This window comes from Sorex fumeus, unplaced genomic scaffold (assembly GCF_029834395.1).
Source record: "Sorex fumeus unplaced genomic scaffold, SorFum_2.1 ptg000006l, whole genome shotgun sequence".
In the NCBI taxonomy this organism is placed as follows: domain Eukaryota; kingdom Metazoa; phylum Chordata; class Mammalia; order Eulipotyphla; family Soricidae; genus Sorex; species Sorex fumeus.
Window position 1 is genome coordinate 26552340 of NW_026606063.1, and position 121896 is coordinate 26674235.

At 47.5% G+C, this 121896-nt stretch overlaps 1 protein-coding gene across 1 annotated transcript; it reads left to right on the top strand.

The window, feature by feature from the left end:
- The first annotated feature begins 16729 nt into the window (after nt 1–16729).
- Nucleotides 16730–108127, top strand: NOL10 (nucleolar protein 10). The gene is made up of 21 exons (XM_056123515.1): nt 16730–16870; nt 19375–19420; nt 22895–22993; nt 25105–25182; nt 26736–26773; nt 29065–29201; nt 29933–29998; nt 32614–32674; nt 33242–33327; nt 36097–36175; nt 38171–38320; nt 42831–42897; nt 53141–53193; nt 79905–80031; nt 82829–82908; nt 83105–83203; nt 84591–84680; nt 92312–92485; nt 92773–93020; nt 103320–103422; nt 107419–108127. Exons 1-21 carry the CDS (start codon nt 16805–16807, stop codon nt 107536–107538), a joined length of 2067 nt encoding a protein of 688 aa, XP_055979490.1. The 5' UTR covers nt 16730–16804; the 3' UTR covers nt 107539–108127.
- Nucleotides 108128–121896: the final 13769 nt, after the last annotated feature.

The following is a 121896-nucleotide window of genomic DNA, read 5'->3' on the forward strand; positions in this document are numbered from 1 at the left end:
AGGACATATTCTGTGTGCAGGAGGCCCAAGTTTGATTCCTGGAACTACATGGTCCCCCAGCATTGCTGGAGGATACCTTCAAACCAACAAGTAAAAATGAGGAACACCCACAAACCGCTCCCATTACATACAAAAACTACTTCAGAATGAACATAGATGTAAATAAAAGAGCTGATATGACAATGTTCTTTGAAGAAACTATAGGTAGAAATTTCGGTGGTCTTGGGTTGGGAAAGTTTATTATAGCTATGACTCAAAATCACAGAAGAAAAATAAATTGACATTTATCAACATTAAGTACATTTGTGCTTCAAAAGACATCAAGAAAGTGAAGAGGGGCAGGAGAGATAGTACAGCAGATAAGGTGCTTGCCTTACACACAGTCAGCTACCACCACATGTGGTCTACCCAGACCAGGAGTGATCCTGAGCACAGAACCAGGAGTAAACCCTGGGCACAGTTTGGTATGGCGCAAAAACAGAAAAAAGAAGAAAGAAAGAGAGAGCAGAAAAAAGAAAGAAAGAAAGAAAGAAAGAAAGAAAGAAAGAAAGAAGGAAGGAAGGGGAAAAAGAAAGAGAGAAAGGAAGAAATAAAGGTGAGACAAGAACTAGAGTCAGAAAAAATATTTCAAATATTTTATGTGATAAAAGTTTTGTATTCATAATTTATAAAGATCTATTATAACTTGGCCACAAAAGATAAATAATACATTTTGAAAGAGGCAATGAATCTAACACAGAAAGCAAAGAAGATAAATAAATAGCTAATATGACTATGAAAAGATTAGTCACTAGAGAAGCATATATAATTAAAAACCAAGATTTACTACTTCACACCCACTGCTATGACTATAGTTTTTCATTGAATTTTATTTTATTATTTTTTATTTGTTGGTTTGGGAGCTACACCCAGCAGTGCTCAGGGCTTATTTCTGGTTCTATGCTCAGGGATCACTCTTAGCAGTGCTCAGGAGATCATATGTAGTGCTGGGGATCAAATTTGGGTTGGCAGTTAACAAAGCAAGCTCCTTACTTACTGTACTATTTTTCTGGCCTGGCTATAGATTTTTTAAAGAGAACAAGGATGTTAACAAGGAAGTAGATAAACTGGAACACTCATACATTGTTGTGGGAAGATAAAAATGAAGTGTGGCTTTGGAAAATCAGTCATGTTTTAAGTGTCAAGCAGAGTGATGAGATAACCCGGAAATTTACTTCTAGCTATGTACTGAAGAAATAAAAACATGTCCCCACAAAAATGCATACCTAATTATTTAGGGCAGCATTATTCATAATAGCCAAAAAACGAAAACAGCCAAATGTCCATCAGCTGATGTAGAGGTAAATAATTAATGTGCTCTATCTATACCATGAAATATATTCAGCAATGAAACAGAATGGGATAGGAACCAAAACAATAGCACAGCAGGTAGGGCATATATCGCTCCCCTCAAGTACTGCCAGGAGTAGTAATTCCTGAGTACAGAGTTAGGAGTAACCCCTGAGCATCACTGAGTGTGACCCCAAAAGCCAAAAAAGGAATGGGATATAGTCACCTACTTTAAAACCGATGGCCTTTGGGAACATTATGAGAACATTTCTATGTAGTGACATTTCCTTAAAACCGGAAAAGCGCAGGGTTCTAAGAGCTTCTGGTGGTAAACAGATGGAAATTTGGGGGAGTGGGGTACCTGGAGAAGCACAGAATCTCCTAGCGCCTTTCCCTGGGCAGCTCTTCACTCTGGCTGTTTATAATAAGACCCTGGTCTCATAAACAGTTTCTCTGAGTTCTGCCAGCTGCTCTCACAAATTTTTACTTTTTTCTTTTCTTCCTTCCTTCCTTCCTTCCTTCCTTCCTTCCTTTCTTTCTTTCTTTCTTTCTTTCTTTCTTTTTGCTTTTTGGAACATACCCAGTGATGCACAGGGGTTACTCCTGGCTCATATACTCAGGAATTACTCCTGGCAGTGCTCGGGGGGCCATGTCGGATGCTGGGAATCAAACCCGAGTCAGCTATGTACAAGGCAAATGCCCTACCCGCTGTGCTATGTCTCCAGCCCCTCTCACAAATTTTTAACCCCAAGAATGAGTCTTGGGAAATTCTAACTGGTCAGTAGACCAAGTAGCAGCCTAGGCTAAAGCAGGGAAAGGGGGAGTTTTGGGACTTAGTGGGACTTAGTCCTTCACTGATATTAATCTTCCATGGTCTTTGTGTAGATAGCATCTAAATCACAATGTCCTCAGCTGGTGTTCTAAGAATTATTTAAATACTTCTAAAGAGAATGCATTCCTTTCTGGAAAAGGTAGACTCAAAACAACAAAGTCAGCATGAGCCTGGGCTGCCTGGGAAGCTTTCCCAGTGGGCCCTCATACCCCATATCACAGGATTAGTGCATGAAGCTGGAACCTCAGAGACTGATTTCCCCACTGCTGGACCAGAGGCCACAGGTTACCTCTTACTCATCTCTAGAAGGGTTTCCCCCACTATCTGAAAGTAGAACATGCCTGTATGGCATAGTTTTGGTAGATTGTTTTTAAAGTCTGGAAATGCGATTACCATGAACTTATATTGGGGCAATCTGAGCATTCATGACCCTTCCCAATAACCTATCACATTAAACCAAATAGAAATATTCTTATTTGAGGTATTGAGGATAATCTGTATCTCCAATGTTCAGCCCAAGGCCTAGCTGAAAGCAGGTTAAGAGTAAACGTTTGGTGTAAACGTTAAGAGTAAATGTTTGGTGGCTGGAGTGATAGTACAGTGGGTAGGCCACTTGCCTTGCACCTAGTCAACCTGATTTGGGTCCCCAGAATCCCATATGGTCCCCCAAACCCTCCAGGAGTGATCCCTGAGTACGGAGCCAGGAATAAGCCTGAGTGCCTCTAGGTGTGGCCCCCAATTTTTTAAAGGGTGTTTGTTTCAGAAGTAAATTATCAATGATCTTGAAATACATGCATATATATTTAATAATTATATCAAAATATGTTTAATTATTTAATAAATATACATTATTCAAGACCATTAATAATGCATTGCCATCAATAATATACTCTTTGATTCATAATAGTTGATAAACATTGCTGAAACTCAGATTCTAGGAACCATGCTGTGCTAGTGAGCACAGATGTCACATATGCCAGGCCCTCTGTTTTTGTCTCAACACTGTGCAGTCAACATTTGGGAGAAGTGAGTCACTGTGTCACAGTAGGAGTGAATGGCCCTTCAACTCCCTAGTCCAGCTTCCATCCCTTGCTCTGCTCCTCAACTCTCTCTGGGCCTCACCCTGTAGATAGCTCTGCTGATGAGTCAGATCCTTCGGAGCCTGTTTCGGAATCAACTCTGGGCCCTGCATCCCACACAGTGAGCGCAGCATCCCACACAGGTTGGGCCTCAGGAAAAGCCGGCGTGACCGTCTTTGCCACATGGTCCAGTCTAAGGATACCTGCATTCAGCAAGCAGGTCAAAGGGAGGAAGTTTGCAGACAGAGGCAGGGGGCACGATGGGTGTATGAAGTGGCCGGTGATGCAGCTTTATTTCTCACTCCTCTGACAGGCTTCTGCCTTTGTGGGAGAGCCCTCACCCCTCTGTCCCAGCACCTTGAAAGGGCAGGATTGAAAGTTCCCTGGGCCATGATCCAAAGACACAATTCTGAGAGGAAGAGAGCAACTGGCTTCACAGATACCTCTGGACCCCAAAGTCACCATGCAGTTAAAATTTTAATTCTAGCTGCATCACTCTATTTAAAACCTTAGAATTCTTGGAGCGCGCTGCTGTATTCATGGCCATGTGACATTTCATACTTCATACAAGGACTTAACGGCTCCAGGGTGACACAACAATCTTTACATGCTTTCCTCTAAGGGAACTGTTTTGGATCATTTTTAGTGGATTATTCATAACGAGCAATACAAACTAAATTATTTAGGTCCTGCTTTGGGGGCAAGCTTTGGGGATGAGGGTGGAATAATTCAAAATATGGTGGAGGGATGGTGTAATGGTGATGGAATTGGTGTTGAAATATTGAATGTAATCAATTATTGTGAACAACTTCAGCACTGTAGCACTGTCTTACCGTCCTCCTATTGTTCATCGATTTGCTTGAGCGGGCACCAGTAACGTCTCCATTGTGAGATTTGTTGTCACTGTTTTTGGCGTATTGAATATGCCACGGGGAGCTTGCCAGGCTCTGCCATGTGGGTGGGATACTCTCGGAAGCTTGCTGGGCTCTCCGAGAGTGGCAGAGGAATCAAATCGGGTTGGCCACATGCAAGGCAAACGCCCTCGCCACTGTGCTATCGCTCTAGCCCTGACAGGGGAGACACAATGAACAACTTTATAAAAATAAAATTTTAAAAATTTTTATAAGAAAGTTCTCTGGGATGTATGAAAAGTGACATCACTGGAGCCATATTAAAAGAGAGCTGGAGAAAGCTGCTGTAAAGATAATTGTTTGAATGGCATCTTCAAACTGGGTCTAATTTAGGATTAGAATAAACCACCAGCATTCCAAGGAGTGAAAAAGAATGAGAATCTCCTGTTTGGAATGACTGACTCAGAGCATTTAAATATACTTTTAGCTTGGGACCACTCCACCTGACCATTACCTCATCCTTTTTTCTCTGTATAAGAAACACCCCCACCTTCACCCTAAGGTGGGCTTCTCCCTGAAATGTATTGGCTTTTCTAGCAGCCTGGGCCTGTGTTCCCCAAGTTGCAATTCTCTGCTACTTTCCAATAAATAAGACAGAAATGCACTTGGCTCACTGCTAACCTTCCTGTTCTCTTATTAAAATTAATAGGTACAGCACACCTCTGTTCATTGCAACTTTTTATGATAGTCAAGATCTGGAGACAACCCAAATACCCAATGACAGATGAGTGGATATAAAGAATGTGTCATATATGCACACAAGAGTACTATTCAGCAATCTGAAAGAGAGGCAATCTTGGTTTTCATGACAGCATGGATGGAATCGGAGGTCAGAAAGAAAAAGAGGAATGCCAGGTGTTCTCACTCATGCATGGCATATAAAGAAAACGATCACAAGAACAGACAACAGCCAATAAAAACAAGCCTTTAGGCTCTTCCATAGAATTGAGTGCCCAAGGAAGATGCTGGAAGGGTAGAGGTAGTCCAGCGGACTCTGTGTGTGTGTGTGTGTGTGTGTGTGTGTGTGTTTGTGTGTGTGTGTGTGAGAGAGAGAGAGAGAGAGAGACATACATACAGACAGACAGACAGAGACAGACAGACAAAGACAGACAGAGACAGAGAGACAGAAAGATAGGGTGAAGAGAAGAGAGAGATAGAGAGAGAGAGAGAGAGTGAGAGCTACTGCACTTTGGTAGTGGGCAGAACACAGCATCATTTTACTGCTAAGACCCATAAACATCCAGTCTTATAGCCCAACACGTTACCTCAATTTAAAAAATAAATATGGTAATAAGTACAAGTGAGGAATTTGCCCTCGCGTTTTTGAAAGGGGTTACTTATTTATCTTGGGGCTTGGGGACACACACGACAATGCCCAGGGGTCTCTTCCTGGAGCTGCTCCGGGAACCATGTGGTGGTAGGGATGGAACATGTCTGGTCACGTGCAAGGTTCGCACCTCGCCTACTTTGCTCTCTCTCCAGGCCCCCAAAGAAGCTTCAAGATCCACTTCAGTGTTTCTTGCACCGCTTGTGTACATTCATGCTGCTGTATATGACCTTTTCTCCCCATGGGTTTATTCAGTGGGAGTGACGCACCAAGAGGTGAAATAAGGCGAAATCAATGAATTTGGCATCTTTTCTGTAGCACACTATTATTTTTGTATATAAAATAATAAAAACATACACAAATGTATCCAGTTGGACAAGAAGTTTCTTCTAGAACCTGCTCCCTCTTTTTCTCCTTATGAAGCCTCCATAAATATAGATTTAGATTTCTCAAATTCTCCTGGAAGCACAGAACCTTTGTGACATCATCCCGGCCTCTGCCTGCTGCTTCCACCGGCTCAGCTGCCACCCAGCACTTCCTCCTTCCCATCAACACCCCTCCAAAAGCTGACCTGTGCCCTTTTCCTAGACTTTCCACCTGACCCAACCGCCCCCTCACTGCCTGGCTGCTACAAAGCCTGCTGATTGCCCCCCAGACCCCCGCCTCCCACAGCCACTCCACCCCTCCTTGCTACCATCAGGTCACTTGGGCCCAAAGAGAAATCTTTGAAAATTGCAACTCTGAGATGATCGCTTCCTGGCTGGGGATCTGGCACCCGGCATGTGCATCTAAGGTCCTTGCTGAGCCAACATTGTCCACCATGGGTGCTCCTCTATGCCTCCTGCTTCTTGGCCTTCTGACTCTTCCTGCCCCGGGGTCTTCTCACCAGCCAGCCCAGGCATGGAATGTGCTAGCCTCCGGGGTGTAGTGGTTGGCTGCTGGACACTACCCACATCTCTGCTGAAAGGGCCCCTCAGAGATGCCTCTGTGACAGCAGTGCCCCTCACCCCCTTCTCTCCCAGCTGCCTGGGTCCCATCCACAGTGACTTCTATTGCAGTTACCTGAAACGCCTTTGCTCTCTGCCATGGCAAGTGTATCGTTATTAGTTTTAAGTCACACCCATTAGTGGTCACAGGCAACACTCCTGGCTCAGGACCAAGACAAGGGATATTTGGGGTTGGCTTCTAGTGATGCTTGGAGAACCATGAGGTGCCAAGGATGGAACTCGGGGTTCCTGCATGCAGAGGATGTGCTCCAGTCTGTTGAGCAACCTCCCTGGTCCTACAACTATTTGTTGAAGGAGGAAGGACAACTTGAACTGATTACAAATATTATGTTTCCATCTCTCATAATTTTTCCCTCTAGGTCTGAATTTTCCTGGAGAACTGAAAATCTGATAGCTATCCAAGTCCTTCCCTGTCCAGATATCAAGTCCATCAATCTTTCTATTTTCCAGAATCCTCACTTAAGATCCCCATAATCTGTGGAGGAATATCTTTTTTTTTTCTCCTGATGCTTTGGGTTGTATTTTTATTTTTAAAAAAGTTGTTCTCAATAATTTATTACATTTAACATTCCAATGCCAATCCTGACACCTATACACCATCCTACCACCATTATTTTGAATTTTCTCATCATTACCCAAAGCATATACCACCAACGGGCTGGAGCGATAGCACAGCGGCAGGGCGCTTGCCTTGCACGCAGCCAACATGGCCGACCCGAGTTTGATTCCTCCGCCCCTCTTGGAGAGCCCAGCAAGCTACCGAGAGTATCTCGCCCACATGGCAGAGCCTGGCAAGCCACCCGTGATGTATTCGATATACCAAACACAGTAACAACAAAATCTCCAATGGAGACGTTACTGGGCCCGCTTGAGCAAATCCATGAACAACGGGAGGGCCTTTACTTTACTTTACTTACCCAAAGCATGTATTGACAAGATATTTTTATTTTGTGTTACTTGTTCCTGTGGAGGAATATCTTTAAAATACCAATTAACAGAAGCCAGAGAGCGCACAATGGACTGAACACAGGATTTGTGTGCAGGAGACCTGTGTTCGATCCCCAGCACCACCTGGTCTTCTAAACACTGCCAGGAAGAACCAAGCCCAGAGCTAGTAGGAACACCTCCTCTCACCTCACACTACCAGATGTGGGACCAAAGACCAACAGGAAAAAAAAAAAGCCAACAGCAATTGAATTCGTTTTCTGCGAACAATTGCCACTGATGCAGAGGGCTCAGAAGAGCAATCATTAATGTTCACTGGCTTACAGTTGGTTCTGTGAGAGGTGAGAAGCCTGGGAAATAGAGCTGGAGAGATAGTACAGTGGGTAGGGCATTATTCTTGCACATAGCTGATCAGGGTTCGATCACCATATTCCATATGGTCTTTTAAGCACTGCCAGGAGTAATTCCTGAGTGCAGAGCCAGGAGTAACCCCTGAGCATTTCTGGGAGTGGCCTCCCAAAAAACAAATAAAAAGAGTCTGAGAGGGCACGACAAGAATCTTTGAGTTGCACTTCCAAAGGGTGGAAACTGGGGTATTGGCTTTGGGGGGCAAACTCCTTCCAGGCTGAGAGTTGCTGTCCCTGTGTGTCTCATTTGCTATCTTCTGGGGCCATGCACGGCTCTGCAGGTGGTTTTCAGGCCCTTCTCTGTGGCGGCTACCATTAGCCCATGGGCTGGATTCTCAGGCCTTCTCTCAGGCGAGCCATTGTGGGAATCTCTGACTCCCTTTTCAGCCTCCTCCAGCAGAAAACTCTGCTCTGAGAGGGCTTCTTGGACTTAGTGAGGCCCATTCTCTCTATCAACTGATCATCATCCTCCTGCATTGGGTCCCTGGTATGAATTCTCCTCTCTTAGAAGATAAGGACAAGACCACAGGAGAGAGTCATTTCTCCACAGAACAAAACAATCTGGAGTCATTTGTACCAAAATGAAGTCAGGGGACTCTTGGGTGGGGGTGGGGAGGGGGTCTGACACGCCCATCCAGGTGTGCTTGCAGGCTCAGGCAGGCTCCGGCAAATTCAGTTGGTTGAACTCAAACTTGACCTATCACTGAGCACCGGGATTGAAGTTTGACCAATCAGCACATGATGAGCTTTCCTTTTCCACCAGTCAGAACTCCACAGATTGATTACCTAATCTGCATTAAATGAGCGCTGACTACTAGTCTGCCTTTAATGGATTGATTGAGCAGACTGCAGCTAGCCACCGGCAGCTTAGGCATGCAACTCCAGTATTTCTTGAGTTTTTGTCTCTTCAGCTGCAGCTTTAAGCCTCATATAATTGTCTTCCTGTGCCCTTGCCCTTGGCCAGAAGCTGGGTTCTGGATCTACTGGTTCAAGGACCTGCTCTCAAGGGAGCAACTTATAGCTCAGTGGTAGGGCACATGCCCTGCATGAGTGAGTACCCAGGCTCATGCCTATCCCCTGCTCTTTGAGAAGAAAGAAACAACAAGGTCCATGGCTGTGCATTGAGGAAAGAACGGCTCCCCCCGTCCACAGAAGTGCCCCGCCTGTTCACTGCGCTCACATCATCAGGATTCACAGGTCCTGCTCCCCTGGTCCCAGTGACTCTTCCACACCTCCATGGGTCACTCTAAAGTCTCAACTCCTGTTATTGCTCCAGCAAGAACCTCCACCAAGTGAATCTTCCCCGTGACCATCAGGTTCTACAGCTGACATATGTACTTTGATATTTCTGTTTTGCTTTTGGGTTTGGGGCCACACCCAGAAGCAACTTCCGGTTCCATGCAATGCTGGTACCAATCAAATCTAGGTCTTTCTGCATGTTGCTAATACACCGTTTAATACACCTTTTAGTTTATCTCCCTGCACCCTTCATACTGCAGCTTTCTGTTTAGGTTCCTTTGTCCCTCAGTTGGAAACCAATCTCCAATCACAATGATCAAAACTCAGAACATCTCTAGCAGCGAGATCCTTTCAAAATCCCCTTAAGCCCTGATGGGACCCAGTTAGGACAGTCCCTTGGTTGTGGACCTAGATGACTCATAGTGGCTGTTCCCCAGCGACTGCCTTTTGACTCTCTTGCAGACTAATGGCTTCTCAATGGGCACAGATTAGCACTTGGCTGGCCCTTTCTAGCACTGCCGAGCTACAGACATGTGGGTAGAGAAGCTAGAGCATCAAGTTCACTAGGTGAGGGTTTTGCCGAAACAAGGTAGAGAAGGTCTGTGGAGAGAGACAGCAGGGGAGAATCACAGGGACTGAACAGAAGGGAATGCAGCCAGTGGGAGGAAGAAGAGCCAGATCCGGGGGTGGTAGCAAAGAGAGAGAGAGAGAGAGAGCAGAGGGGTGTGTACGTGGCAGTGGGAGTTAGGCATGAGAGGGAAGTCTGGCAGGTGGTGGCAAGGGATGGGATATTGGTATTTAAGCTTTTGGAGGTGGAGCAGTTTCAGGTGATGACAGGGTGCTGGGCGTGACCATGTAAGGAGTGGGTGGGTGAAAGGACAACAAAGGGAAGGTGGGGGTTAGAAGTAGGGGTGGCGCTGATCCCTGAGGTCTCTGAAGCCACCCCTCCTGGGCTGGAGAGAAGCACTGCGCCAAGGTCAAAAAGTAGCACATCAATGAGGAAGAGAGAGGAGCCAGAGAAGCCTTCGCTCACTCATTTCTTCCTTTATTTGTAGGAGGAAGAAATTTGCTACAGCACTTTTTGGAAGAATAATGATGTTGAGATGGTTATTAAAACACACACACATACACACACACATACACACACACACACTAGGAGATAGGGGAAGTTCCAAAATTTTTTATGAGCTACTTTTTCTCCCCCCTACCCCACCCCCGGTTTGCAGGAGTCACTCCTACTCATGATATTAAAATTTTGGATTTCCTCCTGCTAATCTGCCTTCATGGCAGGGGCTTTCAATCAAAAACTTAGAAAGGTAGAGAAAAAAACACCATATTTTTTTGGTCCACTGTACCTTGATCTAGATTCATCCTTCTATTATTAGGAAATACTTAATATCCCCTTCCATTATTAGGAAATACTTAATATCCCCTTCCATTATTAGGAAATACTTAATATCCATTAGCTTAACCTCACAGTGACCCAGGTGGATGCCAGTCTCTCCCTTCTGGAGTTGGTCATTCCTGAGACCCCCTCCCTGGAACACACATTTTCTCTAGAGGGAAGGGGAGGAACATCCAAGGGCACAGAGGCACCTGGGCTGGCAGCCTGTTTCCTCAGGAGTCCCAGGACAGGGCTCTGGCGGGAAGCGGATGAAAGTCCTTGCCCCCAAATGTCTCCTTTGAGTCTGATGCAGTAGAACATAGAACACTGGGAGGAGCAGAGAAAACTGAGTTGAAGGGAAAAGCAAATGGGTTGAAGTAATAACAACAACAAAAAAGGAGGTGTCTCCATCCAGATCACAAGGCTTTTTCTCCCGGAAGGAGACACCCGCCATAGCCAACATGACACCCGCCATAGCCACTCCACAGGACTTCACACCAGGCTATTTCACTCGGGGCACCCTAGAGGGGGGCAGCAACCGAAAACCTCCACAACCCAACCACTGCCATGCTCAAGGCTGCTCCCCACATGCTCACATATGAGTGAACGTATTCCTGAACCGAATGTGGCTGCGCAACACATCATAACACACTCCCTACCCATTCTCCATAAGTACCACATCACATTTGATGGGGTTCAAATAGTTAGCAACAAATTATAGAGAGAAATATATATGTATATATACATACTTTCAGATATATATGAGAGCTCACATCACTTCAACCTTTAACATGTTAGTGATATCCTAAAGGATGTCTTAATGGTCCCTGCCAAAATAGAACAATCTTCACACCGTTTCCTCTATGGATACTTGTTTTGTAGCATTTTCAGCGGGTTTTCATAACAGGCAATACAAAATATATTATTTCGATTGTGCTTTGTGACAGAGCTTGGGGCTTGGGATGGAAACAACCCAAATTTGTTGGTGGGAAAGTGTAATGGTGGTGGGGTTGGTGATTGAATATTAAATGTAATCAAATATTGTAAACTACCTTATAAAATAAAAAAATTAAAATAAAGGAGGTATCTGGCTGGAGCGGGGTTGCTGTCACTAAAGCACTTGCCTTGCATGTGAACGACCTGGCTTTGATCCCTGGCACTACATGTGGTTCCCAAGCCCCCACCAGGACTAATTCCTGAGCACAAAGTCAGAAGTAAGCCCTGAGCACTTCCACAGGTGGCCCCCAAACAAAAAAAAGGGGGTCCTCATGAGTTTCTCCAAATTCACGCACAAGTGACATAGCACAGTCATAGCCAACCCAGAGATAATCACAAGCCCAAGACATGCCACTCATGAATTATTTTAGTAAAAACCAGGAATTTCCCCCTCTGCAAATCGGTAGGTTCGACAGTTTCACTCTGCTGATTTGGCTCCGCAGGGGAACCACCTGGCAGAGTTGGAGGGCCCAGGCCTGGCATCCTTCCTGTCTCTGCTCCCATTCCTGGAGGAGAAAGCTGGTGAGAACTGGCTGCACCATAGCAAAATGCATACATTCAGGTATTTGACTTCAGTTCAGGGACTCTAATGCCCTGTACCCCACTTTGGGAGCCTTCACCTAGGGACCTGGGGACAAGTGCTGACGAGGGATGACCAGTAAGGTCCCACGCCCATGGCACTGTCAGACATCCGTCTGCCATCCTGGCCTGTCTGACATCAGAACGCCCTATGAAGTCTGCAGTCTCGGAGCAGGAGCTGGGGAGCTCTATGAGCATGGGCGGGCTGGCTGTCTGGGCTGGGCAAGTGGGATCTAAGTTGGCTTCCATGCTTGGAGGCTATCTAAGATAAAGAAAGAACGGGGTCATGTGCCCAGGAGGCGGCAGCTGGAGTGGGAGTGGGAGTGGGCAGGAAGTGCCAGTTCCCTGGGCAGTAGACTGTGGTGTCTAGGCCCAGGGGGTTGCAGCTAGACAAGATCCGGCCTCCTTTCATTCTGCTTGTGGGGAACTGGTTTCTGGTCTCTGAGGGAGGAGTCTGACCAGCAGTCCCATACATTTACTTTTTTCTAAGTGGCGCTGAGTCTGTGACTACTTGTCACCAAGAAACCAACAGATCACACTGTCATTCTAGAACAGGGGAGGGCCCAGGAGGAAGGGTAGGGAGGGGCAAGGCCTGAATCAGGCTCTCTCAAGCACCTGGGACAAATCTGTTTGTTTTTTTTATTAATGTCCAAACCTACAGAAAAGCCAGAAAACAGGTATTCTCAACAATATGCATATCCCATAGGTAAAGCTGTGTTTCTCCACATTTTTGCCTTACTGCCATCCCCTCCGACTTGGTTCCTTCTCATGGTCCCCCTTTCTTGCTGGTTGTCCCCCCCACTCACACACACAGTCTTGTGCAGTACTAAACCCCCATTTACACAGTTTTCACCCAAGATCCCTTGACTGCCCTGAGATCCCCAGTGGATCCGTATGACCCTGCCTGCCAATCGTATACACAAATGTATATGATTATTGCCTTCTCTAGTCATTTATTTTTTAAAAATTATTTTGGTTTTGGACAATATCTGATGGTGCTTCTGGCAGTGCCCAGGGGACCATATGGGATTCCTGGAATTGAACTCAGGTTGACCACATTTTTTTTTCTTTATTATTATTATTATTTTTTTTATTTCTTTATTGAATCACCGTGGGAAAGGTTACAAAGCTTTCAGGTTTAGGTCTCAGTCATGCAAATATCAAACACATTTCCCTTTACCAAAACTTATTTTTTACCATGAAGAACCCCAATAAAACCCCACCCCTCACCCCTCCCAGTCCCTGTGGGGCAGATGAATTCTAGTTAACACTCTATCTGCTTTGATTAGATTCATTGTTTCAATAAAAGATTCACCACTATTATTTAGAGTTTACCCCCTCCCCCAAATCAGACATGCTGAAAAAGCATTGTGAAGTGATTTGCTTTCTACAGCTGGGTTCAAGAATTAAATGTTGGTTTTGGATTTCTGCTATTTTACTTATTGAACCTGGAAGTATTTCTACTGAAAGTCAGATAGTTAAGAAATTGGTTTCTGTGCACTGGAGACGTGGCCATGCTGGAGAGCCGCTCGTGGGGGGCAACTGGTGGCCTCGGTAGGGCGTGAAGGGCGGACCGAAACGCCCCCCTTCCCATGAGGTTTTAGTTGCCCCCACTACCCCGGCTCATACCTGCTGTCCACAAGGCTCCCATGCGGCCGCCATCTTTCTTTCCAGAGAGGAGAAGGCGACTGGGGCAACACCCTTTCCCCTCTGGACAGACCTGATGGCCTGGGTTAACGCATAGTCCATTCACTTTTCTGCTCCAAGCTGCCGGGTTCTGCATTAAGTCCTTGTGCTTCTGGGGCCGTGGCCGTGCTGGAGAGCCGCTCGCGGAGGGCAACTGGTGACCTCGGTAGGGCGTGAAGGACGGACCGGAACGCCCCCCTTCCCATGAGGTTTTAGAGGTTGACCACATTTAAGACAAGTGCCCTACCCACTCTACTATCTCTCTGGTTCTAAGCTTAAATGTTATTTTCAAGTGAAACAAAAACATCAAATCAAGGGGGCCCCGGGATGGTTCATAGATAGAGGACATGCCTGCAAGCATGGCCCCAGTAGGATCAAAAATTCAATCATCATCATTGTTCCACATGCCCAAGTGATGCCAGCAGCTCTGTTATTTGGGATCCCTGGAGCACAACAAAAACCTCTGGCACACTACAGCCAAGTGTGAGAACCACAGCTAGTGTGCAAAGCCCTCAGCCAAGTGTGTCAACTGAAGCAAGTGCCACAACTAAAGTGTGAGAGGACCACAACCAAGGGTGTGCTTCCTTGGTCATTGCAGAAACAATTTTAAAAAACAGGAAGGAAAAAACTTCAAATCAACATGACTCAATCTGATGAATGTTTTGATGAAAACTAGTTGTTGATCTGGCGTGGGCTCTTTTTGCATGCTCTATCCTTTCCTAAGAAAGATGTAATTATTCATCTCTGATCTCTGTTTGATCACTTTAAATATTCAGGCCCTGACATCACCAGTCTTTTCACACGGTGCCAAGTTATTCTTGTCGTATCACTTCATACTGATCACCTGTCCACCTAATCCCTGAGTCAAAGCAACCTACAAGTGGCATGTGTCACCACTCCTTGAATGTGAACTTGGTGGTAATACCAAGTCAGAGTACTTTACAGATGATGGTCAATAAGAGAATCATGTAGATGCTTATATCAATCATTGAAGAGCCTCACTGAAAGGAACAGAACTCTAAAGGTTATTTTGAGAATGCAACTGTAAGTCACCCCCTCCCCCCATCCCCTTAAGAAACATTGCAGTAAGGGATCAGATTCAGTGTTCCATGAGCATCTAGATATTAAAGACCTTATGGAGATGAAAGACCAAAGGGGGCTTCCATGGTACTTAAGAGGGAAGGTGTCACCAGTATGGTAGTGCAAATGAGGTGAGAGGGAGGTTCACACTTTTCATAAAAAATGATTCAGTTGTAATGACTAGGGAGGGAGTGAGAGGCAGAGATTGGAAGAGCCAGGATGGGAAGCAGCATCATGAGCTTTAACTAGGAAAGGCACAGAGACTAGCAAAGGTGTTTGTTGCTGCCATTGTTGTAGGATCCACTTCCAACAGCACTCAAGGGGGCAAGTAGGGCCACTGCCAGTATTGCTCAGCCAGAGGTGGGGCTGGGAGGGGGTGCATGCAGTGCCAGGATTGTACCCAGGGCCTTCCAAAGCAAGTCACCGTTAGGGTGTGTTCTTTGCAACTTTCAGAGGACTAGCATTTTGAGTTTGAGTGCACCATGCAAGAATTGTCTCTTAAAGACATGATTTTTGTCTCCTCTGGGAAATATTTGAGGTATGGAAATCAGGGAAAGGATTGCAATAAGTCAGGAAGGAAAAGGTTAAGGGGCTGTTTCCACTCCTGGAGCAGTAAGAACAAATATTTTCTCTGCATCTGATATGATCCAATAACTTTTGCCCCCCATTTATTGTAGTACTGTATCACGAGTTGATTTGTATGTTGAGCCATCCTCATAACTGTGGGAAACATCCCACTGGGTTATGATGTAGAATGCCTTTAATGTATGTTGAATTACATTTGCTAGCATTTTGCTATAATGCTCTGTAATTTATTCTCCTTCTCTCCTTTGGCCACACCCCAGCAATGCTCAGGATTTACTCCTATTCTATGCTCAAGGATCACTGCTGGTGGTGTTCAGGACTAGATATGGTGCCTGGATCCAGCCAGATCTTGCAAGGCTTAATGCACTTGCCTTGCATGCCCCTACTGTTTTTCCAGCCCCCTTTCTTTCTTGTGTCTTTCTTGCCGAGTTTTGTCATCAGAATATATGCCCTCTAGAACGTGTTTGTAAGTAATTCCCTCTTCTTCATGTTTTGAATTTGAGACTAGACACATGTTATTTATTTTGGCCCCACACCTAAGCAGCGCTCAGAGGCTACTCTCAAGCATCTGGCGGAAGGAGAGCGCCGACACCGGGCTACTGACAACAGAAACTGGAGGACCCGCCGGGCACACACTCAGCCTAGAGCTCAAGACGCCGCTGGGAGGGAAGCAAGGGCTGCTCCCATCTTAGGCCACAGTCAACATACCCCTTCCCCTAGGGGCTCAGCGGCGGAGGGGGTGGGGTAGGAGGCAGGGAAATCTTAAACTCTCAGAGTTAGGCAACAAGGCAAGTTGGTTCCCTCGGTAACCGGGCGATCACGCTCAGGAACTTTCTGAAAACAGTGTGTCGACGACGTGCGGTGTGTATCCATCCCATCCCAAAAGCCTCCCCTCTACTCCTCCCCAGTCCATCCTTCCCCATCCGCACGGAATCTTCTGTTGTTGTTGTTTTTTTTTTAAGTTGGCTTTGCCTTCCTTCCTAAGTGGATGATGCCAATCGTCCTGGAGAAATCCAGACGAAAACAAACATCCTTTAGTTTTCAGGCTTGTAGCATGCACTTCTCAAGGGCTGCTGCACGGAGGGAGAGACGATTCACCAGGCCTCGAGTGGGCCGGCGCAGCTCGGGGCCCTTCTGAGCACCAGTGTTGTGCAGAGAGGATGGAGAAATGGCTCCGGAGAGTGGTTCTCAGACGCGGGTGGCAGCTGGTCCAGGCCGCCTCGCTGCACACCTGCCACGCTGGGACATCTAAGCCCGCTCCGGGAGCACCGGGAAATCCCTTCTTCCGGGAGGGATGCGCACTTCCGGCGCGCGGAAGTGCGTCATCAGCCCGCGCCGGCGCGCACGGGGCTGGGGATTCCTGATGCTCATGTGCACCGCTGGGACCGGGCACTGCGCCGGCTCTAGGACTCGCCGCTATGCAGGTCTCCAGCCTCAACGAGGTGAAGATCTACAGCCTCAGCTGCGGCAAGTCCCTCCCCGAGGTGAGTGCCGTCCCCGTTGCGCGATGCCTGGCCCCTCTGTGGAGGGGGGCTCCTCTCCCCGACTTAGGATGCAGAGACTGGGAGGTTCGGGGGGCGGAATCCGGGGAAACTGGTTGGCCGTAGTAGGCGCTGAGTGATGCACGCGCCCCTCTGGGCTTCTGTGGATACTTCTAGCATCCAGAATATATATAGGCGCGTGCCCTGATTGCTTCGTTTTCATGTTCATGCCTCTGCGTCCCTAAGTCGGAGTTCTTGCTGTGTATGGGCCAGGTTCCAGGAGGACAGCGTGAGCAGGAGGGATGCCAGCTGGTTATCTACTGGAGGATAGTTTGTTTTAAGCCGCGTAGAACTTAACCTGATGTCCTTGTCTTTGGACATCAGAGTTGGGACGCACTTAGCGTATCAGTGGCTCTTCTGCGCGTTGCTTGTATTAAAAAACACAACAACTGACATCCAGTGCAGGGAGGGCCCCTCACCCAGATCACTTTTGCAGGCTCTAATGCTCCCCTGGTGTTTCTTAGTAGTGCTCTCTTGTTGGAACAGACGAGGCTCAAGGATAGCTGTGTTGGGCTCATGAGGCGAGAAGAGACTTAGCTTAAGCGCATTCCCTTTTAGGGACTACTCGTTAGTAAGAGTTTCTAAAACATGCCACTTGGTGGCTGAAGAGACAGGACTGTGGGTAAGACCAGCTGATGAGGGTCAGCCTGCTGGGAATGAACCCTGAGCGCAGAGCCAGGTGTGGTCCCCAACCAAACAAACAGAAGACCCGTGCCACTTGATTTAGTTTTGGCTTCTGGGCTCCTCCAACCTTAGTGCGTGGAAGTTGCCCCCTGGCAGTTGTACAGAGGCAGGATTGGGACTTGGGTCTCCCCAACTCCAAGCATGCAGGCTTTTGAGCCTTTTGAGCTATATCCCTGGGCCAAAACATGCCACCTCATGGAATGCTGTTGCCAGTCTGAGTCCCATCTCTGGAAATTGGTATAATTTTAAGGTAAGCTCTTCTTTTCTGGGCTTGCCCCTGACAGAGTTAGAGCTATCAACTGCCTTCTTCCGTCCTTCTCAGAACTCAGGTTAAGGAGCTCCTCCTCTCCCAGCAGTTTTTCACACAGCATGATTTTGCTCAGTTGTGTTCGTTCATTCTGTGCCTTTGTTGAGAAGGGACTGTGCGGTGGTGATGGTGTGAGATCTGAACCTTGGTGGGGAGAAGTGTAAGAAGTGAGCAGGTTAGACCTTCAGATCAGGGGAAGAGCTTTGGTGAGTGACCGGAAGGGAGCTGCTGGGGACAGAGTGTTCAGAGACAGTGGTTTGGGTGACGTCTTCAGAGAGAGCCTTTGCAGAGGTGCAGAATCTTGACCGATTCGGAGGCACCAGCAAGTGAAGCTGTGCTGGGCAAGTTCTCCAGTGCCCAGAGAGTGGAAAGTGTCCTTGGTGCACGCGACATGTTGGAGAAACAGACAAGGATAGCTGTGCTTGACCAGTGAGGTGAGAACTTGGGGGCTGACGAAGCTGGAGAGATGGCTCTCACAGGCTAAGGTAAGAAATCAGGGTCTATGCTTGGTGCAGCTCAAAGGAGATGCGAAGCCCTAGTGGGGTTCAGAAGGCATCTGGGAGGAAGGCTCATGAGATTTACTAACGAATTGGGTAGTGGTCAGGAGAAGTCGGAGTGCAGGAATGGAGGAAAGCCAGAGAGAACTCGGCAGTTTGGGAGCTGAGTTGCTGGATGCATGGTGTCGGTGATACCTAAAAGGGAGAGTTGAGGGGCATGTTAAGGTGAGAAAGGAGTGAGCAAAAAGAATCAGAAGGTTTGTTTTTTTTCTTTTGGGGGGGACACACTTGCCTGGGCTAAGGGTTTTTCCTGACTCTTGCTCACGGATCACTCCTGGCAGGGCTCAGGAGACCATATGGGATGGGGTGCCGAGGATTGAATCTGGATTAGCAGTGTGAAGGCAAATGCCTTGCCCACTGTACTGTTGCTCCATCCTCCCATCCCCACCCCCAATTTTGTTTTTGGTAGCTAAGTTTGGGAGCCACTTTTCTGTGCCCTCAACTGAAGATGTGTGGGCTAGGGATATGGCACAGCAGAAGCGAATTGCCTTGAATTTGTGAGAGTCTGGGCTGATTCCTGGCACTGCATAAATCAACAAGGAAATACATCTGTTTTAAAAACAAGTCTTGGGGCTGGAGAGATAGCACAGCAGGTAGGGCGTTTGCCGTGCACGCAGCTGACCCAGGTTCGATTCCCAGCATCCCATATGGTCCCCTGAGCACCGCCAGGAGTGATTTCTGAGTGCAGAGCCAGGAGTAACCCCTGTGCATCGCCGGGTATGACCCAAAAAGCAAAAAAAAAAAAACAAAAAAAAAAACCAAGTCTTCAGGGGCACTCAATTCTCTGGTCACCTGCTTCGAGCTCGGAGCGTGTGATTTCTTGATTGGATTCTCTCTCTCTTCTCTCATAAATCCTAGATAGAATTGTTTTACATCAGTGTAATTTTTTTTTCTTCTAGTGGCTTTCTGACAGGAAGAAAAGGGCCCTACAGAAGAAAGATGTTGGTGAGTATTGTTTGTTTCCACATTCCCTGCACTGTTAATGGCAGTAATTGTGCGGCATTGTCAGGCTTTTCTGATCATACACAGCAAAGCAGTGGAGATGAACTTTTTACCCTTTTCTTCTTTGACCTTCCTCTGACTTTTTTTCTTAGTATGTCTGTGAGAAGGTTTGATTTTACTTACTTAGAAGCAAACAGGGGTTGGAGCGATAGCACTGTGGGTAGGGCTTTTGCCTTGCATGCTGCCAACCCGGACGACCTGGGTTCGATTCCACCGCCCCTCTCCGAGAGCCTGGCAAGCTACCAAGAGTATCTCAGCAAGCTACCGGTGAGGTATTTGATATGCAAAACCCAGTAACAAGTGTCACAATGGAGACAGTTACTGGGCCTGCTCAAGCAAAATCGATGAGCAGCGGGAGGACAGTGACAGTGACAGAAGCAAACAGATTAGCATGTTACTGTGTTGTGGATCACTTAAGTGATCCTTAATCACTTAACTTCCCGTTAGTCTCCTCGATTTGCTCTAGCGGTCGCCAGTAACGTCTCCATTTGTCCCTGTCGCGTGCTAGTGTAGCCCAGTGGCATCTGTTCGCTCCGGGAACATGAAGGGCCTCAAACCGATCGTTCATGATCTTGACGAAGAAGTCTGACCATCTGGTAGGTGGGCGGCCACGCGGTCTTTTGACATCCCGTGGAATCCAGTCGGTAACAGCTCTAGTCCAGCGGTCGTCTTTAAATCTCATTACGTGACCAGCCCATCTGATTTTTGACACCTTGGCAAATGAGACAGTGTCCCTGATTCTTGATCATCGACGGATGTCAGAACTCCGGATTTTTTCTCTCATTTGAGTGAAACGTGATATTCCAAGCATAGCTCTTTCTATTCTTCTTTGGGAGACCTGAATAGCGTTCTCATCTTGTTTGCGTAGGGCCCAGGTCTCTGAGGCATATGTTAATGCAGGAAGAAGTATTCCAAGCATAGCTCTTTCTATTCTTCTTTGGGAGACCTGAATCGTAGGGCCCAGGTCTCTAAGGCATATGTTAATGCAGGAAGAACAGTGGATTCAAAGAGATGTGCCCGGAGCCGGAGGTTCTTCGTCCTCTTAGCTATTTCTTCGACGTTCTTGAAGGTGTTCCAAGCCGCTCTCTTCCTCCTGCGCAGCTCGGGTGCCAGGTCATTTGTCATGTTGACTTCTCGACCTAGGTATGCATAGCTGTTGCATTCGGAGATGGTCGTTCCGTTGAGAGCGAATGGGGTGTCAGGAACGAGGCTGTTTCTCATAAACATTGTCTTCGTAAGATTCAGCTGTAGTCCTACCTTTCCACACTCACGGTCAAAGTCGGCCAGCATTTGTGCCGCTTGGCTGATGTTTGGTGTTATTAAAACAATGTCATCAGCAACGCGGAGGTGGTGTAGTTGCCGACCATCTATCTTCACTCCCATTCCTTCCCATTCCAGTCATCGCATGATGTTCTCGAGGGTGGCACTGAAGAGTTTTGGTGAAATGGTATCACCCTGCCGCACCCCTCTCTTGACATCAACGATCACTTCTTTGTAGAATGGTGAGATCCTGGTAGTGAATCCACAATACAGCTCACGGAGGATCTTGATGTATTGGGCTTGAATGCCCTGATTGGCTAGGGCTTCAATGACCGCTTCCGTCTCAACAGAATCAAAGGCCTTCTTTAAATCAATGAACGTTAAACAGAGCGGCATCTTGAACTCCCGAGAAACCTCAATGAGCTTGGTTATCGTGTGGATATGGTCGATGGTGCTGAATCCTTTGCGGAACCCGGCTTGCTCGCATGGTTGTCCTTCATCTAGTGTTCTGCCAATCCTATTTAGGATGACTCGAGTGAACAATTTGTAGATGACAGACAATAGGCAGATCGGGCGATAGTTGCCAATGTCATGGATGTCTCCCTTCTTGAACAGTAGTACAGTCCTGCTGGTTTTCCATTGGGATGGAACCTTGCATTCAGACAGGTAGCGAGTGAAGAGCCGAGCCAGTGTATTGATGAGTACTGACGGCAGGTTCTTCAGGTGTTCAGGTCTGACCTTGTCTGGGCCGGGTGCTGTTTGTTTCTTTACCGACGAATTGGCGTGTCGGATTTCGGAAGGGAGAACGTTGGGAACGACATACCCATCCTGTGGAATTTGGTATGTCGGCAAGTGGACATGGCTATCGAAGAGATTTGAGTAGAAGTCATGGATAATCTTCTCCATTGCCGTTCTGGAGGATGTGATGGATCCATCAGGACGTGGGAGGGCAGTCATCTTGGTCTTGTAGTTGGCGAAGGACAGGCGGGCATTATGAATACTTTTCCCAGCTTCTGCCGCATCTATCAGTATTTCTGCTCTTCTCTCTCTTCTGCTCTTCTGTCGTGGATAATCTCAGAAAATACAGACTCCTGAGTAGTACCCAGGTTGACACACTGGCCTGGGCTACCTCCCCCTCCCCCAACCGGGCACTCAGGGGGGCCCAGATGATGCCACACACAGCGAGAGACTCCTCCTGGGGAAGCCCACTGCTGCTGGTGTTGGCAGTAAGCCAGCCTGCTCTTTCCTCCAAAGACACAGGCTGCTTCTTCTCCTGGGCTCTTGGCCACATAAGTGCCCCTGAGAAATGATTCGGGTGCTTGGGGCACGGGCACTGCCTTTCTGATACGTCCAACAAGATGTGGAGGGATCTAGAGGCCCAGAGGGGATCGTCTCTCCTATCAGTCCAGAAGATGTTCTGTTCTCAAATCCAAATCCTTTTCCAGCAAGGTTTTCTCCAGGAGAAACGATTCTCATTTGCTCCCTGCCTTCCCTCTGCTAATGTCCCTGTGGTGACCAGGGTCCCATGCTTTGCTTGATTGTGGAGCTTTTGCCTGCATGCTTGGGGTCTGACAACAGGTCAGGTCAAAAATAGTATTTTTCACAATTAACTACTACTATTATTATTATTATTTTCTTCATCTTTTGGGGTTACACCTGGCGATGCTCAGGGGTTACTCCTGGCTCTGCACTCGGGAATTACTCCTTCCTGACGGTGCTCGGGGGACCCTATGGAATGCTTGGGATCAAATTCAAGTTGGCTGCGTGCAAGGCAAATGACCCATCCGCTGTTCTATCTCTCTGGCTCTGTATTTGGCACAGTTGAAAAAGCTTCCCATAACAGGTGCACCTCACCTTTTTCACAAAACATTGGCATAAAATCTGGGATGGGTGTGCAGTGAAGTGCAGGTAACTGGATGTTTGATCACTGCAACGACTTTGTAAAATGTTAAAGAAGTTACTTTTTTTGAGAATTAAAATAGTTGGGCAAAATATTGTGCATGCTACAAGCTGACCTCTGCACTCCCTTCCTCCCCCGCCCTCTGCCCGCCCCAGACTTGGAGGCACTGGGGCAGAGACTGCCCGACATGCTCCGTCTTCCCTCCCTGCAGAGTAAGCACAAGGCATTAACTGCTCACTCATTTCTTCTCTTTGTAGACGTCCGTCGGAGAATTGAACTTATTCAGGATTTTGAAATGCCTACTGTCTCTACCACTATTAAAGTGTCAAAAGATGGACAGTATATCTTAGCTACTGGTAAGTATGTTTTTGGTCATGATTTATATCTGCTCGTAGCAGTTGTAAATCATAAGGCATGCCGCTTGGTTATGTTAACATTTTATTTTAATAAAATCTCAAAATAGAAGTATTGAGAAAATGGTCCTGTGTATGTCCATCTGCCCACCTCTGGTGTTTTTGGATTCGCTTTATCTGTCTCCACCCCTCTTTCCATGTATCAGTTCACATCTATGTTTTTAATGCATTTCCGAAGAAGTTTCAGTCATCGGCGCGTGCCTCTGAATGCCTCAGCCTGTGTACTGTGAACTGGAGTTCAGTCTTTATGGGTTTGGGCAAAGGGAAGTTTGCATCAGTGAAATAGGCAGCTCTCGTGTATTCTGTTGGATAATTTTTGACAACTGGCATGTACCAGTGTGGCCCATGCCCCCCGCCAGGTTTGGGGAACTTTCATGCTGCCAGGGACCATTTGGACTTCGTCACATGGTTGTCAGGATGTTGCAGGCAGGCGAGCTGTGGGCAGTGGACAATTACAGCAATGATGTCTGTCCTATCAGGGGGCAGGGCCTGGTCACAGGAGTTCATGGACCTTAAGTGACCTGCAGACAGGGTATCCTCCACCCTGCATTGTTTCACCCAGAAACTTTTTTTAATTTTCATTTTATTTTTTTTCTTAAAAAAAAAAAAGAGTGACAGTGAAATACACAGTCACAAAGTTGTTCATGGTTGGGTTTCAGTGATACAAGGTTCCAACACCTGTCCCTTCACCAGTGTGCATTTCCTGCCACCAATGTCCAGGAATTCTAAGATTTTAATACAGCTGAGGTTAACTTAATTAATTCTGTTTTAACTGGATGGTGACTTTGTGGACCACAGGCATCTCTGTGGCATATTGCTCTCTTTTGAGAGAGATTTATTTCTGAGTCTCTGGATCATGGTCATTACCGAGCTTATATGGCACCAGAGGCAATTCGTGAGGGTGACTGCCAGGCTACCAGATGCACAGGGAGATGGGGGAGGTCGCTCATTCCCAACTCCATGCAAGCCTGGAGATTTTGGTCACAGGTCCTGCATACCTGAGTTTTTCAGAAGATTCGCTCATGTGTGAGGCTTGTCGGAGCCTGTGGAAGTTAGCCGTGAGCATGGCAGCGATTAAGTACTGTAGGTTTTCGGCTGCTGGGGCTCTGTTGGGGCAAGTGGGGGGACTCACCTGCCCCCCACCCCCAGGCTGCCTTGGATGAGACAGCCTGACGTGGGATCCAGAGGCATCACTGTAGTATGTTGCTCACTCTCTTTTAAATGTTCTTCAGTTTATCTGTTCTCCTTTTCAATTAATTAATTTATATTTTGGGCCACACTTGGTGGTGCTCAGGGCTTACTCCTGGCTCTCTACTCAGGGGTCACTCCTGGCAGGGCCCTGGGGACCATATGGGGGTGCTGGGGATCAAACCCAGGTTGACCATGTGCAAGGCAAGCGCCCTACCTGCTGTACTGTCTCTCCGACCCTTGTCTTTGCAGTTTGGATCATCAGAAGCAGTTCGTTTCAATCAGCTTTGTTAGACCTTTTGTAATGTTCATTAGTTACTTATTTTTTCATTTTATTTGATTCAAAAATCGTTTTTTCATTATTTCAAAATCCCCAGTCTTTCAAGTTCACTTGTTATAATATGAATACCTTGATCTACCTGTTTTTATTTGTTAAGTAAAGTATATTTGAGGGGGATTATTTTTCATTTTTTGTAACTTGGTGTTTATATTCTTTGCTCCTTTCTCTTTGGACTTTTGGGAGAGCTGCTTTTAAACTCTGTGTGTATGTGTGTGTGTGTGTGTGTGTGTGTGTGTATGTGTGTGTCTTTGACCTCATTGCCCTACTCCTGGCTCTGTACACACGGGCCGCTGCCAATGATGCTTGCGGGGAGACCATGATGTGCCAGGGATTGAACCCAAGCCTCCCGTCTGTAATGTTCAGCGTCCTGAATTCCCTCTGGCCCTGCTTTTAATTTGTTCTCATCTCATGTGGTTATAATGAACCCTACCAGCCTTTGAACAAGAGTATATTTAACACGTCTGCAGGGCACCGATGATAGAAAGTTTGTCCTTCAGTTTTACAGCGCATAAATCTTTCATTTTAGGAACATACAAACCTCGAGTTCGATGTTATGACACCTACCAGTTATCCTTGAAGTTTGAAAGGTGTTTAGATTCAGAAGGTGAGTAAAGATGAGATTTGAATTCCCTGAGGTGGCCTCTGAGCCTCAGCTGCTCCTCTGCCTTTCAGTCTAGGAGTGGGTCCTGCATTTCCTTTCTTTTTGGCTAACTAACAGATCACCTCCCGTTGGCCACTTATATCGTGAGCTCATAGCGCTGGGTGGGGCTGGTCCAGGCTTAGCCAGAGTCCGTGCCATGGATGGCACTCAGGGTGCCAGAGGGGACTCTGGTCTGGAGGTGCTGGGTAGAACCCTGCTTTAGATGGTTGGTGTGGTTGGTGTGGTGGGCGGGCTGGAGTCCGTCACGGTTGTCTGACTGGGCCCCTTGTTGCCTTGTGGCCATTGGCATCTGTGTGTACTCCTTGTCCAGTGCTCCCCCATCCTTCCTGTGCTGGGAGTCTCTCCTTCCCCTGCGAAAGCCGGACTGCTAGGTGGCGGTGCCCATGGTGCTGGCACGCCCCTCTTGGTGCGTGTCCCAGAGGGCAGCTCTCCTTTCCGGTCACCTGAGCCAGGGAAGGGAAGGTAGCGGGCTGCATTCTGACCAGCGTCATCCTTCTCTGAATCAGTGCCCTCTCCACTGCTGACAATAGCCATTCTCATGCTCTATTCCAGTGCAAGACTGTGAGTGAGTGAAGAGTGATGGTTGCCTTGTCGTTGTTTTGGGGACATCCCAGCTGTATTGCTACTTGCTCCTGGCTGTGCTCAGGGGGCCACAAGGAGCTGGGGATGAAACCCGGTCTCCCTGCATGCCAGGGACACGCACCGGCCCTTGGAGCCTTCTCCCCAGCTCTGGTTGGTTTTCTTGTTTGTTTGGTTTTGCTTTTTGAGTCACACCTGGTGATGCTTAGGGGTTCCTCCTGTCTTTGCACTACTCAGGAATCACTCCTGGTGGTGCTCGGGTAACCATATGGGATGCCAAGGATCGAACCTGGGTTGGCTGCATGCAAGGTAAATCCCCTCCTTGATGGACTATCATTACGGTCCCGGATCTATTGTTTTTATTTATTTTTTCAATTTTTACTTATTATTTTTTGCTTTTTGAGTCACACCTGGTGATGCACAGGGGTTACTCCTGGTTCTGCACTCAGGAATCATCTCTGGCAGTGCTCAGGGGACCATATGGGATACTGGGAATCGAACCCAGGTCGGCCATGTGCAAGGCAAATGCCCTACCCGCAGTGCTATTGCTCCATCCCCTGTTCTATTGTTTTTAAAGCAAATGCTTTCTGAATATCCATTAATTTCCTCTACTCTGAACATCTCAGAACTGCTGTGGTGGATCATTCCTGTAAGCTTTTTCCTGTGAGCTTACTTATTTTTTTAAATTTGTATCCTTTCTACAGAAAATCTAGTTGATCTGTATTTAGAAATTATAAAGTCTTGAATGTACTGTTTGGTACTTTGAGGATGATAGCTGTGGCGAGAACTTCGTTATTTTACACGGGGGCAGCAAACACAGAAAGACTTGGGGTTGGATTAGAATTTCTTGTTGTTTGTCTTTCATTAAGAATGTGGATCGACAGTTACAGTTCTCTCTCCCATTTCTTGTTTTTCAGTTGTCACCTTTGAAATGTTGTCTGACGACTATTCCAAGGTATGCCCAATAGCATTGGTTTATACTGATATACTCAGAAAATGCGTATATTTACGATGTGTTTTTATGATACCATTGTTAAACTGGAAATGATTGGATGGTAAACATCATTTCCGTTAACATATTTGCAGTTGGTCCAGTTGGTCAATGTGTGGTATATTGTATCTTTAAAAAGTGATGGAGCTGGCCTTTGGTTAGTCTGGTATCAAAATGGGTTTTCCATGTCACAAATGAAAACTTACCTATATTGTAAAGAATTGATAGCTGTCATACGCTTTTAGATGGTATTATTTCGTATTTGTGATTTAAAAAAAGTCGGGGGTCATATCCAGTGTTGCTCAGGAGCCACTCTGGACAGTGCTCGGGGAGCCATGTGTGCAGGGCATCAGACCCGGAGCCTCCTGCATGCAGACCTTGTGCGCCCGCCCTCTGCACCTTCTCCTCAGCCCTGATTGCTGCATTTCAACGACAGTGTTGTCAGGCTTTTTTTATTTGCTTGCTCATATGTGAAGAGTAAAATAGCAGTGTTGTATGTTTAATTTTTCTTAACCCTGCAAGTATTCTGAAATACTATAAAACAATTTTTTTTTTCGGGTCATACCTGGCGATGCACAGGGTTTACTCCTGGCTCTGCACTCAGGAATTACTCCTGGCGGTGCTCAGGGGACCATATGGGATGCTGGGAATCGTACCCGCGTTGGCCACGTGCAAGGCAAACACCCTACCCGCTGTGCTATTGCTCCAGCCCCCAAAACAAACATTTTTTTATTAAAAATATTTTTTCAGTTCCATAAGTCCATCTTTCATTTGTCATTTTATTTTATTTATTTATTTATTTATTTTTGCTTTTTGGGTCGTACCCGGCGATGCACAGGGGTTCCTCCTGGCTCTGCACTCAGGAATCACCCCTGGCGGTGCTCAGGGGGCCATATGGGATGCTGGGAATCGAACCTGGGTTGGCCACATGCAAGGCAAACGCCCTACCCACTGTGCTATTGTTCCAGCCCCTTTCATTTGTCATTTTAAACAGTTAGAAGAGTTAGTAAAAATGGGACTGGAGTGTTAGTATGGCAGGTAGGGAGCTTGCCTGGCATGCGGCTGACCCAGGTTTGATTCCTGACATCCCATATTGTCCCCCAGGCACTGCCAGAATTGATCCCTGAGTGCAGAACCAGGAGTCGGCCCTAAGCACTGCTGGGTCTGGCCAAAAATCTTAAAAACAAAAACAAAAGAAAAAGTAAAGTGCCTTCTTTAATGTAAAATGATTTTGCTTTTTAGTGCTTTAATTTTTTATTTAGAGGAAAATGACTTTTCTGAGCTGACACGAATCGTGAAGTAGTTTATCCTCTGTGGGTGGGTGTGCTGGGGAGGGCGCCCAGGCCTTTGCTGTGCTAGCAGGGGCTCTGCTGCTGACCCATGCCCTCCACCCCACTTTGTCCTTTTGCCCGTGATAACCGTTTAGCTTATGGCTTTGGATGTATAATTTTTATAGCAGATTTTCATCAGTCTTGACAAATTTGCTTTCAAGTATCATCTCGGGGGAGGGAGGGGTGGTGATAGCCCAAAGGCATGGAGTGCATTCCTGTGAGAGGGCCCAGGTTTGAGCCCCAGCACCACGTGGCCCTCGAGACACCAGTGTCAGGCCTGAGGAGCACTGTATCACCAGCTCTGAGCATCGACCATTAGGCCGGAAGTGCTGGGTGGGCCAAGCATCACCTTGAGTAGCCCCCAGGTCCCCGGGGAAGCTCTGGGGGAGGTCTCTATAAAGTTCATAGTGAACACACTATCTGCAGGTTTTTAAAGATGACTTTTGTCGTGTATTAATGTTAAACCCACGCAGAGAGTTGATCAGACCCCGTGCATGAGTTGTGAAGTAACTGTAATGTGTTCTTAAGGAAAAGAGGAAATTACTCACCAAGGGTCACCCACCAAGGGCCACTGAGCCAGGTAGTTGAAGGACATTTGTTTGAAATCTTAGTGGGAAGTTACAAGTTCAGATTTGCAGCAAAACCATTTAGTATACAGCCGGGTATTAAGAAACCAATGGGGAAGTATGGTTCCTAATCCCAGATCTGTTGTATTTTTTTTCGTGGTGCTGTGGAATAAACCCTGGGCCACACCCTCAGCCCCTGAGCCTCGACCCTAGCTCCTTCCTCTCGATTCTCCCTCACAGTGGCACGTTGGTGGGAGGAAGCAGAGCAGAGAGAGATCACCATTGTTCTTTGATAGTTTCGTGATGCTCTAATGACCAATTTAGCAACCTAATTTTTTTCTTTTGGTTTCATTTTCAGATTGTCTTCTTACATAATGATCGATACATTGAATTCCATTCACAATCAGGCTTTTATTACAAAACCAGAATACCAAAGTTTGGGAGAGATTTCTCTTACCATTATCCATCCTGTGACTTGTATTTTGTTGGTGCAAGGTAACATGGTCCACCCCCCCCCCCCCCAACCCCTTGGTCCTCTCTTGTCTTCCTTCTGCTGACTCCTGTTCTTGAAATTGAAATTGAGGCTTTAAAGAAAAAGACATGATCGTTGCCTTTCATTTGCTCAGAGGGTGTAGTTCTGAATTGACCAATAGATTTATGAATCGCATCTTGATCTCACTAGCATGTTGTCTGCATCTAGAAGAACGGGGTAACCTATCAGGTGATATTCACCATGAAGGTCATTTCTTTACCCCATTCTAAAGCATTTTCACAATTACCTAAAATGTTGCTCTATGATGAGGATAATAATACCCGTTTTAGGATGTTTTGGAAAATATGAGCAAGTGTCTGTAAGAAAGTCACTCATAATTATGTAACCCAGAGGAACCCTTACTAGCATTTCATTTTTTTCTTCCCCGTTGGTCTTGTATTTTATACAGATATGTATATTGGAATCCTGTATTCTCTATGTAATTTGTAAGTAAGCTTCTGCTTAATGACTTCATATCCTCTCTTGGCACGCAGGTGGTTCCGTTTCCATTACACATGAATAGACTCACACAGAAGACAGTTTTTTTTTAGGGTAGAACACATTTTTGTATCAGTTTAAAGGACACTTATGAATGGTGTGTATATATATGGGATATATCCTGAATTTTATTCTTACGTGAATGAAAATTTTATTGTACTTAACTAGACATTTAACTCTACTCATTGCTTTGCAGCTCTGAAGTTTATAGATTAAACTTAGAACAAGGGCGCTACCTGAACCCTCTACAAACAGATGCCGCGTGAGTATTCCAGGACTGTGGCTGCTGTACTTGTTCTGACCAGGGGGTGGCGCCAGAGGCTCAAGCTGGTATCTGACATTACCTTTAAAGCAAAGTTTGGGTTTAAAGAGGGCAGTATCAGGTTGAACTACCACTTTCTTTTCTTTTCTTTTCTTTTCTTTTCTTTTCTTTTCTTTTCTTTTCTTTTCTTTTCTTTTCCCTTCTTTTCCCTTCCCCTTCCCCTTCCCCTTCCCCTTCCCCTTCCCCTTCCCCTTCCCCTTCCCCTTTCCCTTCCCCTTTCCTTTCCTTTCACTGAATCACTGTGACATCGGTACAAGCTTTCATGTTTGGGTTACAATCACACAATGATCAAACAGCCATCCCTCCACCTGGCACATTCCCCACCACCAATATCCCCAGTATCCCCCCTTTCCCAACCTTCCACTGTCCCCATGGCAGACAGTATTCCCCATACTCTCTCTACTTTTGGGCATTATAGTTTGCAATACAGATACTGAGAGGTTATCTTGTTTGGTCCATTATCTACGTTCAGCACACATCTCCCATCCCAGCTGATTCCTCCAACCATCATTTTCATCATTTTCCTAGTGATCCCTTCTCTATTCCAGCTGCCTTCTACATCACCCTCCCCCCCCTCCCCCCGCCCGCCCTGCTTATGAGGCAGGCTTCCAACTGTGGAGCAGTCTTCCTGGCCCTTGTATCTACTGTCCTTGATGTAAGTCTCATATTATTTTATACTCCACAAATGAATGCAGTCCTTCTATGTCCGTCCCTCTCTTTCTGACTCATTTCACTTGGCATGATACTTTCCATGTCTATCCACTTATAAGCAGATTTCATGACTTCATCTCTCCTAACAGCGGCATAGTATTCCATTGTGTAGATATACCAAAGTTTTTTAACCAGTCGTCTGTTCTCAGGCACTTGGATTGTTTCCAGATTCTGGCTTTTGTGAACAGTGTTGCCCACTTTATTTTCATCATCAAAATCCAAGGAACAATAAAGCCATATAGACAAAGTTAAAAAACAAAAGGACCATTAAATATTTCCTTAAAAATCACTGAAGTTTATCTTAAAAATTTAAATATTTAAAAATACACTCAAATTTGGCTGGAGCAATAGCATAGCAGATAAGGTGTTTGCCTTGCACGTGACCGACCCGGGTTCGATTTCTCCACCCTTCTCGGAGAGCGTGGCAAGCTACTGAGAGTATCCCACCCGCACGGCAAAGCCTGGCAAGCTCCCCATGACATATTCAATATGCCAAAAACAGTAACAACAAGTCTCACAATTTTTTGTGAGTTACTGGTGCCCACTCGAGCAAATTGATGAATAACGGGAGGACCGTGCTACAGTGCAGTGCTACTCAAATTACAAAAAAAAATTAAATATGCAGTGTTGTTTTTGCAGTGTTGCTTAAATTTTTACTGATGATTTTGTGTTTTGGATCTTCTGTGGATTTTTAGATAATTTGGAGTACTATTTAAAATTACTCATTCATAGCTTTCTGCTAGCAGACATTTAAGGTTTTTCTCACTTAGCATATGGATAGTCTGTACTTTAGTTTTTGGCGTCTCAGTAAAATATTTTACATGTGTTTGTTTCAAAGAGAAGTGTGTTATGAGTTTTTTGTAATAATGATGATACCAAGTAATAAATTAATCGTGAAAGCCTGTGTGCAGGCATTATTCAGTATTTTATATATGTCACCGTCACCGTCACTGTCCTCCCGTTGTTCATCAGTTTGTTCGAGCGGGCCCAGTAAGTAACATCTCCATCGTGAGACTTTGTTGTTACTGTGTTTGACATATTGAATACGTCACGGATAGCTTGCCAGGCTTTGCCGTGCGGGCGAGACACTCTCGGTAGCTTGCCGGGCTCTCCGAGGGGGGGCGGAGGAATCGAACTCGGGTTGGCCATGTTGGCTGGGTGCAAGGCAGACACCCTACCCGCTGTGCTATCGCTCCAGCCCATTTTATATATGTTATTTTAAATTTAAAAAAAAATTTTAAGTTTAAATTTTTGGAGTTTTTTTTAACTTTTGGAGTTTTTGAAAAAAATTTGGAGTATTTTTTTAATTTTGGAGTTCTTTTTTTTATGGATTTGGGTTTTTTTAAGTCTTATTGATTGTTTTGGGGGATAGGGAGTAGGAGTCATGGGCAGGGCAAGAGGGATGCTGCAGGGGTATGCCCGAGGCTCTCAGGAGTTTAGGGCTGCCCACCCGCCCCGAGGACCCAGTTTGGGGGTTATTTGGCCCACGGCCATCAACCACCACATCTGCAAACTCTCCCACACGACACTGGGTAAAGCCCTGCTTGGAGACGTGGATCAGCCAGGCTAACCAGAGAACTTGGACCTGGTCCAGTGCGGGGCTTTTTCTGTCCCCTGCTCCAGCACCTCAGTGATGTGGCCAGCGTGTCAGGCCAGAATGCCACCCTTGGAAATAGAAATGCCGGTGCCCACGTGCCTCACAGAATGTCCCCTCTTGAGGATACTGTTGAGAGTGTCTGCATCTTCCCAGAACTGGGACCCCCAGGTCAGGTTAGAAAGGGCAGAATATCCTTCCCCACCGAGGCCGACGTTAACCCTGCTCCCTTACTGCTTTCCTGTTCCAGGGAGAATAACGTGTGTGACATAAATTCAGTGCATGGCTTATTTGCCACAGGAACCATTGAGGTAAGTGCTCGTTGGCTCCTGTGGTAGTTCTTCCTTTTCTTTTTTGGAGGTGGTGGGGGTGGGGGTCCATACCCAGTGACTCAGGGGGTTCCCCCTGACTCCACACTCAGGGATCACTCGTGGAGGTTCCCCGGGGAACCATATGGGATGCCTGGTATTGAACCCGAGTTGGCTGTGTATAAGACAAATGTCCTGCTGTACTGTCGCTCCGGCCCCGTCCCCACCTCCTGTCCTTGACCACAGGCCTAAGCCCTGGTGTCCAGTGCCCAGTGCTGCTGCCCCCAAAGCTAGGTTCCTTGTCGGTGATTTGGAGTTCCTCTTTACCGAGCTGAGTTGATAGAGATGCAGGTGAGAAATCTGGCGAACCTACAAGGACCCCTAAATCACAGACATAGGATGTCATTGCTAGAAACCAGCGTGGAAGGTCAAAGAAGTCAAACTTGAATCTCCATGAGATGCTGAGTGTTAATGCAGACAGTTTGGGGGCTAAGATGGCTGCTCATCTAAGATCTGCCTAGTTGCAGCTAATTACTGAAAAATGCTGATTTTGTTGTTGTTGTTGTCTAGGGGCGCGTGGAATGCTGGGACCCAAGAACTCGCAGTAGAGTGGGCCTCTTAGATTGTGCGTTAAGTAGCGTGACAGCCGATACAGAGTAAGTGGAAGCTAATTTGCAATTTAAATCTCTGTCAGTTTTCGATGTGAACCTGTGTGATCAGTGACAGGCTACCATGAATTGTTAACTTTTGCCTGAGGTTGTAATTTTTATGGTTGTTTGACATAAAAATCCTTTCCTAAAAAGATAGCTCACGAAATGGTCAGATAGAATTCCTTTGTGGAGTGCTCCTTAGTACACAGCCTTATTTATTTGGTTGCCATGGAGTTTTGCCAACAGTGATACACTGTAGGAATTTGTGTTTCTGGATCTGGTGACAGCCTCTCTGTGAATCGAGTTAGCCAAGGTGCGGGGATGTGTGTGTCTTTGATATTTGTTCTCATTTGACAGTTTCTACATTCAAAATAAATAGAAAAGTAATCCACACTTGTAGGATGAAAAAGCTTGAATTAAATAAGAAGCACACCCCCTTTATTTTTGTTTTTAAATTTATTTATTTATTGAATCACTGTGGGAAAAGTTACAAAGCTTTCAGGTTTAAGTCTCGGTCATGCAATCATGAAACACATTTCCCTTTACCAATACTTATTTTTCACCAAGAAGAACCCCAATATACCCTCCCACCCAACCCTCCCAACGCCTGTGAGGCAGGTGAATTCTAGTTAACACTCTATCTACTTTGATTAGATTCATTGTTTTGACAAAAGATGCACCATTATTATATAGAGTTTACAGCTCGAAATCAGACCTGTTGAAGAGACATTGTGAAATAATTTGTTTCTGTAGCTGGTTACAAGAACCAAATGATGACGCGCGGCCGCGGATTTCTGATATTTTACTTATTAAGCCTGGAAGTATTTCTGCCGAGAGTCAGATAATCACTTAATCACTTAACTTCCCGTTAGTCGTCGATTTGCTCGAGCGGGCGCCAGTAACGTCTCCATTTGTCCCTGTCGCGTGCTAGTGTAGCCCAATGGCATCTCTTCGCTCCAGGAACATGGAGGGCCTCAAACCGATCGTTCATGATCTTGACAAAGAAGTCTGACCATCTGGTAGGTGGGCGGCCACGCGGTCTCTTGACATCCCGTGGAATCCAATCAGTAACAGCTCTAGTCCAACGGTTGTCTTTAAATCTCATTACGTGACCAGTGAGTCAGATAATTATGAGATTGATTTCTGTGGCTCTAGAGCCATGGCCGTGCTGGAGAGCCACTTGTGGGGGGCAACTCGTGACCTCGGTAGGGCGTGAAGGATGAGCCCTGAACGCCCCCCTTCCCATGAGGTTTCAGTCACCCCGTCACGACTGGCTCATACCTGGCTTTCCCACCCCCTTAATTTTTGTTTTTAAAAATTTGAGGGCTGGAGAGTGTTCAAGGGTGAAGGCATTTACTTGGCCTTTAGTACAGCTAAGCCAGGTTTGATGCCCAGCACCTTATAATGGTTCCTTGAGCACAGACCGAGGAGTGAGCCCCTGAGCACCTCCTGGTGTGCTCCAAAGACCCAAATATAAATAAATTAGGTCTAAGTGAAAATTAATGTGTCTCTGCACTGAAAGGCAAGGCCAGCGTTGAATTTGCATGGGCCCTTGAAACAGGTTAGTGTCCTGAAATCATAGAATCATAGATAACGGTATGGCCGCAAGCCTCCAGATCCTGGGGCCTGAGTGTAGTTCCACGCCGAGGCTTCAGGTGGCGTGAGAGCCCTGCGGATCTCTGCTCAGGAGATTCCCTGATCCCCTTCATGGGTCTGTAAGGCCGGACGCTGCCCACCGCTGACCGTCTGTTCTCTTGCTCCCCTTCTGCGACAGAGCGCTACTCTCCTGCGGCCACACTGGGTGCAGAGTGAGAAACTCACTGCGGATTCGTGGCCACGATCACTCTCACTTTCTCCTTTCCAAGTCTCTCAGTCCTTCTGTGGGAATTAGGTCCTGTTTGGTCCATGTGGCTAGGGGATCGAGACCTGGGTGTCTCACACATGATGAGTGCTCGGCCACTGACCACAGCCCTGGCCCCATAGTTTTTATTTTAGTTCCGCATGACTGAAAATAGAAGTGGACATCTCCATGCTTGAGTATATGACCATTGTTTCCTCTTAAGCAAAAACCACGATGTTTCTATAAATGCCTTATCCTGGCTTAATAAAATGAAAAATACTGTCATTTATCCTTTTTCAGTTGATTTTTTAAATTTTCCAGACACTTTTTCAGTTAACTTTAAAATAGAAACATTTTGGAAATATTTCTCAGTCTTTCAGTGGTCTGTTTAAAGACATCAGTTACACATAGACAGTAGAGTCATTTCTTGTTGTGATGAGAGTTCTTCCAATTAATGTTTTAGACGTGAAAGGACATGTAAGATTTCCGGGAGCCAAAATGTCAGTACAGCCTGACCTGCAATTTAGGAACTAATCTCTTCTTAGAAAAATGTTAAAATACATTGTGTAAGTTTCTGAGCTACACCCAAGATAACTGCCATGAGCCCACCGTTAGGGCTCACACCCTGATTTACTGAATATCTGCATGCTTTGTTAATTCCCCATTTTGCCCACTTCCTCATGTAATCGATTATAAAAGGCTAGCTTGGGAGAAATAAATTTGGAGCTTGATCAGAGTCTTGTCTTGCTCCCATTCTTCTCTCTCTCTTTTTTCCCACTTGTACACCCTCTCCTGGTTATTCACGTTGACTAGTCCCGCGGGTCGGGGCATAAGATCTTCCCTATTAAATTCCAGATTATTGGTGAATTTGTCACAAGAAGGAGGTCTGGCTGAACCGACATGAAACCATGAAACTCAGACACTTTGTCTTTCAGGATTGACAGTTTACCAACAATCTCGGCTCTGAAATTTCACGGTGCCTTGACCATGGCGGTTGGAACGTCTACAGGGCAGGTAAGTGTTTCGCTTGGGAATTGTACACTGAAGTCAGTATCTCAGGCGCTCATAAGTGTCACGGGCAGTGTCCTTTTATCTGCTCACTGTGGGAAGGGAAAAACGAGGCATGGATGTTTGGCCATATTAGAGCGAGCACCCCCAATGCCACATCTCCTGGTACTTGGAGACATTCCCTGATGACACGTCTCCCAGTACCTGGAGACGTTTCCCGATGCTGCATCTCCCAGTACCTGGAGACATTCCCTGATGCCCATTCTGGTACTTGGAGACATTCCCCGATGCCGTATCTCCCCGGCGTTTTGGTTCTGCCCTGACCTGCACTGGAGAGGAATCAGCCTCAGTGTCCTGACTGTGGCCCAGGGTGGTCCTCCTCAGCCTTATCCCCACTCTGGCCCCCGCTAACCTTGTTTTCTCCCAACTCCCCTTTCGCACCAGTTGGTTTCTGATTTATGTGATTTTTTTTTTTTTTTACTTGAAATAAATTAGGGGCTAAGGGCACCATCTCGCACCTGGTTTAGAAATGCCGATTTCGAATAGTTTTTCCAGGGTGTATTGTCCAGATTTCTCTGCCAGGAAGGTTTAGAATTCTGCCAGATCCACCATGTCTATATGTCGATACGAGGACTGTAGAATTCCTGTAGATAAGAAGTGTTAAGAAGTGTCCTCTTTTGGGACTGGAGCAATAGTATAGTGGGTAGAGTGCTTGCCTTGCATGGCGCCAACCCAATTTCAATCTCTGGCACCCCATAGGATCCCCTGAGCACCACTACAAGTGACCCCTGAGCCCAGAGCTAGGAGTAAGCCTTGAGCACTGCCGGATGTGACACAGTAACAAAACCTAAAATGTGTTCATTTGATCAGGAAACCTGACTTTCACCTCGTCTCATTAGCCGCACCCTGGGCAGAGAGGGTCGGTGGGACATGCCTCTGTACCAGTCAGCAAGCCGCGTTTCCGTGTCCCTTTTTTCTCGGAGCCCATCAACGCATCAGGTTGTTCTTCCATTGGGACAGGTCCAGTAGATTGACCAGTCTCTTTCCAGCTCTCCCGGACGTTACCTCCCGTGCCCGGGCCTGCGCGAGCTCCCCCAGGTCCAAACCCTCCTGCCCCCCTGTGTCTTGACTTGGCTAGGGCTGTCCTCGTTGCCCTTCCGCTCTCATTTCTCTTCCGCTCTCGTTTCTGCCCGTCACTGTGACCGTGCCTGGTACACAGAGGCCCTCAGTGAACATGTGTGGAATTTACGAAGGAAGTGACTGCTTAGGGATTGCCCTTTGATTCCTTTCAAAGTCCAACTCAGTAAGTAGCTCCCAATCTCAGTGTGCCCCGAATCGACTCTTGTTACTGACTCGATAAAGCCATGTAAAATTCCAAAGTGTCTTCAGATTTTTCTAGGGCCTGGAGCGATAGTACAGTGGGGAAGGCACTCGCCTGGCATCTGGCCATCCTGGGTTCAATCCCCATCACCTTGAGCCCCGCCAGGAATGACCCCTGAATACGAAGCCAAGGGTAAGCCCAGAGCACAGCCAGGTGTGGCCAACAAAACAGAAACAACAACAAAGATTTTTCTGCAATATTTTTCATGACAGACTTGAGATCTTGGGAGCCACACAGAATGGCACATTTTCTTTTCTTTTTTTTTTTTTTTTTTTTTTTTGCTTTTGGGTCACATCCGGTGATGCACGGGGTTACTCCTGGCTTTGCACTCAGGAATCACTCCTGGCGGTGCTCTGGGCACCATATGGGATGCTGGGAATCGAACCCGGGTCGGTCGCGTGCAAGGCAAATACCCTACCCACTGTGCTATCACTCCAGCCCCTCTTGGTACATTTCTTGGCGGCCACATCCTGTGGCCCTCAGGGTACCATGTGGTTCCACAGCATGTACACAATCCTAAGAGCCATATCTGGATCCCATCTTAACTCTTTAATGTTGCTTCTTAAAATAAAATGCTTAAACAGAAATAATTTTTTGGGATCTTTCTCTCTTTTTTAAAGGTTTTATTATATGATCTTCGTTCTGATAAACCACTACTAGTTAAGGATCACCAGTATGGACTGCCCATTAAGTCAATTTACTTTCAGGATTCATTAGATTTGATTTTGTCTGCAGACTCTCGAATTATCAAAATGTGGAATAAGAACTCGGTATGTATTTTGTTGTTGTTGTTGTTGTTGTCGGGACTGTTTCCGTATTTTCACATTTCTCCAATGCTCTGAAACATTTTTCTTGATCATTTTTGAGTTATGTGGGTCCTTAAGATCGATGCTAAATACCCACTGGAGTTTTTAGGAAGAAACCAGTTACTTCAGGACAGTGTTGATATTTCTATAAGACGGTCATAACGGCTTTCTTTTTTTTTTTTTCCTTTTTTTTTTTATTAGTGAAACACCATGAGGTACAGTTGTAGATTTACAATTTTTTGTGCTTGGGTTTCGATTATACAATTATCAGATACTCATCCCTCTACCAGTGCCCATTTTCCACCACCATGGATAATATCCCCCCCCATCCCCCCATCCCCCCTGCCTCTGTGGCAGGGCAATCCCCTGTGTTCTCTCTCTCCTTTTGGGTGTTGTGGTCTGCAAAAGAGGCATTGAGTGGCAAACATGCATAACGGCTTTCTTTCTGAAGCTTTCCTAAGGTGGGGGCGGGGTGTGTGTGTGTGGAGAACAGCCCACTGTGCTGAGTGTGGTGGGAACATCAGGAGACCTTAGCATCCCCTTAGCATCTCCAGACACAAACCCTGAGCACTGGTGCCTGTGGCCAGAAACAGGGAGAAAGTTTCCTGATTGATCACTGTTGGTGAGGTTGGGGTAGAAACGGGACTCTCTTCCGCTATTGGTGAGAGTGGCCTCTGGTTCAGCCTCTATGGAAAACAGGATGGGGACCGCTTTAAAAATCCTGGGCCTAGAATTTGTGTATAACTCAGCAACCCCTTTTCTTGGCATTGATCCCAAGATTAGGTGAACATGATTCAGAAAGATGTCTGCACACCTGTGTAGATTTCATGCAACCCTGAGGACAGTAGCCGGGGCCTGGAAACATCCCCCATGTCCAAGGTCAAGGAGCTCTGACAGAGGCACACAGGGGAATATTGTGCAGTCCCAAGAGAAGATGAACTCTGGCATTTCACTGCAGCGCGGGTGGAATTTGCAGGTCTCATGTTAAATAAATCACAGGAAGAACAAATACCAGGTAATCTCACTCATCTGTGGTACTGAGGAAAAACAAAACAGAGGAAGAAACAGTGTTGCATGATGACAAAGCCTTGGTCTTGTATCACAAAACAGGGATTACAAAACCGGAAGAAATGAGGTGTGTGTGTGGTGGTGGTGGTGGGGGGGGGCTGGCGGTGCTGTCAGGACTGTGCTAGAGTGCTACCAACGCTTTACTCATGGTGAAGTGCAGTAACTTTCCATCAACATCATGCACAGACCACTGTAAACATGGTGTAACGGATGCTTTATTCATGGTGAAGTGCAATAACTTTCCATCAACACGATGCACGGACCACTGTTGTAAACATGTTACCTAAACTGTCGCAATAAAAATGTAAGAAGGAGGAAGAACTGGACCCATGAGTGCCCTTTCCTAAATCTCGAGGCCTTCTCAGAACCCTTTGAAAGTCTTTATGGGCTAATTATCCTTCCGTATCATTATTACGCATCTCCATTTTATACCTGCTTCCCACCTCAGTCAGGTGGTGAGAACAGCCTCCCCTTTATACCACTCTTCTCTGTCTTCTTAAAAATATCTGAAGAGTATTTGATACCATCTTTCATCATTTTCAGGTGTCATTCATGGAGTAGCAAAGCTTACTGATTTTAGTTTGTCCTTTTTTGAGGTTTTTCCTTTTGGCGCTTCAATGGTTTGGGGGTCTGGGGGAGAGTGCTCAAAGGGCTTGAGTGTCAGCCTGGCTTGTGGAGGGGGCCCAGGTCCATCCCTGCTGCCGCCGGGTCCCTCGGAGCCTAGCTGGCACGACCAGTAGTGATACACCAGGAGGAGCCCCCCAGGGCCCCCGGAACACTTTTTGATAAGCACTCCCCCACCCCTAAAAAAAAAATAATAATTTGAAGATTTTTTTCTCCCAGCAAAATGGGAAAAGCTTATTCAGTATAACGGTTGGTTTTTATTTTCATGAGTCCGTTGTTGGGCTGGAGCCATAGTACAAGGGGTAGGGCGTTTGCCTCACATGATACTGACCCAGGATCAATCCCTGGCATCCCATAAGGTCCTCAAGCATCACCAGGAGTGATTCTAGAGTGCAGAGCCAGGAATGGCCCCTGAGCATTGCCAGGTGTTGGCCCCAAAACGAACGAACAAACAAAAACAACCTCTGGAGCTATTTGCTTTTCACTAGTTATTGCACTTTTCATCTTTATTCGGAGCTTTGCCAAATAAGGCTTTCTGGTTTTCTGTGTGACGTAGGTGGAGGGTGCCCTGGCTACAGCCTCCCCTGCCCAAGGCCAAGCACAGCCTCCGTCTTTCTCTCAGGGACGAGTGGTGAGAATCCCCAGGGGCTTGGCCCATTCAGTGCCATTTTTGGGCTCCTAGAATCCCAGTGTTTCTTAGCTTTTCTTTCCCCTCTGCACCTGCTGACTTCGGAGTAGTGTGCTCCCCTCGGGCCCCCGGGCTCCTGGAACTTAGGAAGACTGAAGCGTTTCCAGCTCTTCGAGGTTCCTGGAAGTAGAGCCCTGATGACGCCTCCCAGAACCCACCGGGCTGCTGTCTGCGATTGCTCCAAAGGACGAGTCTTAGGAAGAGCCCCCCCCTCCCCCCAGTTTGAGGCCAGAAATCCCTTTGCTCTTTTTCTGGCAGTCCAAGTTCTGATTTATTTTTAATAGAAGACTGTCATTACGTCACTAGACACACTCTAGTGTGATATAGTTTCTAGTAACGTAAATCTCCATAAAGTGGCACCTCTCCTTTTTTCGTCGTTGTTGTTGTTTTGGGCTGCACCGGCAGTGCTCAGGGCTTACTCCTGGCTCTGTGCTCAGGAATTGTTCCTGGTAGTGTTCAGGGGGTTCGGACCCAGGTTGGCCACATACATGACAAGTGCCCCACCTGCTGCCATAATCTCTCCAGAGGCAGCTTTCCTTTGTTTTGTTTCACGCTATATTCTCCGCCCCCCCCCCCCACACACACACATGCACACACTTTTATTTCCTCCCTGTTGCATTTGGGATCTTGGGAAGGAGGGGGAGAGTTGTATGAATTTTATTTCATTTCATTTATTTATTTATTTATTTTGAATTAGGACATGGCTGTTGTTTTTTACAAAGTGTAAAAATAACCACCTTCCCTACGCTTTAACTGAAACCATCCCCGCCCCTGCCCCCCTTCCACCTGCTCCCCACCCCTACCCCCCACACACACACTTTTGCCACTGGGGCTTCTGCTAATGAGTTAATAGAGGCAAGAACTGGCAGGGATTTTCAGCATCAGTTTTAGTTTTTACAATAATTGTATTTCAGCATTGTCACTTCTTGTGACTAAAAACAGTCAACCAACACCCAGATTACTTAGTTTTGCTTGACTTGCTTTCTGTGTTCATGTTTCTCATCGTCTTTTTTTCCATTTCCATCTTCTGTCTTTTTCCTTCTTAAGCTTCTCTTAATTTTTACGTACTTGTCGCTTGGGAGGGTACCGCACTTGGCCTGCATGAGCCTGACTTGGGCGGGAGCCTCGACATCCCGTATGATCCCCCAAGCCCTGCCAGGAGTGGTCCCTGAGCAAAGAGCTGGGAGTAAGCCTTACGCCAGCGAGGTGTATCCCCAAACTCTTAAATACCCTCCCTGAAAAAATGTAAAGACTATGGCCTGCCCCCTCAGACATGTAAAATTGAAATATTGTTAGTCTTTATAATAATGCCTGCTTGATGTATTTATAGGATTTCCTTTCATAAGGTATTTTATTTAGGTTTTGGACTACAATTGGCTGTACTTACTGCTTCCTCCTGGGCTCTGTGCTTAGGGGTCACTTCTGGCTGGACTTGGGGCACCATACCTTGTCCTTGGGGTTAAACCCAGGTTGGCCATATGCAAGGCAATTGCCCTGCCCGCTGTACTAGGTTTCTGGTCCTGTAAGATATTTTATTGCCATTGTTGTATTTGATCTTCCTCGGGACCTCAATTTGGCATGTAATGGTCCTCACTGTACCATGCTGACCCCTGGCCATGTCCCCGGTCCTCTCTTTAGTTTCTCGACTTTCTCTGATGATAGGTTTAACGAGATTATAAACCTTTCCCCCTCGGTGTTATTGCCCTGCTTTATTTCCTTTAACTTGGTGTCAGGGGTTGAACCCTGGGATTTGTACATTCTTCTACCAAGTTACAACCCTCAGCCTTAAAAGCAAAGGTTTAAAAATATTGAGACCTTAATATTTTGTTACTGTGTGGACATAACCCTTAACACTTTGTATTTTTTTTTTTTCTGGATGAAAGCTTCTTGCTCGTGGTCCTCATTTCTAAAGCGGGAGCATTTGGTGTGTTGATTAAACTCTCCATGATTGTTTTATGACTGAATTTTGTGGTTTGGTACCCGGGCGTTATGTAACTGCCTTGCATGGCTTCCAGTTTGTTTTCTTTTGCGTGACATGGCCAGCCAGATCTTCCTTTAACTATTTCAGTAATTTCTTTTTGGTTACTCTTTTAGGGAAAAATATTTACCTCCTTGGAGCCTGAACATGACATTAACGATGTCTGCCTCTACCCCAACTCAGGTATGTAGCGACATGTTGTTCAGGGATATGCTTTCTTGGGCTTTCTGTTCGCTTCACTATTTCAGTCAAGATTGGGCTCGCTCAGGGCAATTCTTGGCGGTTGTCCTTACTTGAATCAGGGACAGGAAGTGGTGTGGATGATTCAGAAAGTGGCAGTGGCAGTGGCAGTGACTCAGTCAGAGCAAGTCACGGTGTTTAGAGAGGTAGCAGGTGTGATGCTATTTTCGTGTGCTCTTTAGCTCTTTTATGTGATTAGTAATAGTGTGTGGAAATTGAGGTTAGGGATTGGGAGAAGACCGAAATTACCTAATAATAACAGCGCAGCAGGCTGCTGAAGCTAGGGTTTCGTTCGTTTGGTAGCTCTTCCATCACAGGCTGTTTGGTCAAGGAGCTGAGCGATTTCAAGATCCAGCCTCAGGGGTCCATCTGTAGGGAACACTCAGAGGCCATGGATGCTGAGGGTAGACATGCGCCCACCAGTCGGACAGTGGGGCCCAGGGCAGGACGGTAAAGTTCTAGTGTGTCTGGACAGATGATGCTTTGTCAGCATGAGGGGCAGAGAGGATGCTGCCGGTCAGAGGAGAGTGAAATTCCGTCACTGGGGGTGAGGGTCCTTCAGCAGGGGAGTGAGACGACCGGATGGGAGATTTGGTTTCCTTGGCCTTCTTTGGGGCAGGGAGGGGCCGCGTGTGGGTGGGGGTGGGGCCCTCTCCCCAGATCCCGTTGAGTGGTCTGGCTGGCTTGTAGATGGGTCTGTGCAGAATGTGTCTCGAGGGTGCATCTAGCCATCAAGGAAAGTGGGCGATGTTCTCCTGGGGACTTTGGTAGCCTCAGGTACAACTGGGAGCCACTTTCTGTTTGCTTAAGAAAGGTCCATTTCCTGGGAGCTGTTGAATGCCTTTTTTTGTTCTTCTTTATTTAGTTTTTCTGAACAGAGCACAGTAGGCCAATAAGTTTAGAAACCTCTGATGGATTTGAATATTTGAAAGGACCTGAGCTTAATAATAATTAAGCTCTCCATAATCCTGCAAGCTGACATGGGGGAGCTGAGGAGAGAGAGGTCATGCATAGGATGGTTTTCTTTCTTTGTTTCTTTTTTTTGGGGGGGGGGGGGCTTTTTGGGTCATACCCGGTGGTGCACAGGGCTTTACTCCTGGCTTTGCACTCAGAATTACTCCTCGCAGTGCTCGGGGGATCATATGGTATGCTGGGAATCAAACCCAGGTCGGCCACGTGCGAGGCAAATGCCCTACCCGCTGTACTATCGCTCCAGCCCCAGGGATGGTGAACATTTCAGTATCAGGAAGTGATGGGATGGTCATGGGGGGTTGTTGAGGGTCATCAATCTGGTTACCCAGCAGAATCCCCTGGGAGGACTTCAATTTTTTTTTTTTTGGTCTTTGTTCCCCACTTAGGGGCTATTCTTGGCTTGGGACTTCTGGCAGTGCTGGGGGGGACCATACAAGTGAGCACCTGGAGAATCATCTGTTCCATAGTCTCATCCCCAGTCCTGACACAGAAATGCATGTGGTTAACGGGCTCCCCAAGTGAACCCAGCCCTTCCCCCCCCCCCCCCACGTCTGGGGCTTGAGCGCTGTGTTCAGGGCACAGTAGAAACTGGAGTCTCTGGACAAGTGAGTCTGCACAGACTTTTTTTGAGATGTGTGTATTAGAGGGAGGGCTTCAAATTAACCAGTAGCTGAAGTGTCAAGTGCATAGGACAAGAACCACTGTTTGAAGTGGAGCCAAGCTAAGACAGACTGTTCTCAGCGAGCATTGAGCATCAGAGCAGTGGAGGTAGGAAGGAGAGAGCTGAGAGTTCCTGGTGCCCCCGCCAGTCTCCGTGATGGGTGCTGTAGTGTAATCGATCACTTAACCTATGTGTAAGACTTTAGTCAGTGGCCCACAGTTTCGTCTTTCTTTCTTACATCTCGAGAAGTGAGAAAACATGGTTCCCCGCCCGGGGCTGGTCACCCGGCAGGGTAGGGTAAGACGGGCCTTTCCTGAGTCTAGAGCCCAGACTCTCCTTAGGAACACGCTGCCCTTCAAGAAAGACAGGAAACTCTGGGTCTTGATCATGCATTTTCACCTTTGAGAGCTGAGCGGGTTTGATCATCCTAATGGGGGCCAGGGGCTGGAGCGATAGCACAGCAGGTAGGACGTTTGCCTTGCATGTGGCCAACCTTGCTGACCCGAGTTTGATTCCTCCGCCCCTCTCGGAGAGCCCGGCAAGCTACCGAGAGTATCTCGCCCACCCGGCAAAGCCTGACAAGGTACCCGTGATGTATTCGATATGACAAACACAGTAACAACAAGTCTCACGATGGAGACGTTACTGGGCCCGCTCAAGCAAGTCGATGAACAACGGGAGGACAGTGCTACAGTGCCACAGTGGGGGCCATGGCATAAACTGGGATTCGATGAGTCTGGGAATAACCTGCAGGCAAGGATGCTGAGGTCCTCATGAGTGTCCAGTGACCTGACCTGGGTGCCTGGCTGCGTAGGACGATGCGTGAAGCCCCTAGGCTGAGGGCGGCGGGTGGAGGCAGGGAGTCGGAAGGACAGCGGGGAGCATTGAGAGACTTCTCACCTGTGCCGTCAGGGGGCTGCCCCATATGGCCACTGGGCACTGCGGTGTTTCAAATGGGAATGTGCTCCAGATAGAAAACCCGGGCTGGAGCGATAGCACAGCAGGTAGGGCATTTGCCTTGCGCCTGGCCAATCCGGGTTCGCTTGCCAGCATCCCATATGGTCCCCCAAGCACCGCCAGGAGTGATTCCTGAGTGCAAAGCCAGGAGTAACCCCTGAGCATCGTTGGGTGTGACCCAAAAAAAGGAAAGAAAAAAAAAACCCCTCAAACCCATATTACAGAAAAGGGTGTGATGTCGATTGTTAATTTCAAATATTGGTTGTGTGTTGAAAATATGAAGGGCCTCAATATTGAGGCCCTTCATGTTCCCGGAGCGAACAGATGCCATTGGGCTACACTAGCACGCGACAGGGACAAATGGAGACGTTACTGGCGCCCGCTCGAGCAAATCGACGACTAACGGGAAGTTAAGTGATAAGTGATAAGTTGAAAATATTGGGGGGGGTCTACTAGGTTAATAAGATCTATTAAAATTTTTTTTCTTGGGATTTTTATTTCTTGGAGGGGGGGATGTTGGGCCATAGGCTGGAATGCTTAGGGGTCACTCCCAGCAGTGCTCGGGGCCCTGCGGCCTGGGATCCTGGGATGGACCCCAGCCCTCCTGCCTGCAAAGACTGCACTCAGCCTGTTGGGGTGTCTCTCATCCTACACCTATTTATTTATTTTTTTCTTGATGTGTCTGCTAGATAATTTTAAAACATACACGGCTCGCGTAATATTTCTGGTAACCGCTGCTGGCCTCAGCTGAGGCAGTTTAGGATGCGAGAAAGTGCAGAGTAAATACAGCAGCACCTGTGGGTTAGTCAGTGGCACAGGGACTGTTAAGGTCGGTAAGCTACTCGTGGGTTTCCTGTCACAGCCGAGATGGAAGGCAGAGGCCCTCAGGGCTGCCAGCCGGAGCTGGCTGGGCTGCCAGGGAGGCCTTGGTCCGCGCTCTCCAGTGGTCAGACCCTTGAAGGCCAGTTCTTGTGCGTGATGACCCCCACTCCTTCCCTGTACTGCCCGGAAGGGCTGGTTAGCCTGCAGCAGTGCGACTACTTTGCAGGAAGCCCCTTCGAAAAAGACCCGGCCTCATCTCAGCCTGCGCAGGCCATTCTTCAGACGCCCTGGAGTGGGCCACCACTGTAATGGACAATGGGGGCTGGGAGAGAGGCCAGGGCTGACGGGGGGGCGGTTCGGAGAGTCTGCCCGGTGATAGTGAGTAGAGACTAAGATGCATAATAAATGTGTACTTTTTCTTGTGTGTGTGTGTGTGTGTGTGTGTGTATGGTGTGTGTGCGTGTGTGTGGTGTGTGTGTGTGTGGGGGTGGGTGGGTGTGTGGTGTGTGTGGGTGGGTGTGGGTGATGCAGGGGATTGAACCCAGGTCTTATGCATGTCTCTACTAAACCCCATTAAAAACCCAGTGTGTGCTTCTTAATGAAAATCAGAAGGGTTGCTCTGGGAGATATTTCTAGAACATTTATGTCATGAAGAAAATAACATCTAATGTTGTTTTAATTGTTCGCATTATAATTTTAAAATTAAACACAGACTCAGAAAGTTGCTTATAAAGGAAGAGTCGGCAGTCTGTACGGGAGACATCGTCGCATTGAAAAGTGCCAGAAGAACTGGCCCTTAGTAGAAAGCGTGCCACAGTAGGTGGCTGGGGGGCTCGGGCAGGGAAAGGGCCACTGTGACAGTGACGGAGGGCGGTGGCCACCGTGGATGAGGACTGGGAGCTGAATGGAGGTAGAGTGACATGCACAACAGTGCTGCAAACCACAGTGCCTAAAAGGAACAAAGAAAAAAAGCGCCTGGCATAGAAGCAGGCCGGGGGGCAGGAGGGAAACTGGGAACATTGGTGGAGGGAAGTGACACTGGTGAAGGGCCAGGTACCAGGAACATTGGGTACTTGAAAGTGAATTGTGAATAACTTTGTAACTTAGTAATTCATGGTGGTTCAGTAAATAATAGCTTTTTTTTTTTTAAAGTGTGGGTTTAAAGAAAGCTCAGAGGGCTGGCGGGCATGCTAGGCTTGATCCTCTTACCATGTGGCTTCTTAGCACTGCCCAGAAAGACCCCCAAGCTCTGCTGGGGATGCCTCTCCTCTCCAGAGGGCTCCCCTGCCCCCCCAGAAACAAGTACCAAAATCCTAGACTAAAAAAAGTCTGTGTCAGAGATTGGCAAGTTGCGTGTTTTTTTTTTCTCCCCAGTCTGAGTTAAGAATGATTGTCACACTTTTAAGTGTTTAAAGAAAACAGAAACAATAAAAAGAATCATGTGTGACAGGTGGAATGTACATGGAATTCAAAGCTGGAATTCAAAGTGAGGGTCTTAGGGCGGAAGCGGCAGCCCGTGAGCACAGCTGCACCCCTGCCTAGCCGTGTGGGGCCCTGCGGCTTGGCACCACGGCCACTGGCAAAGTCACTGTGAGACGGACCATGTGGCCGCCAGCCTGAAATGCCACCCAGGCTTTACAGAAACCGCGCGGAGCCCCCGGTCCACATTATTCCAGTTCTCAGAAAGGAAAGGTCGCTCCCCTCCAGTACTGTGCTGTGAAATGTTTCCAACAAGACCGCACAAAGAATGGGGCCAGGTGCGCCTCTGTTTCCCCACCGGAGCTGGCGAGCCTCCTTGGCCGTGGGGCTGGTGGTGGAGCTTCGAGGCATCTGGAGTCACGACGCCTGCCGAGGGCACAGCGCTGTTGCTCGCTGGGGAACACAGTGGGGTCTGGGGGAGGCCTGGGCTGCTGGGGGGCGAGTCCATCTCGAATCCGCTCACGCAGCCAGACTGTTTTCAGCTTGCCCGAGTTGCCCCTAAAATGCCTTTCTTGGTCTTTCTTTTTGTGTGTGTGTGTGTGGGGGGGTGAGGATGGGGGTTCCTAGGATCACCCAGGAAAACCCATATTGACTGCGTAGGGTCCTGGAATTCCTTCTTATCCTATTTAGTTTCTTTTCTTTTTTTTTTTTTAGTGAAACACCATGAGCTACAGTTGTAGACTTACAAATTTTTGTGCTTGGGTTTCAGTTATAAAATGATCCAGTACCCATCCCTCCACCAGTGCCCATTCTCCACCACCACGGGTCCCAGTATCCCTCCCACCCCCCATCCCCCCATCCCACTCTGCCTCTGTGACAGGGCATTCCCTTTTGTTCTCTCTCTCCTTTTGGGTGCTGTGGTTTGCAAGTAGACTATAGACCGAACATGTTTGCCTATTTAGTTTCTTTGTCCATGCCATCAGCCACCAGGGTCATGCCGGGGGTCTTCCAGACCGATTCTCTCTGGCTGGCTGTGGCTCATCTTCATGGTGTCCCTTCGCCTTCTCTTTCAGCCCGGGGTGCCTTTTCTACAACTTTAGTGGCGATGCTGCCCCTCGGGCTACTTGGCAGAGTGGGGTCCACAAGGGTAACCCCAGGCCGCTGCATTCCGGAGCCTGGGCTTGCAGAGAGCCGTGGTTGTTGCTCAGTTAACTGAGCCCAGACATGAGGCCGGAGACGCGTCTCACGAGGCCGCCGGGAGCGCAGGAGGAGGCCTTGCCTGCCTGTCCGGGCCCTGCCGGGAGCGGGGCTGACTCACGGGCTGCTCCGTCTTCCCCTGGCCCTGCCACACCTCGCCCCTTGCACACCCTCGGTGTTCTCTGCTTAATCCTCGTCTATATTCTGGAAAAGCTAAAAGCTTCCTTCCTTTATCTTCCCACTTACTCATTTTGGTGTAATTAAAGCCGAATCACAATTACTGTTTGGTAATGTGTGTCGAATGCTCAGGCGGCTCGAAGTACCGAGAGACGGTTTCAGCGCCTCTCCTCTCCTGCTCCTCCCGCTGCCTCCCCTGTGTCCCCTGTGTCCTGATTGCTGTGCCAGCCGAGGGGCTGCAGCCCCTGGTATATTCAGCCCAGGCCCACCTGTGGCATCAGACTCATGGGGTTCCACTGCGCTGATGGCAGGAACAGACGATGAGTTTTCAACTCCGGAAGGTTGACTTCAGGCCTAGTGATCTGATAAATTGCCCGGCCCTCCTTTCCTCCCCCACCATCAGGGCTTCTGGGGAGTCCCTACGCCCAGGGCCAAGTGTCTCCATCTGTCACGGTGCGGAGCAGAAAGCCAGGAGGAGTATCTGTGTCTGTCCTTGGTGGCCCCTGGGCTGTGACCCCGCATCCCACACCGTGTGCTGTGATCTTGTGTGCATGAGAGCTTTCTCAGAGGTTGGCGTATGGAGGGAAAGTCCAGGATTCTTCCCTGGACCCAGCCAGTGCCCCCAACTTGTCTGTTCTGAACTGTTGTGCTGTCTTGTGTGTCTGACCCATCCGGTGAAGGACCAGAATTTTCTGTTTCCACCATGTTCATGAATGTCGTACCAGCTTCAGATGGATAGTTTTGTAAAATACGGCAGAAATGAATTGCTGGAGAAAGGAGCGCTCACGGTTGCGTCTCGGGACACCAGGAATGCGCCAGGCTCTCCATGCCCTGCCTAGGGCAGGTTCCTGAATTCTTCTTTCAGTGTCTGTACTCAGCCTGGCGTGTTGCTGCGTTACAGGCTGCTGGGAGCACCCACTGCTCATACAGGCGTTCTGTGCTGTTCCGGGGAGCCCTACGGTACATGCGGGCACGTGTTGCACTGTACCTGTTTTGGGGGGTGTACGTGCCGGGCAGGTCAGTGCTGGGGGCCAGGCGGACTGGCTGGGTGGTACCAGGACTGGAACTTGGGGTGGCTGCATGCCAGCTCTCTGAGCTGTCCCCTCCACACCCCACACGCGGACCACTGTCCTCTCTGTGGATCTAAGGTGCCCGGCACCCTGCTTTTCCCGGCTCTCACCCAGGTTCCTCCCGAGTTCTGGGCTAACTCCTTCTCCGGTGTCATTGTCTGCTTCTCGTTAGGGACTTCCTGTCCGCCTTGGGCTCTGTGGGGCCGTGTGCCTTTGCCATCTGTGGTTGGTTTCGGGCGCGGTAGTAGGTTAGAGTGTACCATTACCCATATATGGACAGGCGCGCTTCCAGCCTGGATGCCTTTGTGGATGGGATTAGCGCGTCTCTGTGGCTGGCCAGGTGGGTGTGGCTCTGCCTCCCCGAGGAATGTTCCCTGCCTGCCGGGCGGGCACTGTGGCATGGGCCAGGCTTAGGGGCTCAGCAGGAACCACATTTTTAGCTTTTTGGTCGCGAAAAGTCTCTTCCGTCTCCAGAACTTCCTCAACCATGTTGAAAGAGTTGGGAAAATGGACCACAGTGTTGGGGACCTAGGAAGCAACAGGGAGTGAGTTGCGCCCCACTCACCTGCTGAATATTTGCTTCCATTAGCAGCAAGAACGCCTGAGTGAAAGGCCTGGGTGCAAGGTTTTATCCAGGCCACAAGCAAGGAAATATCCTGGTTTTTTTGTTTTGTTTTGTTTTGTTTTTGTTTTTGGCTTTGGCTTAATTTAGATGTGCATTATTATTGTTTGTTTGTTTATTTGGGCCACACCTGGTGGTATCAGGGCTTAACCAGTACTGGTGGGAATGGAGGGGGGGAACCTATGTGGTGCCAGAGATTGAATCAGGTTGGCTGTGTGCAAGGCCTTACCCACTGGACTATCCAGCCCCTACGTATCCATTCTCGCTTAGTTGTACAGTAGATGTACATTCGTAGATGTACATTCTTGACTTAGTTCTTTTGAATGTTTTCGTGTGTGTGTGTCTGTGTGTCTGTGTGTCTGTGTGTCTGTCCTGGTCCTGGTTCCGAACTTGCTTTCACTTTGGAATTACCTGTGAGATAATATGGTTCTGGGGCCACAGAGATAGTTCGCTGTGCTCACTGCACATGCTTTGCACATGTGGGCTGGGTTCGAACCTGTCATTGCTTGGAGCCCCCAAGCATTGCTGGAGTGACCCCTGAGCACAGAGCCTGGAGTAGCACTGCGAAGTGTGGGTCTCCCCACAGCATAGAGTGTGGGACACGGGGTCACAGCACATGGTGTAAGGCATGGAGTCACAGCAAATATTGTGTACCCCCCTAAAAAAACAAAATAATTAACCACTTTCTTGTATAAATCTCTTAAAATACCTTTGTGCATTCAATTAGAATTGTAAGGGCTGTGACATCCCCAGTGCTTTTATGTCACAGCTACATAAGAAAATGCCCCTTAGGTGGGAGGGATGCTGGGACCCGTGGTGGTGGAGGATGGGCGCTGGTGGAGGGATGGGTACTTGATCATTGTATAACTGAAACCCAAGCACAAAAGTTTGTAAGTCTACAACTATACCTCATGGTGTTTCACTAATATAAATAAATAAATAAATAAAAAGAAAATGCCCCTTAAGTCACTTGGCTTTCGTGTCAGGCAATAAGTGTTATTTTTTTTAATTTTTAAAATAATTTTATTTTTATAAGTTGTTCACAATATTTGGTTACATTTAATATTTGAACGCCAATCCACCACCATTACACCTTCCCACCACCACATTTCGGATGTTTCCACCTTGAATCACAAATCCAGCCCCCAAAGCAGAACCGAAATAATTTATTTCGTATTGCTTGCTATGAATAATCCACTAAACATGGTCCAAAAAAAAGGTTTCTTAGAGGAAAGTGTGTGAAGATTGTTGTATTTCACTAGGAGCCGTTAAGCCCTTCTATAAGAGGTTAGTAACATGTTGTTAAAGGTTGAGCCTTGTGTGCTTATATCTATATCTATATAAATATATTTCCCCCTAAGTTCGGTTGCCTTCTACTTTAAACCCCTTCAGCTGAGGTGTGCTTCTCTTGGTATATTGGTGGTGTCCGAGCATGTGGAGAGCGGCTGTGGGATTGGTGGCGGTTGAGTTCTGGAGGTTTTCGGCTGCTGGACTGGGTCCCTTGGGGCAGGGAGGGAAACTCACCCCCCCCCCCCCCCAGGCATGAAGGGTTTTTTTTTGTTTTATTTATTTATTTATTTATTTTGCTTTTTGGGTCACACCCGGCAATACGCAGGGGTTACTCCTGGCTCATGCACTCAGGAATTACACCTGGCGGTACTTGGGGGACCATATGGGATGCTGGGAATTGAACCTGGGCCAGCCACGTGCAAGACTGCCCTATCCACTGTACTGTCGCTCCAGCCTCAGCATGAAGTTTTAAAACAGAAATTAGGAGCTACTTTGCTGTGAATTTTTGTGGAAATAATTTACTTTTGGGGGAAAAGGGGTGGTGGTGCCAGGGCGCAGACCCAGGAACCTCAACAGATGCAAGGCAGGTGTCGTGGGCCGGGCTGTCCGATTCTTGGTAATGGAAGGAGTGGTCTGCAGGCCCTGATGCTGATCATAGCGATGTGCTGAACCTGCCTGCTGTCTCGGAGTCCGACACTTAGCTCTCCCCTGAGAAAATGGCACTGCGCTTTGTGTCGATCTGAGCCCAATCTGGTTGGAACTTCTCTAGTACTCAATGCCTCCACAGTCGCAGTCAGAAAGGGCATTTCTCCCGAGAGCTAACAGTGCCGTGCCCAGGTACCAGCCTCACCACCACCCGGATTCCCCAGGCCCGGCTTCCACCATCCGTCTTGTTCTGCCCACCTCAAACCCCTCAAAATGTGTGATAAAAAGGTACTTTTCTTTTCTCCACCCCCCCCCCCCCCCCGTGCTTACCTTTCTGATTGTGTTTATTTCCAGGAATGCTTCTTACTGCCAACGAAAACCCCAAGATGGGCATCTACTACATTCCAGTAAGTAATGCACCCAAGGGGCTGTGATTAAGAATAGGGCAGGCCCATAGTTGGTAGCCTGTCTCATGGGGGGGGCGGGGGGGGGGGGGCGGGGGGGGGGGGAGAAGGCAGCTGGAATAGAGAAGGGATCATGAAGACAATGATGGTTGGAGGGGTCATTCGGGATGGGAGATGTGTGCTGAAAGTAGATAAAGGACCAAACGTGATAGTCTCTCAGTATCTATACTGCAAACCGTAACGCCCCAAAGTAGAGAGAGTATGGGGGAAATTGTCTGCCATAGAGGCAGGGGGGAGAGTTGGGGACATTGGTGGTGGAGAATGTGCACTGGTAGAGGGATGGGTGTTTGATCATTGTATGACTGAAACTCAAACAATGAAAGTCTGTAACTGTATCTCACGGTGATTCAATTAAAAAAAAAAAAGAATAGGGCAGGCAGAAACACTTTGTTTTTGAAGTGGAACCACATTTGTATGATCTCAGAATTGCAGGAGACCCAGTTTTCTCTTGTTTCTCCGGGTCTGTTTTTCTGTGTGGGATTTTTTTTTTTTTTTCCCTATTTGGTCCCAAGACCTGGTGACTTTAGGTTAACGCAAGCTAGAGGCCTCAGGACCGCAGATGCTGAGAACCTACTTTCTCGGGGAATGTTAGCATTTTAGGCCTCTTTGTAACTCAGGTCTGTGGAGAAAAACCCAGAGGGACCACTCCCAGGTTCCGGCGTGTGGGGACAGTGAGAACATGAGTTATTCTGGCTCAGCTGAGCATGGTTCCGAAACTTGTACTTCAGTGCTCCTTCCTGATCTGCCTTTGTACCCTGCTCCCTTGCACTGAGTTTTCTTTTTTTAAAATAATGCCACTTGTCTATACTTGGAACTTGCTCTTTGTAATACTTCTTCAAAGTCAGCAGAGAGCCCAGGGGTCTGAAAGCCTGCCCATTTTCATAAGATTTTATCGAAATTAACCCGGTTGATATTTGGCACAGAGCTTTGTTTGAGGCTAGGGAACCAGAGAAGCATGTGTGTTTAATGTGTGATTCATGCCAAGTGTGGGAGGTTTGGGCTGTGATTTGTAGCAATATCTTATAAATCAGGCATAAAAGCTCTTTCCTCGCCTTTGGCCCTGTGCTCGAAAGGAAGACAGCTTAATGTTCTCTCTCTTGTTAATTTCTGCCTCTTTGTCTGATACCATCTTGCCTGAAAGCTTACAGTCTTGATAGATTAAGTGCGGTTCCTGATTTCACATCCCTACAACTTACTAAGTCTGTCACTTAGTGGTGTTCTCCAGCCATCAGCACCTTCCTTTTCCCATCAGAAACCAACGCCTCTTAAGAGCTTGGCTTGCCTGTTCTTTCAGTGTGAGGATCTTCAGCGACAATACTTATGCTGATGCTGGGAACTGGTTTTAAAGGGTGTGTGTGTGTATGTGTGTGTGTTAGTGTTCTGTAATGTAATCTTGGTTGCGTTCTTTTTTTTTTTTTTTTTTTTTTTTTTGCTTTTTGGGTCACACCCGACGATGCACAGGGGTTACTCCTGGCTGTGCACTCAGGAATTATTTCTGGAGGTGCTCAGGGACCATATGGGGTGCTGGGAATCGAACCTGGGTCAGCCACATGCAAGGCAAACACACCCTGCCTGCTATGCTATCGGTCGAGCCCCAGTTGTGTTGTTTAGAATGAACACCTATGTATACTCTAGAGCTAAACCAAGCCTTTCCCAACATGCATCCCAGATCCTGTGTGTGTGTGTGTGTGTGTGTGTGTGTGTGTGTGTGTGTTCTGTAATGTAATCTTAGTTGCCTTCTTTAGAATGAACTCCTATGTAGACTCTAGAGCGAATCCAAGCCTTTCCTGGTGACTCGCATCCCAGATCCTGGGGCCCAGCCTGGTCACCATTGCTGGGAGTTGCTGGGTTCCCAGCAGGCTCTGGGAACTTCTCACAGGAAGCAGAGTACATGCCTGCTTTAGGATACACAGTTGTCTAAACTCAGGGTAAATATGTTGCTTGTTTAGGAAGTGACTTGTTGGATTTTAAAAGAATAAAAGTCAGTATATGTTTTGAGGGACTATAAAGGTTCTATGCAGTGTCACTGAACTCAACTTTTTTCTTTGGTGGGGGGTGGGCATTGCCAAGGTGGCCTGGGGCTCCTCCCAAGGATGCTTGGCCAGCCCTGCTGGGGGTTTCAATGCTATGGGCCCACTGGTACCAGGGATCACTCGAGTGGTGCTCAGGGCTGTCCAGGGGGTCGTGATCAGGGGGCTGTGGTGTGCTGGGGTTAAACTTAGATCCTTCCGTATGTAAGGCAGACCTACACTCCCAACCCCCAAGCCCAACTTTTATAGGGATGTATTTTAAGACATTTTAGAAAATAATTGCCTCTCTTACTCTTATTGCAATGTTTCAGTATTTGTCATAAATCAACAGAATCTATTAAGTACTTTAACATTTACGATTGGACTGAAACTTCTGTACTCAGTTTAGAAAGCAATTCGGGAACCACGTCCCCTGCAACTGGGGTGGCGGTGTTTGAGAAATAGATTATATGTAACCCACATTGAGACTCCTATCTCTTTTGAATTTTACTGTTTTCCTTTTTCATTGAGGTACTGGATTTATAATCGTTTCATGCACATAGTATTGCAGCCCCGCGCTCAACACCAGAGTGCCCACTTCCCTCCATAGTGGCCCAGGCCCCTCCCGCCCCCCCCAGCCCCGCCCCATCTCTCAGGAAGTCGTTCTGTAGACCAGCCCTCCCGTTCTGTGGGCCATGGCCACTTTTGCTCCTGTCCTCGCCGCCTTTCCTTCTCTTTCCCTTCTTTTCCTACCCTTCTTCCGGTCCCTTCTCTTCTTCCTCCCTTCCCTCTTGACTACCTTCCTTCTTTTTGTGAATATAACCATAGTTTTTTCTTTACTCAGGAAATCCTTTTGATTTAGTACTTCCTGTTTCTGCTAGAAAATGGCACTTGAACTTTTCTAGCATCATTCATCAGCTCCACAAATAGAGATGACTAGGTATTAAGAAATAGAAAACCTTAATGCATTTTTAACAAAAGTGTTATAGACAGCATAGTAACTATAAACTTGTATACCTGTCCTCACGAGGGCATTAAAGGGCAGAGGGAATGCAAGTTTTTAATAGCTAAATTTTCAAAGTTAAGTCTGATGAATGTCTTTTAAGTCTCTTGAGTTACTACACTCAAAATCCAAAAAAGGTTCACAGAAGGGCCAGATTTTTTCCCCCTCCTTCGGAGGAGGGTGTCACACCCAGCAATGCTCAGGACTCACTTCTGACTCTGTACTCAACCGTCACTCCTGGTGGGTTCGGGGGACCATATGGGATGCCCGGAATCGAACCTGGGTTGGCTGTGTGCAAGGCAAGAGCCCTACCCTCTGAATTAAAGCTGTTTCTCTGATGCACCCCTCCCCCCCCAAACTCCGGTCAGATTTTCTGGCGGCTTCCCTGGGTTCTTTTACTTATGTCCACATGGGAATCTGGTCTCAGATAACTCTGCTGACTGCTTTGCTCTGTAACTATGTTGTATTGTTCCTGTATTTTATTTTATTTAGTTTTTGGTTTTTGGGTCACACCTGACGATGCTTAGGGATTAGTCCTGCCTCTGTACTCAGAAATCCCAGCTAGTGGTGCTTAGGGGATCATATGGGATGTTGGGGATCGAACCTGGGTCTGTCATGTGCAAGGCCAACACCCCACCCGATGTGCTGTCGCTCCAGCCCTGTTCCTGTATTTTAAAAGTAAAGAGACCAACAGATGCTTTCATTGACTCAGGGCTCGGAGCTGGGAATGCTCTTGCGAGTGAAACTGTCTTACCTCTGTGTTTTGTGAGTTTACAGTCCAGAGAGCAGAAGCAATGATAAACAGATATATACTGTGAAGCACTGTGAGAGAAAGGAAGTCGGAGTCTGTGGTAAATATATGGATGCTGGCACATGGTACTGTGGCTCAGACCTGAATATAGGTTAATGCAGATTGCAGCTCCGACATAAATGTGTTATGAAGGTTGTCCAGTGGTTGGCTCTCAGTTGTCAGACTCTTGTATATCATCATTTTATTAGGGTAAATATCAGAGTCTTCCTTCTGCACTTCAGATCCAGGGCAAAATGGTGAATGACAAGTGTGTTCCACACTGTGTGGGCTCTGTTTTCTCTCACCCTCACAGAAGTACAGATTTCTGTGAACCATTAATCCATTTCCCGAGCTTAGCAGATGGTCAGAACATAGAAGCAATCTGTGTTGGTTGGTGTCACCACGAAGGAACAGCTCGTCAGCTGTCAATCAGACAGTGAGTGGGTGGAAGAAGTTAAAAGTCAGAAAGCTACTCCTGCCTGGGTCTGGCATCTGCCTGGCTATGGCATGACCCCGGGCCTCTTGGGGACCTCTGAAATGGTTCCAGGGTAATTTTCCCCAGAGGGTGAAATCGTGACTCCTGTCAGATCAGTTTGTGTTAAAACTATTATTTAACCATTAAGTGAGGGCGTAAAGCACATTTCTGTTGGATCAAGGGTCCAGTGTTAAAGCACAAATGTGTGTGGGTGGAATTCTGGGGAGGAGGAAACTGGCACCCTTCACTCCAGCGGGCCGGGGGCGTGGCTGCTTTTCGGCCCGTGCCAGCCTATTGGCCAGACTCTGGATGTTCTCAGTCACCTATGGTTCGTATGGTTTGTAAACTAGGTACCCTGGAATTGGAGCCCTGGAATTGAAATCAGAGAGATTTCGAGGGTGGGTCTTCACTCAGGGGTCCGGCACATCAAACTCCTGGCTAGCTGCCCGGTTGTGTACATGAAGTGCTGTGGGCACACAGTGTTCATCTCTACAGCTTACTGACTCGGTGCCAAGGCAGCTGGGTGACAGGGACCGAGTGGGCCCCCAGCCCTGAAATCCGTACCTAGCCGTTTCGGAAAACATTGCTGACCTCTTTGCCGAAGGAGGCAGAGCTTCCTGTTGGAGTGCAGAATTTGTCCTACACTTCCCTGCTTCTTTACGAGTCTTTCCCTGTTGTAAGTCATAGTGTAAAACACAGAGTGACATGGCTTTCTCTTTCCCACTGTTACCTACGGCAGTGCCCGTTACTGCAGATTTTCAGTCAGTGTGTGTTGAACGATAACAAAACAAATTCATGTGGGAGTAATCAAAATTTCTCTCTCCGGTAAATCTGAGATAACGAATATTTATTTGCACAGTGACTGATTTGCAGCCCTGTTAGAGCTCTTCTTATGCAATATTCAAAATTAGCATTGGCCTTTTGCTGCTGCCACTGTGGAAATACAGAAGTGGAGAAGATGGCTCATGTGTGCCAGGATGTTGTGTTTATTCAGGGGGATAAGGATCAGTCCCTGGGCCCTGACAGTTCCTTCTAATCAGCCAGATCAGAGACGCTCAGTGAGACGCAGTCCTGTCGGAGAGTGCCAACAGATCTCTACAAGTTAGGTCTCCTGACTTGTATTTGCTGAGTTGGGAAAATTGCTGCTTACAGGGGAAAGGCTGAGCCTTGTTCCGAGCTGCATCTCATGGGCACCCTGGGACAAAGCAGCTCATGGAGAAGAAAGAGCGTTAGGATCAGCTGGGCCACTTTCAAGGGAAGATGTACCTTACAGCAGCAATTTGAAGGGATGGCGCTCTTGTTCCGCGAGGGCAGATGTCATTCCTCACACTCTGGCTGAACCCCAAAAGTGTAATCTTATCTTAGATACTGTGCTGAGTGTATGCACAGAAATGCAGAGACTCCAAGCCCGTCCGTAAGATCGTAGGAGTGGTTGGGTGCTCGGCTCTGATCCCCCACTGCTCCTGCGCCTCTCGGCCTCTTGTGGCTGCTGGAATGGATCTGGGCTGGAACGGCTGCATCCTCGAAGGCCACAGGAAAGGACCGATGTCATCCCACAGTATTCCATTTCCACAGCCGACTCATGGCCTCTCGCCAGTTCATCCTCTCTGGGCCTGATTTTTACAAACTTTCTCACAGATCTAACTGATTTTGTGCTGAGGACCAGCTCTCTCCTTAAAAACACACAAACAGGGCTTGGGCGAGCCAGACCATTGGGCGCTGATTCTGCAGTGCTCGTGAATGTGCTGAGACCTTGAGGTCTCAGCCCAGGAGGGAGCAGCGCCTGTGTGCTCCTCCCGAGAATCCCCATGCTGGGTACGCAGCATGGGCCCTGGTTCAGTCAGTGATCACCAAGGCATGGCGGAAAGGGAGAAAAGTTGGTCAGCGTGAAGTTTCGGGCGGCCGGGGGAAAGAGCGAGTCTCAGCACTATGATTCACGGCCTCCCTGAGGACGGCTCCCACTTACATGCAGCTGGGGAGGATGCATCCCCTCCCCCCTCACTCCAGCCCTTCATCTCTGATGTGCCTGTGGCAATCCCTGACATCCTGGCTGAGCAAGAAAACCAGCGTTTGAGTTTGAGGTGGCTGTCTCTCGGGGGAGGAAGCATCCTGGCTTCTGTGAGCACTGGGCACTCCAGGATGCTCGGGTGCCAGTCCCAGCCTCCTGAGCTCGTGTTCTGTCTCCCCCCTCACAGCCGAAGGGGAGAGGGCTGTCTTCTCCATGGCTGGCTTGGAAAAGCTAGCTTTGCCCTGCTTTACTTGACAAGCTGATTTTTTTTTTTTAACATAAGAACTGAAAGCAGCCATGGGCCAGAGATGTCACAGGGGTTCAGGCTGATGCCCTGCATGTGACCCGCCCTGGGTTATGATCACCAGCATCACATGCACCAACCAGATGGTCCCTGGCCCCCCAGGGCTGGAGCATTACCACATCCTTGGGCCTCAGGAGTGAATCATCGCCCGAGTTGACCAAGAATAATGTCCAAGAGTGGCCCCGAGCCTCCTGAGCCGGGCTGGGAAATTCGACTCCTGAAATGACTTGAAGACTCGGGGGAAAGAGAGCGCAGAGAGACACAGCAGGTAGGGCGGTTGCCTGGCAGATCCCAGCCCAGGTTCAGTCCCCGGCATCACATAGGTTTGTTCTCCTGAGCCCTAGCAGAAGTGATCCCTGTGAGTAAGCCCTGAGCACCACCGGGTGTGGCCCCCAAACCAAAAGAGAAAACACTCGGGGGATACTTCATTGTAAGCATGTGTCTCATGGGTGTAAGGTATCTGGTACCCGGGGGTCAGTTCCCAACAAAGAGAGACTGTCACTGTCCTCCCGTTGTTCATCGATTTGCTCGAGCGGGCCCAGTAACGTCTCCATTGGAGACTTTGTTGTTACTGTGTTTGGCATATCCTACGTCACGGGGAGCTTGCCAGGCTTTGCCGTGTGGACGAGATACTCTCGGTAGCTTGCCGGGCTCTCCGAGAGGGGCGGAGGACTTGAACTCGGGTCAGCCATGTTGGCTGCGTGCAAGGCAAACGCCCTACCCGCTGTGCTATCAGTCCAGCCCAACACAGGGATACGGGGTTTCTAAAGCACAGGGCACCGGGAATGCGGCCTTAGAGGTTGAGCGCACACTTCTCATGTGTGAGGCCCTGGTTCAATATGTGTTCAATTGCATGTTGGTATCTCTGGCCGTTATCAGTATGATGGTATCTATCGATCGGTGCACCCGCAACTGGCGGTGAGATCCGAGAGGTGCGTTCAGCTGTGAAGTCAAAGGCATGTCTGTGTTGAGTGCGATATTGCAGAATTGTCCCCACACATGAATGAGGTGGGAAAGGGTTGAGGTAGTCAAATAAGGGGGCTGCCTCAGGGCCCTTCTCACCCCACTTCCTGCTTGATGGGGTTTGTGTACAGTGTGGTGCCGGCACCTGCCAGGCTTGTGTTCTTGGTGTTGATGTTTGCCAAGCCCTTTACTTTACTGCCAGGAGGGCCTGCTCACAGCAGGCTCCATGACAGCGGTCACGTTCTGTTGCCTGGCATGGTCAGAAATCCAACTAATTGTCACATGTTTGCCCAAGAGGGGCTTTAAATCATCCTCAGGTCCCTGGGCTTGGGGTCCATAACTTGAAGATTCTTGAAGAAATATTTGACAGGTTAAATGTTGAAGACAGCTCAGTAAAATCAGGAACTGGTTTACCAGGACTGTCTAGGGAAGCTCCGATTTCAGGATGCAGGGAAAAGAATAAGGTCAGACGAAGGGCTAATCTTACAGGGTTTCTGAAAGGAAGAAAAAAGGCCAGTTAAAATGTAAAACAGTTAACGTGGAGTTCATTGATGCATAATTTTCCGTTGATTCATATTGATGCAAATGGGACATCTGTTTAATTTAGTTCTCCAAGAAAACCATCTTAGGTAAAGTCAGTCTTACACAGAAGAGCTAGGAAGGTAAGATACCTCATGGAAGGTGAAAGACCGTTGAAATAGAGAAGGAAATCGACCTTTCTGGGCAGACAGTGGGAGAGTGAGAATCTGCACTGTTCATCGGCTGGTTCTCAGTCACCGAAAGGAGCCGGGTACTGAGCAAATGATGAGGTTGTTTTCTTTTCTTTTCCTTTTTTTTTTTTTAAAGTGAGTTTCCTCTCTAACCCAGGCTCACAGCAAGTTTTTATCTTGCACCTGAAATTGCTTTATAAGGTATGGCGCTCTGCTTGTAATTTTTCAGTTACATATTTATAACTCCGAAGTAGGGAAGTAAGGCGCGAGGGTCAGGTGGCTGATAAACTACCCTGTGCCAATACAAACAAGTTGTTTGCGCCTTTACAAAGGGGGAAGTGTGGGTTTCCTATTTGAATCTAAATATTTTGAGGCAGGAACGTAGTATCTGCAGCCTTTTTCTCAACAAGGGAAATCCTGTCAATTTCCCATCTCGATTTATTGGAGCGCAAGAATAGCCTGGATGTGTGGCACTTAGGAAGTCATTCTCTCCGCATCCTGTCACATTTGCAGAAGCTTATCTCAGCTCCGGCTCGGTGAGCCTGCACGTGGTGTCCATGTCGGAATCTTTGAGGCACAAATCACAGGCACTGATTTTTAATGCCGGCATGTCAGATGATGCTTGGTTTTGCTTACAAAGTGGCCCCTCAGAAAGGCCCCAACTTCCTGAAAATAAACTCCGCTTCAGGCGCTTGTTTGAATCACATACTAACCAAAGTCCTAACTCCTCCATCTTTTTGGTACTCAGCAAGTCGGTCCCTTTCCCCTCCTTGCTTGGACAAGAAAGAACTGGAGGTGAATCCGTGTTCTCCTGTTTCCTGCCAGTGGGGCTGCCGTGTAAGCGGTGGCAGTAGAAAAACCCCAGGATTGGTTTCAGTGCCTGACTATTACAGTTGTGTGGCTGTTTGCTTGATGGATCGGTCCTTTCTCGACGGAATAATTTGGGGGAGGGTGGCGGTGGAGGGGGGATGCGCCTAGGCAGTGCTCAGGAAACCAGGGAGCTCAGTCTTGTCCTGACGGTGCAGGCCAGATGGTTAAGTGCTGGGGTCCAGCAGTGCTGGAGGGCTCTGGAGCTACCCAGTGATGTGCAGGGGCCCCAGACTGTAGTGGGTTTTGAACTTGGGGCCTCGTACATGCCAGGCACGTTTTCCTGCAGTTTGAGCTATCTCCCTGGCTCCCTACTGAGGTGTGTGTGTGTGTGTGTGTGTGTGTGTGTGTTCTTAAATGGGTCAGACTTCTTCATCAAGATCATGAACGATCGGTTTGAGGCTCTTCATGTTCCCAGAGCGAACAGATGCCATTGGGCTACTCTGGCACGCGACAGGGACGAATGGAGACGTTACTGGCGCCCGCTCGAGCAAATCGACGACTAACGGGAAGTTAAGTGATTAAGTGAATCTTTAAAAATAGGAAGCAGAGGAAACCTTGCATTGATTGTTAAGATTTCAAATATACATGAAAGTGGAGAGAAATTGGGTGAACTCTCATCTACCTGCCTACCTGCCTTTTCTCCTTTTTATTTTCATCTTAGCGATGAGAGTTGCTTGTCTTACCAGCACTTTGCAATCCTGCAGAGAGATAGCATGGCTGGTAACGCGCTTACCTTGCACTCAGCTGGCCCGGCTTCAATCCCAGACACTTTGTATGGTCCCCTGAGCCCTGCTGCACTTGCCAGGAGTGAGCCCTGTGCACCTACCGGCTGTGTCCCCAAAATTAAAAACAAACAATCCTTCAGGAGGTAGTTGATGAACAGTATTAAAATGAGGGTCAGTGGAGACTTTCACATCAATAGCATTATTCTTAGAACCAGTATGTAAAATAATTGTGGGGCATATTGAAAGGAAGGGTTGCTCTACCGTTTCTTACCTATCTGCCCATAGTAAAATTCTATTATTCGTTTGGATTTTTTTTTTTTTTAGAGTTTTGTAGGTTCACAGCAAAATTGAGTGGAAAGCACAGGAAGTTCCCGTATGCTGTTTCTACACACGCACATGTATACACAAACTAGTGACACTGGTGTAGGCGAGGATACGTCCATATGGGCACACAGACTTTGTCCCACTGACTTCCACATCAGACTGGTACATTTGTTACTGTCTGTGAAGTTACATGGGCACGTCACTATCTATCAGGAGTCATTAGGACTCACTCCTGATGGTAAATGTTGTGTGGCTTTTGACCAATGTATTATGACACGTATCTGCCGTTATGTAGCATCCAGAATTGTTGGCTGCCCGCCAAGGTTTTCTGTGTACCACTCTTGTACCCCTCTCTCAAGCCCCTGGCAGCCACTTGACTTTAAAAAAAATTATTTATTTATATAAAGTTGTTCATGATTTATTACATTTTATATTACAACACTAATCCCACCACTAGCGCACCTTCCCACCACCATTTTTTCTAATTTTCCCAACCATCCTTCAAGCCTGCCCCAACCTTGGGATTTTCATTATCTCTGGAGATTTGCCTTTTGCAGAATATCGTAAAGTTGGGATCAGACCATGTGTCGCCATTTCTTGATGAAAGCTTATCTTCTTTCCCTTAGTGATTTATCGCTTGCGATTCCTACTTATGAGCAAGCTTGAGAGCTCATTTCTTTTCAGTGCCGAGTACAATTTCATTGTATGACTGTACTACTGTAGTTTGTGGGAGTTTGGGCAGTTTACTACATAAAACAGCTTTAAACGTTCTTGGGCATAATTTTGTTTTTAACGCCTTTGGGTAAATAACAGTGATTTCCCTTTCTGTGGGAAAAGTAGGTTTAGTTCTCTGAGGGATGCCAAGCTGTCTGTGCATTTTGGATTTCTGTCAGTAATCATCAGAAATCCTCTTGCTCCATGTCCTTCTCAATTTGGGTGTTTTGAATTGTAGGAATTCTGAGAGCTGTGTAGTGATATTTCACTGTTTCAGTTTACAGGAATCACTTATTATTAAAAAGTGGCCATGATGAAAACATTGCCCTGATGTTTGGTCTTTGGGGCTTAGTGAAATTGAATGTTTGGAGAGAGTGATCATTCGTGGAACAAACCCTTAGTAGATAATTTATGGACCTGCCCTCAACCTCAAATTTGAAAGACATGTTAACACCTGGGCCTTTCTAACTCCAAGCTTATTTGTAAGGAACTGACAGTAAGGCTGCTAAGGGACTTGTATGTACAAGGTGTTAAAGGTGCGCTAGAAATATCACCTTCCTGTAGGTGGGAGGGTCAGCGAGAGTCCTGGTGTCTGAATTTTGAAGCCATGAAGGGACCGTCCATTGAAGGTGTGAGGAAAAAGGTAGTGAGGTCAGGAGTATATGTCTTCACACAGAGAATTGAAATGCTAGAGTCTTGTTCCGTTCAGTTTGAGACGAGCTGAGAGATGGCAGGGCTAGAGAGGAAGAGGGAAACCGGAAAAAGAATACTTAAGCTTTCCTTGAGGGCTTTGGACTCTTTCCCAAGATCTCACTAAAACATGGTTGACTGTTCTGGTTACCCCGCTTCCCTCCACAGCCTGACACACACTTGCCATGGATTTTGCAGTAAAAGCTTGGGTGTTGGTGGGTATAGGGAACCTGATCTTCCTCTTTGGGAGGAACACGCATGTACTTAAAACTTGGAGCTGGGGGGCTGGAGCGATAGCACAGCGGGTAGGGGGTAGGGCATTTGCCTTGCACGCAGCTGGCCCAGGTTTGATCCCTGGCATCCATATGGTCCTTCAAGTACCGCCAGGAGTAATTCCTGAGTGCAAAGTCAGGAGTAATCCCTGTGCAACGCTGGGTATGACCCAAAAAGCAGGAAAAAAATAATAATAAAATAAAACTTTGAGCTGGGGAGTTTTAGAAAGTTACCTTGAGTACTTCATGGCTCACCGCATTTATTTTGTGAGAAATTACAGTTGGATTCTATACCATCTTCTTTTGCTTTGCCCGTGGACTTCTTTGGGCTTTCTGCTTGAATTTGAAGTGCTCAGGACTTCCTGGCCACGTGTGTGGTGCTCTCCAGATAAACAGTGCGAAGTGTCGGTGAGACCTTTTTGATGCTCCTAGAATAGAATCGGTAGGCTGTGCGCCCTTGAGGAAGCAGCGGTACTTACCATTTTAAAACATTTAACTCTTCCTTTGTTTCGGCTGTGCTTCCATCCCCAGATATATTTAAACACAAGTGCTGCCCCCTCCACCCTCCCCCTTTTTTTTAAATGTAGCTTCAGAATGAAGCTTGGAAGGCCTTAGAATATGTTGGAAAGTTATTAATAAATTCCTTTGCCTGCACGGAAGTAGGATTGAACCAGGAAGCTACTGATGTGGTGGTAACCGGGATAACACACCAGGACCATCTGTGGAATTCTTGGCAGGAGTAAAATCGCAAAACAAGGTCTTGGAGAGTGCTTATTGCCAGGTGTGTGATCAAAAGGACAAATGCATTTTCATATGACAAAATTGGCCGGGCGCCTCCAGCACCCAGGGGTGTGTGTGGATGTATGTGCGTAGGCACTGCCGTTGAGGCTGGGCATTTTTAGCACATGTAGGAAACCGGGAGAGGAAGGGCTGGAAGTCGGGACTGGCCCGTGGCTGGAGTCCCTGGAAGTGCAGGGGCTGATGTGAAGTGCAGGGAAGTGCACAGGGGCCCAAGTGTCAGGGTGTGATAAGCCCTAAACCGGGGGCGGGGGGGGGGGGGAGTAGGGGGATTGGTGGGGGGGGACAAGGGCGAGAGAGCATTAGTGGGAAACTGCCACAGAAACATCTGGTGTTCCTATTTGAAGATTAGAATCGTGTTAAGATACTCTTCTCTTTAAAAAAGAAAAAGAAATTGGGGTGGGGAGAAGGATTAAAGGAAAATGGAAGCTGAGGGGTTTTTTTTTCCACGCTATTTAATGCATTTGTAATTTTCGTGGAAAGCCAACAGCAGTCTAAAGCTTTTTTTCTCCTCCTCAAGTTGGAATTAGTTAGACTAAATATAGTGCAGTTTTGAGTTCCCGAGAGTTTGAAGAGATTTATTTTATCAGAAATTTTAATGGCTTCGAATAAAATTTTTGCTTACTTGAACCGCAGTGATTCCTTGGAGAGTAATTTTATTTCCCCCGTCCCTAAGCCGGTTTTCACTTAGCTTACGTGTTCTGAATGTTGCTCAAAGTCAGTGGAGCTCTAGCGGATGTACATGCTTCGTTTCCCATGAACTGCTACACTTTGGTGTCTTCTTTCCCGTTCCTACACCTCAAGTTAATGCTAAAGTGTTTTAGAAGAGAAATGGTGTGGTTTTGTATATATTTCCACTTGTGCAATAAGAAGACAGAATAGTCTCTCTCTAGGCATGGGTGTTTGCGGTAAATCTGCCCGAAGGTAATTTCACAACACTCGAGCAGGGTCCCTAGCCCCAATCCTCCCATATTTCCACTTGACACAAATAAAACAAGAGTGTGGTAAAGTATTTTTGTGCATCTTTCTGGACACTCCTTCTAAAACTTAATCAGGAATTTCTAACCTTATTGATAGGTCAGAGACCTCACCCGGCGCAGACAGAGGAACAGAGAGAGTAAAGTGTAGAAACAGAGAAGTTTATTGGGGTGCACTCCCTGGCGGACCCTACCGGCCCCTGGCAAGGCTGGGGTAGAGCCGCACCCTGGGAGGCTAAGCGGGATTTTGAGCTGTGTTGGGCGGGAAAGGGGAGCAGAGACGGGTGGGACCCGGTGCGCTTGGTCTGGCCTTCTGTTATCTGCAGGGGTGGACGTGAGGAAGCACGGAATGCGGCCTGGTGGCTTCCTGTCGCCAGACAGGCCATAAGTCCCTGTCATCCGCACTGGGGGGCATGGAGATCTTACATTCCCGGAATGTCACTGTGTCATCAGCCAGGCGCCACTTGGGCCTGAGCAAACCTTACACTTACTGGTTCCTGGAACATCGTTCCAAGGCAAATCTTTAAGGAGCCCCCTTTTTTCTGGAAGCTCTTTAGATAATTGAGAGCTGAAAAACGACTGCTATGGAATAGCTGAACGTGAAACGCGGTAGGCAAACAACTGCGTGCAGAAGCTTGGTGCTCCTTCTGCACGTCACTGGTACATTCTCGCCAGAAACGTGTCAGAACTGAGGCGGTCTGCACGGGAAGCTTGTGGGACCTCTGTAAATGGCTGGTCTAACCACAAAATATTCACAGGGTGCGAAACTGAGGGGAGAATCCTCTAGACACAAAGGAAGTGGACACAATGCTGAAATGCATGGTCCTTAATAGATTTTTGAAAAATGAACAGCAGAGAATTAAGCTGGAATTTCTATGCCATAAAGTCAACCCTTTTACTTACAGAGTTCAAGGGGATGCCGCCCCTGGGATAATTCCCCATTTATCACAGCAAAAGGAGGCCCGAGGCTGGTTTTTCCCCATTCCCTCCATTCCCCTCAACCATTGACTAAGCTACTTTCTAGACACTTCACCTAAATGAAAACATATAGCACATGGCCTTCTGTGTTTGACTCCTTTCACTTTTAAACAAGCGAATAGCACTTTTTAAAAATAAAACATGTTTGTCCTATTTTGTTACCTAACCAGTGTTGCTGACAGACATTCCGTTGTATGGATACACCACATTTTGTGGATCCATTCATCGTTTGATGAATCATTTGTGAATCCATTCATCATTTGATATGCATCGGATTTCTTCTATTTGGGACCTTTGTAAGTAATACTGCTATCAGGGCTCATCCAGGTGTTCCTGGGGTTCTTTTGCGTAGGGGTCTATACCAGAGTAGACTTGCTGGATCCTAAGGTAACTTGATGCTTCACTTTGTTCTTATTTGTTTTGGAGGAGGTTGGGGTTGGGGGCGGTGTGGGGGGGAACTGTCAAACCCAAGGCATCAGTCCAAATTCGCATTCTAGCACTGAGCTATGTTCCTGGGAGCTGACAACTGTTTTTCACAGCTGTCTCCCACTTCACATTCCTACCCACAGTGTTTGAAGATTTCTCCAGATTCCCATCAACACTTGTTGTTCGCCCTTGTTTTGACAGCCTGGTTGCTCATCGTGGTTTTGATTTGCATTACCCTAACGACCTGTGGCAAGCATCTTTTCATATGCTTATTGGCCAGTATCTATTTGTGGGGAAATAATCTATTCAGATTTCATTTGTGTGTGTGTGTGTGTGTGTGTGTGTGTGTTGTGTTTGGGCCACTCCAGTGTGTGTGTGTGTGTGTGTGTGTGTGTGTGTGTGTGTGTTTTGTATCTATTTGGGGAAATAATCTATTCAGATTCCGTGTGTATGTGTGTGTATTTGCACCACTCCAGTTTATGTGTGTCTGTGTGTGTGTGTTTGGGCCACGCCAGTATGTGCCCATGGTTTTCTCCTGGCTCTGCACTCAGGGATCACTTCTGGCAGTACTCAGAGTACTGTATAAGTGTTGGGGATTGAACCCTGTTCAGCTGCATGCAAGGCAAGCATCTTACTTGATCTGCTGTCTCTTCAGCGGTCCTCTTTGTTTACTTTTAAATTACTTGTCTTTTTTTTTTTTTGCTGGACATACCGTTTATTTGTATATTGTAGGTGATACTAAATGCATATTAGGTAATTTTGTATTTAAATGTGTTGGGTGTCCTCTGAGCCCCACCCCTTGAGAATAGATGCTGCTTGTGCTTGCTTATTTGGATTTATAGGCCCTCCCAAAGACTGTCTATAGGTTTGATCTCTCAGTATTTGCTGATAGTGAGCCAATGGTATAGGCAGTTTTACTCTTTTTTTTTTTTTCACCTGGTCTTATTTCAGTTTCCAAACTACTTTTTCAAAAATCAAAACTGAAATTTTGGAAGACTTTTTTTTCCTCTCTTTTCTAAGACAGATCTTTTAAAATCTTGAAATTAAATTGCCCCTTTGCTAATCTGATTTTTAGGAACAAGAGAACAAAGCACTACAAGTAGAGTACCTTTAAATGACTCATAATTACTCACTAAATGCATGTAAACTTGGGTGTGCAATTAGGCAGCTCATTATATTGCAAATGCAATTACATGCTTAAATGCAAGGCCACTCCCTCGGCTCACCCAGCTGTCTCTTCTGTCTGGGGCTTATGATCAGTTATTATTAAGCCCCAGCTGTCAGAATTCAAAAATACATGCTGGTGCTCGTGGTGCCTCTCAACCAATAATGGGAGAAATGTTTGAAAGGAAATTTGCCTTTGAGTCTTTACGTTGTAGGATTGTTTTTTTTCTTTTTCTTCTTCTTCTTTTTTAAACCAAAGCTCATTCTTCCTCTTGAGAGGGCACTCTCTAACGTGGTAGTTAAAATGTAGTACCTCTATCCTCTCTGAGGGTCTGCAGTTCTGAAACTAAAACACCGGGGAAGTGTTTGTGTGATACACAAGTGGCAAAACCTCACCAGATTTGCTCCATGTGGCCTCAAAGCCTGACGTGTGGTTCTTGCTCATTCTTCCTCACGCCTGAATCACTGGTATGGATTAGGTGTTGATTTTGCTGCAGAGACGAGCTCAGTTCATGATCGACCAGAACTCAGTTCATGATCGACCACTTCCCACTCCCCACTGCAGGTTTTATGTGAGATACAGTGTAATGCTATGTTACCTTTTCTGAAGGCAAGAAATTCCATTTCAGGCTGGAGTGATAGTTATAGCGGGTGGGGTGCTTGCTTTGTATGCATTTGGCTCAGAGTTTGCTCCCCGGCACTGCATCTGGTCCCCAGAGGCCCGGTAGGAGTGATCCCTGAGTGCAGAGCCAGGAGTCAACTCTTTACCGTGCCTGGAGTGGCCCCCAAACCATAACCAATAACCACCAAAGAATTCAGAGTTCAAACCCGTTCTAGCTCCTCAATGTTTCTGAAAAAGGATAATGGTCTGAGATTATTTCACTAAGAGTGAAATATTTCTAGTGTGGGTCAGATTCTCATTCATTCATTCATTCATTCATTCATCCTGTTATTCGTCGATTGCCTCAAGCAGGCCCCAGTAACGTCTCTTTCATCCTAGCCCTGAGATTATACTCAAGGCTCTTTAGGAGAATGAGACCCATCATTGTTACTGGTATTTGGTATATTTGGTACGCCATGGGGAGTTTGCCAGACTCTGCCCTGTGGGCAGGCTACATTCGAGAGCCTGCAAGTTTGTCCATACAGGGATTCAAAACCCCTACCTCTGAGAGTTTGGATTGTTACTGCCATTATTATTTGCTGTTTTTCTTATTTTGTTGTTGTTGTTCTTTTTAGTTTCTGAGCTAATATTTATATCTGCTTTAGATTCCCCCCTCCAAGTTCGCGTTTCTCTCTCTCTCTCTCTGGCTTTTGAATACACCAGGCTGTGCTCAGAACTGACTTCTAGCTCTTTCTGTACTCCAGAATCACTCCTGGCAGGGGTCAGGGGACTATATGGTGCTGGGTATCAAATCCAGGTTGTCTGCATGCAAAGCAGACCCGTTACCCTCTGCACTGTCTTTCCTCACCCACCCCCTGCCCCTTTTGGTTCAAAAATAGTTCTGTAGGAACTAGTTTCTATGATCTAGGAAGTAAAATTATTTTATGTTCACACTATTCTTGTTGCTTGTAAGTATAATGAGTTGCTAACTCATGTTGTTATAACATGATATATATTATAAACATTATAAATAATGTTTAAGTTAAAAATTTTAAGAGTATAATCGTGTAAACTGTCTGAGTGGTAAAGTAATTTTCTGCACTGTAGTACTGTCCTCCCGGTATTCATCGATTTTCTCGAGCAGGCACCAGTAACGCCTTCACTGTGAGACTTGTTACTGTTTTTGGCATATTGAATACATCACGGGTAGCTTGCCAGGCTTTGCCATGCGGGCGGGATACTCTTGGTAGCTTGCCAGGCTCTCTGAGAGGGGCAGATTCTAACCACGCATTTTTTTGTATTATTAATGAATAAACTATATTAGTTTATTGGACTCTATCGTTGGATTCTAACTAACTATATTGAGTCTTACTGATTGTAAAATTACGACCCTTTATCAAGGCTGAGATCAGCCGTCCCCTTCAGCGCTATCTTCATCTTTTGCCTCTCAGGTAAAGGTCTCCCAGAACCATCTAAAATTGTTCTGCTACAGCATTCACTGCATTAAAGTGTACTTGATCATCTCTTAACTTTGTTTTACTTGTGTTTGACATTGAACTTAACTGTCCGTGCTCAGTTTACCTTTCTGAATGGAACTGAGGCAGCTAGTCTATTTACAGAGAGGGCTGGAGCGATAGCACAGCGGGTAGGGCGTTCGCCTTACAAGCGGCCAACATGGTCGACCCGAGTTCGATTCCTCCGCCCCTCTCGGAGAGCCCGGCAAGCTACCGAGAGTATTCGATATGCCAGACACAGTAACAACAAAGTCTCCAATGGAGATGTTACTGGGCCCGCTCGAGCAAATCGACGATCAACGGGAGGGCTCTCTGTAAAACAACTCTCCTCTGCGTGGTTCTTCTGCTGTGACTTCAGTGAGTGATTGTACCAGGGAGTGCAAGCGGCTTCAGAGGGCTTTGCGTGCAGGAAGCCTAGGTTCGGGCCCCAGTACCACCCCCCGGACTCCTTCCAAAAGAGTATGCTACACCTGAATCATAATAAATATGTGACTAGTGAAAACGGAATCAAAATCTACCATCTAGCATTTAATGGGTCCAGTTTTAATCTGTGAACTTAACTTCTTATACTATTGTCATTCTTTCTAGTTATCATTCAGAAATATCTGAACAACTTACGAAAGATGGTTTTTGCCCTTCCCCCTCTGGAAAAACCCATGTTCTTTTTCTTCTTCTTCTCTCTCTCTTTTTCTCGCTCTCTCGCTCTCCTATTCCCACCTCCCCCTCACGTCTCTCTAAATTTCTTTAGTATTTTGTCTTACTTAAAAAAAAAAAAAAAGGGCACTTCTACTGCATGTACAGGTTTTCCTCATCCAAAAGTAGAATTGTCCTGTTTCTTTGTGGGGGTGTTTCACCTGCTGGTGTCTGAGGCTCCTATCATAGCTGTGCTGGGGGGACCAGGACATGATTGTGGGGCTCCCCCGTGCGCAGTGTCTGTGAGCCATCGCTCTGGCCCCTGGGAAGCTTTTCAGCGTTACAGTTTTTGATATCAGGGGAAGCCTGAACTTAGGTGTGTCATACACCGTGTGTTCTACTGCAACCATCGATTTGCTCGAGCGGGCCCAGTAACGTCTCCATTGGAGACTTTGTTGTTACTGTGTTTGGCATATCGAATACATCACAGGGAGCTTGCCAGGCTCTGCCGTGAGGGCGAGATACTCTCAGTAGCTTGCCAGACTCTCCGAGAGGGGCGGAGGAATCGAACTCGGGTCGGCCATGTTGGCTGCGTGCAAGGCAAACGCCCTACCGCTGTGCTATCGCTCCAGCCCATATATCAGTTAAAGTTACCCATATGATTGTTCATTTTAGTTTAAATCTTTATGCCTGTTGATATAGATTTGATGAATGAGATTTTTGTCATTGCAGATTTTTTTATTAGCTAAAAGTTGGATTAATTACCGTTTTATGTTCATTTTCTCACTCTTCATATCATAATGACATGAAAATATAGAAATTATCTTTCCTTTAGTCAGGGGGGAGAAGAATCACACCTAGCTGTGTTCAAGGCTTACTCCTGGCTCTGTACTCGGAAATCACTCCTGGCGGGCCCTGGGGACCATGTAGGGTGCCAGGGATCAGACCTGGTTTGGCCACGTGCAAGGCAAGTGCCCTGCTGAGGTACTATTGCTCCAGTCCCCGGAATTAAGTTTTCATACTTAGTAGCATCGTAAGATGGAAACACAGTGACATTCTTCTGGATTAGTACAGTTTGCCTCTTTGTCTCTATTAATGCTAACAAGTCTTTGTTGTTGTTTTAATCATCCTGGATCTGTCCAAACCATCCTTCTAATAATCCTGTCTTTATTTCTGCCTCGGCCGAGCTTTTGGGGTGTGGTGGAGTGACTGCTCTCTGCTGAGTGGGGGAAGGAGTTCCCTCACCTGTAAGCTCCCTTAAAAGGCCAATGCTCTTGCTGTGGCCGCTTCTCCACTCTTCATCCTCTGTGCCCAGCACCAGAATAGATGGGGGTTTGGGTTTTAAAATTAAGCTCATGTAATTACCATCTTAAAGACAGTCGTAATCCTCGAGGCGGGATCGTGGGCACGTGGCATGTATTTTCATGTACTTCTGCCCACATGGATTAGAGCGAGCACATACTTGACTGCCTGGACTTGAGGCCTTCCCATCGCCTGTTGATAAAAAGATCCCTGTTTTGGAAGACGGATATTTCCGTTTAGATTCTGCGATATGCTTGTCATTAAAGTAGCTGCGGGACCTGCCTCGTCCATTCTTTGAGCAGTTTGTTGAGTCACTTTCCATGTCGCTGCTTGTCCTGGGACTTTAGGGAACTCTTATACATTAAGCGAAAGGTCGATAACCGACAGTAGAACTTTATTTATTCCCCCACCTTTTGGAAATTGAATCCCCGTGAGATACGCAGTCACAAAGTTTTCATGGTTGGGTTTCAGTCGTACAATGTTCCAACACCCGTCCCTTCACCATTGTACATTTCCCACCACCAGTGTCCCCAGTTTCTCGGTGGCAGGCACTTTTCTTCTCTCTCTCTCTCTCTCTCTCTCTCTCTCTCTCTCTCTCTCTCTCTCTCCCCCCCCTCTTTTAGGCAGGCAGTAGAACATTAAAATAGGGCCCAAGCGATAGTACAGTAGGGAGAGCATTTGCCTTGCATGCATCTGACCCAAGTTCAGTCCCTGGCATCCCATATGGTCCCCCCCAAGCACCGCCAGGAGTGATTCCTGAGTGCAGAGCCAGGACTAACCCCTGAGCATCGCTGGTTGTGTCCCCAAAAGCAAAAAAAAAAAAAAACCCAAAAACAACAACACACACATTAAAATAGAGTAGCCTTCATCAGCATTCTGAAACCAAACTCTCAAGCTGACCTTGGAGGCAAGCATTGGCTGCAGGGTCAAACCAAGCTCTGTGACGGTGACCCTGATACCCTGGGACCTTGAACATGGGCAGGGGTGATCCAAACAGAGGTTTTCCTCATGCTCCATAGCTGGACTCCCTGCTCTGTGTTTGTTTCTGTTGGTTTGATTTTTTTGGTGCCAGCCGCAGCAGCCTCTGAGCCACAAGCCTCGGACTTCGGGAACTTGCTTAGTTTGGAGTAGCCGGTACTCGGACTCTGAGGACAGCAGGGAGTATGCCAGCCTTAACAGATCGGTTTGATAGGCGCTCAGGAGAGCCGTGCATGTGTGTGTGAGTTTGCCTCATCATGGGTCAGACTGCCCACTTGTTTTTGCCCCTTACCGGCGGGCCTTCAAGCAGGCCTCTAATGTGGATAAAACTTGTCTTGGAAGCTCCTTAAATCAGTCATTTTAACTTACGATTATTCTCAGCTTCTCATTGTTTCTCCTCTCCCCCCGAAAATGAAGAAACGTGGTTAATAAGATGATGACACCAGACATAATTTGGGGTTTGATGGAAATACCTTCTCCCATGAAATTCAGTGGCTGTGGACTGGAGACGGTACGGGATAAGGCACGTGGCTGAGCCGTGTCTGGTCTCTGGTACCATGCACGGATACCTGAGCACAGAGGGAGGAGTTCTCCCTGAGCACTGCCAAGTGTGGCCCCCAAACCAAAACAAAAAGGTAATGGGCATGAGTATGTTGCAAAGATTATTTATCGTCACCAGACTTGTCCCTACGAGGCATCCAAAACAGTTCCTTTAGGATCCAGCTAACATATCCAAAAGAGGATTACAGAACATTCCTGAGAATGACTCTGAGAAAGTAGGTTTCGAATTGAGCTGATTTTTTTTTAATTCCTGCCCTTATTGCTAAAGTCAGGTGGGGATGATGTGACCCAGTGGCAGAGCTTGTTGTCTTCCTCCTATGAGGCCCTGAGTTTATCACCAGCACCACAAAATTATAAGAAAGGAACAAAAGAGGAAGTCATAAATGCTGTCTAATTTTCATGTTTATAACTGATTGAAGGTTTAAATACTTTAAACTACTTCAAGTTTTAAATACCTGAAAAAGAAAGAAAGAAAGAAAGAAAGAAAGAAAGAAAGAAAGAAAGAAAGAAACCATCTTTCTGGGTCCAGAGAGACAGTACAATGGGGTAGGGCACTTAATTTGCAGGTGACCAGCCTGGATTTGATCCCCAGTGTCCCATATGGTCCACCATATCACCACCAGGTGTAATCCTTTTTATTTTTTTGACAGTGACAATACATATTTATTTCTGGATGATTATTATATATTGGCCAATAGAAAATATTGTGATAGCTTACACCATTTATTTTTTTTCAATTTGTCTATAATTTTACTTATTTATTTATTTTGAAATTTTTATTAGTGAAACACCATGAGGTACAGTTGTAGACATACAAATTTTTGTGCTTGGGTTTCAGTTATACAATGATTGAGTACCAGGTGTAATTCTTGAGTACAGAGCTAGGAATAAGAGCTGAGCATTGATGGTGTGATCCAAAACAATAAGCCAATTGATTTAAAAATACCTTTTTATAGGGACTTTGGTAACCAGTGTCCCCAATACATTGGAGAAAATATAGTTTTCAATACTGGTGTGTGTGTGTGTCTGTGTGTCTGTGTGTCTGTCTGTGTGTGTCTGTGTTTGCTGGGGTAGGGGTGATGCTCCGGGGCCACATTGTTAGTGCTGAGAGCTACTCCCGGCTCTGTGCGCCAACAAAATGTGTTCTTTCATCCAATAGCCTTATGGTGAAGTGTTTGAGTGTTTTTAAACTAAATGAGGAAAAGTTAGAGGTTAAGCTCTCCTTTATGGTGCTGGAGATTGAACTCAAGCCTCACACACTGAAGGCTTTACCACTGGCTGGGCTGAGTTCCTGGCAAATTCAACAGTGTCAAAGGTACTTTTGCCACATGGACCCTTTTAAGTCTCAGCACCTGTGGGCCTGACCCTCATGACTGCAGGGACTCCCTCTGTGCTTTGTGTCCGAGTAGCGGTCTTAGATGAAATATTTCTTGGCCACCTGCTGCTGGGCAGGTGCCATTGGCGGCACCAGGTGAGGACGGCCCATTGGATGCTGCCCTCTAGGAAAGAGATCATGCGTTCCTTCCCGTCTCAGAGGCTGCTGCCCTGGGTTACATGGCACTTGAAGGTTGGGCTGTGTGTTTGTGTGTGTTGCTCTGTTTTCACGGGGGCCACACCCACGGTCGGTCCTTAGCGGGAGAAGGGGGGGGACGAGGCACAGGCTTTGTGTGTTCCTGGCGAGTGCTCCGCTACTTGAGCATCCCCTCGTCTCACATGGTGTTCCAGAGGGAAAGTTCAAGCTACTGTCCTAAAACTGCTTTCTGTCTTAGCTGTTCCCTCGAAAGGTACTCCACATTCAGTTTTGTCTTTTAACGTAGTCCATTGGTTGAGCGTTAAGTACCTCAAAACCTTTGCTTCTATTTTTAAATATTGATTCTGCTGGTGAGAAGTGCCTCTTCAAGGGCCTCCTTCCTGCTCACGAGGGTGTGGTTTTTCATGCTCAGGAGTAGCCTTTGGTGGGAGCGATGGGTTCACTCCTCCTAATTAGGCAAAATAATATAACTAGTTTGTGTGGCCTAATACAGCATCTGCCTTATTTTTTTGTTGTTGTTGTTCATTAAAAGAGTATATTCGAGCTTATTTTTCTTTGTCAGAACTTTCGTTCTATGTGTCCGTCTATGTTCGTTCCTAAGAAGTTTGAACTAGATTTAATCATTTCCATTCTCTCTCTCTCTCTCTTTTTTCCCCTCCCATATTTAAATTGGTTGCTACCAGAATAAATAGGCCACTGTCACTGGAAGGTCCATTTGGCCAGTGTCTAGTGTTCTGGAAGCCTCTGTGTAAAGAGGATTGCAGTAGCTCTTTTTCCACAAGGCAGGCATTGCTTTCTGGGAGATAAGCTTTGACCTTAGTGAGACTTGCGAAAGGGGAAGATTTGTATGAACAGCACAAGTGAAAACACCATTACAGAACTCTGTGGAAATCTGTGGACTCCAAGAGAAGTATTCATATTCTGTTTATTATAAACAAGACTTCAGTCTTTAGATCCTTGATCATTCATAGGGACTAACTTGATGGCCTGGTGACAATTTAGATCAAGTCTGAGAAGTTATATGTACCAAATTTTAATGAATTAAAACAAAGCAAGAAGAGGTACTCAATCATTGTATAACTGAAACCCAAGCACTAAAATTTATAAGGTCAACAACTGTACCACATGGAGTTTCACTAATAAAAATTTTTAAAAAATAAATAAAGCAAGAAGCCCATGTAAGATTGAATATAATTCATCAAGTTATTTTTTGATGAAGATAGTTCTCATTTGGGACTTTGCCTTAGCTTTAAGTTTTAAACTTGAAATTTTGATCACTTGATCACTTGACATCCTGTTACTCATCTATTTGCTCAAGCAGGTACCAGTAACATCTCCATTCGTCCCTGTCGTGTGCTAGTGTAGCCCAATGGCATCTGCTCATTCTAAGAACACGAAGAGCCTCAAACTGATCATTTAGGGTCTTGACGAAGAAGTCTGACCATCTCGTAGGTGGGCGGCCATGCGATCATTTGACATCCTGTGGAATCCAGTCGATAATGGCTCTAGTCCAGCGGTCGTCTCCAAATCTCATTATGTCTCCAGCCCATTTGATTTTCGACGCCTTGGCAAACAAAACAGCGTCCCTGATTCTTGATTGTCAACGGAGGTCGGAACTCTGGATTCTTTCTCATTTGAGTGAAGCGTGATACTCCAAGCATAGCTCTTTCGATTCCTCTTTGGGAGACCCGAATAGCATTCTCATCCTGTTTTTGGAGGGTCCAGGTTTCTGAGGCATATGCTAATGCAGGAAGGACAGTGGAATCGAAGAGATATGCACAGAGCTGGAGGTTCTTCGTCCTCTTAGCTATTTATTTGACGCTCTTGAAGGCGTTCCAAGCCACTCTCTTCCTTCTGCGCAACTCCTTCATTTTGGCAGCCTAGTTCGGCCTTGAGATTTTATCAGCCTCTCCTTCCTCATCCTTCTTAACGCTGCCGTATTGGTGGCTCTTTCAGGGTCAGGGGAATGAGACCCATTGTATTTACTGGTTTTGGCATATCGAATGCGCCACAGATAGCTTGCCAGGCTCTGCTGTGCGGGCAGGATATTCTCGGTTGCTTTCCAGGCTCTCTGAGAGGGATAGTGGCTTTTAGGGCGGCCTCTAATCGCCCTTGCAGATGTTCCCATGGTTCAAACCATATTTGAACCCTATCAAATACGGTGCGGCAATCCTGGAAGATGGGTATTAAGTGAATTATGATGTGTCGCGAAGTGGCCGTGCGGTCCGGAACGTGTCCTAGAGCGTGGTGGTGGCTGGGTAGTGGAAGTAGTGGAGTCAGCCGGTGAGGTATTTATGTGGTACCAGTAGGGTGGGTCTTCTGTGTGGAATCCCTGGGTCGCCAGCGGTTGGTGGAAGCAGACAGGGCAGGGTAGGGTGGGGCTCCTGATTTTAATCCCTTGGTCCCCTGAGGTTGGTGGGAGCAGGCAGAGGATCTCTGTTCCCGAATCCGTTTAGCCTGGAGTCCAAGGTCTCATAGTTCCGCTTACCTGGCTCTGTGAGGCTTCACTGGTGCGTGAGTCTCAGCCCAAGCATCCGAAAAGCGTCCTGGAGCGTGGCGGTGGCTGGGTAAATTTTTTAAACTTGAAAATTTTAAACTTGAAAATTTAGAATATCTGTGTGCCTCTGTAGATTCCAGTACTGGCATGGTTTCTGTTTGTTTTTGTTTTTTTATTTTGTGCCACACATACGAGCTCCTCCCAGGGCTCGAACCTGTACTGCTGCAGTGCAAAGCATGCACTCCAGCCCTTCGCACTATATACCCAGACTATTAGTACTGTTCCTGAATGAGAAAACTGATAGAGAGATGGAGAGGATATAGTTGTAAGTGCCTCAATTGTTTATTTTGCAAGTTCTAGTGTAGGAATATTTACTAATGCTCATCAGTAGACTAGTATCATGGGTTAAGTGAAACTTCCCCCTTCTTTGTTCATTTGTAAGTTTGCAGACCTCCTTTGCTCATTCTCTTTCATCGTGTACATGTTGGTTATTTACTGGTAGTTCTTTTCCAGCACTTGTGACGGAGACAAGGCTTTAAAAATTGGGGGCTGGAGCGATAGCACAGCGGGTAGGGCGTTTGCCTTGCATGCAACCGACCCGAGTTCGAATCCCAGCATCCCATATGGTCCCCTAAGCACCGCCAGGAGTAATTCCTGAGCGCAGAGCCCGGAGTAACCCCTGAGCATCGCCGGGTGTCACCCAAAAAGCAAAATAAATAAATAAAACTCCTTAAAAAAATAAATAAAAATCATATGTGAGGCAGTCTGGCCCAGGGCGCCGCCCCTTAGCTGACAGCTGGAGACTGTGTTGGTTCTGACCTTCTGGTGCCCCCGCAGGTTCTGGGTCCTGCGCCCAGGTGGTGCTCCTTCTTGGACAACCTGACAGAAGAGTTAGAAGAGAATCCAGAAAGCACCGTCTATGATGATTACAAATTCGTCACCAAGAAAGACCTGGAAAACTTAGGTAAAAGAAAAAGAAAACCCTGCTAAAATGGTTATAAGCTCATTTCCTTTCTGTTTGTGTGTTTTTCTGTTTGAACTCTGTGTGATGTACTCTTGTTTATCTGATAGCCCGTATTGTCACGTAAGTTCTGCTTACAGAAAGGTTCGAGAAGTTCAGCTTGTTGAAATGGTTTGTATCTTAACGAGGGATAGCTTTTAAAAGCATCAATTATCATTTTTCAACAGATTGTGTGTCTGTCTGTCTGTTTACACTTGGTGGTACTGGGCTTATTTCTGGCTCTCCCTCTGGGATCTCTCCTAACCATGCTCAGGTGACCCGGGGCAGTGCTTGGGATCGAACCCACGTCCGCCATATGCACAACAAGTGCCTTCCCTGCCATGCTCTCCCTGGCACCGATGTAAAATCTCGTCAATACTTATTTAAAAGGCAGCTCTGCAGTCAGCTGCACTTATTTCTTGAGACCATTGACTCTGAACAGCACTTTCAGAGTCACTGAAACGTTCTGAATGTTCCTCGCTGCCGTCTTTAGCAGGCTCGTTCGTATAGTGTTTCTCAGACCGTGCCCCATAGAACGGCATTTCTACAGGATGGGGAATGGAGTGACTGTTCTGGACCTTGGAGCAGACTGGCAGTTTCCACCGTAGCATCTGAATGTCACTTAATGCCTATATGGTAGGGTCAGTTTATGGACCTCCTTTGGCTTGGTTTTTCTTCTCCGTGCACTGGGGATTAATAGTGATGCTTTCCCTGGGGGCTGCTTGGAGAATGAATCAGATGGTGCCTGAAAAGTATGTCGGCCCGGCATCTAACTGTAGTAAGTGAATGTTAACTATTATCCTGAGGATTGTGGTAAAATAATAAGTTTGGGAAATGCTAGGTTAAGGAGAGTTCAAGCCGCTCCTTTGCTTGTGGGCGTCTTTGAACCTTTACTATTATCACACACTGTAAATCTCCAGGAGGGGGAGGAAAGTGTGAAACATGTTCCAAGCTTCGGGGATCAAAGAGCCTCCTCTTCCTCAGAAGGTTTCTTGGGACTAATAGTGGGAAACAGTGAATAGTGGGAAACAGTGCTCTGGAATTGTCTCAGTTCCAAAGCTTTAAGGGAAAAGCATTCTTCTAGGTTTTATTTATGTCTGTCTGGGGAGGGAAATGATTCTGTGATGCCAAAAGAAGTTGTATGTACTTAATAGAAATGGATTCTAGAAACTCACAAGTGCAGGTTGTAATGCATTCAGTACATTTTATTTTACTTTATTTTACTTTTTGTTTTGTTTCCTTTTGTTTGGGGGGCTACACCGGCAGTACTCAGTCTTACTCCTTACTCTGTGCTCAGGAGTCACTCCTGGGGTGGTCAAGAGATCATTTCTCCCCTTCCCCATATTCCCTAGCTCCATTCCTGATACTAGTACATTTTATTAAAATCATTAACCACCCCCCTTTTGTATTTTTTTTAAGATTCATTGTGAAAATCCACACTGTAGCTTTTATTAGCCTAATAAATTGTAAGAAAATCCTTTTCCTATCAAGTCTTATAAATAGTCATGATTTTACCCAAAGTTTAATTTCATTTTTTAATGTTTTTTCTATAAAGTATGTTTAGTACTACTACATAATTTCTGCCTGGTACCTAATTTTCAGGTCTGGATTGAGGTTATTCCTTCAGCTTGGAAACTAGGGTCATTTTTCTTTGGGAGGGCAATTATTTAGTTTTATATCAGCAAAACCACTTTTTGTGAAGATGTTTCTCTTGTGGTCTTTTATGTTTGTTTTTGTTTGGGGGCCACACCCAGGGGACTCTGTGCTCAGGGATCACTCCTGGCAAGGCTTGGGGGACCAGAGTGGTGATGGGGATCAAACCCGAGCCGACCATCTATTTTGAAGATATTTTAATAAGTTTCATAGATAACTTTTTGCAATCAATTAAGTAATTTCTATGGTATCAGAAGATTAGCATTTGCCAACACCAGTACCTCTGATCTAGAAATTTCTGTAAATGATAATGCTCAAGGCAGAGTATCTGATTATTTAGCAGTGAAACTATAAAATGCGTGTGTGCACATGTACATGTGTATAATACATATATTAATGTGCGTACATCTGCTTGCACGTGTTAGTATGAATTTTCAGTTTCCTTCTTGGGACTGGCCAGATATCCTCTCTGTTTTGATAGTTCCCTTTTGTTTTTGCAAGTAGTGGGGTGTAGCTGTCAGTGGTGATTCCTGAGTGCGAAGCTATGAGTTACCCTTGAGCATCACGAGGCATGGTTCAAAACCTCTTTCTTCCGTCAAAATTAGTAGCTTGTCAGTCTTCTCCTTATTTAAAAATTAGATTATCTTGTGGAATTGAAAAATTTGATAATTTTTTATTTAAAAAGTTTCTATTCCTAGGGCTGGAGCGATAGCACAGCGGGTAGGGTGTTTGCCTTGCATATGTCCGACCCAAGTTCGATTCCCAGCATCCCGTGTGGTCCCCTGAACATTACCAGGAGTGATTCCTGAGTGCAGAGCCAGGAGTCAGCCCTGAGCATCACCGGCTGTGACCCAAGTAGAAAAAAAAAAAAACCAAAAACCCCCCAAATTTCTATTCCTACATAAGGGACCTTTCTGTACCAGTCTGTCTTGACAGTTACAAAGATTTCTACTCCTTTTTATGCTAAGAATTGTGTTTTAAATAAGGATGATGTTGCTGGGGTAGATTAACATTTTCCTCATGGTTACTGAAAATTGGTCATTTGAATCCTTCAACATTTTATCAAGGTTTCATGAGGTCCTGCCTCCTTCTGTTTACCTCTCCCCAGGGCTCACACATCTCATTGGCTCACCATTCCTGCGGGCATATATGCATGGATTTTTCATGGATATCAGACTCTATCACAAGGTAAATAAGTATACAACTACAGTAAGTCTCGGAGATAAATGAGCAGTCATTGGGCCTCCTCTACTGAATTGAAGCACCGTCAACTGTCCTTATTAATTATAAGATTGTCTATAATAGCTATTCTTTAGCATAATCGTGGTGATTCTTAAAGCCTGCTGGCAGCTCTGATTCTGGTGTTGCCTGTCTCTTTGAAAAGGTGAAACTGATGGTGAATCCGTTTGCTTACGAAGAATACAGGAAAGACAAGATCCGGCAGAAGATAGAAGAAGCTCGTGCACAGAGAGTGCAGTTAAAGGTGAGTGTTTTGCGCACCAGATGTAGGAGGAGATGCTGGGATCCCGATGTCCAGGGGGCCCCCCTGGTGTGAGGAGGGTTGGGGCGGGTGCTGGGCCCCTGGAGTAGGAAGAGGCTGCTCAGGGGCCATCGACGGTCTGTCCTCTCCCACTGTCTGCGAGACCCACCGTAGCCGCGCTGCCAGGATAAAGAACTGTTGACGGGTGAGACAAGCCCGACAGCAGGCAGACTGGGAGAGGCAGATCCCCGCCCTCCCCTACGTCCCTTTCGCTCAAGCAACCCCTCTTGGTTAAGGTTAACCAGCAAAGGGTGCAATCATTCCCTTACTGAATGGTGGTAAAAAAGTCAATATAAATGTTTTAATATGGAATTTTTTTTTCATGTGAAATCTGATGACTCTTTCTCCACTCTGTCGCCTCCCCCCAGCCCCCAATTACTAAGTTTGTAAGAACAAGGAATGTTCGCATGGAGAGACTGGACTGTGGGAGTCTAGAGTCCTAGATCTCTGTAGTACTTTTCAAGTGGTATTTTCCTCACAGATAGAAAGTGGAAAAGATAATTAAACGATTTCTCCTGAGAGCTTCCAGACTCACGTCTAGGAGTCCCCCTAGAAATTTGACATCTTAGAAAGGGGAAATAACACAGCCAGCTTTATAAGTAGCCTAAAAGGCTCCTAAAAGGGGAGCTCTGTAATTCCATCCAGAGGTTACAGTGACCAGCCTACTCCCTGGGCACCCCCCTTCCTCCCGCCCAAGTAGTTTGGTACCCAGACCATCTGAGGTTAACCATCTAATGCACCTTCAGCCACCGGCTCCTCCTGGCCTAGGCAGAGAGGCACTGGGTGCTGGGGGGTTCTCGACGCCCAGCACTGAAGTATTGGATTCTTGTACTAGGTGCCACCTAGCAGCTCTGTGTTTTTATTGTTTCCTAATCTGAGGATAATGAAACTCTCAAAAGAAATATTAATAGCTTCTGGGACCAGAGCGATAGTACAATGGATAGGGACTTGCCTTGCATACAGGTGACCTGGATATGATCTCCAGAATCCCATATAGTCCCCCGAACTCTGCCAGCAGTGATTCCTGAGTGCAGAGCCTGGACTTAGCTGGATGTGCTTCCCCCTCTCCCTTGCCAAAGAAATATGAGATATCTTCCACTTACGAAATGATACTCAAGAGAACTGTTCACTTTATATTTGAATTCTCTATATTTTGCGGGTAGGGCACTTGCCTTATGCATGGCCAACCCCAGTTTGCTCAAGTCCCACCAAGAGTGATCCTGAGTGGCCCTCCAGGAGTAAGCCCTGAGTATTGCCGTGGATGACCCTAAAACCAAATAGAATAATCACTGTCTTTTAATGCAGCTTTATTTTTTTATTCCTCAACCAGAAATTGCCAAAAGTTAATAAGGAACTGGCACTTAAATTAATTGAGGAAGAGGAAGAGAAACAAAAAGCTACATGGAAAAAGAAAGTTAAGGTAAGATTTTTGGAAGGTAGAGAAAATATTGATAGTAGTTTTCTAAACTGTCTTTTTAATCTTTTATTTGTCGCTTAAAACATACTTGTAGTTGTTTGCTTTCTCTTTTTTTTGCATTGTTTTCCTGGTTTTAAGATGAATATATGCTCAACAAAAAAGTTTGTAGAATAGAATATAAAGAACAAAATCAGCGATAGAATTTTATTCAGAAAAAGGCATCATTAACATGTTAATGAATTGCCTTTCTGTCTTATTTCTTAAAATCATGAACTAACTGATAGCAAGATAATATATTTATTTGGGGTCTATAAAATAGCATAAGTGGTTTCCCATGTAAAATAACTGCAAATATTTTTGATAGCTCTGTGTTCTGCATTAAAGATGTTTAGTTTATTTGAACCTTTTATTGCTGAATATTTAGATTGTTTGCAGTTTCTTTGTGTTGACTTCATGATTCCAGAAGTAACCAGTTTTCATTAGACCTGACACTATGGACTGTATATGCTTATTTATGACTCCTGCTCTTCCTTCTAATGTAAAAATACACAAAGTTCACGCATGGAATAAACAAGGGCTAGTTCTCCATTTAGCTGATGTCAAGACAGGAAGTGGCCCCTCATCCTCCTGAATGTGCAAAGGCCTTCTTATCTTATCCTGCCCCACTCGCCCCACTCGCCCCACCCCTACCCCCACCCCCCCACCCCACCCTCGCCTCACCTGCGTTCTGAATGATTCACGCTCTCTGCTCCCTGGTTATTCTCTGTTTTCTGACTCTTTCTATGTCCTCTTACCTTGCCCTATGGCATTCTTTGATCATGTGGTTTAAATCCAAAGCTTTGGGAATCTTCCTTGCATATGTGATAGCTTTTCCTTACATGAGCATTCTGTACAAGTGTTGCAACCGTCCCGTCTATCTGTGTTGGCTCTGCACACTTTCAGATTTCCGTCAGCCTACAACAGACCTGCTGATACCCTCGTTTTGTCCAGCGTCATTTCATTCCAGCTGTGATTAGGAATAAAAGCCCTTGGTGTCTCGCCAGTGCCCCCTCTGGTGTTTCCACATTCCCCTCATATCTGCATGGATTTTCTCTGGGATCTCTAGTTCCTCCCCACATCCCAGGGCTGTGCCCATGAGGCTCATGGGGTGACGCAGTACACAACGGGGTCTTACCTTGCCCCCCAGTTGCCAGCATAGCTTTGGCCACCTATGAACCCGAACTGTAATGAGTGTTGGAAAATGAATAAATGGAGGTCAGCACAATAGCACAGCAGATAGGGCGCTTGTCTGGCACATAACCAACCTGGGTTCAGTCTCTGGCACCCCATATGGTTGTCCCAAGCCCCGCCAGAAGGGATTGCTGAGTGCAGAGCCAGGAGTGAGCCCTGAGCACAGCTGGATGTGCCCCCTCCATAAACACCCCCCCCCCCCATTACTGCATGGAAGAATAAAAATGACTGCTTTATAGAATTGTTTCAAACTTTAGAAGATTGGTGATGTCTTTGTGACCAGAAATATGCAGGGTGACCGCAACTCCTGTTTATATCTGTTCGCCTGTGGCAGAATCGGTGGGCTCACGTGCCCTTCTGCATGCAGCTTGTTTTCCAGAGCCTGCCCTATTCCTCTATGACAGAGCTGAGTTCAGGTCTGTGAGTGCTTCCTACTGTGTTCTTCTCCGAGAACTCGCGGTGACCTTCTGTTGCCAGGCTTAAAAGCATTAAACAGACTTTTTGACTTCCTGACGTCATTTGGGATATGATTTTTGGATTGACCCTGTCTTAGCAACTCAGCAGAAAGAGTGACTTGCAGGCCGTAGATGCCTTCATTTTTATGTTTCCCGCTCTGAGCCCTTACCAGACAGTTGCTGTTAGAGAGGGTAGGACCTGAGAGTTTGTTTATTTATTTTGGCTTTGGGGCTGCACCTGGTGGTCTCAGTGCTCAAGATAGTCTCAGTGGTGCTCCAGGGGGCCGTGCGGTGACGAGGGGTGTACCCAGGCCTCTCTGTAAGGCAGGACCTGTGATCTCCCAGACCCCAAGTGTCATATTGATCCTGTGTGTAGCGTAGAGTACCAAGTTGAGAAATCTTTGTAAGGCCCATGTATAGAGATGTGGACGAATCCTCTCTTCTCACTTGCCTTGCACTGCTCCTTCTGCAGAGACTCTTGATGAGATTGGGCGTCACCAGAGAAATATTGGAAAGGGAAATGCTAAATGGTAAAAATGACCTTGCGCCCTGAAAACATGCCAGGTGATGTGGTCAGAATGTCGTGATGGCTCTGCGCCTTTACATTTTGGGGCCAGAGCTTCCATAGGGTTAGCCTGTGAAGAGCTGAGTTTGCATTGTTTCTGCCCAAGAAGAGGCACCGCAGAAATTCTTACCTTCCTTCATCACACAGAGGTTTCTTTCAACCTCAAAGTGTCTGTCTTTGTAGCCAGGTCAGCTGAGAAAATTCTGCAGGAAAGTGGTTATTGGTAACATTGCCCCAACCTTGATTTTTGGTGATTCGCTAGGTAAAATCAGACCCCTATAGCAGAACCTAATTTCATTTTGCAAATATTTAAATATAGTCTTCTAAAAATCGAAGACTGTTATTACACCAGGTTTATGTGATTTGTTGTTTAACACTTTTCCCTAATTAAAATGAAGACTTTAAAAATCATTCAGGAGTTTAAGGAAAGAATCCTTCATTATAATCGTAAAGAATACTTGAAAGAATTGTCCAATCCATCAGCAGTTCATTAGTCTTGCCTTTGAACTCATCTCTTCAAAACCCCAGAGCTTTAATAGCTCTGATAACTCCTGATTTGAAAGTCCCTATGGGGTAGTTTTGGCTCCGAGTGGAATTTCAGAGGTAGACATTGAAGTGAGTTCCCAAATACTGCTGCCACTGACAACATAATTAAAGTCTCAAAGCTGTTTACCCTACAGCTGGCGGGGAACGGGAGTGGAAAGTGACCCGCTCTGTAATGTTGATAAGCTTATCTAGACCTGGTTTCAACTGAAGAAGTTTGGTGTATTAATTCTAATTACAAATTCATTCATTTATTCTTCCAACACATATGTATGGCGCACAAGTAGCTGGCGGTCACGACATGAGGAAACTCCTGGTTTGCCAGGATTGGGGTGTCACTATTCTGTTGTAGTTTTCTACAAGCGGGATTTCCTGCCTGATAGTCTTATGCCCACGGCTTTGCCATTCAGCCTCAGAAGCTGGTACAGAGACAGGCCCTCATTCACAGAAGCTCAGCTTTGTGTTGTCACCCATGATGTCTCGAGGGGCAGTGTGTTCTGTGCCAGGAGGTCACAGGAAGCTGCCTGCAGGAATTACTAGAGAGCTTAGAGTCATCTCTTGGGGCAGAAGGTTTCATCACATGTACTCAGTCTGCTTTAGGTCAGGCTGGTTTTAATATTCAAAATGTTATTACTGGTGCTGGAGCAATAGCACAGTGGGTAGGGCATTTGCCTTGCACACAGTCGACCTGGGTTTGATTCCCAGCATCCCATATGGTCCCCCGAGCACCACCAGGAGTAATTCCTAAATGCAGAGCCAAGAGTAACCCCTGTGCATTGCTGGGTGTGACCTAAAAAGCAAAAAAAAAAAAAAAAAAAAAAAAAAAAGTTACTACTATGTTGTTTGTGTTGGTTCTGAGGGGTCAAGCCCAGGGCTTCATACATGCTTGTTTGTTTGCTATTTTTAGTTTTTATTTTAGGTAAGTTTTAGCAGAGATTAGGTGGATGCAGCCGTCTTCAGACCCCCATGTTCACTCCGATGTCTGCATCAACTTAACGTGATGGATTCCATATCATTTGTGTTAAATAAAAGCATTCCGCCTGTGTGTTAGCTATTATATTGGGACAGATATTAGGAATGCTCATCTTAATCAGACTACAAACAAACATAAAAAATATATATATATGTGTGTACATGTATATATATGTATGTGTGTATATATATGTGTATATATATTTATATATATATATGCAGATCCTTATATACAGGCAGGCACCTGCCACCTACTACAGTCATCGCTGCATCTTATCCTCCCTCCGTCCCCCACTTTCTCTTCAGAATTGAGTGGTATCCGTTGTCTGTATGCTTCTCCATTTACCCTCTAAAGGACATCTTGGTTTCCTGGAGCATTTCTTGCTCCAGCTTGCTTCTCTTTCAGATGATCTTTATTACCACTACTACTACTATTGCTATTATTATTTTATTTGGGGCCACACCTGGAGGTACTCCAGGCTTTCTCCTGGTTCTGCACTCAGGGATCACTCCAGGCAGTGCTCATCTGGGATGCTGGGGATTGAACCCAGGTTGGCTGCATGCCAGACAAGCACCCTCCCTGCTTGTACTATTACTCTGGCCCCTTAGATGATCTTTAGTGACTCCTCCTCATTCATGGTGTCAGCAGCCTTCATAAGCTAAACCTTTAAAATTTTTTTTGTTTGGGGCCAGATACCAAACAGAAATTTTTATGATGCCAGATGAATTTGACTCTTGAATTTTTGTTGTTGTTTTGTTGAGCCACACCCAGTGGTGCTCAGGGATTATTCCTGAGTCTGCACTCAGGGATCGCTCCTGGTGGCCTCAGGGAACTTACTGGGTGCTAAGGATCCAACTTGGATCAGCTGCATGCCAGGCAAGCACACTGCCCGCCGCAGTGCTCCAACCCCTCGAGTCTTGGATTTCTCTCTCACTCTCTCTCTCTCTCTCTCTCTCTCTCACACACATACACACACACACACACACACACACACACACACACACACATATCAAACCCTCGAGTCTTGGATTTCTCTCTCACTCTCTCTCTCTCTCTCTCTCTCTTTCTCACACACACACACACACATATCAAACATTATGGAGAAATTCTAACAATATTTTTGCTCTTTTTTTTTTTTTTTTTTGCTTTTTGGGTAGCACCCAGTGATGCACAGGGGTTACTCCTGGCTCATGCACTCAGGAATTACTCCTGGCGGCGCTCAGGGAACCATATGGGATGCTGGGAATCGAACCCGGGTCGGCCACGTGCAAGGCGAACACCCTACCCACTATGCTATCGCTCCAGCCCCACATATTTTTCACTCTTAGTCCTCCCATCTCCTCCATGGCTATGTCGATGCGCAATCAGAAATGTATCTCACACTCACCCCTTCCTGAAGCAACTCCTTCCCGTCCTTGCTGTCCCCTTTGTGCGTTCAGGCGCTGCCTCTGTCCCCAGCTCCCTTGTGTGCTGCTATGTCTTCCTGGTGGCTTCCCATCGGCATCTGAGATTCTCCAGGCATACTTCCATTTCTCATCTATTCCATTCTTCCTTCTCTTTCCTGGCCATTCACTCTGCTTCTAAGTAAAAGAAATGCCTTGCTGCTCCTAAGTCCTTTGCAGTCTGGTCTGACTTGGATGCTTTTCCAGCGTTGCCGTTATTCTCACACCACCAGTCTCTGCGTGGGGCTGACAGCACCCAGCTGGCCAGCCTCCTGCCACATGCCACACCCCCGTGAACCCTGGGAGGCATCACCAGTCAGAATTCCCCGTACCTCTGCACTCCCAGCATACTTTGAGTTCCATTTCGCATCCTTTCTATGTTTATTTGCCCGTGTTTTTATTTGTCCTTTTTTCACTAGATCATGAATTTGCATCTTGGATCAGAAGCTAAGAGTGTTTTATTTTTAAAGGCCTTTCCTCTGCTATTTTATTTTTTGATGATGGGGGCAGTGCTTTGGGGCCACACTTGGCAGTGTTCAGCGCTTACTCCTGGCTCTATGCTCAGGGTTCGCTCCTGGTGGAGCTCAGACACCATATTGGCATGCCAGGGATTGAACTCAGGTCTCCTGCATGCACGGCAAAGCTCCTTAACCGCTGTGCTGTCTCTCCAGCCCCTCAGAAGCTAGAAGTTTTCTGTCTTTCTTCCTTAAGCCTAAATCTATCTTGGAAATGATACGTAAGTAATGAAAACTTGTGTTATGTATCTTCCATCTGTCAAGTAAATTCAGGTACATGAGGGATTGGAGCGATGGTACATGGTGGATAGGGTGCTTGCCTTGCATGAGGCCAACCCAAGTTTGATTCCTGGCACCCAATAAGGTCCCTTGAGCACGCCAGGAGTAAATGCTGAGCACCACCAGGTGTGGTCCCAAAACAAAATAACAGAAAAAAAAAATTCATGAGTCGAATTTAGTATATCATAGAATTTTAGTGCTGCTACAGCAGTTTCTCAGTGTCGCTTGTTCTGCTGGGTGTCGAGTGCCCCCGCCTCTCCGCTCCGCCGCTGCCTCGCTCTGTCACTCTCAGCCCCGGCAGAGGCCGTCTTTCAGCCTGTTCTCAGACTGTTGGCAAATAATTTTCATTGATTTCTTTGCTCACATAAACCATTGAGTTTATTTATCTGGCCGTCTATAGCAGAGAAGAAATCTAATAAGAGATCCCTGGGGGTGTAAGACTCTCCTCTGTTTTGGTGATGAGATAAATTTCTAAGGTAAAAGGTAAAGGTAAAGGCCCTCCCGTTGATCGTCGATTTGCTCGAGCGGGCCCAGTAACGTCTCCATTGGAGACTTTGTTGTTACTGTGTCTGGCATATCCAATACTCTCGGTAGCTTGCCGGGCTCTCCGAGAGGGGCGGAGGAATCGAACTTGGGTCGGCCATGTTGGCCGCTTGTAAGGCGAACGCCCTACCGCTGTGCTATCGCTCCAGCCCGCTCGAGCAAATTTCTAGTACATCAAAAAACACTGTTTGAAGATGGGACTAATAAAAGGAATTTTGTATCAACCCTGAGCTATCTAAATCGGTCTCAGCAAAATCGTATTGTGTCAGGATTTTGAGATTATATCCTTTGGCAAGAAAATGATGAATGATCGGGCCATCAGACCAACACAGGGTCATCTTACCAAGCGCAGGGCCATCAGACAAGCACAAGGCCATCCTCAGACTAGCGCAGGGCTGTGAGACTAGCACAATGCTATCAGACTAGCACAAGGCCATCTGACCAGCACAGGGCCATCAGACCCAGCACAGGGCCATCAGACCCAGTATAGGGCCATCAGACCCAGTCTAGGGCCATCAGACCAGCATAAGCCCATCAGTCTAGCACAGGGCCATCAGACCAGCACAAGACCGTCAGACCAGTACAGGGACATCAGACCAGCACAGGGCTTTCAGACCAGCACAGGGCCATCAGACCAGCACAGGGCTGGCTTACCCAGCTGTGCTTTCTCTCCAGGCCCAGGTATCAGATTTCAGGGCACATACCCAGGGGAGGTCCCTTTTTTTTTTTTTAAGTTTTATTCCAATACAGTAACAGTGCTTTAAAAGTCATATTTCCAAAACTGAATAATTTCCCTGAAATGTGTTTTTTAAAAAGTCACTTGAAGAAAATTTAAGTTATGAAGCATCAAGTTCGCCAGAAAGTTGTGTGACGTGCAGATCACCGGCATTCTAGTTTAATAGAATGTGTCTCATGGGTAGGAGATGCAGCCCAGAGACAACTAGAAAGTTAGGGAAATAAATCACATAGATCTTTCCTAATGATTCCAGAAAGTCTGCCTCACTCAGCTTGCTAGTCTATAGTGGAGTAAACTGTTTCAAGCGCTCTTTGTCTTCAGAGTTGTTCAGATCTTTATGTTTTTTCTTACAGAGCCTCCCTAATATTCTCACCGATGATCGATTTAAAGTTATGTTTGAGAATCCTGACTTCCAGGTAGACGAACAAAGTGAAGAATTTAGACTTTTGAATCCGCTCGTTTCAAAAATCAGTGAAAAAAGAAAGAAGAAACTCCGACTCCTGGAGCAGCAAGAACTCCGTGATAAAGTAACCTGCTTTTCTTTCTCATGCTCTTTAACACAAATTTCCCCAAGTTCGAAGAATCTTTGAGTATGGCCTTCAGCTTAGGAGTGTATTTTATTTAATTACAAGTATGTGTATGTGTATGCGTGTGTGCGTGCATGCATGTGGTGCGTGCGTGTGTGCGTGTGGTGTCTCCATGTTCCATGCATACAGTGTCAGGTACTCTGAGGTTCTGTGCTATTTAAAACACAATAACGGGTCAGTGTTGGGTTTGGGGGAAAGGGAGCTGCCTCTTACTATTTCTGTTTTAGGAAGAGGAGGAAGAACCGGAAGGAAAAGCGAGTGATGCAGAAAGTTCTGAGAGTTCCGATGATGAAAAAGACTGGGTCGAAGAGGTCAGGAAACAGCGCAGACTCCTCCAGCAGGAGGAAAAAGCGAAGCGGCAGGAACAGCGCAGGGAGGACCAGCAGACGGTCCTCAAGCCGCAGTTCTACGAGATCAAAGAGGGAGAGGAGTTCAGGAGCTTCAAAGAATCTGCCACAAAGCAGAAGCTGATGAAGTGAGTACTCCGCACTCCGGGGCGGCAGGAGGGGCCTGCCCAGCCCTTGTCCCCCGGAGACCAGCTTCTGGTGGGGAGTTGGTGGGAGGCCCAGGGGCAGGTCACTGTCGCAGCACTGGGCCTGGTTTGGGCTCCTGGTCATAGCGTTGTCAGCTGTCCTCTGCGCGCTGTGCAGTACCGGCTGCAGCCCTTGAACAGTGCCGAATTGACATGAAAGCTCTTTCAAGCTGCAGAATTTCGGCTGTTTTGTTCTCGTTTTCTTCCCATCAGTGCCCTACGGATTAGGAAATTTTTTGTGGGGGATATTGAGGGATGGGGGTGCAGTGGTGATTAAGAAGCAACACTTTCTTTGTTTCTGAACAAAAAGTTGCTCTTACTTAATTTGTGTGGGTGGGAGAGCCTTCCCAGCTGTGCTCAGGAGGCCCCAGGGGCCCTTCGGGTGATGCTCGGGCTCCCTGGCAGACAAGGATGCTGTGCAGACACCTCCAGGGCTCGCAACCTTAGCCCCTGTGTCTCTCCAGTTCCCAGAAAATCTGATTTCTGAAAAATCAAAATTTCAGTTCCATCTACCTCCTCTCACATTCCCTAATAATTGAAAGGATCGTTTGGAGAATCGCTCGAATCTTTTAAGTCACTGGCAGGAAAATTGAGTGAGGAAGGGAATGATATTCAAGAACAGTCAGATGCGGTCAGACAGGAAAGTAGGTTGTTGGTTGCCAGGGCCAGAGAGAAGAGAGAGCAGTGAACAGAAGTGCGGCCTGTCGCCGGGAATGTGTGTAAGAGTTCCGGAGCTGGGGAGCGGGGAGTGCACTTAATGCCACCAAACCCTGTGCTTAGGGGTTAAAATGGGGCTGAGAGCTGGGCAGGGGCTGGGGGCTGGGCTGCAGGCTGGAGCTTTGCCTGATCGAGACCCAGGTTTGACTCCCAGCTCCACATGCTTCCCTGAGCACAGAGCCAGGAGTACTCCGGGTTTGGCCCCCAAACGCAGGGGTGAAGGTATTTTTTTCCATCATCCCCTCTCCCTGCCGCCTTTCTCCTTGATCTTTTTTTTTTTCCTTAAATTTTTATTAGTGAGACACCATGAGGTACAGTTGTAGACTTACAAATTTTTGTGCTTGGATTTCAGTTATACAGTGATCAAGTACCCATCCCTCCACCAGTGCCCATTCTCCACCACTGCCAGTCCGACTATCCCTCCCTCCCCCCACCCCCCCATTCCACCTTACCTCTGTGGCAGGGCATTCCCTTTTGTTATCTTTCTCATTTTGAGTGCTGTGGTTTGCAAAAGAGACATTGAGTGGCAATCTTGTTCGGTCTATAGTCTACTCTCATCATGCATTTCCCATCCTGAGAGGAACCTCCCAACACCCTTTATTTGGTGCTCCCTTCTCTATCTGAGCTGCCTTTTCCCCTAGCGTGTGCGGCTGTCCTCAGAGCAATGGAGTACTCCTCCTGGGACTTATCTCAGCTATTCTAGGGTGTTAGTCTCCTATTTTGTTACTTTATGTTTCCCAGATGAATGCAATCTTTCTCCTTGATCTTGGTGTTTCCGTTGTTGCTGTGAGCGAGGGTCACACTCAGGCCCAGCTGGGTCTCCTCGGGGCCCACCGAGGCCCACACTCCCTTGTCCCTCTCTTTCAACTGATACCACACCTGACCGGGTTTGGGGCTGCTCCTGACTCTGTGCTCGGGGACCCGCATGATGCTGGGGGCTCACCCCTGGGGCCAATCTATGAGTCCTCTCCTCGGCACCGTGGTTTGGCTGTGGCGATCTCTGGGAGGCGCCGCCTCCCCTGCGCCCCTCTCCCCTCCATCCGCGAGAGTCCTGACCTGCAGGCGCCTAAGGAGGGAGCAGCCAAGGCTCTCAGCTCATTTCCCATCTCCATGTAAAGTCCGTGTTGTTTCCGCGGTGGGGGGGCGGGGGAGGGGGAGCGAACAGACGTGTGTATTCACCCACTCCTCGAGGATAGCCCAGAACCCCGGCCCGTCACTTGAGCCCTTCCATCCAGAACCCGGGATGCCCTCCAGATTCTGGTTCCCACTCACAACAGATGCTGGTGAGCAGAGAGGCGAATCATAAATGACTTTGATGTCTTGATTGCTTTGGGGAATATTTCCTTCAAAAAGAAAAGAAGAAACCTTGCTTTCTTCCCCGCCCCTCCCCCCCACTTCCTTTAGATCCCTTGAGATATAATTTGCATAACCCAAAACTACAAATCACCTAATAGTGTATACGTCATTACATTTTTTTGTGTATTCAGAGTGTGGGACCTTGCCACAGTCCCTTCTAGAACATTCTCATCACCCAGAGCAAGACCTTATGTATCCCATTAGTGTCGGCCTCCACCCCTCACCTTCACCCACTGCACTCCCAGCTCACCGCTTACCCGCTCTGTCTGTCAACCTGTTCCGACATCCCTTATCAGTGACAGCAGCATGTGGGCCCTAGTCTGACTTCTTTCATTCACCCTGATGCTGCCAGTCCTGGGCCTGGCCTGGCGCGTCTTGGTACCCCGTACCCATCATTTGTTGTCTTGTTGTCGGGTCAGAGTCTGGTTTCCGGCGTGAAGTGGCTCATCAGCGAATATGTGTTGGAGTCGCTTCTGCGTTCTTGGCTGTGCCAAATGGCACTGCCTGTGAATCCTGGCCTTGTGGACTGCTACCGATATTATATGGGCGTGTATTTTGTTTCTCCTATCTCTGTACCTGGGAGTAGGGGAGCTGATCCAGTGTTAAACTTTTGAGAAGCCTCTAGACTGTTTCTCAGAGAGTTGTGCCAGTTTGTATTCCCGCCTCCTGTGTGTGTTTTCACAGGTGACGCCCCCAGTGGTACACTGGGGTCACTCCCCACAATGCTCCATCCAGTGGAGTGGGCCTGAGGGCTCACGTACTGGGGCTCCCTGGACAATGCTGGGCACCCCAGGCCCACGTCCCCAGGGTTCTCCGAGGGCTGTGTTGTGCCGGGGATCACACCCAGGGGCCCCCACATGCTGGGCTGGTGCTCTGCCACTCCACCTGTCTCCCTGGTGCTCACTCATGTAGCTTTTCTTCTTTGCTATTTCACGTGGAGTCAGACCTCCAAGTAAAGAGAAGCTAGGTTGTTGTTAATATTCAGGTTCTGTAGAGTGAACAACTTTGTCAGATGATCCGCTGTTTATGTCTTGCTTTATTCACTTTTTTTGGGGGAGGTGGGCATACTTGACTGTGCTCAGAGCTCACTCCTGGCTCTGCGCTCAGGGATCACTCCTGGCAGGGCTCTAGGAGTCATATGGGGTACCAGGGATCAAATCTGTGTCAGCTGTGTGATGGACTATCACTCTGGCACCATTGCATTTTTTTTTTTTTTTACTTACCCCTTATCATCTCATTCCTACTTTGGACAAACTGGCAGGCTACCGAATGTAACCTGCCCACACGGCAGAGTCTGGCAAACTTCCCATGGCGTACCCAATATGCCAAATACCGGTAACAATGAAGGGTCTCATTCTCCTAATTCTGAAAGAGCCTTGAATATGGCACTTTTTTAAAAAGTCTCAGGGCTAGGACGAAGGAGACGTTACTGGGGCCTGCTCGAGGCAATCGACGAATAACTTACCCCTTGTTCTTGAGTTTAGTACCTAGCACCAAAATGACTTTGGATAAATCCTTATTGAAAAGGGTGAATCTGGGGCACCCCCATAGTTATGCCATAACCAACTCTCTCTCTTTCTCTCTCTCTCTCTCTCTCACACACACACACACACACACACACACACATGTTCCCTTCACACCTTTTCTTTTTCAGAATTCTGCTCATGAAATGTCCCAGGGAGAAGTGGGGCCCTGAGGCCAGTTGGAGGTCAGCTAGCCGACTGTCCATAGATGCAAGTAGATGTGGATATGATGGAAGACTGATCTGCGGGCTGTTGGGGAGGCAGACCCAGAACCAAATTTTTCATCAGCCCCTCTAAAAAAAGAAAAATGACCTCACACGACCACCTTGTCAGGTTACTAACAATTTCAAAAGAGAAAGGAAGAGCCAGGTGGGGGGGATCTTTCTGTCTCATACTCGTCTAAAGAAGGCCGAATGTAAGCCAGCTTTAAGGCTGAAAGCACTGAACCACGTGCCCTGTGCTCCGTCTGCAGTGGCCAGAGGCCGTCCTGTAACACTCAGCGGGCAAATGGACAACATTGCAGGCCAGGGGTGTGGATCTGCACAGGTCGAGGGACCCCACCTTTTCTTGTCCAGTCAAAAATAGAGAATTACCATCAGAGCCACAAATGGATCCCTCAGGAACAGGAACTGTTTGTCTTGAGTCTAAGGCAAGAGCTACCTTCTGTTTAAAAAAAAAAAATGCAAATTCAGGGGCTGGAGTGAGAGCACAGCACGTAAGGTGTTTGCCTTGCATGCAGCCAATTCGAGTTCAATCCCCGGCATGGTCTCCTGAGGACTGCCAGGAGTGACTCTTGAGTGTAGAGCCAGGAGGATGCCCCGAATACCACTGGGTATGGCTCGAGAACTGGGGTGGGTCAGTAGATGACATTTTAGGGAAGTCACAGGTCGACTCCGCAGCAGACACAGGGCCCACTTCAGAGCAGGACTTGTTAAACTGTCCACTCTCGGCCAGCACTGCCGGAAGCACCTCAGTTAGGGGCTTGGCTGTTGGAATTCAGCTTTGGTTGGTGCACATTCAGAAACCTTTACTATTGCCAGGTTTTATATCTATCTATATATATATATATATATATTTGTTATTGTTATTATTATTATTATTTGCAACTCCCACATTTGGTTACAAGTACAAGAGGAAAAGAATAAGACAAACGAGGAGACGATGAGCACTAAACATCATGGAGGGGGCCGGAGAGATCGCTCAGGAGGTTTGGCACTTGTCTTGCGTCCTACCAACCTCAGTTCATCCCTGGTACAACATGTGGTCCCTCAAGTGTCCCCGGGGGTCCCTCCTGAACACTGACCAGCGTATGGGTGTGGCTGACCGTGAGAATGTAGGCTGGGGCCCCAATCCTTCCACCCCCCACCACTCCCCCAGAAAAAAATTGCTAAGGAGGCATCAAAAAGGAAGGAAACTGGACAGAGCCAGGCCTAGGGGGGTGTCAGAGAGAAAGCCAGATACAGACGGCACATGATGGATGCAGTGAGATCCATGGGGTGGAGGTGGAAAAACACCATTAGGCAGATTGTCTTCATGAGACTAGTTTCTCAGGCCCTCGGCCCATGTGTCTTCTTGCAGTGGGTTGATGAGTACATGAGAGGTGGGTTTTTGTTTTGGTTTTTGATTTCAATGCCACGAAATATGAGTATAGATTAGTTACTTGGTAACTAATAGTATCATCCATTCTATGTGCACGCATTATCCAGGCATCCAGGAAGCGGAGTATAGGTAATTCATGTTCTGAAGACAGGGATCCCTGATTCTTCCAAGAATTAGAGGGGCAGGAGGTCCAAGTTCATAACCTGATGGAAAAGATTTTTTTTTTTTTGCCTTGAGAGATTTGTTTGGAGCCGGAGAGGAATTAACACAGGGAAAGGGGCAGGAAAGGAGCGGGTCCACTCAGCTGACAGGGCAGGGTTGCGTCAGGCACCAGGAGGACACAGCACCAGGAGCACGGGCTGAGGAGATGATACCAAGCCAGGGACACGTGAGCGGCGGGCACTCAGGAGCGGAAATCACTGTTCCTAGGTGGGGAGATGGAGAGGGTCGTGCTGCTGGCCAGCCAGCTCTGGCAGCCTCTCCGGTCTGATACAGATGTCGGGGTGTCTGCGGGAGACTCTGGTAGCGGAGGGGCTCTTCCCTGTGGTAATAAGCCTGACCTGCTGGGTGGCCCCGCCGGTTCATTTTATGAAAGCATTCTTTGAAGTGCCTGCCCTGTGGTGGGTCCTGGAAACGCAGAGATTTTCAGAACCGTCCCTGCCTTTAAGGAACGTATCTTCTTCAGGGTGGCTTCAAAGCGCCTCATCCCCCTCCACGGCACCTCCCATCCGCGAATTAGCTGCCGAGGGCCAGTGTGCAGGGGGCGGAGAGCAACTCTCCTCGGCGATGGAGTGTAAGAACGGAGAGTATACGGTCTGGTTTCAGTAGAAGTATTCTTTAAATTTTATCCTGAAAGCAATATAGTTCCAAGCTCACACATCAAGAAGAATCTCTTACTCTTCTTAGAAATACGTCCTATCCTATGTTTTCACGCTAGTGCTTCAGAATTGAGAATAAAAGGTATCAATTTGGAGCTGGAGAAGTGGTACCTACAGAAATGGTAGGGTTCTTGCCTTGCCTGCAGCCAACCCAGGTTTGTCCCTGGCACCCCATATGATCCCTGAGTCCACCAAAAGTAATTCCTTCGTGCAAAGCCAGGAGAAACCTCTGAGCATCACTGAGTGTGACACTCCCCACCCCCGCAAAAAAAGAATTAGAAAAAAAAATTTTTTTAAGGTGTAAATCTCTTTTGTACTCTCAGATTCCCTCTCTGGGGTCCTTGTATGTGTCATTTTAGAATTGAGTGAGCCCCTATATGTGTACACACTCACACATGTATGGTTTTTGCTTTTCTTCCTTTGCTATGAATGGTTGATGTCAGTCCTGCTGCTGAGTAACTTGCTCCTTGAATTTCACGATGACTTTTGAAATGTTTTCTCTCCAAGTGTAAGTATACCAGGTCTACCTTTTGGCTGCATGATTTCAATAGTTCACAGGATGGATGGACTCTGATATACTGTCCCTGACTTCGGACTGACTAGGCTGTTCTTAGTTTTCTCTATCCTTCTTCACAGTGTTAAAATATGCAAAAGAACTCCAGGCTATCCTGGGATAGAGAAGGCGGCTGTCAGGCGATCCCACACTCCGTGCGCTATCTCGAGTGCTCACTCCGACCGGGGCTACTAGCAGTCATGTAGAAGGCTCTTGTTTGGTTGGTTTTGGGGTTTTGGCTTTGGGGCCATGCCCAGAGGTCCTCAGGGATTACTCCAGACTTGGTACTTGGGGGTCACTCCCCATAGTGCTGGGGCCCCTTTGCTCCACCCGTTTTGAGTGCTCTCGGGTGCCGAAAGCTGACGGATAAGGCAGCTCTGTCTGTGGCTCCTGCGACCCGAGTTTTAAGGCAGCGTACGTGGTGCCGGGGGGGTGTGACCGTTGATAGAACACTTGCCTTGTATGTGTGAGCCCCTGGGTTTTGTCCCTGGCACCCTTCCCCCTTCCAAAAAAAAAAACCAACATAAATAAGCCAACATAACCAACTAAAAACATTGAAATTACTGCAAGATTTTATCTTATAGCTGTGAAAGTAGTCCATCACATACACCTGCAGCTTCTTTTTTCATTCATCTACCTTTGGACATTTGGGCTGCTTCCATATCTGGGTTATCATATTTAGCATTGCAGTGAACATATACCTTTTTTGAGTTACTATTTTTTTGTATAATTTGAATAGATTAAAGGCCTTATTTTTCATCCAAGAAATACTAATATGTGTTGATGTGTCATTCAGCTGTCCTGGGCCAAAGATCAGGAATGATTTTTTTTTTTAATATCCTTTTTTCCTTTCAGAGATAACGCACCGATCATTTGTGCTCTTTTCCTGCCAGCCCTCTCTGTCTTGTAAAAGTAATTCCACCCTATCTCAAACCCTCACCTGTCTTTCTAGTGATCTCTCTGAAAGGCAGGTTTTTACATGTTCATCTTGTGCCAAGGTCTGTCTGCCTGTCTTTCTTTCTTTCTTTCTTTCCTTCCTTCCTTCCTTCCTTCCTTCCTTCCTTCCTTCCTTTCTTTCTTTCTTTCTTTCTTTCTTTCTTTCTTTCTTTCTTTCTTTCATCTTTCTGTCAACTAGAGTGCAGGAAACTGACAGCCCCTAATGGGGCTGAGATCAGGGGAGGAGGTGGGGGGTGGGGGAGGGGAGGAGGGCTGCAGCGAGGCACTCTGCAGTCTGTCCTTCCAGCCCCGGAGTCTTAGGCATCTGTCTGTCTCCTTAAATCCTCTCAGGCTGAATCCACATCCAAAGCAGGCAGCTTTGGAAGGTCTGGTTAGCAGCCACATTCTGTAAACTGACTTTCAAAGGGAGGGAAGTGGAACTTGCTTTAATGTAGAAATCTCCACACTCAGTCCCCGTGTCTGATCTTCTGCCACGGCTCGTTCTCAAACCCTGGCTTGTCTCTCCAGGCCGCCTAGACAGAACAAGTTTTTACAAGCGCACATCGAAAGCACCTTGAGCGAAAACCAGAACTTATATCATGGAGGAAATAAGGTCATTCTTGAAAGACTAGTAATTTCCCACAATTTGCTGGGAAAGTCTTTTTTTCTTCCCAAACGAGTGTTCTCCCATCACCACCTTGCCGCGCCAACTCCCAAGTGACTTAGCCAACTTCCCGACCTCGGGCAGTGATAGCTATAAAAGGAGAGAACCAGAACCGAGCGGACGGGGCTGAGGAATTTGTTTAGGCTCGCAAAATCCGTCGGCACGCCAGGGTCCGTTTCCGCTTCACGTCTGACTTCTTGTCTGACAGGGAGCAGTGCAGCCAGGTCCTCATTGCATTCTGTCTGTCATGCAAAAGCCTGTCGCTGCCGGCCCTTTCTGGACACGTTTTCTGAATAAAAGCCTTATAAACCAAGTCTGATGTGAACAGGAGCCTGGAAACCAGAGATTCTGACACTGGGATCCTCGTCGTAGCCCTGAATCCGTACGTGGCCTGAGGCACGTCATTTAACATCTCTCTCCCTTTTTGCCATCTATAAAGGATAAATACTTCTGTCTCAGCTATGTTGAAAGGATTAATTAGTTAGTCTGTAAAGAACTTTGAAGATGAAAAGTACTTTAAAAGTGCTTCTTAATAACATTATTGCTTAGAAAAGAGTGCCACTTTTATGCTAACCACTTTATGTCTCAAATTATATAAAGAAGGTATGTTTAGTAAGTTACTGAGAGTCATAAACTAGAGATAAATGTCTCATGGTGAGAACATCAAACATGAGCTTCAGAATTTCAAAGGAGCCTTCACTTTGTCTTATAGATGATTTAGGGGCTGTATTCTACCCAATAATTAGCTTCGAAGATCTCATTTCAGGAAAAAAAAAGAAGACCCCTTGCACAGGTCACCCAAACCCTCTTATTTAGTTGAGTTTTGGGGGGGCAATATAAACTTTTAACAAGTACATTGAGGTATTTCGGAGGAAGAGGGCATGGATGCAGTGCATCTGCCTGTGCTTGGGGCTTACTCTGTTCTCGGGAACCGTATGTGGTGCTGGGGATCACCCTGGGGTTGACCTCATGCAAAGCAAGTTCCTTAACCCCTGTGCTCCGTCCCCAGCCCCAGCGTTCAGTCTAGTTGGCTCAGGGTTGAAAGAGAAATGTCTATCCTCTTGTTTTTAACACAGACAGGTAGGAGTCTTCTCTCCCCTGTCAGTTTCATTGCAGGGGGTATGAGAAGGTTGTTTTAGCCTTTTTTAGAGGGGCTAGAGCTAATGTCAAAACTTAGGGAATGTGTGTCTCTTTTAGACTCAGTTCCACTTTTTTTCCCATTCGCCCAAATTCATGAAAAAGGCCAAAGTTCTTAGAAAAAACTTCATTGTAACAGCATGCAGTGGAGTCTCAGGTACGGTGGTACAGATTTCAGGTTTAGCATCCCGGTTGTAAAGCAGAGACACGGGGTGGGGTGTTATTGAGGCAGGTGGCAGTGAATTGTAAGGGCAACAGACCATAACTGGGACACAGAGTGATAAGGAAATCCTAGAAAAGTGTGGGTAACGTGATCATTTTAAAGCAAGATAGATCTAAACCATTGGGTAAGTGTGCCAGGAAAAAAAAAAATCAAATTGAAGGGAAGGATACTTAGAAATGACAGTGAAGGGGCTGGGTCAGAACTTCTTTCTGGAGCGTCTGTGGAGTCAGACAGAGTCACGCTGCTGGTTGTTCATGCTGTGTGTTGAGTGGTCCAGAGAGCAGACACCTGCGGGGAAGAGGAATCTTTCTCACAGCCCTGCTCAGTTGCAGAAATAGCTGATCTGTGCACAGCTTAAATATCAAATGCCACGGAGCATTTGTGTTACTGACCATTGCAGCAGTCGCATGCTTTAGAAAAACGGTTCTGTAGGATTAAGTGAGCAGACACGGAAACACTTGCTGTTGCCGCGTAGGATAATAAGATAGCGGGTGCTTGGCAGCCGTTCTTTGCACTGTGTATAGACGAGTGCCGTTGTCTGTCTTCATCAGATGCGTCAGGTGCTGCTTCAGGTGCTCAGTCCTGATTGAAGCTTTCCAGAGGGTAAGTCACAACACAGTACTAATTATTGTACCACTGTCTTCATTTTCCTACAGCAAAACCCTTGAAGACCGTTTGAAACGAGAAGCCAAAAACGGGCCCTTGAGTGTGGCAGACACCACCGTTGGCAGCAAACAGTTGACATTTACATTAAAGAAGGTACGTGTTGGTCGTTGTGTTCTTTTCCAGTCAGTCCCAGAAGAAAGATTCTTCTGGCAGTGTTGCGTGCACATCCGACCCCAGAGATGCTTCCCCCAACTCTTCCCCACGGGGGGAAGCTGTGCTCCGGTTCCAGCACTTTCCCAGCTGCCGTGAGGCACACAGTGCTGGGCTTCAGCAAAGCCAGGCGTATTTTCAGGCCCCAAGAGGCACCAGGGTGGAGGACCTTCGAGAACGGAGGTGCTGGTGAAGCCCCAGCCAGGTGGTTCCAGGGCATGGGGTAGCCTGTGGTTCAGGTGTGCAGAGCCAAAGTCCCAGCCCTCTCACTGTTCGTCTGCGTACTGCTGTGGGTCTGTAGGGCCAGGGAAGGTTGAAAAGTCACCCATCGGCGGCTGTCAAAGAACAGTTAAAATTTCTCCAGAAAGCCCAAGGTTTGGTGAGTTCTCCTCCATTCAGGCTTGCCTGGGGTGTGGAGTTCTGGAAGGCAGAATGCTCCCATCACGGAACTGTGTCACTCTAGAGGGATGAGCAGATCCGTTTCTCTTCCCAGCGGTAGCAGTGCCTGGCACGTGCTGCTGGCTTCCCCGACCGCTGTGGAGCTTCCTGCTGTGCTGCGACTTTACATTTCCAGCAGTGGCAGGGGACCCAGGCTCCACTTCCCATCCATTAGCCCGTTATTGTCCGTCTTTTTCTTAGAGCCAGCCTGGTGGGCATGGAGAGGTGGCTCATAGTGGGTGTTTCTCCATGATCGAGGTGCTTCGATTTTTTTTTTTTTTTTTTTGCCGCTTACTGGTCCCTTGTGGATTTTTCCCGGGAGACTCCCATCTCCTGCGCCTTCGCCTCTGGTCTTCACGAGAAGAGTCGAGGGTATCCAGGTGGCTCACCAGAATGCGGACTTTTAAATCCTCCATGCGAGCGGCTTTTCAGTGAGACCGTCTCTGTTTAGAGCACGTTTGCGCTTTGACGCGTCGCGTTTAAGGAAGCTAAGCCTCTGCATGCACATTTCTCTGTGGGGCCCGTTCCTAGTTTCTCACCAGTTCTCTGCATCATCCCAGTGATTGAGACACCACAGAACAGGCCAGTGGGAGCAACGCAGCCCAGGGGGCTCTTTCGGGAATCGAGACCCCCACCCCCAGCCCTCCAACCCCGCATTGGGGTCTGTGCCTGCCCCATCTTTTTCGTCAGAGAAACTAATGACCATTTTTTTATGTGCAGGGTGGGGTGGGGTGGGGGTGGTCCCCTGCTGCAGTGAAATAAGATGACTGAATCGCCCTCTTGGCTGCACCAGGCAAAGGCGGTGCAGCTGACACCTGAGTCCATGCTTGATTTGGGCCTGTTGCTTCCTTAGGCTAACAGAGTTTCTAACTGCAGTTTGGTTTTCCTTAAGAACATCTGCTTGTATATTCCTTTCCGTAACCGCTAAACTGCCTGCCGGCTCTGTAGTGTTCAAGTTAAATTTTCCAACTTTTCCGTACATTCTGAAGTGTGATGAGCTGGAAGGGCCATCGTACTCAGTTACTCCTTAAAATAGTCTCATGACAAATCTGGGTTGATCCCCAAATAAAATTTTCTTTTTCTCGCCCAGAAGATAGCACAGTGGCATGCTATCTGGAGTAGCTGTGCTGGGTTAAATCCCCAGAAAACCAGATACCCCCTCCCCCGCCCTCCAGGTATCACCAGGACTGCTGAGCTAAGAGCCAGGAGTAAACCCTGAGCACCACCAGGAATGACTCAAAAAGGAAAAAATAACAAAATGTTATTTCCCATAATCCCTCGTCTGATTCGTTAAGCCTGTGGGCAGGTCTTGGGCCTGTTTCCCCACCCCCACCCTGTCTCCATGAAGAGGCAGCAGGAAAAATGCTGGGACAGAACAAGAAGAGAAGGAAAAGCAAACTCACAGGACTGGACCAGTTCACTGTAGAGTGGTGGCGTCCAGAGAGAGGCCAGGAAGATGGGGAGAGTCTGTCTGTCTGTCTGACTCTCTCTCTCTCTCTCTCTCTCTCTCTCTCTCTCTCTCTCTCTCTCCCCTTTTCTGTCCTTTTCTGTCCCTCTGTTCCTCTCTCTCCTCTTCTCCCTCCACCCCCCACCTCCTCCAAATAATGTGTTCCTGGGAGGTTGCTTTGCCCACAAAGGAACATTTTCACATTGGAGATGCTTGAAAGGTCCCACACTCTGCTACTCTGTTTTGCTCTATTATCAGTATGCACATCTTTTTCTGAGATTATTTAATAAGACATACTTTAGCGGGGGGAGGGGACGGTGGATGGGACGACGACAATTTGGTTTTTGGTCCACACCTGGAAGTGCTCAGGGATCACTCCTGGCCTTTTCTGGGGACTGTATGGAAAGTTCCAGTTAGCAGAAAATTGACAGGGATCGAACCCAGGTCAGCTTCCTGCAGGGCAAGTGCCTCCCCGCTCTCTGCCATCTCTCGGAGCCTTGGTTTTCGGGATGCTTTTGACAGGAAGAGACAGTTATGAGGACCCAGTGCTGGTTGACCTCACCGGGGCCTAACACATCCGTTACTTGTTCTGCCAGCAGGTTTAGGCTTCCCTCGGCTCAGAGCCTCTGATGTGCATGGCTGGGTGTCAGAGGAACACGGGACAGGCCAGCCGTGGTCCATGGTGCTGGCAGACGAGGCTGGGGCAGCCCACCACCTCGCCTGGGAACACATTCCCAGGAAAGGGCCAGCGGGAGTCAGGGCAGGTAGCCAGGCTGAGATGTTCTTGACGAGGTTAGGAACCTTCATGTTTGCCAGAACCTTGGAGTCTTAAGATTGGACCCTGATTCCATGGGGCAGTCAGAAATTGCTGGAAAGTTCTGGTTAGCAGAAAACTGACATGTCACTTTAAAAAAAATAATACTACCGTGGCTAGGAGCTGGGAGCCAGGGCACTGAGCACCGGTTGGGAGCTCTCCCATGGCCGGGGTGCCCAGGGTGTCTCAGGCTGCACTGTGAAGATGGAGCCCTGCGGAGGCGGTAGGACCTCACTTGGAAAGCTCCGCAAAGCTCCCCAATAGGAGTGGACAGGAGACTCTCTCTTGGAGAGTGACTGTGGTCTGGGGAGGGGCTGCCGGGCAGAGCCCTGAGCCCAACACAGAAAAAGAGAGTGGAGGGAAGGTGAGCAGTGGCAGCAGCTACACCAGGCACAGAGCATGCAGAGTGCTGACCTCTGAGGCCCCAGACTTGGCTCCTTTGGGGCCCAAGGGAACGTGCGGTATTAAGGTGCTGGCCCCACAGGCCGCTGACCCCCTTCAGTCCCTGCCACCAAGCATGGTCTTCTAAATGCAAGGCCGGGAGTAAGAGACCCCTGAGCACCACCAGGTACAGCCCAAAGACCAAAACCACGATGTATTTAGCCCTCGATTGCTTCCTCAGTTTACCTTCTTTGTAATAGTTGCTCCAGCCAAGAATTTTCCTTTTCCTTCCCCGTGTCGGGTACCTGGGTTTTCATTCTGAGACACCCCTCCCCACCCCACCCCACCCCCGTGTGCTTTATCAGTGCCACACCTCTTTCCTGTGCAGCTGCGTGTCCTGGGGCTGTCCGGGGTGGGCAGGGGGGTTTGGAGGCGCCCCTATGGGCTGGTGCCTGGGGCTGCTGCCCCGTTACCTGTGTTTCCCAGGCTCAGGCTCTCTGGATGGCATCTGAAGGGAATGTGAGTTTGCGGGGAGCAGCCCCAGATCTTTGGAACCAGTTCTGGGGGCACTGGCCTCGTGTGGCCAGGCTGGGGGTGCCCAGTGGCGGACTTGGGGAGCAGACGACTGACTGTGTGACTGGCAGAGTGTCGGCACAGCCAAGTCTGACACTGCGTGCGTTCTGGGAGCACCCTGTCCTACAAAACGCAAGACCCTCTCCGGGGTGTCAGCCTTGGGGTCAGAGCCACACGGCCCTCAGAGCTGGCCTGGTCCTGCTCCCCCAGCCGCCACAGAGGGGGAGAGGGGGGCGGGTGCCGGACTCTCCTCTCCTCGCCCACTCACGTCTCCACCTCTCTCTAGTCTGAGCAGCAGAAGCAGCAGCAGGAGGCCGAGAAGCAGCACCGCCAGGAGCGGAAGACCCTCCGCCGCTCGGCCAGTCACCTGAAGTCCAGATCCCGTAGGGGGCGGCCGCTTCGCTGACCCGGCGGGAGCTGCGCCCTGGACAGCCAGCGCCCCCCATGGAGGACACACGGGCACTGCGTCCCCCGCTGACCCTGGGGAACACCTGCCAAGGGCAGATGGGCCGAGCCCCGCAGAGACGAAACACAGGGCAGGGCCCCTGTAAGCGCCTCTCTCCTCCGACCTACCCGGACCCTCTGCCCCGGGCTGTGAACCGGCGCTGCGTTTCCTCTCGTGTAACCTGTGGCCCGGAACAGAACATTCATTCCTGCCCGAAATGCAGGCGACCGTGTCCGTCAGGCCAGGTTGTCTCCGCATGGAGCCCCAGAGACGTCCTCTCCGCCCTCCACACGTGGCGACTCCGATCGACGTGTTCATATATCCACGTGTCCCCCTGAGATTTTTGTAATCAATATTTTTATACCTGGAGAATATAATTTCACAGTAATTATATTCTAAAGCAGGAACTGGAAGCGGCTGACTGTTGTTGGAACTTGGCACAAGATTAAATACAATTCCCTCTCTTCCCCCCTATTTCTAATGCAGTTAGAGGCAAACTAGCTGCAGAAAACATGTATTAATAAAAATAAAACCTTCCTCTTGAACTGCTTCTTTGAGTGAGTTCTGTGAGTGAATTTGAAAGTGGATTTTGGTTTCGTTAGGTTTTCCTGTGTGGTATGATTTGGGAGGCACCCGACAGCTTTTCCCCGTTTCTTTTGCGTTCGGCCGGATTGGCGGGTGGGGGCTGTGGGTGGGGGCCCTGGGTGCTGCCGGCGAGGTACGAGAATGAACTGCACAGCCAGACTGTCGGCGGCAGGCCTGGTCTTGGGCACCGGACCCTGCCTCCAGGCTTGGCCTCGCGCCCCGTCCTCTGCCCCTCCTGCCTCAGCCCCGTTCCCCTGTCTCTTTTCGACCCCCACCCTACTCCGCGGCCAGGAGGTGTGGCTCCTGAGTGTCCGCCTGTGGTTGACAAAGGTGGGACTTATTTTGGGGGGATGGGTAAACCTGGGGAGATGGGGGGTGCTGTCGGGTAAACAGCTGCAGGGCCACCCTTGCTCCCCGGGCAGCACACCCGCGTGGCCACGTCCTGGTCCGGCCCAGCACTGGCGTCTGCCCCGTCCCTTTTTCAGCTCCTCCAATCAAGACTGCTGTTCTGGAACCTCCTCTTCCCAAAGGGGCGATCGCTTTCCCAGGACTATCTTGTCCCTTTCCTACATTGCCTCCTTGAGCCAGTTTTCCAACTTCAAGGACTGCTGGGTAATGCTTCTGACCTGCGTCCAGCAACGGGACACGTCCACTCCGTGCCTGGCTTCCCAGGCCCTCTGCTCCTGCTTTGGAGTGACATCCCAGTGGTCTAGGCACCCAGAAGTTTCCAGCGTCAAGTTCCAGAACCCTGGAGGATGTTGGCTTGGTTCTAGCACTAATGCGGGCCACAGGGTCGGCCTGAGCCAGGCTTGATTTCCAGCCCTGATGCCCAACCATTGGCTATTTATGTGGCACCTTTGAGTCCTGTTTCCTCCTGAATCAAGAGCCGAGAAACATCTAGAAGCTCCCAGATACCACATGGAACCGCTCTTAGGGCCTCAGCTCATGCTCTGTCTGTCTCTCTGTCTGTCTGTCTGTCTGTCTCTCTCTCTCTCTCTGTCTCTCTCTCTCTCTCTCACACATACACACACACTCTTGGTGTCTCAGCTCATGGTCTCTCTCTGTTACACACACACACACACACACACACACACACATACACACACACTCAGGGTCTCAGCTCATTGTCTCTCTTACATACACACACACACACACACACACACACACACATACACACACACACACACACACACACCATACCCTCTGAACTCCACAATCTGCCTCTGCAGCATTCTCTGGAGCAAAGGGACCTTCTGCTTTTGTTCTGAAGAAACAAGCGGAGAAGACCCTGGGTGCAGGTCCTTGGTGAATTTGGGACAGTCAAGAAAAATGTGCTGAATAGACGGGTGCCCGAGGCACCGTCCAGACACCTTACTTCCTGCTTCCTGCAGACAGAGATTTGGGGGGGCCCAAGGTGCCTGAGGCCTCCTGAAGTCTCCCCGTGTAAAGCTGCGTGGACGTCATCTATTTGTGACAAATTGCGTCTTCCAGGACCAAGCAATAGGACAACTGGTAGGGTGCTTGTCTCGCATGCTGCCAACCTGGGTTCAATCCTTGGCACCCCCATGTACAGTCTCCTGAGCTTGCTAGCCGTGATCCCTGAGCACAGAGCCAGGAGAAGGCCCTGAGCACCACCGGATGTGACCCAACACCCACCCTTCCCCCCCACAAAAAGTGCTTTCAGCAGTTGGGGCCATGGTAACTGGCATGGAGGACAATTGGGACCTAATAGGTCCTCTTTCTAAATCCGGCAAACCCCACCCTGCCTGTCCACCTCTTCCACAGCCTCCCCTTCATGGCAGTGATTCCTGCCTAGCCCCCTGAGATAGTACATCACAAGATCCATATTTTGGTGTATTTTTTATTTTTCAAAGAGGCGGTTGCGCCAACACTTGTAAGCATCTAAGATAATGCTATTTATGATGTTTCTCCTACTTGGAGCAGACTGCCTTGGTCACAGAGATAAGGGCAGGCATTTCCCAAGTCTGTATGTAGAGAGAGAGAGATCTCCCTCAATCTTTTGTATAAACTTTTATTATATGACTGATCCGAAGTGTATTAAACTCTTCTATTGAGGTTTATGCCAAAAATTAAAAGCAGAGCACCGTTTAAAAATCCTCTGTGGGGGCTTACCTTTTAAGCCCGGGCTCTCCCTCCAACTCCTCTCTTTCTCATTAGTCTCTTGTTCTTTGCTTGCCTGTTTCTACTCCAGAGAAGCCTGTGTTCTCTCTTGAACACACACTTCTCCCTTTCTCTCCCCTCACAGCTTTCTAAATAAGCTTCAATAAAAAACGATCTTGCTTTATAGAAGCAAACAGCCAGTCCTTTTGTAGGGTCTGTCAGATGAGGCAGTGTTCGAAGCACGTGCTTGGCATGCACTGGTCTGGGTCCGATTCCCAGCACCCCATGGTCCGCTCTGAGCACTGCTGGTGGTGGCCCTAGAGGCCCCCAGCACTGCAGGGTGACCCAGATAATCCTCACACCCAGGGCCCAAGTAGCACTCAATCCTTGGGCCTTTGTGCTGAACCATCAGCCTTGTTGGCTGCAAATCACTGGGGAATGCCCGGGCCCCCTAAGCACTGCTTAGGAAATGCAAAAAAGAAAATTTTACAAAATAATTTGTGTAAATGTGAAAACCCTGGACCTTGTGGGGGGCATTTTTGGCCATGCCCAGCAGTGCTCAAGAGTCAGTCCTGGTTGGGGTTGGGGATCATACATGGTGCTAGAGGTGGAACCTGGGACAGCCATGTGCAGCAAGGCAGACACCTTTTCTACTGTGCGATCTCTCCGCTCGGCTGGGCTACTATCTTTTAAATGAACCCAGTCATTTCATGAGACAATATAAGTGGCATTTCCGTTTCTTATTCTGCTGATGGAATTAGAGGGAATTTCACTACCAGTGAGGCTCCAGTGTGAGTATTTTGAGCCATGTGAATTCACCATTTGTCCCCAGAGCAGAAGCAAAGACTGTGACGTCATGGGGCTTGTTTGTATGACAGTCATTCAGGAACCATGCGTGGGGGCCAGTGTGTCTGCCCCCGCAGAAAGCGTTGGGGTTCCCAAGGGCCTTCTGGTACCCGGGAAAGGTCTGTCGTGTTCTCCAGCTGCTGAGAGGAAAGTCCTGTGAGTCAAGCCAGAGCACTGGGGTCTCAGGAGACCTGGGGGGCGGTAGAATGGGGGATGGCAGGGCTGGGCCTGAGATGCTTGGAGGTCTCAGGATCCCAGGCTGGAGCCAGGGACCCAGGGAGTTGGGGACAGGTCTGTCTCTTCCTTGGAGGTGTGGGGAGGGAGGGGATGAGATGGCCTTGCACTAGGGCTGGTTCGGAGGTGCCTTCTTGGTCTCAGACATTTCAGCTTCTCCAAACCCCCCCCCAGTGGCTCACTCAGGTGAGGCAGGCGGGAGCCCCCTCTTCCCACCCCACCCCCAAGGCTATTTCTGGAAACTGGTGTTGCCTGTCCAACCTCTGCCCGTCTCCGTGTCCTGGTTCCTGGGCCTCGCTGTGTTGACCCCTGCACGCTGGCCGTGACCGCCCCATTTCACACGGACACACCCCCGCTCCCAGCACTCCCGGCACCTTTATTGCAAACGGCACCCAACATAATGTGCTTTTAAAAAAACTTTACTGTGGAAAATTTCAAGCATAGCCCAAAGTAGAGAACACTTTAATGAGCTCCCAGGTACCCGTCACCCACTGCCATAATTAACAACAAACGCTCCTTCTGTTTCATCTCTCCTACCCTTGACCTTGTTATTTTGCAATATTTTGATCCCAGACATCATATTTTATCCACAGATATTCACAGCACTTTCCTCATTTATGTTAATTGTCTTTCCCACCCCGCCCCCCTACCCCCACCCCACGAGACTAGGAAGCCCTTCAGGGAGTGAATTTTGGGGTCTGTTTTCCTCACTGCTGAATATTTGACCTCTGCTACAGTGCCAGGCACTTAGTTGTTAATATTTATTAAATGCTAATCTTTGAGACAACAAACATGAGGATAGTAGACTGAACTTTGGATATCATACCAAAGAGCTGATTTTCACTGCGGGAGGAGAACGGAAGAGAAATTGGGGTGAACCTTCCTGGCAGCATCAGGAAAGGGAATTAGAGGTCTGAGAAGGAGAGAGTCAAGCACAGGTACAAGCCCCCCCCCCCCAGAATAAGCAGACATGAAAAAGTTACCAAAACCAGAGAAGGGACAGTGATTAGGCTGGTGGCCACAGTAGGTTATGTGGCTCCCTATGGCTGTGCAACAAATCATTCCAAAGCCTAGTGGTTTAATATACCAAATTTGGGGGCTAGAGGAATAGTACAGGGGTAATATTAATTAAGACACAGGCATTGGGGCCGTAGAGATTATATGTTTGCCTTGCATGCGACATCCCATAGGGTCCCCTGAGTACCACCAGGAGTAATTCCTGAGTGCAAAGCCAGGAGTAACCCCTGAGCTCCTCCGGGTGTGACCCAAAACACCGGAAAAAAAAAAGAACACCTGCCTTGCACATAGCCTACTGGGTTTGATCCCTAGCATCTCATATTGGTCCCCCATGCACCAGCAGGAGTGACTCCTGAGCACCCGGGGGTGTGGCCTGACACCGAGTGACACCCACACATGCCAATAAATAACATCAGGCCAGAGAGAACTCAGGGGGTCGAGCACATGCTCTGCAGGCAAGAGTTTTGTGTCCCACAGTTCCTTAAGCACTGTCTAGCACCGAGTTGGCAGAAGCCCCCAAACACCGTCTGGTATGGCCCCAAAATTTAAAAAAAAAAATCGGGGCTAGAGTGATAGCACAGCAGGTAGGGTATTTGCCTTGCACGCGGCCAACCCGGATTCGATTCCCAGCATCCCATATGGTCTCTTGAGCACTGCCAGGAGTGATTCCTGAGTGCAAAGCCAGGAGTAACCCCTGAGCATCGCCAGGTGTGACCCGAAAAGCAAAAAAAAAAAAAAAAATTCAAGATTTTCGGACAATCGGTTCAGGAGCATCCTGGCTGGTGGTTCTGAGCCAGCTGATCTTCTGACGTCAACCAAGGGTCCCACCATCCAGGCTCAACCGACCAGAGTATCCCAGTCCTGCTCGTGCAGCAACTTCATTCCTTAACAATCAGGCCGCTCGGGAGGCCACTGGACAGTCTCTTCTCCAGAGACTGCAAAATAAGCTGGAGGAGCTGCCGTGGTGCTGAAGACTTAATTTCAGGGGGCTGGAGAGATCGTTCATGGGATAAGGCACTGGCCCTGCACACGGCCAAGCCAGAAGCCCTGAGCACCACCAGGTGGGGCCCCCAAATTCAGGGGGCAATAAAAATCAGGTTCCTTTGAGAGGTTGCACTTCAGTCCTTCTCCTTTCTCTAATTTAGTTAGAGGTGGGTCATTAAGTATAGCTGCTGTCAGTGGGAGAGGAATTAGGTGTCAGTTGGTGCCTGTATCAAGCAGAGTTGCCAACTACCTCGAATTCCAGAGGAACAAATTGCTTGAGTCTGGGTCTGGCTCCAATATTGCACGAGGTGTTCTTATATGCAAAAAAAAAATGGTTATCTGATATTCAAATATAAGGGGTGATTTGTATTTTTATTGCTAGATTTGGCAATCCAAGGAAATTTGTGGGCGTGATTTAGAACCACACTAGACAGAGGTGGTAGGAGATAGATTGGGCACTGACCTCAGGCTCGGGCAGGTCCTAACGAGAGACACAGCAGGTGGACATTCTCTTCTAATTGCTTCCGCTTTCTCTGGGAGTCGGAAACGAGGTTGGGGGCCCAGGTGTGCCTCCCGGCTCCAACCCACCCCATCTGCTTCCTGCTCAGATCCTGAGCTCCTCCTGCCTCAGAGCCTTTGTTCTGGTTCAATCTCTTGATCCTTAGCGACTGCTTGTCCCGTAATTTTCTCTTCCTGCTCCCCCATCCATCACCTTCAAGAAAACACCTTTGCTTCCTTAGAGTAGTAGAACACCAAGAAGAGCCAGGCTCTGATCTTCATGTCCTGGGTCCTATCGCTACTCTAGGTCTTCAGAATTATTTACCATCATGACCAGGGGATATATGTAGACCAGAGAGTTACAAAATTGTGCCTTGCCAGTCACTTGCTGCCACACTTCAAAATCACCACCTGGACTCCCATTCTCAAAGGATGAACCTCACGGAGAAATTAACCTGCTGAAAATTTAGGTATGCAGGTTTTGCGACTGAAATGGGTGGGTTTTGAGGTTTTCTCAGAGTCAGGATGGACGGACTTCCCCTGATCTCCATAGACTTCCACACCCCAAAGCCACCACCCAGTTAAAAATTTAACTCTTGACTGTACCACCCTGTTAAAATTCTGAACTTCCTGGAGTGTACTTCAAGGTCACTTGACATTCCGAACTCTACATCACAGATAACCCAGGAGTCGCACACCAGATTGGATGGGATGTAATGTAGAAGGCAATCAATCTCAATTAACAGAACATAAACACAGAGGCTTAACCAATACCAACATCTTAGTAATCTCTCACACAAGGGCTTAGTATCTCCATGGTGAGATGCAACAATTTACACTAAATTTCTTCTACGGAAACATTTTTTGATCACTCTTTAGCAAACTATTGACTAACAAGCAATACAAAATAAATTATTCTGAACTTGCTATGGGGGCAGGCTTGATGCACGGTTGGGAAAATTGGAGACAGTCGTGGAGGGGAAGTGTAATGGTGGTGGGATTGGTGCTGGAATATTGAATGCCTATAACAAATCTTCATGAACAACTTTGTAAATCATAGTGTTTACATAAAGTGTAAAAGGTAAAGGTAAAGGCCCTCCCGTTGATCATCGATTTGCTCGAGCGGGCCCAGTAACGTCTCCATTGGAGACTTTGTTGTTACTGTGTCTGGCATATCGAATACTCTCGGTAGCTTGCCGGGCTCTCCGAGAGGGGCGGAGGAATCAAACTCGGGTCGGCCATGTTGGCTGCGTGCAAGGCAGACGCCCTACCCGCTGTGCTATCGCTCCAGCCCCACATAAAGTGTAGAGGGGAAATTTATACATGTGGTCCTAACCCATTTCATGTAAACACAATATACTAACGCAGAATTGCTTTAAAAGTTTTTACTGATGGGGCTGGAGAGATAGCACAGCGGGTAGGGCATTTGCCTTGCATGCGGCTGACCCGGGTTGGATTCCCAGCACCCCATATGGTCCCCTGAGCACCGCCGGGAATAATTCCTGAGTGCAGAGCCAGGAATAACCCCTGAACATCACTGGGTGTGACTCAAAATGAAAAAAAAAAACAAAACCCTGTGCCTTGCAGCATTTAAAGGGACCCTGATGTTTATTCTGGACTCTTGACCATTCCCCACAAAACAACAGCTCATACCCTGTAAACGAGTGTCAAGGGACCTCCCCTACCTGAGCTGATGGACTGTGGTCTTGTGCTCCGGGAGCTTATTGGCAGCACCCACTGATACGTATGCCCCCAAATGTGGAATGTTCGCTTTTTCCTTATAATCCTGGTCAATTGTGTAGTGAGATGTTTTGCTAGAACTTTCTTGAGAATTTTTTTTGTCTTTGCTTTGGGGTCCATGCCTACCAGTGCTTAGGGACTGTTCTTGTTTCTGCCCAGACATGACCCCCAGGCGCTCAGGATACCATTCAGCAGAGCCAGGATTCAGCCAGGGTCCACCACATCGGCCACATGCAAGGCTTACCTCCCGAGCTAGCTCTCTGGCTCCTCCTCCAGAATGCTTTGACGAAATGCAAATGATGATTATTGTTCTAATTTGCGGGAGGTGGGGTTTGGGCCAGACCCAGCGGTGCTCAGAAGCTAGTCCTAAGTTCTGACTACGCTCAGGAATCACACCTGACAGGGCTCGGGGCACCAATATGTGGTGTCTGAGCCCAGATCAGTCACGTGAGGTTGAAGACCTTTTTCATTGTACTATCTCTCCAGCCCTTCTATTTTTTCTTTAAAACATAATTGATCCTCATCACAAATTAAATGCAAAATAATTATTATGCTCGAGCATAATGAAAGAACAGTTGTAATTTTATAAGAAAGTTGAGGGTTTGCAGTTGTTTAATAAGCTCTCGATGCGTTAGGAAATACAGGGGTTTTAACTTTGCTTGATTTGGTTTTCAAACTCTTTTCAGACTTTGCTTTATATGTGCAGCCATGAGGTTGAAGCAAGATCCTGATTTTGGTTTTGCTTGGCTGGTTTGGGCTTTATACCCAGCTTGGTGCTTGAGGGGTATCTCCTGGAGATGGAGTATTTTTAAGCCTCTATAGGTGATAACAGGTATGTAATCTCATTTTACTCTTTGTCCAAGACCTGTTTCATTGTTCCAAGTGCAAAAACCACTCAAGTCTCTTCCATTTGAGAGTACTAAAAGTAATGAACTTTAGTCCCAACAAGACCAAATTACCAGGTATGCGGGACCTGTGACTGAGATCTCCAAGCTCACTCAGAAAGTCTGGGCCTCCTCCCCACAGTTCTCAAGTTTTCCAGTAACTTGGCAGTTACACCCACAAACTGCCTCCAGCACCATATAACCTCATCAACGGCCAAGACCCAAAGACTATGAAATAAAACTCCTGGAAGAGAGAGACACAGATTTGCGGCCATGCAACCTCTTATACTCTAGCCCACTGATGTACCAAAAATAGCACATATTAGTTTGGGTTTAACATACAACTTGTAATCTCTTACATAAGGGCTTAAATGACTCCAGGATGAAATACAACAATCTTCACACACTTTCCTCTTATGGTGGTGGGAAGAGTGCACAGTGGTGGGATTGGTGTTTGAATATTATCTGTAATGAACTATTGTGAACAAGTTCATAAAAATAAAAGCTTAAAAAAAAACAAATTAATGCATGTGTTGATTCTGGGAGAAATTGAATTGTGCTCCAGACTTTGAAAGAAGACAGCAAAACATTACTGTAATTGATTTTTTTAAACGTATATGTAAAGTACTGGGTAGATACCATGAGTATTTATTCAGTTCCCCTTTTAAAATGTGTATATCCAAGTAGGCATATATTCTTTTTCTTCTTGAAAAAAGTATGGAATGATTATGGACTGTTTGTATTGGGGGTATATAGAATAGCTTCAATTAGGACACTACACATTACACTGAGCATCAAAAGATTTCTGGAAACAAGAATGAAGATGCTAGCTACCAGAATGTAAAGAATACAGCAAAAGTTGAAAGTAGACTATAGACCAAACATGATTGTCACCCATTGCCTCTTTTGCAAACCACAAGACCCAAAAGGAGAGAGAGAGAACAAAAGGGAATGCCCTCCCACAGAGGCAGGGTGGGATGGGGGAGGGTGATGGGGGGTGGGAGGGATACTGGGATCCGTGGTGGTGGCAAATGGGCACTGGTGGAGGGATGGGTATTTGATCACTGTATAATTGAAACCCAAGCACAAAAATTTGTAAGTCTACAACTGTACCTCATGATGTCTCACTAATAAAAATAAAAAAAAAAAAGAATACAGCAAAAGTGGTGTTGAGAGGAACATTCATAGCAACGAAAGCATCTTTTAGGAAGCAAGAAAAAGCCCACAGAGGCAGGAGGGATAGTACAGTAGGAAACGTGCTTTTCCTGCATGCAGCCAACCCATGTTAGATCCCCAGCATCCCACATGGTTCCCTTATCACCCCCTGGAGTCATCCCAGACCTCAAAGTCAGGATTAAACCCTGAGCACTGCCAGCAGTGGTGCAAAAAACGGTGGAGGGTGGGGGGAAGGGTATAGGGGAATAGGGGAGGGGAGGGAAAAGTCAAAAGAAAGACCCATATAAATAACCTAATATCATGCCTAAATCAGCTAAAAAAAAACACAACAAAAGTAACCCAAAGCAAGCAGAAAGAAGGAAATAAATCTTAGAACAGAAATAAATGAATTGGAAATTAAAACAACTTTAAAGATCAATAAAACCAAGAACTGGTTATTTAAAAAAATAAATAAATAAGATTGAGAAACCATTAGCAAGGTCCACAAAGAGAAAACCCTAGCAAACTGAATCAGAATACTATGTATCTTTTTTCTTTTATCTTTTCGGGGGAGACCGGCACAGAAGCAATGAGCCCCTAATTATTTATATTTCAGAAATTCTTTTTTTTTTAAATACCCACGTAAATTTACCAAGTTACTTGTGCAACACACATCCTAAGAGTGATTTCTAAATGAGCTGACGGAGGGTATCCGGCATCTGCATCGTCCTGAGACAGAGAACCTTCATCCTGAATGTGGCAGCACTAATGGAAATTTCCCAGGCAGTGTCCAACCTGTGCCTTTCAGGACCCAGTTACCAGGGTGGCGTTGGAAGGCCCAAAGCGCCTGCTGTTCCAGTGGCATTTCCTGCAGGAGGTGGGAAGCCCCCAGGTGTGTACCCCGCTTCCTGCTTTCCTGCCTCTGAGCCCAGCACAGGCTTCTGGAGAGGTGGAAGCTGTTTGGTGACTGTTTCATAAGGCCACGTGGCAGCGCTTCCAAGTGACACCAACACTTCCCAGTGGGGTGGGATCGAGGCGAACTCCTAGCCTGGAGTTTTTCCCTGATTAAGGACAGGATCTCGGGTCCTGTACAGTCAGGATTCAAAGTGGGTAGCTGGCTGCCGCCCGTTCCGCCTTCCCACAGACCCCCCACCCTGTGCAGCCCAGTGGTAAGGAGGCCTCCCCTCCATTGCCCATGCCCATGCCCGAGGTGGGTGTTTGCATTTGGGTATTGATGGGTGTTGAACCTGACCTACCCCTCCCCACTTCCTCCCTCCTACCGGGCTGCTTCTGCTGGAGTCCCCCTTTCCTCCCCTGCATGGTCTGTCCCTGCAGGTTCCCTCGGTCCCTGCTCTCGCCTCCCGATGTTGCCTGATCCCAGACTGTCCCCTGCACCCCCCTCCTCCAGCCGTGAGCTGCTCTATGGCCATGGTACTGTCCGCCTGTCCTTCCTGCTTTGGCTCTAGGGTCTCCACCGTGTCCTGGGCAGAAGGTCCCCACAGGGTGTCCTCCCCAGCCACATGGCCCCTTGCACCTCTTTTGGGAGCCCGCTGGTGCCTCAAGGTCAACCGGCCTAAATAAAAATGTCCCACTCCTCCAAAGTGTCCTCCACATCTGTGCAGTAACCCTAGGCCAAAAATGAGGTTGGCCTGAGAGATACAAAAACGGGGTAGGGCACTTGCCTTGCACACATCTGACCCGGGTTCCATCCCTGGTACCACATAGGGTCCACCGAGCCCACCCAGAGTGATTCTTGAGCTCAGAGCTATGAGTAAGTCAGGTGTGCCAGCACCCAACCCCCCCACACACACACACACCCAACAAACAAACACAAACACTGTCCTCCCATTGTTCACTGATTTGCTCGAGCGGGCCCAGTAACGTCTCCATTGTGAGACTGGTTGTTACTGCGTTTGGCATATTGAATATGTCACTGGTAGCTTGCCAGGCTTTGCCGTGCGGGCAAGATACTCTCGGTAGCTTGCTGGGCTCTCTGAGAGGGGCGGAGGAATCCAACCGGCTCAGCTGGGCTGGCTGCGGGCAAGGCAAACTCCCTGCCACTGTGCTATAGCTCCAGCCATTAAAGAAATTGGGGTTCCTTCACCCACCATTCCCCAGATAACTAAGTAACTAAGACAGGCCTGTTCTTTGGAGCCCCCTCCCCTTCATGAGCACACAGTGCCCACCACCCTAACCCAATGTGATGAGTGATGAGGATGAGGAAGGGCTGGGGGAGTCAGAGTTGGGAGTGGAGCCCCCGAGGGGCCTTGTTGGGGCTCTAAGGTCAGAGGGCAAGTTGACTGTGATCTCTGGGGCAGGAACTTTCTAGAAGCCCCTTAATGTGACTGATTAAGACATTTCTGAGCCACCCCTGCCGTTACTGCCTTTTCTGGGGCACAGAGAGCATCAGCCCCTTGCAGAGCTGGGCCTGGAGCAACCTGCACATGAGACCCTAGGAGCGACTCCATCTTCAGAGCACCCCTTCTAGCCCCTCAGCCTTTTCTGTACCTGGAAGGCAGCAAAACCCCGGTCCCTGGGCCATGCTGTGGGAAACTCTTGCCTTTGAGGACCAAAGGGCTGCAGAGCCCAGGACAGTGAGCAGAAACAACAGCAGAGTCAAGGAACCCCGGGCCTGGCCTGGACTTGCTGCTGCTAAGCTGGCAGCCAACGGCCAAGTCACTTACGGAGCCGTTCGTGCCTCAGTGTCTGCGTCTGTGAAATGGGTTTATAGTATCTGTCCCCCTAAAGACATCAGAGGGTGTTTGTGGAGCTTAATGAGTGAGGTCCATTAAACGCCTGAGAAGAAAGGTTTAACTGAATGTAAAGTACTATTGTAATTAGCTTCAGGTTCTTTAAACCAGGTCGAATCTTGTTTTAAGAGGGTTTCCATGACGACAAGTTTGTTTGAAAAACACATGTAAAAAAGGTGTGGCCAGAGAGCCCACACAATAAGAAGTAAAATTTATTTTTGCTGGTTTGCGCTGTGAGGAAGAGGAAGGTTGGTCCTGACTGTTGGACTTGCGTGGACAGCGTGTCTGTGCGGCCACTGCTGTCCTCTGAGGCTGGTAGCCATGGAGATGGGCTGCCTCAGTGCTCCTGAGCACACAGCACACACTCACTAGGCAAATGATCTTTGTTAATCATTGATTCCCCCGTGCTGTCTGGCACCCCAGTTTCTACAGATAGTGGAGATAGTAATAGTGTTGATAACAGATTGTCAAGGCTGCTCCGTAAAGCAGGACCAGGAGATTACAGAGAGGCATATCCAGATAGAATGATGGAGAAGTGGGGGACAGAATGATTGGCAGAGTGAGGGATAGCTGGACGGCTGCATGGTACACGGATGGAACAATGTAAGGAGAGATGATGGCTGTGATGGGATGACATGAAGAATGATAGCATAAATGGAACGATGCAATACAGAACGATAGATAATAGGCTGCTTTACCATGGTGACTTATCTTATAAGTCTGACACCTTATAAGGATGACACCTCCCCAGATCAGTGGTCTCTGAGCTCCACCCTACAAAGGTTGATGGGATAAGCTCTAATCAGAAAGTTGAAGATCCCAGGGCATCAGAGAGCTAGGACAGAGGGTAGGGTGCTTGTCTTGTATGAGGCTGATCAAAGTTCCCTCCCCAGCAACACATCCAGTCCCATGAGCACTGCAGGGGTCACTTCTGAGCACAGATCTGACAAGCCCCAGAGTGGCACCAGTGGTGGCCCACCCCACCAAGGAGAAGTTTGAAATCCTAGACCCAAGCTAGCAAACAGAAGGCCTGGATATCAATTCAGCAGTGGGGCAGACAGAGCGATCTCTCAGCCTCTCTGTTCTATTCCCGTCATCAACTGAATGGTCATGGCTCACCAACACAGGGAGGAAATTTGCTTAACTGAAACTACAGATATTTAACTGGGAAGGTGGGGGATGGGGAAGAGGGAACAGATCGGGGCCTACCCAACAGTGCTCAAATTTACTCCTGCCTCTGTGCTCAGGAGTGACCCCTGGCAGTGCTGGGATCAAACCAGGGTTACTGGAATCTTAAACAAAAGCTAAGCACCCCTATATCAAAAAGCCTAAGCTCTCTGCACACCCCACTTTTTGCACTAGACTTCTCTAGGGGGTTGGACCACACCTAAGTGTACTCAGGGATCACTCCAGGCAGTCCCACGACACAGGTGCCCCAAGTTCACAGGGCGCAGGCAGAAGTGAAATGGCTGGAAGCCACTTTCCATTTGCTACTTCTGGAAATG

Excerpts from the sequence above, each read along its gene's own strand:
- NOL10 (XM_056123515.1), top strand. The coding sequence starts at position 16,805 with ATGCAGGTCTCCAGCCTCAACGAGGTGAAGATCTACAGCCTCAGCTGC. Across the intron at positions 19,421-22,894 it reads CCTACAGAAGAAAGATGTTG|ACGTCCGTCGGAGAATTGAA; the intron begins GTGAGTATTGTT and ends TTCTCTTTGTAG. Across the intron at positions 84,681-92,311 it reads CATGGAAAAAGAAAGTTAAG|AGCCTCCCTAATATTCTCAC; the intron begins GTAAGATTTTTG and ends TTTTTCTTACAG.